At 41.4% G+C, this 144,179-nt stretch overlaps 5 protein-coding genes across 5 annotated transcripts in view; 2 read left to right on the forward strand and 3 right to left on the reverse strand.

Annotated features, from left to right (window-relative positions):
* The first annotated feature begins 33,989 nt into the window (after window positions 1–33,989).
* On the forward strand, window positions 33,990–64,955 carry LOC149280164 (homeobox protein aristaless-like 4). Its single transcript, XM_089500740.1, has 4 exons — window positions 33,990–34,311; window positions 54,917–55,206; window positions 60,269–60,397; window positions 64,632–64,955. The coding sequence occupies exons 1-4, from the start codon at window positions 33,990–33,992 to the stop codon at window positions 64,953–64,955; spliced, it is 1,065 nt and encodes a 354-aa protein (XP_089356866.1).
* A 7,065-nt stretch (window positions 64,956–72,020) lies between these two features.
* On the reverse strand, window positions 72,021–96,218 carry LOC149280165 (exostosin-2-like). The gene is made up of 13 exons (XM_089500723.1): window positions 95,683–96,218; window positions 95,056–95,145; window positions 94,140–94,256; window positions 93,745–93,940; window positions 93,222–93,361; window positions 92,881–92,974; window positions 87,647–87,778; window positions 82,545–82,734; window positions 80,985–81,151; window positions 77,980–78,123; window positions 77,309–77,437; window positions 75,647–75,729; window positions 72,021–72,159 (listed from the first exon to the last, which is right to left on the reverse strand). Exons 1-13 carry the CDS (start codon window positions 96,216–96,218, stop codon window positions 72,021–72,023), a joined length of 2,157 nt encoding a protein of 718 aa, XP_089356849.1.
* A 6,413-nt stretch (window positions 96,219–102,631) lies between these two features.
* LOC149280166 (1-aminocyclopropane-1-carboxylate synthase-like protein 1) lies at window positions 102,632–112,143 on the reverse strand. The gene is made up of 15 exons (XM_089500741.1): window positions 111,522–112,143; window positions 109,837–110,372; window positions 108,891–108,950; window positions 108,283–108,353; window positions 107,431–107,500; window positions 106,510–106,576; window positions 106,142–106,239; window positions 105,780–105,857; window positions 105,495–105,595; window positions 105,194–105,283; window positions 104,904–104,949; window positions 104,369–104,510; window positions 104,012–104,154; window positions 103,465–103,618; window positions 102,632–102,915 (listed from the first exon to the last, which is right to left on the reverse strand). The coding sequence occupies exons 1-15, from the start codon at window positions 112,141–112,143 to the stop codon at window positions 102,632–102,634; spliced, it is 2,562 nt and encodes an 853-aa protein (XP_089356867.1).
* Window positions 112,144–132,160: 20,017 nt separating this feature from the next.
* Window positions 132,161–132,526, forward strand: LOC149280167 (uncharacterized protein C11orf96-like). The gene has a single exon (XM_089500766.1). It carries the CDS (start codon window positions 132,161–132,163, stop codon window positions 132,524–132,526), a length of 366 nt encoding a protein of 121 aa, XP_089356892.1.
* An 11,159-nt stretch (window positions 132,527–143,685) lies between these two features.
* The window catches only part of LOC149280168 (alpha-ketoglutarate-dependent dioxygenase alkB homolog 3-like), a 7,233-nt gene continuing 6,739 nt past the window's right edge, over window positions 143,686–144,179 (reverse strand). The window contains exon 9 of the mRNA XM_089500743.1: window positions 143,686–143,775. Coding sequence (XP_089356869.1) covers window positions 143,686–143,775 — 90 coding nt within the window. The remainder of the gene's footprint in view (window positions 143,776–144,179) is intronic.

Consider the following 144,179-nt stretch of genomic DNA (forward strand, 5'->3'; position numbering starts at 1 on the left):
TATATAAAATCATTTTTAAAAAAAAATATTTTTTATTTGGGGGGGGAGTTAAGTGATAAACTGCTCTGGTCTTTAAGGGGTTAACCCCCCTGGATTTTTTTTGCCATGGTCCAAGTTGGTCAATGATTTGACATCTTTTGTGAGTCTTGCTGTGCCCATTTGGGGCATGAAGGGTTACAATGGAAGGGCAGAAATCCCCCCCCCCCAATTGGAGTGAGATCTTGGGGGGGCAGTAGGGAGGGATGGGGGCATCTGTGCTTGTTTAGCAGGGGGACATAGAGGCTGGTGTACCAATAACCTCCGTATCAATCAAACCCTCTAATCTCATTAGCTCAATGAGAGCCAGACTGATAAACAAGCACTTAGGAGAACATGACAGCCTGTCACTGATTATATCCAAATCTCTTCCGAGTCGGCGTGAGCGTGCGTGCGCGAGCGGTGCCTTTGTATTTGTTTAAAGAAAAGGAAGATATTTACCAATCAGGACGAAATCAAAGGAGGGCCATTAGAACGCTGCGCAGTCCAAATAACAAAACTTATCGGGAAAAGATCTCCTGACCTAAATTTGTACGACGTTAGAAGAGAGGAAGGAGATCTAACACGAACTTTTGGATAAATTAGGACGTTTACTGATGTTCTGGTGACATTACTTATTATTATTCCTAAAAAACTAGAAAAAAGAGGGACGGATGATTGAAAAAAAAAGGAGACGCTAACGTTCAGAATTCCAGTAATAGGTCCTCAATGTTATGTTAAATTCTATTACTGGATTTCGAAACATTCGAAAATAATAGAAAGTCGTCAGATTTTGGGTTTAAAAAGAGAGTTATTAGATCTGGCAGCCTAGTTTGTGTTTTATTGGGGGTTTTTTTTGCCCCTTTCTACCCCATCCACAGGATTTTCTGCCACCTTTTTGCCCCAGGAGGACGATTCTACAATCCTTTTCTACAATCATTTTTTTTCTCTTTTGATCAGAAGTTACTGAATGATTGAAACATTATTATGAAAAAAAAATCCTTACATTTAAGAAAAAATTTAAAAAAAGCATACGAGAACTACAAATTTTTTTGGTTAAAACCCAAACTTTTCGCCATCACATTCTATGAATTCTTTAACAATTTAAATACATTGTTACGTAAGGAAAAATCAGAATTCTCTTATGTGAGCACACCAATGGAATATTTCACTAAAATAAAAATAAAAAATAATAATCAGAAAAATGATGTTTTTTGGTAAAAAAAAATTAATTGTAAATGTAGCAAAAAAATATCTGATAATTCATAATCAGAAACTTTTTGAAAATATGACATACTTTTTAAATGTCATTAATTAAGCAGATTTTGAGGGGAATTTGGCTCCGGTGTGGGGCTCCGTTCCAGGGATGTTTAATAAGCATGCGGTCATTTGGTTTGCGTCAGTACTGACAATGACAAACTAGACAGAGCTACGTCCGCACGACAATCATCTTCTTCATTAAATTTTATTAAACAATAACAAGTTTCCACGGAATGTTTTTTGTTTTTTTCCGAAACTCATCAAATGCTTTGGAAAACACCAACTGCAAAAAGAAACAACCCTTGGTCTTTTCTAAAATGTCAGAATTGAACTTTTTTTTGTCGCATGTGTTGTGTTTTGTGTTTATGAATCCATTCGTTTATTTATTGAGACGTTTCTGGAACAGAACAGGAATCCCCCGGATCCTCTATTTTTGGATGTGGCTGGAATTGCTGAGGCATCGGTTCTCAGCTGTGCCTGTGTCCTTTTGTTCATTTCTCTCTTGGATTGGAGTTTGCGAAAACTGCTCCTTTTCATGTTATAAAAGCATGTCAGAAAACAAAATGATAAATTTGGTCTTCCCAGTACAGGGTGACACGGGGACATACGCAGATTAAAGCTGAGTTCCTTTAAATATTCCCCCCAACCCCTTCCATCTATACTGCTCACATTTATATCGTTAAAACAACTAATCTAGAAAACACATCCATTCTTATAAACAAGAACATTAGTGGTCCAATTCCCCCCACTTTTTCCTCTTTAACTATCCCATGCTTGGTTTGGAAAATATTGGGTGTTGTCTTGGAGGACAATTGATGTACTCTTTGATAGAAGGTGCTCGAAACCTGAGAATTAAGCTTTCATATATGAAATTCCCCCCTATTTGCCTCTTCTTCCCTAAAAATAACCTGTTTTGAAGATAGAAGGTGCTCCTATTGGGTTGAATCTGGTATTCACCATTGACAGAACTATTCTTTATTTGTCTTCTTCAATGTACGTTCGGAATGGCTGGAAAAGAGAAATGTAACACATTTAATGAAACATTTGGAGAGTGTGAATTACAAGAACACGGTGCTTGGGACCCATTGCTTTGAAGAGTTAACTTATTTGAGGAAAGCATCCGACTTGACACATTAAAGTCTGGTGGGACCTTTAGGTCCAACTGTAATGGAGAATTGTGACCTTAATAAATGAGAAACGATTGTAAACTATCAGAAATGTTTTATAAGATCAAAATAATAACTTGAACCATCTACATTGGCGATACATTGGATACAGCAGTATCACTATCATGGCGTCCAGAACCAGGCTTCGAATGGGTGGACCTTGTAGTCGGTGTTTGCAGAGGTCACCAATGAATGTCAAGAACTATTAAGAAATAGCTTTGAGAACCAATGAAAAAATAAACATAAGACCTCTCAACATCAACATTCTCAGTTGGCTGCCTCCCAATAGTTACGAGCGACCCGGTGTTATGTGTTTGTCAAGTACAGGCACAAGAGTATTCGAAAAGTTCTGGCTTAGCCCAAGCAGGATGATACCACCATGATGTATAATAGAATGCTATTGAAGACTAACGGTGCCCAACTTTAAGGCTCCTGTCACATTGAGCTCCCACAATGGTCAGGGTTTTTGGTGTCTAGTCAAGGGGACTGATTTTAGGAGAAGATCAGAGCTTCATAGAGAACAATCTGGTCGATTTGTGGTGGGTCTGGAACCTTCTGAGCTTTTGAGTTCTTAACACTCAATAGACTGGATCGTAATAATGATCGGCACTCAGGATGCCACTTAAAATGGATCCATTCTTGATCCAAAGTATTTTTAACCAGATCTGCATGCTTTCCAGTCTCTGGGTTCCTACGTTTCATGAATCTGCCTATATATATATACATATTACGTGGAGGTACATGCAACGGCATCATATACGTTAACGTTCATGACAAGCCCCAATTCCCTAAACTAACTCAATTAACTTCAATGGAACATTAACAGCTTGTAACTTTTCTCCACATAAAATCTAAATAGAAACAGCTTTGAACTAAACCTACCGCACGCTTTGATTCTGAGCCTGTGTATACTCATATTATACAGTGGGGTTAATTAAGTGTTTACAGGAGATTAGCTAATATAAATACGGGCCAGCTCTAACGGCCTCCGTGGGAGTCTGCCGTCGTCCTTTCCCGCGGTGTATGTGAAGGTAGTACAGTATGATATATATCTATCGCTAGGAGCTTTTCATTTCAGGCCTCTAATTAACGGATTTTCACGTTGACCCGGCACACACTTCATCCCACCGCAAGGAACCGTCCAATTAAGGGGGTCAAAGACTATCCTCAAGCAGGGTCCCTTCGGTATCCAGTTTTAAATGGCAGCTTTTGGCCATCCCAGCTACATGATTTCTATAATTTAGAGAATAAAGGTCCTGAGCGGCAGACCAGAAAAACCAAGCTATGTAGGTTTTTAGGAATGCCTTCTACGAAAACACAACAGAACCCCCAGATCTCTTCTGTTTCTTCCTATAGCTTAACTTTCTAAGCATAGGGTAACCAAATCATTGGATGAAAAATCAGACCGGGGAGATGGCAAAAACCTAAATTTGATGAATTATATTAAATTATAGCTCTTAAATTTTAAAGATATAAAAGAATAAATTATGCACACATTAGTGCAAACTATGAGCATCTCTTTGTCGACGTGACCAGGTGGAATGTTACGGACTCTGCGATGATCACATTGTCTCCTGCTAATGAGCTCCGAAAGCTTCCACTGTTTATCGATACTGTTTGTTTTTTGGGTTCCTCAGTTCCCATCTTCCTCATCATCCAACTCAAAGGAAGCCAAACCGTATCCTGATCAAGAACTATGAGGCTCGATGGATAGTAGTAGCTTTGGGAGGGAATATCGGATTTTAAAAGGTTTTCATGACATCTGTTATAGAAGTTTTTTTTTTTTGTTTCATGGAAACCTTCAGGCTCCTTGCTGTGAGGGTAACCGATATTTCATTCACAACCGTCCTCCTTGACCCCTGGGATCAGTGGAAGGTTTCAGTGTCACCTCTTTAATCTCTTAACGCTTTCCCATAATGCCCTGTTCTGGAAGGATTTTTGGAAGTTCTTCTAACAGACTCAGTGCAGGAATAAAAACCTTTTAAAATGACTAGGAATCTTGCGTTCTTAAGATTTAGAAGTAAAAAAATATATATTTCAACATCCTTAAAAGCAGGGGAACGCATTTGGGATATCTTCATGTGGTTTAGTTGCCAAAAATGTTTCACTGAACTGTATCCCTTCCGGCTAGTGGAAAGTTTTGGTGCACAATGTTGGAACGTGAGGGACTTCCAAAATGGGTAAAACCCACCAAATTGGGGATTGTTGGGAGCCATGTTCATAGCTCCAAAAACAGACATGGTTAATGTACTTAAAGTACTAGAATCCTCCCCAAGACAATCTCTGAGCCATATCCAAAAAGTTTTCACATTGCCAGAAATATTTATCAAGGGGATAAATAAAGATAAGAATTTTCTTCAAGGAACATAATTCATGACAACAAGAACTGTAAAGAAAGAAAAATGGTGGTTCATTTGTTAGATGAAAAATTGTTCTTCTTATAGCATCCCTTATTCGTTAATGAAGGGTTAACAAATGGTAAAATACCCCGAGGTTCTGCAAACATCATTCTTGGTAAAAGTAACAATGTTAAGGAGAACAGTCATCGTATCATATATCATATCAATGTTTAGTTAATCATGCCCTATATGTGTCGAAAATAAAAGAATCTGCCTTTCTAATGGAAAAAAATAATAATTTTAATGCATTCAGCGCAAGTTATGGCTGTTATGGGTTTTTTTGTTAGGTTTAAATAGATTAAAATGTTATTGAAGGCGTCCTAATAATAAAAAGAAAGAAAGATTAAGAATTCTAAATTTAAATTTAGAGATATTGTTTATAATTACACATTATGTGTGTTTCGACCCTGTATTTTTTTTTAAATATACATATATTTTTGTAAGAGGGGTTGTATCGGGCTAGAGGGTCACGGCTCACATAACTCGTACCAGGAAGTAAAAAGGCAGTTTTAAAAAAAAAAATAAAAAAAATGAGGATTCATTTGTGGCTCACGGATTCACCTTACCTTCAGGCGTAATGGAGGGCAGGGGAGAAGAAAAAAAAAAAGAAAAAAAAAACAGAAATAGGGACACAATTTGGAAACAAAAACATTGAGGGGGGTCAAAGTTCAAATGATGGTATCAGAAAGTCTTTTCATCCGTGGGTTCACGAAGAGGGGAGCTTTCTGTCTGCACTTTGGGGGAAACTTGACTTTATTTGCTCTTGGTGGATGTCTGTGACAGGTCCCGGACTTAAGGTGGTGTATATTAATAAAACGGTCTCTCCAAGACTAGATACATATGAAGTCAGTTAAAATGTTTCGTATAAACAAAGTGTCACCAGTCACGCAATGCACAGAGAGTTCTGATTGTCAGATAACCTTTTCTTCGGAGAGATCGTATGTAGCTCAGTCAATAACAGATGTGGGCCTGGAGCGCCATCGTCTTATACTGGCTCAGGCTTGGAGTTTTGCTCAGAAGACTTTTGCTGATTGTCTACAATCCAGTTAAATTGTCCTTAGGCTGGGGAGCAAAGATTAGAACTCAAAAAACACAAACCGCGGTTTTAGTAAAACTTTTAAGAGTAGACTAAATGTAGGGCCGCCCAAGATCAGGACTAGACTACCCATCTGGCACCTCGGGCTAATGGCTTGGTAAGGCCAAATACTTACCAATATGGCAGCTTCAGCATGAAATCGGCATACCTGTGAGCTTCTGGCTACGCGGTGCTCTCCCTCTTGGAGGGAACTGATGATGTTTGTGTGTTGGATTGGTGATGTTTGTGGGCGAGGATAGTCTCAAACCTTTTTGACTTTATATGGGCATGGGAGGGGAAATGGGTGTGGAGTGCCACGTGCCTACAAGCCACTCCCACAATTTGGAGATTTTGCGCCACAACCTGAAGAACCCGGGGAAGCGGCTATTCACCCAGAGTCTCCGGGCAAAACCCAGAAAGCAGTAGTGGAATGCTACATGGCCGCATATATCCAGACAGCAGCCACACAAATGTCATTCGGCCACCACTGGCCTTAAAGTATCAGGGGCTCTTACTTATCCCCAGTCCAGCCCAGACCTGGGTAAATTGGGGGAAGAATCTAGCTACTGATGTATGGTTATTAATAGAAAAAAGGTATGGGTATAATTTATTTTTTTAAATTTCTATAACATAAAATAAATAATAATAATAATAATAATAATAATAAAACAGAGGTTTGGTAGTTGCCCAAAGAAGACGTGTACCTCCCTGGCTATGTATAGGTTAAACTATTTTAGTCCAAATATAAAAGTACCCATTAACTCTCACTTTAGATCAGCTTTGATTTAAAATGTGGTTTGTATGATGAAAACAATTTCTATACTCTTTTTTTAGATAATTATTTGCATTCCAGCATCACTCCCACTAATCCAATCTTCTTTGAAGCCAACTTTCCCTTAATAAACTGTCGCATGGATCTCTCTTCTGGAAGACTTTTGTATTCATGCGAAGGCTGAATTCCTCAGCTGTAACGAGTCTGCCTTTCCAAATTAATTATGTTTTCCTCATTTTAATGCTTTTGCTCTGAATGTTTTCTATTACCGTCCTTTTTTTTTTTTTTCTAAATCATCCAATTTATTGGTGACCCTAATTATTAAACACAATGTGTTTGTATCACTTGCCACCCATGTAGAACTATTCTGTTGCTAGACTTCTGGGCTGCTACTTGGTCCAGTAATTCCCCCGCTCAACAAAAAAAAAAGGTCATTTCGAGAAGTAATAAAACTCGGCATGTAGAGTGTAACACTTCAACCCAAAAATAAGGCACGAGGAACAGAAGGAGGGGTGATAAGAACTCATTACTACTGCATAGGCATCCTAGAGGTGAGGTGGAAGGGTCATTGGCCACTTTTCCTATAAAGCAGGCTAGGTCTTTTCTATGGCCCATTCTTGGGGTCAACAGGTGTCAACGGAGGGCATTAAGCAGACAATATGACTCCACACTTTGCTGAGAATACCTTGTTGGCAACGAGGAGCTGGTTGGATCTCGGCATAAAAATCCACTCATATCCTAAAAATGCCAGAAAGTAGAATTTTTTTTACCCCATGGAAATATGATAGCAGTTATATGATGTTTTAGGTCATGTGACCACTCATGACATCACAACATGTCATGAGCGGTCATAAAGGCTATAAATGATGGAATAACCATAAATATTTTAGAGCTTCCTGATCCAAGGAGAAATCTGATCGCCCCATTGGAGTCAAGAAGGAATTTTCCCTCCTGAGTGACAACATTTGAAAAACAGCTTACTTATTATTATTTTTTTTTTTAAATTTGCCTTCTTCTGGATCAAAAGCAGGAAGGATAGGTAGAAGGGTTGAACTTGATGGACTTTTTCAATCTTAATTACTACGTTACTATGTAGCACTTGAGGCATTTCTTGGAAAACCCACAAGCGTCATTGGGATCTCCATGCGTTTTTGCCGCAAAATGAAGCCAAAACATAAGGGTTCTCTTACATTTTTAAAAATTTTATTCTAACTAGAAAAAAAACCTATGAAAAAGATAAAGATGAGTCAATTTTTATTTATATATACATATATATATATATATATATATATATTCTAGGATCTACAACAATAATAGGAAGCCCAAAGGTAACACAAAACAACAAGATGTTCTTCTGTGTTGACCCTTTTCCACATTTAAGAATGAGGTGACAGCCCCTGTAGGGCATTCCCACAGACAGGACCACTCAACAGCCCGAAACGGCAACGGGGCTCCGGCGGTGACCGAAACGAATCAGGAGCTGTGGGAAACCTCGACAGGTTTAACTGGTTAATTCATTTAAACATCTGGATTTGGTGCATTTAAAATTCAGAAGCTTGGGCAGATGCAAGCAGCACATCCCCTCGATTCATTCATTACCTTCCACCGAGCATCATTTACACCATGACATCTTGTAGCTCATTTTCCTTCGTTCTCATAAAATTTTCTTTGAATTGTGATCTATCTATCTCAAAAAAAAAAAAAGAATCTATTCTAAAAGTGGATCCTCTCTTTTTGTACAAAATGTTTGCCTGGTAAAGCTTTAGAACCCAGGAGGAACTTCTCCGACTAGGTCAAAGCGACACTCCAGCCATCGTAGGCTCTTTAACGTTCTCTTTTTATTTCCATGATGTTCCATAGAAAATGCATGGAAGGGGAAGATTCTCGGGGCTTCCTATCCTAAAAAATTTAATGGATTAGCTTTTATTTTTTATATTATTTACTCCTAGAAAAGAGTGTGGTGGAGTATCATTCCATTTAGCATCAAATGAACTTGGGTTTACACTTTTCGTGCTAATATTCTCCATAAGTTAATGAGACCACCCACAAGCAAAGCACAAACCTCATCGTTAAAAATTATTTTCCACGTTAACGTTTTTGGAGTCCATAGAGAAGAGCAGGAAATTGCTTGGGAAGTCATTAGGTGGAGCCGAAAACTCTGAGCAGCGTATCCTACAGCAATATCGGCTCCTTCTCCACTCACTGAGACTGGTTATTAGAAATAAGCTCCAACGCGGCTTTCCCCGTTGCAACCACAAAACCAATGTCTCGCTAATTTCCTATTCGATTCCTGTAGGATTAATGTGCCTCGTTGCCTCGTTCCTGCCTCTGTAGGCCGCCAGGGTCTCCGAGCCCTGAATGTAGGACCTTTATGTCGTCGTTCAATAATGGGACTACCAGCTTCGATTTTTTTTTTTTTTATAGGAATACTAACCGCGCGGCGTGACAATGCCGGGTTATAGGTTCACCTGTCCATAAAAGATGGAAAATGTATAGCCTAACCGGCCCGGTTAATGCGAAGTGTTGTGTTAAAAAAAAAAAAAAAAAAAAAAAAAAAAAAAAAAAAAAAAAAAAAAAGGAATAAAATTTGAAAAAAAACACAAAAGAAATGAAAAAAAAGGGGGGGGTTATTTTTAATGTCGCAGAATTTGAGAAAGAAATTAGGACAAAGGCCAGTGTATCGCCGCCTGCTCTTGTGTCCTTTTGCCGTCTGGTCTCAATCAAAGTCCAGGCCTCTATTTGTCCATTATTGACCTGGCCTCACTTCTGCATTTTTGATTGCAATAGGTGGGGGGGTAAAATGAACGTTTTTACCCTCAGGAAATGATCTGCTTTTGCAAGACAGGCACTCAGCCCATTACAGGCATGGATTTTAAGGCCTCTGCTTATTGAACACTCTTTACAAGGGTCTCGCAGTAATCCCTTTAAAATTGGGGTTTTGTTAAGGATTCATTATTAGGCCACATTGTTTGTTAAGTTGAACTCGGCGGGCCAAGCGAGCTGCCATGGAGGACCCCACAGGTAAACCCACCAGGACCTGGCTGCCTGAATTAACTCTCTGTACTTTATGTTACCGCCGGGGAAGGTCACATCCCGCCGTGTTCCATGAGAGCCGCTCGGGAGAAGACTCACCGCTTCCACGACATGGAAGAGCGAGCAAGGAATTTTTATTTCGCTCTTAAAGCTTAAGGAGGAAAGTATAACGGCTATTTAAATTAGGAAAGACGCATGGAACCTCAAAAAAGATCAGCGGTTTGGAAATAAAGTCGATCAGTTGAATTCTAGGCTTTGTTTCTGGGTCCTTTTTAAATGTTTCAATCAACAGAAGGGGAAATCAGATGCAAGACAATCAATAAAAAATAAAATAGCCTTTTTTTATCCATTGTGATGGTTCCCGTTCTTATATATACATACATATTGTCCCATGATTTCCCATATTCACGAAGGCTCACCCAGACCGTCTGCCTTACATCAACTAGAATTATGAGTTCTGTCACCAGATTATGAAAAGCCGACGTTATCTCGTTCTAGTATTAATGCTAGTGTCCCATATCAAAGAGGAATATTAGACATGACTACTTTAAGAATGAGGTAGAATCCCGAAGTCTCAGGGTCGACCTGGATGAGTTCCCAAGAAGGATCATGTAGCACTTACTAAGTAAATCAGCGATAAGATTACCGGGAGATTTTGGCTTTGCTTCTCAGAAGAACCTGAAACCTATTTTAACGTAGCTTTGCCTCATACGTTTCCAGGGCGGAAGCCTCGGCAAACCGTGACTCTTGGTCTTCAACGTCCAAAAGTTGGAATCCAACAGACGCCTCCATGACAGCTCTAATAGATCCCCCCCAAAAATCTGGAGATCCATGGGTTAGAGAAGAACCAAGGACTGGCAAATTAGATGAGCAGAAACATTTTGAAAATCACAATTTCATAACCTTACGTTCTGAAAGAGTAGAACTCATATTTGCATTTTTTTCAGACCCATTTTCCTGCTCTTTTTCCCAGAATAAATAACATAGTTCAGTGAATCAAAAAAACACCCTAACAAAAAACTCTCCGGGAAATGAAACCCCTTTTTTTTATTAAATACAATGTATCTGTTTTACACTTTGATCAAAAGATTCTGTCGAATATTAGACAGATAGGTTACAATTCACGTACAACTTTTGGGTATGACTTCAGGAAAAGAAAAGAAAAAAAAACCCCAATAAGAGTAAGCTAGTTTAAATTAAAAATTTAGTAGAGGAGGCTCTCATTTTTGTAGGAGGGAATTTTAGACCATCTTATAGAGATCTTATATTTTGCAATAATAAATGTGTTCTGTGTATAACAGCCATCGAGATGTTTAAGGCTATAGTTTGAAAATTTGATCCGTTGGAGGGGGGGGGGGGTGATTATTCATTTTAGAAACTATTATTCCAGATCCCAAATGTGATCTAGTGTTCATATTACAGAGCCTTAGTTGACGTTCTATAACCCTAAATTCTATCTAGAACATAATTATTATAAAGAAAGAGTTAATTTTGACTAAATTTGATAATATCCGAAGATAATATTTGTGGATTCTCTCCTGATTCTCAATGCCCCGAGGCCATCACTGTAAAGGAAGCATTGATTCCTATGACTGATCTTTCTTTAAAAAAAAAAGACATTTTCAGAATTGTTACATTTTCCTCAAAGGGATTCTTAATGTTATCTAATTCAACCCCAACCCTTCCCCACCCAACTCATCCAATGGCACTGATTTCCAAAGATAAACATAATCAGTAGCCTGTCGTCCTCCACAACAAGTTTCATATGAGCCCAATTTCTGGATCTGCCATTAAGGGACTCTCTGTTCCTTTTGTGTTTATTAAATTATATTTCTTTGAAATTCTTCTCAATTTATGTCCTGTGACGAAACAAGCATAGAAATGCCGGGGTGGATATCCATGCAGGAGGAAGGGGCGATCGTTGTCGCTTTAGGACATCAACAGAGACTTATTAAGGGTTGTCCAAATTAGGCTGATGTTTTTTATGTTCCGCCGCTCAAAGTCCTCTTATCCCGATGATAAGTTAATATTGCATGGACGTAATGCGTTGACTTCACAAAGAGCCGCTGGTCACAAGACCTGGTCTGGCGCATGGTGCAGAGTTTGTGACACAGATCCTTAAATATTCTGTTGCTATTCATGTTACTCTTTTGAGTTTATATAACGTAACAAGCATTATGACATAGGGTGGGTGATAGGGTTCACCTAAGGCTCTAGGTCTGGTGCCATAGAGATGGTTGTAATGGGATTTAGGATAAAGTTGGGCACCTAAAGTCCTTGTGTAGGGCGCTTGACTTGGCCCAATTAAGCATTGTAGGGCAATGAATATCTTTTATGGGTCCAAGGGAGTAACGACCAAACTCAACATTACAAAAACTTGGTGGAATCTTAATTCAACTTCAAAAGGGGTTGATATTTGCAGCAGGGAAGCTTTCAAGAAGGTTCACTCTACTTAAGAGGCCAACTGGCTTGACCTTGGGCAGTGCCACCAGCTGCCCCCTCCGCGATGCGGTCCGTAAGGATGCACGGTCTTGGCCAGAAGTGATCTATGGAGGCCGCGCCAATTCGATGATGTCAGTGGACATCGGACAGTGGAACGCTGGCGAACCAACGAGCCTGGTCGTCCGAGAGGGCAACTGGCTCGCTGTTTTGTTGAGTTGCTGCTACCCTGGACCTGCTGTCCTACGTAGACATTTAGAGGGGCAGCTATAAATTAACATTTTCTTAGTTCACACTTTTCAAGAAAAATATATAAATATATACATGACTGTGTGCGACATACAAACAATTGTATTTTAAAGAATTTTAGCGGAAAGTGGTTATTTTTGGTACAGTTGTTGGTTTTCTCTCTTGCGCATATTTGTAAATCACCAAAATGAGTAGTTTTAAGTTGTATTTACGTATTGTTTGTTGTCTTCATGGTCTATAAATAAACGCATTTTTTTTTTAAGTAAATAAAAAGACAGCTCGCTGCTTTGAAATACCTGGTGGGGTCCGAGGGTGAATACAAAGTTGGACAAAGATAATGAATGGGAGATACAATTACAAATAACAAGGGATTTGTGTGCAGATCCCAAACCACAGTCACCAGCTCATCCCAGTTGTGGTCTTGCCTTAATTCCAGTTTACAGGCGGGTAGCTACATTATAACAATACACATGGAACCAGTCAATTTTATACCTCAGAAGAACAGCAATCAGCAAATTGCATGGAATGTAGCTGTTGATTTTTGCCACAATTTCTTTTTTTTCCTCTGAAGTTCTGGTTGCTTGAGGACATATTGTTTTACTATGGATGGGAAACTTCTGGCTCTTTGGCTGCAGAAAACATTCATTCGCATCAGCCTGAGAATCCTGGGTATTTTAGTCTATAGTCATTTGAGCACCGGTGGGGGGGGGGGGGGGTTATCTTCTCCTGAAATTTGCAATGATTTTGTCCAACCCAAAATGGTAAATTCGTAAATTGCCACTTTTTCAACACCAAAATGCTTCTTGTTGAGGCTGGCTGAGCATGTTCGGAGTTATAGTCTACAGCAAATGCGGTGTAATTATCTATCATTGTGTCATTGAAGGACTCGCCATGGACATACCCCATACGGAGCATCAGCTTGGCTCCTTCCGCCTAATTCTTCCTCTCTTCCTAATATTTTTTTAAAATATTCAAATATAAAAATTTAAATTTCGCTGCTATTTTACAAAAATCACTGTAAGATTCCCTGTGAGGTTTTTTTTTCACCTCTTTTCTTCCATGAAATTTCCCTTCTCTATTCCTTCGATCCTCATTTTTTTTTTTTTCTCCTCTCCCAATTTCTCTCCCCATCTTTTTCCGCTTTACAAACCAAATGTTTTGTTGAAAGAGAAACAAATCATAAAAGCCGATTATCCTCCTCCTAAATGAAGGAATGGTGAAAAAAACAAGGAAGCATGGGGTTTTGGCCCGACATTTTACTTAGTAATTTAGAAGCTTCTTAAAGAGAAGCTCGGATACATTGTTTCAGCCAATTACCGTCCTTATTCGGAACAAAGCTCTTATTGTTTCCTTGAAATACAGAAAGGGTTTGCATGACAAGCCAATGTCAAGGCAAGACCATAACCAATGCTATTAACCTCTTCAATTCTGGAGAATGGTAGTCCAAAATGGGGGGGGGGGGGTCTAAATCTTGCCTCGATTTTATATTTTTATATTTATTGCATCATTTTGTTTATGACATGTTTGAATTTGTTATTTATTTTGAAATGGGAGATCTCTACATGTGGTAAATGGAAATAATGTTTTTTTTATATAATTGGAGGGAAAAAAAACAACATCTTACTATACGCATTCAATATTAATTCATTTTTGTTCGCTACTACCAAAATTGAGTGAATTTCCATCAGTTATTTATTTTTTTAATTAATTGAGACGTAGCTGGCCAGGGATTTTGCATATAAATGAATAAATCCACTCTACAGCTGTTTAATTCTGTATTTCATTGGACGTAACGCTGTTCCAAACTGTGACACTGTTTCTAGAACAGAGGCTTCCTCTTTAAATTGAAAATTGTACCCCTGTGGCACCCCCCCTTGGGGTACTCGTACAGATACTTCCCAGGTCTGTAGGCTGAGCAATGCGGACGTCCCGTACCCTTAATTAAATTATGGGCTACACTTTGATGGCACCAGAATGCATGTTCTTTCATCCACTCCAAGGGCACATCTTGCACACAATGACTGCCAGATATCTTGTAGCCCTTGTATGCACTCTAAAAGTCCCCAAAACCCTGCAAACTGGATGCCAGAGGGCATGGGAAAGCATTAGCCTACACCGCGTCGCCGGCTGACATGGACAGTCTGCTCCCCAGGGGCTGTGTGGCCTGAAGAACGCAACAGACAAGAAGAAGCCATCACATGAATGTGCATTTTCTCTTTCCCTGGGTCTGCTCCTTACATGAGGGAAGCATCTCAGTTTTATCTAATATTAAAGTGAGTTTTCATGCCGCATACTGTTACTGTTTGATAAGGTTCTAAGGATGATACAAGGAGCGTAGGTAGTTTAAATGTTTCCATTGAACAATTGTTACCTATCGTATTTCAATTGTGTCTGTCGTGATATAAACGGGTGGTTGTCCTTGAAATGTTTGATAAAAAGTTGGAAGAATTATTCTGAAGATCCACTGTAACGAACTCATCTTTCAACAACCTTTCATCGTGGAGTTACTGTACGTTGAGTTTACTCCCAGCAGTTGACCTAAATGACCACGATTAAGAGCGGAAAAAAATCTGGACTCATAACATCACGGAGGAAGGTCTATCAGCCGCTAGGTGGGAACGGTGAGATCCAGAATCAAGACAGGTTCTTGACTTTTGCCCAACCTAAGAGCTGTCTGTATTTGTGTGATTATTTTAGCCAATTGTATCTACTGATTTTATATTCAAATGTAATAATGAATAACTGATTTCATGAGACATTTAGAATGTTGGACGAAGTTTTCCAAACCATTGGATTTTATTCCATGTACCTCTGAAAGCTGCAATTACTCTATTAAATACCAAAATAAAAAATAATAACCTTTTCATTTTTTTACTTCTTTATAATTCTTTTTCTTCTCTTTTTTTACACTTTACTAGCGTTGAGAACTTCAGCCCCAGGTATGTCAGGATAGTAAATATTGTGCACGGAGATCCTGTTTCTATTATCTCATGATATGGGTCATTGAAGTCTGTTTGGAATTCGAGCGGACAAATATCCCACATTTTCCCCCTGAAGTCGTCACATGCCACCAATTAATAAAAACCATTAATTCGCCTCAGACGCTTTAGTGCCACTGGAGGAAGTAACAAGCCTTCATGGTTCAAATTATAAGAAGCTTCCCCTCCTATAATTGGGAATTACATGCCCTGGAATAAAAAGCCTTATTAACTACTAAAATAAGACTGCTCATCGATGGCCCGAGGACTTTTAGGCTCAAGACAAAAGAACGACTTTTAGAGAGTGGATGACCTTATGGACTTCGTCTACATTAGAAGTCTATCCAGTAGCGTTCTACCTGTCCAATCAATAGAGTTCTTCTTGAAGCTAAAAGACCTTCATTAATGAATCTCCTCCATCCTGATCAAGATCCAAAATAGAAAGACCTGATTTTATTTTCCTTACAGACCGTCTCTTTATTACTTTCAGGTTCAGCTCAGTGCCAGCAAGTCATAAACACTCTACCTTGGTTGATGTTGTGTCACCAGCGTTAGGACTTTTCCTTATTAAACATTTTTACCAAGAGTCCGCCGACCTCTTCAGCTTGAAGAAAAGCCCCCCGGAGACCCCTGATAGCATCTTCCTGTTTCCCAGGTTTTTTTTTTTATATACCAAGGTATACTAGCGGAGGAAATTAATTTGGCATGTGACATCATGTTTATACTTACAACAAATAATACATTTCCTGGCACTGACTTGGGTAACATTTTAACAAACATTCTACTGAGCTGTCAAAGGGGTTTCATATAATAACAAATCCGGTATAGCGAAAGCTTCCCAAATATACCTAGAATATCGTAACCTAGCTCATGATAATTATAATAATTTGGGGGAAAATGCACTTTTATTAATATTTATTTGAAATAGAAATTTTAAAAAAATGCAAAATCATTTATTATAAATATATTTACATAGGGGTCGCGTCTTCACCCATAGGACGAGATACTTTTGATCCCTTGAAGAACAAACCAGACTTATCATACATTCAATGTGCCGATAGCTGAGTCCAGTGCAGTATTTTTTAAAGGCTTATGCGCCATTACGTTGGGAGGAATTTTATCATTTTAATCATTTTAATCATTTTAATTCTCAGTTTATGTTTTAATTGAGAGTCTTGTGGTCTGAATATACCCTTGACTTAATTGCTGTTTGTTCATATACTGTATATCGTATGACATGAATGCACCGATATATTTGAAGCCTTCTTCTAAAAACGTATTCTTATTCTTAAGTTGACTCCAGAATTATTCTCTCGACCTCTAAAAAACCATACTTTAAAAAAACTAAAATAACTTTGACTAATGAGATAAGTTGGAGGATCATAATCTCAAATTTTTAAGATCTTTGTTCATCTGGCAATGCAATTTTCAGTTGGTTTATTTTATTTTTATCCCAACAGAATATTATTTATTATTATTTAAGATAATAATAATAATAATAATAATAATAATAAATATAATAATAATATAATATAATTATTATTATTATTATTATTTCCCTTAGAGTTGAATGGGTTTACTATTAATAACAAATGGGATAATGAAGAAAAATGTAGCATAATAAAATACAGGAACCTGGAGGCAGAATAGGTTTAAATATCCACATTTAGGAATGGTTAAATGTTTTATTTGTGTAATAGGCAAATGTTCATTTAACTGTTTGAGGTCTGAGAAGGAGGAATGATATATTGCATATTCTTTAGCCACTAAAAGGGTTAACGCAGTAGTGAGAAGGAATAATTGTGGCCGGTTTGGTTTCTTTTTCCTCTTTAAAACAATTTCTCTGGTGCACCACTTTAAAGCCAGCTCTGGGTAATTGCTTTCCTTGTTTAGTTTTCCATTAAGGCTGGAATACGAGGAAAGTTAGAGGTTTTGTTTCATTATTTTTTTTTTTTTTCATTGTCCTCTTAAATCTGCAGAATGCTGGGTGAGTCCGTAATGATCTTACACAGCAAGATGCCGACGGCAGTGATGAGAGGTCAGTGTTTATGGAAATCCAGGAGGGTTTTTTATTGCAGGCTGATTGTCTATAATTCAGATTTAGAAGCTGGATAGATGAAGTATCAATAACATGGATAACGGAGCCGAAACACGGAATCCTGGCACCCGCGGCTCATTTAGAGGTTTCGTTCCTTTCTGACATCACATGCGCTTCCAGAGGTTGGGGAAACATAAGGAGGCGCATTGCCGCCGGGCGACTCAAGCTTACTATACACCTTGTCTTGCATGGGGCAGCTGCCCTTCTTGCCCCGTGGAAACGATAGCCCTAATAGGCAATGCTGGTTTTATTATCAGGTCCAGCATGGGTTTCATCCATCATGTCTCTCCGGACCCCTCACGTTGTACTGTATATGAGCGCTCCTATAGCCCCTATAGCTCCTATTTACTGACATTCTTATCCAATCACCCACCTCCTGCTAGAAAGAAAGACACACGGCAACGAGCTGGAGGTGAAGCGGCCAAAGCTTTAATAAAACAAATCTCATCAGCAAAACATTACCCACGTAACACATTAACGACACGCCAGCCGACACGTAACATCCCCGATTTATACAGAGCCTCTGACGGCCCATTTGGGGCCACTATGGACCGGGCCAGCAGGCAAACAATACTGCTTCTGTGACAACACAGAGATAGAAAAAAACTCCAATAGAATGCTTAAAATTAAACAAATAACATCCACGGATGGTTGGGTGGGAGTCGAAGCTCCTCTCTCGCACGCTGGAAGAGGAAGTGCCCATCTCTGTCACCGGTATAAATACAAAGTCCAAAGGAAGTGGGGCACCAGAATAAAGGAAGTGGGGCAACAGAATAAAGGAAGTGGCCCAAGAGCAACAGAAGTCTCTGCCATATTGTTAACCGCCTCCATAATTGGGGCACGTTAGTCCGACTATACTGAGAGCTCTACAGACACCTTTTCTTCCATCATTGAACCTGTGTGCGGACAGCAAATTTGTACAATAACAAGGATTTCTTTTAATCCCATTTTGCCAATAATAAAAGATTTTTAATGCAACCATTCATCGCTCTTTGTCCATGAGCTTCTCTTGATTTCCCGGACCCACTAGAATCATATCTCCTCTCTCTGTATCTTATTTTCTCTCTCTCTCTCTCACTCTCTCTCTTTCTCTGCCTTCTTTCTTTCCAATTTACCTCTATGGCTCAAAAAAGGGGAAGGAGAGAAATATGTTGATACATTGGTGCTGAGAGATGTATGTTCAGAAGCTGCCAACTGCCCCTGTATTTGTAAAGCTCGGTCGGTCGGTGGGCTCGGCGGCGCTTTCTTTGGTGAAATATGACTGCCTAAAAGTCCTAACATGTTGTATTCGTTAAGATTCCCATTCAGCATATTTAAACCATGCCGTAAGCTCTTCTTATCCTCTGAGAGGGGAAAAAAAAGGTTGTTGAATCAAAACGAAGGAACTTGAAATGTTGGTAGAGACTTAGAATGCAACATGATGAAAAAAAAAATGTTTCAGAGAAAGTGGACACCGACTACAAAGTGTGTAAGGGAGAGGAAAAAAGCACAAACACGCGAAACAGATGCACTCAACAGTAAATAATAATAATTAATTATTGCATTCTAACCAATAAGATAAAATCTCATCTCGAAAAACTTTTAAACAATTTGCATTAAAAAAAGTAAAAAAAAAATTCTGAATTAAACACATAAGACAAATGTTAATGGCAAAACAGCAATACATTGTTTCTTGAGGAGCACTGATATTTTCACCCTCTTTTCTTATATTAGTTAGGAAGACTCACAAAAGTCGGACCCAAATTTATATTTTTTTAATGAAAACATCAAAAAGAAAAATTAAATAGATTTTTGGACACTAGCAACATAGTATAGGAAAAGGAAGGCTTAGTCTTGAGCTTTAGAACAAAAAAATGCTTTTTTGGAAGGACAGTTAACATAAAGAATCTACCCAACATTAATTTTTGTTTTTCTCAACAGCAAAAAAATGTTAAAACAATAAAATAAATGAAATTTAAGAGGCACACTATGTCAAGAGGACTTTTTTGGCCTCCTTGAAGTAATATGATGCAAGTGTTTTGTTATTTTTTTTTTTTTCTTCAAACTTTTGGATCAACAAAAACAAACAGGGATACTTGAAGACATTGAACTTAATGAACTTGAAGAATGCAAACATCCTTTCTTTTATAACGATGTAATTATAACTTTCGATTCTCCGGACTGGAACCGAAAACAGATTCGCGTTTCTCCAGGGAATATTTTGCAATCAATCTAGATTTTTCTGGATATAGTAATTTTTTTTTAAAGGGGGGGGGGGGATGGTTGAAAACAACTCTAGAATCCTAATTAATAACAGCCATGATTTGTGTGTTGGAAAAGAGCGTTAGCTGGAATTGGCTCAGTGAACAGAGAGAGAAAATCCAATAGTGAAAAATTGATAAGAATGGAGTAAAGTTCATAAAATAAAGAAAAAAATTAATATATTCAGTAAAGATATCCTATCGGAAGGTTCTTCAACTTCAGTGACACAATGGGAAGTGTTATTCTGTGGCATGCAGAGAGAAAGCTATGAAATTGAACCATAAAGAAGCAGTGTTTTCAAAACAAGAGTTTCTCCGCAAAGAATTGTGGTCATTCAAAGGCACTTAAGCCATTTTGTAAAAGGTTTTAAAAGGTCAACCGATAAAAGATTGCTCTAGATCGGTGGAAAGATGCGGTCCCTAAACCCATTGAAAACAATGCATTTTGAGCCCGTACATGTACGGGCTTTGTCATGAAGGGGTTAAAGATTTTTTCTTCCAAGTAAGACAGTTTTCTATAATGTGATGTCAAAATATATTACAATGTAACAAACGTCAATGTCATTTAAGATTGAGCTAAGGTATTAATGGCGGCCCAATGGCATCGCAAATCGTTTTCGCCATTATTGTGTACTTTAAGTTTAGCATTTTTTTTGAATTCTGCCCCAAATCATAGGGCAACTAAAAATGTACGTTTATAAGGGAATACATTGTAACATCACAGACCATAATCAACCTTCCAAGTCTGCTTTGTTTTGCGTCAATTAGGTGGTGGAAGTGAAAAGAAGAAGACCGTTGGACGTTGTGAAGGACACCTCTAAAATTCCAGCTTCAATGGACTGACATGACTATTGGGTTCGGAATTCAAAGAGAGAAGAATATACCATTGGGATTTATTTCCATGTTTATAAAATAATCTTTTTCAGTTCTCTTTTTTGGTTAAGAAGAATGTGAAGTTTTTTTCTCCACTCTGAATTAAATACTGTTGGTTTGTATCTATTTAATATCATTTTGATATGTAAGTAAATTTTAGTAAAAAAAAAACATCCAAAGCATTTCAAAACCAAAATCCTTGCCAGTAGGGTCTTGTCATCAAGGGTCTCAACCACAGATCGGCGATACAGACCAATTTCATGCAAAGCAGACGGTCAATTTCATGGAGGCTTAAGTTCATGATACAGGTCTCCATGGATTCTTTGGTGAAAAAGTGCATTTCACACTTGGAATTTCCGTTCCTGCATGGTTAATCCGGTCAAATAGGGAGATGATTAATGATCATCAAAGATATCTGTACGACCCAGACCACAAAAAAAGAAGAATCTAAAGGATTATTTCTGCGAAATTAGCTGTGGACCAAGGATTGGGAGTATTCTACATTATGGCTTCCTAAAAGACAACCAGGAGGCCCTCAATGAGCAGATAAACATGTACATAAACCTGTATGGCTTGGCATGTTAGTGACTGCTTCATCATTGCTGATGAATCAGATCTTCACCATTGAGTTGACAATACTGGTTGCAAATGGATGTGAATCCCACTGGCCCAAACCCCAAATGTGTCCATCCCCTCTGTCCTCTACAGCCCATTTGAATGGTGGTCTAGGAGATGGTAGGGTGATTCCTATCTTCCTTTTGTTCTTCTACTATTCTATTTACTCGTTGTTTTGGGCTCAGAGAACATCAGTTGGGGTTTTGTAATATGGTGTCTGGGTTATTGGCAACCAACAAACTGGGGAGGACAGGAGAAGAGATATATAGTTCAGCTCCTTAGTTGAGTTGAATCGTATAACATGTTGCAAGCTGTCACCAAGACTCTGGTTATCATCTGAGAATGATTGTCTTCCTTGGGTGTTGGTTGGGGTCATCCATAGGAGGGAGTAGCATTTCATTACATAAGAGTAAAGTGTCTTGGTCACTTTGGTGAATTTATTGGACAAAAAATATAAGCAAAAACAACAAGGGGCTTCAGAGATTTTTCCTCAAACCAGAAATAATGATACTTATTGGCAAATGGCATTATAATGGCAGAATAAAGAGATTAGCCTGAAACATGCCGTCAAGAATAATATATGTCTTTGGAAAAATAGGCTGAATATTTTAATGGCAGCAACCGACCCCCTAAAACCAGCAAGAAAAAAGCCTAACAATCTTTTTTTAATGTGGCAGGCAAAGAAAAACTAAATATACATATATAGCTATATATAGAAAAATGAAAACTATGCAAATCAAGTATAAATACAGTGTTTTTGTTAAATGTAAAAATACCCGAACAAAGTAATTTTTCTTCATTGACACATTGTATAAGGGCAATAATCACCCGGTTAGCAGGAGTTTCGGACTTCAACCATGTTTGATTAAACTCACCCTGATGAGTATTAAGGGTTAAAACAAGTACAAGAAATACACATTTTAGACAAAATATAAGAGGGTGTGGAGAGAGGTCCCCTTTTGCAGACACCCATCCTGTGGTCCCTTACCACGCCGTTCTCTAGCGCAGAAATCTGATATTCTGCATTTGGATCTGTTTTATGTGAATTGCTCCAAGCTGTTTTTGTTCAGAAATCTCCCAATTTAAGGTGAAGGCCCCCAGAAGGCAGCGTGGGTCAGAGCTGCGTGAGGAATGAACTTGGCCACTAGACCCATCTTTGGATAAGGTAGGGTGAATACTTTTTGGCTGGGGTATGGGGGGCATTTAAGCTTCAAGACAGGGTCTGGATAACCCCTCCAGAGAAATGAGTCTCCTTCTCTCTAATTCCTGGCTCTTATGAACATTTCAACGCTTTCACATCAACGGACAAGGGGGCTTGTGAGGTTTTCTTGTATATACACAGAAATTTCTTAAAATATACATTATTGTTTCGTTACAGATACGAATTTATTGTTTTAAGTCAAGCTATTTCAACAGTAAGAGATGACAGATCCATCGAGTCGCAGACGGAATAAATCCTCAATAGCAGAACCAACTTCTCGCTAACCGCCCTTTCTTGTTCCTTGGATTTTTATGTTCTTGACGCCCACATCAGATCCATCTGTAGAGAGACACCATGATTATTTTATGGCTGTAAGTGAGGTCAAAAGACTCCTCCTCGCCCGGTTATCAGAAGCGAGAAGCGAGGATCAGGTTATCGGGACACCAACAGGGACATTAATATGTAGCCCCCCCCCCCTTTGCAGCTATAACGGCTTCCACTCTACTGGGAAGACTTTCCACAAGATATTGGGGTGTTTTGTGGGAATTTTTGCCCATTCGTCCAGTAGAGCGTTTGTGAGGTCAGGCACTGATGTTGAGCGAGACGCCCGGCTCACAATCTCCGTTCCAGTTCATCCCAAAGGTGCTCGATGGGGTTGAGGTCAGGGCTCTGTGCGGCCGGTCAAGTTCTTCCACCCAAACTCATCCAACCGTGTCCAAGCTGGGGCCACAATGTTGGAAGCATAGAACTGTCCAACATATCTTGTATGTCCAACTACATATCAATGTCTATGTATTGAAAGTGAGGTGGTATTAAGCTTTGTCTTCAGAGCTGGATTTTCAAATTAACTTAAACTCTCACAGGCTATCCTATTTTCTAACACGACACTGGGATAATGCCTACATATCACCTTTAAGACTCAAACTGTTATAATGACATAGAGAGAATTAACCGAGGGAATTAACCGACTTTCCATAAAAAGACCCCACAAGCCAAGGCTGAAATCCCACTCCCCATTTTATGTTTGGGAAACCAGATACAGAATTTTATTATTATTTTTTTTTATTTTTGTTTTTTCAATTGCGTTTCTACAGAATATGCTTGACGATTACTGTTCCCAAAAATGATGTCCCAAGATGACCTGCTTCAGCGTCAGCCTTCAAGGGGGCTCCAAACTCTCTTCAAAGTTCAGTCATTAATATTTGCTCAAAGCTTAGTAGCAGAAATGAAAAACAAAAAAAAAATAAAAAAAATTTTTTAATTAAATTATGAAGTGCAAAGTCGTTCTGGCAGCACTTGAGGTCCCTCCATCGTGTAAACATTATGGGCGTGCCGGTAACAGGAGTTATTAGGAATGTGCTTGCGCAGATGTTGCATCAAGTTAACACCCTTTAAAAGCTGCAACGAAATCTTCATTTGGCCCTATGTGTTGTACATTAAGCCGGGTATCAAACCATACAATGTAAACAACAAACCACAGTATCATGTGTCGCCTGGAGTGGAGACAGAAGAAGGGATGGGACAGAAATAAAGAGCCAAGAGAGCGACACAATGTAGTTATGTTGGTTCTCAAACATCTTCAATTATTTTTGAGGGGTATCTAGGCTTCTTACAGGATTCATAGTCTTAAGAACCAAGTGTGAAGCTCAAGTTCATGCAGAGCTCTCCTCATCTTCCACTCCAACGTTCTACATCCTTCAGAGGTTGGTTACATTGTAACTTTCCTTCATGGTGGGGACAAAGGAAAGATCGAACGTTCCAGTTTGGAAATATGGCAAATTGGAACGTATGTCCGAGATGATGGATCTCTTACTGTAGGACAGGAACTCGTAGGAAGAAGGTGATAGCTCAGGACATGGTCAGTGGTGAATGTGAATATGGAGAATCTAGTAAAAGATGGAGATAAAGGTCAACCAGGGCAAGATGTATTTATCATACAGTAGGAGAAAAGCCAAAGGTCATGGAGCCGCAGGTCAGGGACCAAAAAAAAGAGGTAAGGAATCAAACAGGGGAAGAATGAGGCTAAGAATAACTTGAAGAACATTGATTTACCGATACTAGAGCACAGGAACGAGTAAGCACCATACGCTCCTCGACAATGTGCCACAGGTGGAAGCCTTTTAAAGCCACGTAATATGTTGTAGATTTCTAAATAAACAATAATTAAATTCTAAAACTAGTTTGGGGACTGTTTGCAGTAAGAGACCCTTTTGAGCCACAGCGCGCCTCTCAGCCGACTCCGGAAAGCTTGCTACATTTTTTTCCGAACCTCATAAATTCAGTGTATCCTAATCCATTGCAGCGTTATGTTGCGCCTTTCAGCCGTCAGAGGGAAAGGTTAATTAGGAAGGTTAAAGAAAGCCGGTGCCGCTGATTTATGGGCCGACTGGGGACACCCCCATGGTCACTGCAACTCAGCCGTGCCGAATTCCCTGATTTCTCGCTGAACAGTTGGGCCGAGCTGATGGATTATCTAAAGATGGAGCAGAGGAGACCATGACATCTGGGATAGAGCAGAAGAGGCCGGGGAACCTATGAGGTCTACCAAACATGTTGCAGAAACGATACTATGTTTCTTCATTTAAAAAGCCATTAGCATGTACAGTTATATAAGCCTTCAAGGCCTCTGAGGTTTCTTCTTTGGGTGAAAAGACGGGACCCCTATGTTCCTGGAAGCTTCCGTGACTTTATCTTGAACACCACCCTAACTACAAAGTATCACAAAGCTTTTTAAGACCAATATGGGAGCCGCCTTTACACGATACAGGACAAAACCCAAAGAATTATCTCTATAAATGCAGGAGAGTTGGTAGTTATTCTTGCTGAAAGGTTGGTGGTTTATAAAAGCCCCTATTTGGACATTTGCCATCGAAAATTTTACTAAAGCCGTGAAGATTGAAGTATGAGTTATTAGTCGTGAGATAAATTTATAGCAGAACCCGGCTCGAAATCTCTTAATGCAGCGAAGTGCGTGTTTTTTATTAAAATGCTGCACTCTATAAATCTGGGTTTTCTCCGGGACAGGTGGCCACTATCACCGGATGACAGAGCTGTCATTTTAAAGGACCTTCATAAGCTCGTCTGCAAGTCAATATTAAGGGTGGCCAAATTACTGTCGGCTCCCGCAATCAACACCTTCCTAAGTTAATCGTCGGCTCGCAGGCAAAAGGTGAGAGTTTTGTAACCACGAGGAACTGAGAAGTCAAAAAAGATCCCAGAAAAGAAAGTGACACATTTCTAAAGAGACCTTGAGACACTTTTCCTGATTTCAAGGTCGGCTTTTGCCGCTTAGAACTCAGAGGAAACCTTAAACCGCAGATGTTTGAGCCGAAAGTGTTAACTTCTTCCTTCCCCTTTAGGGTTTTTAACGTAATGGTTTTCAGAGTTTTATCACTTCGGGCCGTCGATGTCCTGCCGCGACCCGATACGAGATTCTGCCCAAGACGTGAATATTCCTGACTCATCTGCTAACTTAGGAGGTTCAAACACCGTTTTAGCACCAAAGCCATTAGCTGTTCTCGACACTTTGGTGCAAACACGTAAAAAAAAAGCTTTTTAAAGTCCATTAGTGGGACCCCTGCCTCGACTTGTTAATTTGCCTTGCATTTTATTATCAGTCCTTCTCTCTGGTTCATTGAGATGTATAAACAGGTAAAAACCAGCCCTCCGTCTCTGACCTGTCATCAAGACCATCAAGAGAATCTTCTGGCTGTAAAATGAAGTGCCCAACCTCTAACGGCTCCATACGGCTCCTACAATGTAGCCCTAAAGTAAATGGTTCTTGGAAGAATGTCCTCTACCTTTTTACTGATCCAAAAGAAAACAATGACTTCCTCCCAGGGCCGGCCGAAGACTTAACGCCGCCTGGGGCGAAGTTTAAAATGCCGCCCCCCGTCGGTACTTACCCTTAAACAGTCCTGCGGCGAGTCTCCCTGTGCTGCCACGGTGCCGGCTTGTAATGCTGAGCGCCGGAAATTCACGTCACTTCCGGCGCTCTGCATTACAAGCCGGCACAGAGACCGAACAGGGAAACTCGCCGCAGAGGAGAGAGAGAGGGGCGCCGAGCGGGTAAGCGAAAACCACTTGGTGCCCCTCTCTCTCTCCTCCGCTTCAAAAAAAAAACCGCTTGGGGCGGCAAAGTGCCGCCCCTTCTGAAGTGCCGCCTGGGGCAATTGCCCCAGTCGGCTCCATTGTAGGGCCGGCCCTGCTTCCTCCATTGACGATATCTTTGGAAACTTTAAAGAGACTTATCATTAAACGATCATTATTGTACCAGTAATGCAGCAAATGTATAAATCCTGAGAAATATTAGAACAAGAGGGCGTAACCTAAAACTAGGGAGTCAGAGGCTTTGATGTAATATATGCAAGTTTAACTTTACTGAGAGAGTGGGAGATAAATGGAACAGCCTCCCAGCGGAAGTGGTAGAGGCTAATACAGTGAAGGGATTGCCTGTGTAGCTGCTATTAGGTAGCAGAGCCACTAGCCCCCCTCCCTCTCCACTTCCCAAAATACCAGGACCTCCTTTCTTTCACCATAAGCACAATCCAGATTTCATTGAGGATTTTAGATATAAAACAGACCCCTGGATCTGAGGATACAAGTAAAATTGAGAAGGATAAATAAGTGTTGCTCTGGAAAAAGTAAAAATCTGTGACTTCGGCATCTAGCGTCTCACTTACACTTCTAAAGAATGGGGAGAATTATGTAGCAAAGTGTCAGGAGGAAGTGTTGAGACAATTAACCATTTCCACTCCGTACTGGGTCAAGGTCTGCGGTGGTAAATGAAAGCAGAACATGTTACAGCACCAGGGTTTGTAGAATTACTAGATTTTAGAAATAGTAAACCCGCCAAATTGTGAGATCATAAAATTTTTCAAACATACAAAAATAAAGTGATTCAATGCAAATTTGGTTTGCATTTCTAGCACTGACTCTTATTAAAATCTATTTTTTTTAAATGTGTTAATTTTTTAGAAGTCTGGTTTGGCTATGGCCCTCGCGGACTTGGAGGGCTGATTAATTAATGCTTCCATTCATTCAGGGCCAGCTTGATGCTGGTATAAACTAGCCATAGAAAGATCACACAAAGGATCCAGCTGGAAGACAAATGTTAAAGATCTGGCTGTATTTTATCTCTCAGATGCCCTCTTGTGGCAACGTTATGTATTGCAATTTCAGTAAACAATTATAAAAAATCTACATCTACCATACCCTAAATATACAAAATATGGATATAGGATTACAGCGCTAACAGGGCAAACAAAAGACTCAAAGGTTCACAAGGCCCTCTGTTTTAGAAAAGGGTTAACAGATTCCCAATAAAATGTTTTATTTTCTGGCAGGGCACCCATTGCAATCACAGTCCCTATATGGGCCAAAAAGGTCTTATCTGCTGGAAAATTCTATGTTTCTATGAAATTGAACATCAATAGCAAAGAAAGAAAAAAACTGTGATATGCTTTATCTCAGCTAATAATATAAGCTCCTATTTTCATTGCAGTCTATGGGAGGATCGCTATTCAATTAGTTGTAATAAATGTATCTCCAGCATTGAATCCAACACAAGGAATCCTGAGAACCATCACAGGCTCAGATCTCTCCGTTTTGTGTAATAATCTCACTTTACATGAATGACTGGTGGCATCATAATTATGCCAACATATTACAATCTTAAGCATTCCCAACAAAACTGTATGTAAAACACAACTGCTGTAAATATCAGATTTCGCACACATTGTAACATATTCCTTGGCACATATTTCAAAACATCTGAAAAGACTTTGCTGTGAGGTTTAATGTATCCATCTATCCATTCCTTTGCTGATACGTATATTATTATTATTATTATTATTATTATTATTATTATATTATTATTATTATCAAATACAATATCATTAAAACCTCAAATCAGACAAAGAACCTAAGACATTGCAATCAAATTATGTGTGTAGAATAAATTTCTGGGACTCTCTCATTATGAACTTTTATTTAGTGATGGTATATATGTATATAAGTTTAGTATAAGTTTCGTTTTCCCCAAGAGAGTAATTTATTATTATTAATATTATTATTTTATTATTATTATTTTTTATTAAATAAAATATTGATAATACTCTCAATCAGGAAGGTAACACATTGTACCTAAGATTTCACAATTAATATTAAAATTATTGGGTTCAGTTCAAGGTACTTTGACTCTCCCATTATTGAGTTTTATATAGTATAGTTTTAACAAGAAGCCTGATAGGAACATAAAATCTGCAGGCAGATTAGACCCATTGGCCCCATTTCTGCTGTAAAGACTCAATCCTTAATCAGTTGTTGGTCTCGTCTTAGATTCAGGAGCCATATGCCTGACCCATGAATGTTTAACTTCCCTCGCTGTATTAGCCTCTACCACTTCTGCTGATAGACTGCTCCACTTATCCATCACCCTCCCAGTAATGGTTTTAAATGTTGCAATATTAGACCTTGCTTTTTTGCGGTAAGTTAAATGCCTTTCTGGTCTGGGGGAAAATCATGTAAAATGACTGCTATAAAGTGCTGCATGAATTGGCAAAGGTTGAAACCAAATCAGTCTCAGTCAACCTTATAGGTAAACACAGGGCACTTAAAATGTGTTCTAAGTACCAGGTTCTATAAGCCTAGAACTCACTCCCAGTATGTAACTTCTTATGTGTAATTAAACATTGGTGGCTGGTGAAACCTATGATTTCAAGAAGGAATGGCTGTGATACTTGCCTGGGATCTGGATATTATTGAATGGGCAAATCAAATAAGATTTTACACTATGTCTAAAATTTAGAAGGAGTTTGTGGTAAGCTTTCAAAACCATTATTCCCCCCAAATAAAATAAATTAGTTGGTGTCACTACAAATATTCCCAGAAAGTCGTGAGTCCAAAACTCCCACCATGCGAATTCTACTAGTACCATAATACAAACCAGGAGTACAGAAAAAAGATTCTAGATAGTGATCTTTATTAGAAACTATAATACAACTCCAGCTGTGGTGATCCCCAACTCCCAACATGCTCAGTCATAGTAGATTATGTGCCAGAAATTGCCCTGGCATGAAATGGTCAAAGCCCAGAGCAGCTGAAACTTCAGGAGCAGCCCTGAGCCTAATGGGAGTTGCAATCCCGACAATTGGAAAAGAAGAATCTTTGGCTCTCATACCTGAATCCACAACAGCCAGCAGATGACATAATGAAATCCTTTCTAGAGATCAAATGATTTATAACTGAACATTATTTCAGGTTTTATTTCCACTAAGTACTTTTCAATAATTCTACAAAACCAGAAATGTTATATATTATTAGAAGGACAAATTAAATGGCTGTGCAGGAAAGTGTGATAGATAGATACATAGAGATAATGCAAAGATACATAATAGCTGGATGTATAGATAGACAGGCAGACAGATAGACAATCGATATACTAAATAGATAACATAAATACTAAATAGAGATAATAGATAGATAGATAGATAGATAGATAGATAGATAGATAGATAGATAGATAGATAGATAGATAGATGATAGATAGACACTAGACAGATAGAGATAATACATAGTTAAATAGGCAGAGATATACAAATAGAGATATAATACATAGATACATAATAGTTGGATGGATAGACAGGCAGGCAGACAGACAATCGATATACTAAAGAGAGAACATAAATACTAACTAAAGAAAATAGATAGATAGATAGATAGATAGATAGATAGATAGATAGATAGATAGATAGATAGATAGATAGATAATGGTTAGACAATGGATGTAAATAGATACAAATTTCTAGCAAAATAAAAAAAAAATGTAATTATTTTTATTACTACATAGCTCTTAATGTCTTGAATTATTTGACATTTAAGGACAATGCGGTCACACGGGACATCTTTGTAAATTATAATTTCTGCCCATTTTGTTTTTGATCCCACGTGTCTCACTTTGCGTCAGCTTATTAAATGTTAAATGTAATTAGTTGGGGCAGGAGACTGATCCCGAGTCTGTCTCCTCCGGGTCAAAACCATAACATAGTCAATATATCTTTAATAATTGTATTTTTGTATATTGTTGTATTATTTTTGTTATTATCGGTAGTATTATTCATGGTATTTCTACATCCTTTCAAAACTAGACAGATGGAGAATTATCATTTTACTTTCACACATTACGTTGTATTTTTACTGTGAAACAAAAGAAAACAATTTCTTTAAATAAAATAATAAAAATAGTCATTAGTCATTTTTTTCTCCCTCTCTTATAACAATTTCATTTTTTAAATAGATAAAATGGAATAAGTCGATATCATTATAAAACAAACGATTTACGATTTATTTATTCTTCATGGATGGAGAATGTAGACAATCCTTGAATTCGGGGTTTTGTAAAAATCTTAAAAGATGAGTTTGGGGTTTTTTTGCTTTTTTTTTCATTAATCATTTTATCAAACAAAAAATAATAAGAATAATAATGCTGTATTGATAATATGATTAAACAGGATACAGAAACAAAAATACTCGAATATACTGTTCTATAGAATTCAATTTAAACAAAGTTACCAATATTTATATTGTATAGTGATTTGCACTATATATATATATATATATATATATATATATATATATATATATATATAAAATTATATATATATATGTATATATATATACACACATTAGATAATATGTTATATATTTAGTGTGTATATATGAAGAAACAAAAAAGAAAGAAAAGAAAAGAAAGAAAAAGAAAGAAAGAAAGAAAGAAAGAAAGGAAAAGAAAGAAATAAATTTTTTTAGAAATATAATGATGCATCAAATTTACAAAAACACAAGAAATATATTTAAACTATGATTTAAATTCCCCTTGGGAGTGACTGTGATGGGCACATGAAATAGTCAGGGTCTGAAGCTGATAAATGTAATGAGGTCTAATAAATTCAGTCCCCCATTATCCTCACAGAGACCCCCTGCAGTCACATGTGACCCAAGCTTCAGGTACAAGGTAAGAGAAATATACTCACCCAGATCAGGAAAGGTGTGTGAGTCTTGGAAAGTTGTGGGACTCCCATTACAGGACTCCTGCTCAGACTGGGAGAGGAGGAAACCCCATCTGATTTGGTTTTTATTAAATCCTGAGAGGCAGAGGGAGAAAAATCAGGAAAGAATTAAGCAGGCAGTAAAAAGAATAAAAAGGAAAGTCTGCTGAAAGTGTTCAGGGGCTGGAGGGCACAAAGGCTAAAATCTGTCTCATCTCCCAACTGGGGCAGGCCTGGGACTATATACACACAACCTGGGACTATATATATATATATATATATATATATATATATATATATATATATATATATATATATATATATATGGCCTGGGTCTGTCCAAACGACATAGGATTATACACACACAACATGGACTCTACACAATACCTGGGATTGTACACAAACCGCCTGGGACTATATGACTTGGGTCTATACAAACAGCACAGGATTATAAACACACAACATTGGACTGTACACTGAGCCTGGGACTGTTGCTTGTGCTATAGGCAGAGATTGCTTTAGGAGATCATGGAATTGTCCTATTGGTAAACAAACGTTTAGTATTACAGGACATAACTCCCTTTTCTTTCAACATTTGCACCATTCTGTGCTATAAATCTGCCCCATTGTCTTTGATCTTGACCTGCTTTTATTGTAGGTCCAGCCTATGGCCAGTGATTTAACAGATATAATTTCTGCACCACAAGGAGGCAAATACAGGAAAAGCCTCATGTAGGCATTTGTGTTTCTTGAGCACTATTAGTTCCTGGTATGAAACTGGTCTATTCATTTATATGTTTGTATTTATATAGTTTTATTATTATTATTATTATTATTATTATTATTATTATTCCCTGGTCAGCCCCTTTTGTTTCTGGTCATGCTTCAAATCATGGTTATACAGAAAGCTCTATGGCGTAGATCCATCTTTTCTAATCTATTGATTTGGTTTTACTGTTTTATGGCTCCTTGTACTGTGATTTTTGTATTTTTTAATAAAACTATACTGTGCAGATGGTTTGATTTTCTCCAAAGACATCAGGGTTCCCCTTTTACTACAGAACAGCCCATTTATGTCCAGATATAAAAAGAGTGGATCAGTTTGTGATGATGGAATAATAACTGTTGGCCAAATCTCAATTCTGGACTTCCAGTGCATGATGGGGTGAGTATTATTTCCCCCCTCCCCATAGTGGTGGGTTAAGTATATGGTAGGAATTGGTGCCAGGGAAAAGGACCTGTGTTATCACCCGATATATTTGGCAGGGGTGTCTTATTATAAGCCTAAAGACATTAGTTTGGGGTAATGTGGATATGGGGTAGTGATGGGAGTACATTTCCAAAGACTAGGGGTCAAGGAGATCATCCATATTATTGCCCCATATGCTGATAGCTGGGGGTTACAAAATCCAGGTTAAACCCCACATAATGGCAGCTGCAGAAATAACCAATTTTACTGCCCCAAAGACTTGGGGCAGGGGGACATATTCATTTTACTGCCTCAGGAATGAGCTTTTGGGGCAATTAATTACCCATGATACTCCAGCAAATAGTGGAGAGTTCAAAGCTGCTAAGTGGTACAATGGTAGTTGGAGCACTAAGCAGCTATCCGGCAGAAGATCCATGCAGATACTTAGCCGTGCATAAAAGTACACAAAACAACTCTGGCTAGGAGTGGGTTAACAAAAAATGAATAATATATTATTGCTCAGAGAAAGACTATGGGTGGGATCATCACTCACTGGAGTTAATGTCCCCCACAAGCCCTTAAGGGGGGACCCCTTAGAATTATTCCAAATGATGGTGTTTTGTCAATTTATCCCCTTGTTTGTCCATCTTTGGATGGTCAGTTAGAGAAAATCAATGGCAAATTATGTGCTCCACTCAGGGCAGAGAACTGAGACCCTGTCTGTTCACACAGCCACACATTCAACTTGTAATTGCATTAATGTCATGTGTTTGTTTCCTACTTTCTATCTAAAGGGGTTTTTTATGGAGCAAGACTAATGTTCCATATACCCCCCCCCATCCCAAACTCCCACCCTGTGTCACCACCCTCTCATTAATGAGGGTAAGTAGGATTCTTGTATTGCTCTGGGAGACACAGAACACACAGTGAGACCCATCCTGTATCTGTCTTCAAAGGAAAGGTACTCAGCCCTGAAGAGTTACCAGCAAAGGGGGCTATCCAGACCTCTGATATAACATCTCTCCAGCTGTGCCTGGGAGTGTGTGTGAGGGAGAGAGGAGGGAGAGAGGGCAGAGAGAGAGAGAGAGAGGGGGAGAGAAAGTGTGAGTCTAGATTCAAGTTCTGCTTGAGCTTCTCTCTTCTGAGAGAGTAGGTTATAGGAAGAAGGGTAACCAAAAAATCAGAGGGAAGTGACAGAGGAGAGAGAGAGAGAGAGAGGTAAAGCAGAAGAGGGGGAGGGAACTAGAGAGCTGGTACCCCTCCAAAAATTGAGGACATTTGGGCCTTTTATTTTAGGAATGAATGCTGATCCCTGTGTGTCTTATTGTGAGCCTTCTACCATGGATTGCTACTACAGTCCTGCAGCTCAGGGCAGGGAGATGCAGACTTCTTCTCCTTTTAGGGCATTCCAGCCCAGTGATAAGTTTAGTCCTTCTTTCCTGGCCAGCAAAGGACAAGGATTTGGGGACAAGTCCAGAGGGTCTTACCAGCAGGAGTGTCAGCCCTTGGATGGTAATTCCCAAAGCGGTGGAGCAGAGCAGCAGGGCTCATTCACAAAGTACCAGCCTCACATCTACATGCAGAACAGTTCATGTAACAAGTCACCAGCAGACAGCTTGAAACTACAGGACAGCCCTGGAGACCCCCTCATCCCCTGCTACGGTAAGAAGGTCTTCTATATGCATGCTTATCCCAACATGCCCCCCCAACCTCATGTCTCTTTTCCAAGTCCTCTTGATCTGCTTTTCTGGACCCACACATTGAACCCAACCGTTTGTAAACAGCTTTTTGCAACAATGTTGCAAACAATAATCAAACTTTTAAATGTATCTATTTGTATCAAATGTACCAATTCCTGACATTTTAATTCACATCTCTACTTCGCCTTTACTGAAGGCAACCAAACCTGAATTGTAGAATTTGTACGGACACCTATGTAGTAATTGGAAATTTTATTTTTAAATCTATATGGTTACGGTTAGGTTTTTTAACTGTTTTAATAATAAATATTTTGAGCAATGGTTAAACTAAAAATATATATTTTTTAAATTTAAAAACCCTTCAGTGTTCTCTGTCCCAGACCTGCGAGGGTTAATTATAGTATTTTTTATGGCCAGTTTGGTGATATTTTTATTAGAAGAACCTGATATTTATTAGACAAGGAATTTTATGTTTCTAGAGAAAACTTCAAAAATCACTGGAAAATGCATCCCTTATATAGAAATCATCCTTCTTTCATGTGAAAGTATAAAGCGGTGTATGTAATCCAATTTAATGCTTTGTATCTTATTTCTTAAATCATTTTAATCTTGATTACATTAAAATAAGTGTAAAACTGCATTCGTTTATATTTTAATCCCTGTTCAGCTGCATCTTTATAAATTTCTCTGTATAAGTAAGAATCCGTATTATTAAAATTAATTATTTAATCAAAATAAGTTAAATTAATTATGATTTTATATATACAATGTTTATTTTTAATTTTTTTAAGAAATTGTCTATTATATATTAATCTATTTATATGTTGCTTTATTCTTAATTATGTTACATTTAAGCACATCTAAAACTAGAATAGACCAAATGACTCTGGATACTAATTTAGCTCTTGGTTTGGTTTTATTGCCTTTTATCCCAGATTAGTCACATTTACAGAAATGTTCACTCAGCCCTTAAAATTAATGGGGATTAAATGTAATTTAACTCATGCCTATGGGCTATTTCTGTAGAGGTAAAAGGGGTGGGTGACACTGGGACAATGGGGACATATCTTGCCTTCTCCAGCAACCAGAACTGGGACATAATTAAAGAGTTAACTACAGCAGTGGTTTTAGTAAAAATGCTCATTTTCAGATATTTATTGAGAAACAATGTTTCCCAGGTACTATAAATCGTGGGCTGGGGGTTCCTGGGGGTCCCATCATTAGGGTTTCCTATTTAATTAACATTGTGTACTAAATATACATGTATGTATTATAATAAATTCATCATTGTATATATATAATAATAATAATTCATGAAACATTGTGATGGGTGATAAATAAATATATATACATGTAGATATATATATATATATATATAGATATATGTTGACTAGATAGATAGATAGATAGATAGATAGATAGATAGATAGATAGATAGATAGATAGATAGATAGATAGATAATTAGATAGATAGATATAGATAGATAATTGATAGACAGATGATAGATTGATTGATAGAAAACATATTGATGGATATAGATAATTGATAAATAGATACATTGATATACAGAGAGTGGAATTGTATTTCAAATACAGATCATATTCTAAATTCACTCAGGACCATGAACCCATCAAGCCTGGGTATTTTATCACTGACAAACGATCGGGGGTGATTTATCAACCCCAAACATAAGCTACCCCACTGAATGGTATAGCAATCATTTTACAGCCCAATCAATATGTTCCTGTATACTTAAGGGTTAACATATTGATTTACTGCCCCTCGTATAGGGGGTACATTTTTATCCCCACCACCTCCAGTCAGGCATATTTGATTGATAGGTCTGTTAACCCATCGTGGTGAAAGCAGTCATGCTAACTCGCCTGTGTCTGATGAATGAACCACGTCTGTCGTCTGCTTTGCGCATAGGAGAATCCGGCATCGCCTGTATTAGTAAATACGGCAAAAAATAACGCACGGAGAGATCAGTCACTGCCAGGAAATCTAATCTGATCACATATAAATATATCATCCTTCTTTTATATATCAAACATGACATAATCATACTGTGTGTTTGGTTGTTTTTTTTTTAGGAAAATCTTCTAAATCTAAACATAAAAACATTATATGATATATCTTTATCTCTATATCTATCTATACATAGCGAGAGATGCAGAGATTATATATATATATATATATATATATATATATATATATATATATATATATATATATATATATATATAATCTTCTATCTGTCATTCAGTCTTTAAATCTGATATAATATTAACACCCGTTTATTCGATATTTTAATAAATACCACTTTAGTAACTAATGCATAATGAACCTTTTTAATTCATAATATATTAAGACAATTTCCCTGTTTCTTTGCCCCTAAAATGTTGCATTCTTACCGCAAAATGAGCGCAAGCCCGTCTAACAGCGCAATAAGATGCCTTAGTGAATAGGGGAGCTGCACAGACACCCTCTAAATACCCTTATTATCCCCATCCCCAGGAAGATAAACCCTGAGTTATCAGACACAGGCTAATAAAATGGTTTGAAGAGTGTTTTTCTAATGATTTGGGGTAAAACTATTTCTTATAAATAAACATAAAAAGGAGATGGAATTAGTTACAGGGTTCTTGGGAAAACAATTGCTGCCCCAATTCTTCCTATAGGTGCCAACTAAACCCCAGTGTCACTTTATTGGCACTGTGTCTAAAATAAACTGGTATCATCCAAATGAAATGAGGGAGTCTTGGCCTCCCTTTCATACTCCAAGGTTATTTATGGCTGTAAAAAAGGAAACAGCTTGTCATTGGAAGAAAAAATATGTCCCTCCAGAATAATATCTCAAAGAAATCTAAAAATGTCACACTTTTTCTGTCTAAAATTCTGTTTTGAAAAACACAAAGCAACAAAATATCAAAAAAACCTCTTCCTATTAAAATAATAATAACATTAAACTAAAAAACATTCTTTAAGTTGGGATTCAGAATAAGTGGTTTAACCATTTTATCTGCCCAAAGGATGTGCAAGGGAAGGGTTAAAAATGTATTTGTATAACAAATGGCTCAAGGGTCATCTTTTTATTAATACTCTACAATATTCTTATACCATTAATATTTTTTTAATTGCAGGGAGCTTTGAGAATTCTTGTATATTTAATAAACTTTCTGTGGGACATCTTCAAATGTATCAATTGAACTTCCCTAACTGCACAATGTAAGGGTGGTTTATTTTTCCTTCCAAATTAAGTCCTCTCTCCTCCTTCCTCTATTTTGTTTCAGTTTTACAGCAGGAAAATCTCTTTTTTTTTAATAAATAAATAAAAAAACAACAGATGAGCTCTACCCAGGTCTTGTGTATCATTCTTTCCAGAAATATCTAGAAATTATGTCATTGTTTTCCTCCGCTTGCAGATGCGCATGTATAGATATTGTTGATTAGGCCATTTTCTTTTTTTACATTACACAGGCCTCCTGGCTGGATAGTGTAGAAGACCCACTGGAATTAAATGTGATATGTGTGCAATAATTGTCTTCGAAATCAACATATTGTCATATGATATTATAGCCTAGTATAAGCTTAGTTCATGGGGTTGAAGACAAAAAAAGAAAAAAAATCTGAATAAAATGTAACTCTTTTCCCAGTTTTGGGTTCATCACCTATGATACCAAGTCCATTCCTTTCCAGGACTTATTACGCTCCATGTAGGTGCAATAAATCATAGTGATAAATGTTTCTCGGACTGCTACTACCAGTAGTCTCAGCCAGTTGAAAACGACATGTTGCCAGTACAACATGGAAATATATAATATGCATCAGTTTGACACTGAAAGGCTTAAGATGCTTTTATACGTAAGACAATATTGGGAAAATAAATAAAAACCAAAAAAAATTAGAAATTAAATGTTATCCTATGAACATTAAATATTGCGAAACACGTATACATTTTTATTGATTTTCAGTTACTGAAAAAACCTTAAAAAATAAAAATAGTCGTGTTTGTAACTCGTACACCTTGCTTAGAAACGTAGATTTAGTAAAACCGAGTAAATTATCCAACAAAGATTAAAATTTTATTTGTTTATGAATTTTTTTTTTGCTGCTGGACAATCAAATTGTTTTGTGTAATAGGCAAAGCTGTCGATGAAACTTTTCTTAGCCCGTTTATAAAATAAGGGTAATAGTTCTTTGTCCAGAGCCAAACAAAGCACAGTTAGAGTTTTTGTTGTTGTTTTTTTTTTTAAAGAATTTAGAATGTTTAGAACCCTCTAAAATATTCAAAAGTATAGCCGGATTTAAAAAAAAAAATTATTTTTATTTTTTGTGTGTCAAGTACCTTTATGGACCAAGCTAAAACAGAAATACATATTTTGTATGTAATGGAATGAATAAATCAAATGAAATATTTTTTTTCAAATTCTTTACATAACTTCCAAATTTTGAAGTTTTGATACTTTAACATAGCAATACGCAAACAGTAATAATAATAATAATAATAATGAAATATATAGATATATATTCTCCATACCAGTCATTATTTTTTAAATTTTTTAAAACCAGCATATATTTTTTTTTCATTTTCATGGTGTATGTCGGCAGTTATAAATCTATAAAATTAAGTTATTTGATCGTTCCACGTTTATGTAAAGCATAACTAGTTTTATTAAACTAATTATTCATGAACACATTTCGTCATTTCAGACATACGCTTAGGCTCAGAATCCCCTACCAAAAAAATGTAATTTACATTGATATAACATGTCATAATTTCATTGGTCAGATTGCTTCGTCGACTGTAAAAAAAAAAGGAGAAAAAAAGAAAAAAAAACATTGTAAAAGCGCTGTACGCAAAAGAAAAAAAATGTCCGTAAGACAATATATTCAGTTCTCTATCGTATTGTTACGTTTTACGTAATCTGTAATAATTTTCTATACAGCGGTTCAATTTCTTCCTCAAACTTACAAAATAAAAAAAACAAATAACTTTTTGAAAAAAGACAGCGATGCTGCGTATCAGTGTGTTCTAGTAAATTCTACCACTAATTTCTACGGGTTTCCAACAATTTATACAATGAATAGATATGTCATATAAAAAAAAATTAGAATTTTATTATTACCAAAATAAAAATGGTATTTCTGGTATTTATTTTGGCAATTTAAAAAATTAAACTCTTTTGGATTTATCATCTGTTCTAGAAAGTAGGTTTCAACTTTTTAAAATATTTCTATATTCATTTTAAAATTTCTACTTTAAAAATGTAAAAGTTAGGTTAAGTTATTACATCACAGGGCGTATAGTATCCATCATCTATTTATGCCCCTTCCCTGGATAGAAATAGAATAATTCTCAGAGAAAAATTCGGAATTAATTCCACAAAAGAAAAATTTGGAAAAAAAGTGGACAATGTTTCGGCTTGAGACCTTCATCTGAAAACCCGCGGTTCCTTTACATACTTCCCTTCTGATATCTATATATTTAACGTATATAATAAATCTTTTTTTTTTTTTTCTGATGAGCGTGCAAACATTTTAAACGCTAATTAATCAATGTTTTATGACGTACTTGTAAATTGAATTAGTTAAATTCAATTTACATACATCCCTATCGATTGACATAGATTTAACCTGCTGATATCTATACATTTAACGTATATAATAAATCATTATTTTTTTTTCTTATGAGCGCGCATACATTTTAAACGCTAATTCATCAATGCTTTATTACAGACTTGTAAATTTAATTGTTCGCATCAAACAGAAGGATTTGAAGATCATAAAGTTTAATCTCTGGATGTTTAGCTTTAGAAGCCACCTGCGTCAGTAAAGTATCTATACATTTGTGTACTACCGCTGGGAGATATATATTCCATATGGGCACACACAAGGTATAAATAAATGTTACATTAGGAATGTGTTCCGCATGCCCATTTCATCTAGATCATTTGCGAGGAATAATATAAAAATACCCCGGTGTATGACCCCACTCCTGCCCCCGGGGCCCTGGAACAGATTGGAAAAGCACAGCAGGGTATAGGTTTCAAATCACATAAAGAAAAGGGCCATAGAAGAGCCTCTGTTGCGCAGGCACGTCAGAGTTTGATTCTCCAGAGCTGTTTACAATACTCGGAAAACATTAGTTTTACTTCAAGGAATGAAAAAAGCTGGTGGTGTCTGGACCTCTGGAGTCCGAGAATCCATTCGAAGAAGAAGGGTGGATGCCAGAGATGCGGGGAGTCACGATTTGAGAAACGAATTCAAGCAGAAAAAGGGGCATTAAAATAAAAAAAATATATATATAAAAAATTATTTATAGAAACATAGAATTTGAGATCAAACTGGCCCCACTCGGCCCACGTTGAGTCTACCTGTTTCTCCTGCTGTAAAGACTCAAACCTTAATCAGTCGTTGATCTCGTCTTATGCCTATCCCATGCGTGTTTTCATTCCTTCACTTTAGCTATTTATGTAAATAAATATTAAATGTATTATAGATATATTTGTGTACAAGAGACCCGTCAGCACACTCTTCATGGGCAAGAAGAAAAGTCATCCTCTCGCAAAAAATACATAGACATATGTATAAACAGATTGCCAGAAACTATACAAATGTATACAAGGGTGGTAGATAAGTGGAACAGCTTCCCTGCATAAGTGGTAGAGGGTAATACAGTGAGGGGATTAAACATGCATGGGATAGACATACGGCTCCTGAATCTAAGACGAGACCAACGACTGATTAAGGTTTGAGTCTTTACAGCAGGAGAAACGGGCAGACTAGCCGGGGGCCGAATGGGGCCGATCTGCCGGGTTCTATGTTTCTATGTGTTATGGGAACGTGGAGTTGATACATTTCTGCATTGAGATGTCCGGCTGTTGAGAAGCTCGTTGTCTCGTTACATGAAGTGCGGAGCTGAGACCTTCTCTCGTTGTTAATCTGTCCGCCTGTAATGCGTTTCCAGCCCAAAAGGAAGTTTTTGAGGCTCAAAGATCCCTCAAGAGTATCCGAGTTTAGAGAAAGGTGTCGCAGACAAGTAAGGAAAGTATATACATCCCGTTAACACGGCTGCCCCTTCTGGTTTGGCCGGGGGCCCGATGAAATTTCGGTTACCCGCAACGTGTTTTTATTAGGAGGTGATCTGGTGGAGATACGGAGGTTCTGCGAAAGTCAATACCATATATTGAGCCCCCCCCCAGCCTCCGAGCCGGAGATACGGGGGGGACGGGACTGGCAGACCTACAGACCCCGCGGCTTCCATGAGACTACAATCCTCATCAACCTTTGGCGAAAGAGACCGCCAACCATCTTTGGACTACAGTGTCTAGGAAGGACGGCTTGGACCTCTTATAACCACAGATCCTTCCAGGGTTACGGAGTCACGGAAAAATATAAATTATTAGACTTTTATCATTAAATAAAGTGGAGTTTTTTTTAACCGTAATTCTTTAAAAAGTGGGTTCTTTTTCATATTCTTCCGAAAAAATGTAGTTTACCTGTGGACCTGGCCGTTGTAGGCCATTGGTAGCCATTGCCAAGTGACGTTTAGGTCAAACAACGCTGAACTAATTGTTTATGGCAGAGCTAATGTGCTGGTTCTGCTCCTTAGGACTCTTTCACCATAGATTTCCATTAGTCAGAACATCCCTTATGGGTAATTAAGACAATGGCATTCTATTTTTTTACCACAAGGCAAAGACTTTTGCCTGGAAGATTTGGCTACCGTAAAATAGCTAAAACAGATATTTTATACAATTACACAGCTGTCAAAAACATTGCATTATGTGAAAACTATAATTGTATTAAAACAGAAAAAAAAAACTATATTTTTTTTAATAAAAACAGCTCTGGTGGGAGATCTCCTTTGGAGAGGATCTGTCATCTACGAGGACTTTCATTACTCATCAAAGCATATAAAACATTCTATACGTTGTGTTAGGACAAAAGTAACCCTTTCCTCTCTCCCTTCTTCCCAAATATAGAATAAGTTGGAAATATTTGAAACAATTCAAAATAAATAGGATGCGCAACAACAAAAGTTAAAAATAGATCTAAAATCTTAACATTTAGCACACAATATCGACAATGCTTTATTAAAATTAAAAAATAAAATAAAAATGAATAACAAAATGAGTGGTTGGCAAATTTGCCCATAAAAAATAAGCATTTTGTGAGTATTTTGTGGTATTATCTATCAGATGGCATAATTTTCATATGGTCAAAAAGTATCGCTTTTCACAAAACATTCATAAAAAATATTTATTGTACACACACATTAAAAAAAAAACCACAACATTCGCACAACCGGGTAAACGTGTTTTATATAAAAAGAAAGGTATGAAAATATTTTAAGAATCCTAAAATGACTTAATATATTATTATTTTTTCTTGCTAATTTTTAAATAATAATTTGCTTTCTGTTCTTTTTTTTTTTTTAAACTTTTTTCATCTGTGGATGATGAAAACAGAAAATAATAATAATAATAATAATAATACAATTTTAAATATAACTACTGGGGAATGTTGGGACTGTAAAATTGTACATTCCAAATATTTTTCTTTTCAGTGTAACTAATAACATATTTTTAATCAAAAACAACATCTGTGTATAATAGACAAAATTGCTCTATACTATTAAATTGGGAATGTAATAAATAAGTTTCAATGAATTTAAAACTTGTATTAAATATATATTTCGGACCATATAAAGTGAATATCCAATCAAGAGGAGAGGGGGGTGCATGCTAATAGAGACAGAAAATATTTTAAAATCAGCTAAATTTAATTTAAAAAAATCATTGTTTTTAATAATACAGTCATGTCATTTGTGTAACTGTGAAAACATGGGGGGTAATACACACCAGACAAAATAAATAGATTTCTGTTAAAAAGGAAATTAAACAATTGGGTGTATAAAATGTATTTGAAATCCTAATAATAAGTGTGTAAATAAACATAGGATTTGGGAACATTTCTACAAGCCTTGTAAAATATTTAAAAGTAAAAAAAATACAGTCCTACTATATAACTGGATTAAAGACGGGGGGGGGTATTGTTAAATGTTTTTCAGAGATAACATTTCAAATAATATTTAGACTGTATGTTTTAAAGGGGAGCTGTCGCATTCCAGATGGTCCCCAAAAACTCAATTCTTATGCCAATATAGGACATGCCAATCAAGTTTGAGTTTAAGTTTTCATGTCGAAAATTCCTCTTTTATTCCCAGAAGTGCCGTACACCATCTTTCTTCTCCATTTAGCGTTCATAGTCCCTTTGTATATTTTATTGGACAATAATTGCATGATTTGGTTATTTCAAAGGGATAATAATGCTTCATACAAAGTGCTTGAACATGGAGCCTAACATGAATACAGCCTTGAGCTGTACAGTTGGACGACCAAGCTACATCGCTGCATTTCAGGGTACCTGCGAGGTCCAAACTTCCGTTCAGTATTTCAATCTGCGTTTCTTAAACATCAAAGTAACTAAATATTTCTATTTCACATTTCAAAAAACATTACTATCCCTTTAAGAGCCGTTGGCAAATCTGGACACCCCATTAGAAGTATAAGGGAAGAGGCACCAGATCAGAGGCAGTCCAAATAAATACACTAATAATAATAATAATACACAAAATGATACACTTTGCACAAGTTATCCCAGCAAAATACTGTGGCTAATCATATCCAGCTATCTACTACTACATTAATCTGTTTTTGTTAAACCTGAAATTCCTCTTATGGCCACTAGGGGCATCTAGAAAAAGAAGTAGGTTTTTATTAGCTATTTCACCCACTATTGGCTTCAGATTGACATTAATATTCTACCGTGTAATTACTACATTAAAAAACAATAGAAATAATCACTAAATGACCCAGCTGTGGCGTAAATGTTAAGTCAAATCCTGTACAGATCTTTTTTTCAGATGTGATGCCCCTTGTGGCTGTTATAAGTATTTCAGGTAAAAAAAAAAATGCATTCTCCAAATCTGAGCAACCCCTAAAAAGAAAAAAAATCAATTCCTGTCAACAATATTATATCTGAGGATTAACGAGCTATAAATCAACCCCTGTTACACTCAGCTTTAGGCAAAGTGAAATAAAAGACGTGTTTTAGGATATATAACAAAGCCTAGTTGTCCCCGAAACTGAATAAAGGACAACAAGTTGCCATAACGTAATTATATTTTACTCAGCAGAGGGAATGAAAAATATGGTTCTTGTGGCTGAAACATTCACACACAATTGCGTGAGTTTTGTTATAGTTTCATTGTTGTTTGGGTGACGTTTCTCCTCTATTGTGTAGAAATATGTTCCCATGAATGAAAATACCATATAATGAACACCAAGTTCTTAACGTTGTCTACAGACGGGTTGCAAGTATCTTCATAGCTCACTCGAGCCATACATGCACGTTGGAGCAAATTCAAGAAGAAGTTTAGTTTGAGACTCACGTGCACCTTAGAATAATGTATTTTATTTACACCGTTTAATTCGTTTAGTTTATAAAGCCGTTTCCTGCTGTTTCTATACACATTATGGGGGCTTTTAGGGCTGTAGAACCCTGCGATACCCTCATACCCAGCACACATTCTAATTTGGGCTCTCAAAAAGGAGCTAACACTCATGAACTGGGACAGAGCTAACAATTTCAATTAGATATTCAATAAAATATTTCTTTTTTAAAATAGAAGCATTTAGTGGTTTTGATTTTTTTCTGCTGCAAATAAAAGTAAGTTCCATGAAAGCCATTAAATGTAACTCTATGGATGTGACACATGGTGACTCGGGAAGATCAAAGACGAGAGGGATGAAGGTGATATTTTGATTAACTCAAAAACACTGCGAGTTTACTTGACCTTTAAGGTTAGCGCCCTCAAGAAAGGACTCAAGTGTCTCGTAGAAAGGGCTCTGTCTGCGTCCAAACATTAATTACCTGGTTGTTATTGCAACCTTTTCACTTTCTAAGTTCTCTTCTGATTCCTAAATTGTAATGGGCAGAGAGGGACTGTACCGCACAAGTCTTAGTTTCCAATATCATTTATAGCTGGTTCCTGTTTTGTAACACAATCACGGATAAAATATTAACGCTTTGCCACAAGCTCACAATGTCATTTTATTTCTTGATTTGTTATCAGAATTGTTAGAATTTAGTGGTTTCGGTATTGAGAAGTCTCTGTAGAGTGCTTTGGTTCAATTGTTTTGGGTGCAATCCCCCATATAGCCACTAGGCTGCGCAGGAATGATTTTCGGCAGCATTTCCACCTGACTAGGTCCTTTCTATGCTCCTTCTTTTGTTGTTTCTTGATGCCTCCTGTTGAACAGAACATGACTGTTCTTATTGTGTGCACCGTCTGCCAACTGGGTTTAGGGTTACAGCGTTACATATGCTTTCGACCAGGGTTGGCCCCCGGGCTATGAAATGTAAGTCTGCCTCTGGTACTGGTTACAGATTATAATGATTCCCAAAACTGTGTCAACAAAACATGAGTTATTCCGACAAGCGTTGGTGTGTAACCGTGTATCGATAATAAATGTAGGGATTGCCCCGCCATCAATCAGTTCTGTGATTACGTCCGAACTCTCCAGGAATTTTATGGACCTAAAATGAAACAAATGGTTTAGTTACAATAAAATTATCAACTATGCCCTGTATAAAAGAATTATCCCTGGAAAAAAAACATTACCTAAGGTCGTTTAAGAATTTGGCCACATTTTCTGCCGGGGGGGGGGGGGGAGCCTTAGTTGGATGACTTTATTTAGTTGGAATTTTTATGAAATTTGACCTATAGTTTGTTACAGTTTAAAAAGTCCAAATGTCAGATTATATTTTTAGTGTTTTTGAGTATTTGAATTTTCTTTTGAATATTTAATAGCCCCAGTTGGTAATGTACCCCTACTCTTCGAAACCCCAGAAGCTACCATTGTCTGGATAAGGGTAAAATAAGTCATAGGCCAACAAGACACAAAGGGTTAAAGTTTTTTTTTCTTTGTCCTGCTACATGGCAACGATACTTTGTATATCTGCATTGTGAGTTAACCTGTGTTGTGCCAGACTCTTGTAACATACTTCTAAGTAAGTAGAATAAACGTATTTTTAGGAATAAAAAGGGGTTAATATTTCAGTTCTGCAGACAAAATATAAGTTACATCAGCAAATTTATATAAAGTATAAACACAAATACTAAACAAATCAATACTAATTTGATCTACAGGAAATTAATATTCTAAAACAATGCTCTAAAAAAATGTGTCTGGTTAAAAAATGGTCCCAAATGGTCACCTAAACCCAAATCGTATTAACACTTTCATTACCAAGCAGATACTGATGGGAAACAAGTCTAAATCTTCCTTGAACAGTGTCATAATCTTTAAGAAATATGACATAAGTGGACATTTCTAGGAGGAAATGGTCCTTTTGGATGAGGTCATCATCCCATTTTGTTTATACTTTACAGCGTTGGGTCTTGTTCGTTTTTTTAGATCATCACGGTTTGAAAGGTCGATACCTTTTGTTTCAGTGACGCTGGTCAGCATCATAAAAGTCTCTTCTAAGATAGATCTAAGGTCCGCAAATCTTTGGAGAAACCCAGTTATCACAATTCTTTTTTTCTTAAATTATTTTTCTTGAAAAAAAATCCCACTTATTTAAACTTGACGTGTCATTCATGCACGCCCCAGGGGCCCTTTTGGACACTAGAGCAGCCAAGCTCGTAAGCAGACGTCGTAGGGACTGTCTCATCGTCGTAAGGGACTGTCCAGATCGAGTCGGGGCTGTTGGCAACGAAGAGGTCATTGGCCAGAAAACAAAAAAACAACTAGATTCCACAGATCATTAGAAATGATTGGCAAACACGTCTCGGTGGGGTGGGATTCTATCGAAAATATCGCTGCTTGGAAATTCTAAGCACTTGGAATTTATGGAAACATTTATGGAAACCTTACGAGAAGCCGCGTAGGTGTTGGGGGGGGGGTTCTTCAATAAACGGTTGCCGGTTTTATGCCGGTGGTTACCCCATGTCCTCCTCCGGCTGTTAAAACCTTTTAATGCCAACCCTGGGACAATCTCTTGGAATTTTAACCTCACCTGAGGCCCTTTGATGAATAACGCTCGGCCCACTAAGCGCAGAGAGCCACGTGCGGCGCATTGTGTTACCGGCCCCTGGCAAGAGAGGGAATGATATCACCGACTCAAGAAGGTCGAATGAAATCAGCGTTTCTTTTCATACGGTCAGAGATGTCGGCCTTCGCGTCCTCGGTTATTGAATATCCGAAAGTTCAGCTCCGGAGCCAAGGACTCTTAATTTCCCCCCCATTTGCTTCCCATGTGTGATTGACTTTAAAGGGGAAAAAAAAAACCTCTTCTACGCCACATCTGGCTCCCTAAAGGAACGAAGGAGGGGAGGGGGGGGTTAAAAAATAAGGAGGAAGAAATCGGAACCTTTTAACATGTGGTTTCCAGCCCTCGGTATCTGTCAGTCTTAACTCTCTCCAAAACTTCAAAACCAGGAGATATATATAAAGCAGCCCTGGCTGGATAGAGAGAGAGGGAGAGAAAGGGAGAGAGAGGGAGAGAGAGGGAGCTCCGGGGTGAAGCAGGAAGGGGGTATTAAACACAAGCCAAAATCCATTCGTGTGGCTCACATATTTTGTCAATAAGGAAATCCAGAGAAGCCGATGGCGAGGTGGTGATTGCAGTAAAAAAAAAAAATAACGGTACAAGGGGATGGATCTCCTGAACATATTTCTTATAGCGAGCGCACATCAGCAGCGTCGGCGGAGATTAGAATTTCTCCTTCTGATCTCCGATGGATCAGGTCAATGGCCAAAACCACAGAGTTTTGGAAAAACCCTGTAAAAAAATTTTTTGATGTTGCGCATTTTTCACAGTTTCTGTTTGGACTCCAGACGTGCACGTTGGGTCGAGTATCGCGAGTAATGTCTGTAAGGAGTTTAGTCCGTTAGAAATCCCAAAAACATTTAGAGTATCGTCTTCTTGCACCACAACTTTTCTCGTTTTCCCTTATTGGCTGATTTTTGGAATTTTTGGAATTCAAAAAGTGAGAACCCAACACGCCTGTGGCACATAAGCAGGCAGAACATACATGGGTGGCTATGTCAAAAAAAGGAGGTACATAATGAAAATCTTCATGAGAATTTTTTTTTCCCAATAGGAATGGATTTGTGGTTTGCTTTTATTTATTTTTTCATCTGTTCTAATACTAAATTTGGTAAAATTTTTAAAAAAAATTCTTCATCTCAAGCCTTTAATTCTTACACTACATACATTCTAAAAATATAGTTGGTGGAAACCTTCAGCTTTGGGTTTTAAATCGATGAGAGGGCAACAATATGACCTCTGCTGCCTTAATACAGATACATCTTTTCATTTTTATTTCTTGTAGTTCCAGATCTGGCCACAGAGGGCGCATGTGTTAAGAGACAGAAGTGTTTGTTGGATTCTAGGTCTAGCTTTCCACTGTAGATTCACTCTATGGTGCTGCATTAAGTTTATGGAGTTTACAGTCATATGAAGCTATTTTGGACTGGTGAGACTAACCCATGGTGGTCACTGGTCAGAACTACTGTTTTATTCTGGTATATTTGAAATAGGTTTTCATTGATGGTCTTCCAGGGTATCTGCGAAGCCCCCGAGGTAATGGACACCTCTGCTCTTGGAACCCCTTACTTAACCGGAACCAATTTGTCTCAACTTGCCACAACTCAACAGCCCAACTGCCCATCATATGGGCCAACATCTGAAAGCTGTTCTAAGTAGACTAGTCCATAGCAAACAAAAACGATTATGAACAATTTTTGGGGGTTCATTTTGGCTCCTTGTCAGACAATGAATATCGTTTTCTGGCTATTCGGTTTGGATGAAAATTTGGATTTTTCAGAGGGTTCTCATTGGTTTCCATTTGTTTTGTTTAGTGGTCTGTCCTTGTTTACATGGATTTGTACGAACTTGTAGATTGTAAGCTCCTTTGCGCAAGGCCCTCCTTACCCTTTGTTTCTCTAAGTCGAATTGTTACGTCATATACTGCTGTTTACCCATTGCACAGCGCTGCGGAATATGATGGCGCTACAAAAAACAATTCATAATAATAATAAAAAAAAAAAATAATAATAATAATAATAATAAAAATAATAATAATAATTATTATTATTATTATTTGACAAAATTAGTTAGAAATTAGGTTTTCACGAATCGGAATGCACAAGTTTGGTTGTAAGGCAGCTTGATGCTTGTAATATGTTCATACAGTAGAGCCTTGGTATTAAATCATGTCCGCCCGCAGTATAAGGTCACGATAGATTTCTTACCCGGTATTAGAAGAACCGATCCCATTAGCGTTACACACACATTAAAGAGCTTATTCGCTAAAGTTTTGATTTATATTCTCAGGATCTGACCCCGGGGGTTTTTATGCTTCGTAGTACAATAAAATATTACCATAATCAATAGCAGATCGACAGTCTGGGACTAATATCTTCTCATGTGATAGAGTGAAAGCCCTGCTTGAAAATGGGTGGTATATAAAAAAAAAGTCTTTAAATGTAGCGATAATATTCTAAGATATTGCCATTAATACCTTTAATTCTAATTCTTTTTGTGAAAATATAGAATGTAATATTTCCAGAATACACAAGACGTCGGGCCTCTGATTGGCTGTTGTTTTTACATAACAGGTGCAGGACTCAGGGGAGGGAAACGTTATAATATCCATAACTGCTTGGAATTTATTAATGGAATCGACTCTAAAACTGATTTCTTTAACCTTAGAAACATTGGCTCTGCCGGCAGATCGGCCCCCATTCGGCCCCCATCTAGTCGCCCGTTTCCCCTGCTGTAAAGACTCAAACCTTAATCAGTCGTTGGTCTCGCCTTAGATTCCGGAGCCGTATGCCTATCCCATGAATGTTTCAATACCCTCGCTGTATTACCCTCTACCACTTCCACTGGGAGGCTGTTCCACTTATCCACCACGCTCTCAGTAAAGTAAAACGACCTTACATTACATCTCGATTAGAAAGCCCATGCTCTATTGATTAATTAATTTAAGGCTTAATTGACGAGAGATGATGCATGCAGGAATCGTAGGTCGTTTCCAAGTCTCAAGGTCTGGAGTAACAGTCGGCAAGCTCGTTTTTGGCAGTCGTTTGGTACAGATCCACGCTCAGCCGGTACGCAGCTGCTGCGGTGCCCATAATAGTAGCTACTACGCTCCCCACGTGTCTGGGGTGGTAACCGCCTTAATAAAGCGCAGGAAGCCATGTGGCTCACTACTTAAATAACAACCCCTATACCAGAGCGAGGTTAACGCGTGATATTCACTAACATTTCAAACATAGAATCTTTCATAGAGGAACCCGATTCTCGACGAAATAAACGCGAACGCCGCTCGGAGACTCAATGATTTTATCCCAAACTGCTCAGCGATGCCAAAGAAAATATGGGGAATTTTATATTTTTCTGGAGATAAAAGGGATTTTCCTGTCACTTTCAATCCGCGGCGGAGCGGCCCCTGGGCCGAGAACACAAAATACACACAGAAGCCACATCATCACCTCCTCGCGGCACAACATATCCCCCGCAATAAACCCGACTTAACTCCATCACTGCCAGCGCTGTCACGGAGCTCGCGGATATACAATATTCTACCCCCAGCGCTGTATACAGTAATATAACCCCAGCGCTGTATACAGTAATATAACCCCCAGTGCTGTATACAGTAATATAACCCCTAGCGCTGTATACAGTAATATAACCCCCAGCACTGTATACAGTAATATAACCCCCAGCGCTGTATACAGTAATATAACCCCCAGCGCTGTATACAATAATATAACCCCCAGCGCTGTATACAGTAATAACCCCCAGCACTGTATACAGTAATATAACCCCCCAGCGCTGTATACAGTAATATAACCCCCAGTGCTGTATACAGTAATATAACCCCCAGCGCTGTATACAGTAATATAACCCCCCAGCGTTGTATACAGTAATATAACCCCCAGCGCTGTATACAGTAATATAACCCCCAGCACTGTATACAGTAATATAACCCCCAGCGCTGTATACAGTAATAACCCCATAGAGCTGTATACAGTAATATAACCCCCCGCGCTGTATACAGTAATAACCCCATGGAGCTGTATACAGTCGTTGACAAAAACCTGGTTTTATCTAATTATTGCTCCAATAAACTCCCTTTATCTGCAGACACGGAGGCCGCCATTGCTGTCAGTCATGTGATATTTTGAGTGGCTTACCTGCTCAAACTCCACACAAGGGGTGAGCCAAGGGTTATTAGAGTGTGGGTTCAGTATTTCTTCGCCCCCCTCCTCCCCAAAACTAGAACTCATGCACATACTAACATGCAAACTCGCTCTAACACTCACACTAACACCATACATACACATTTACAGACCACCTTCCTACTCCCCCTCACACCCCTAACCCTAGACTCACACCTGACACCATACTCTGACACATACACTCAGACTAACACCATACACTAACACTCACACACACACGTTGACACAAATAATAACTAACACACACACTGATGCTAACACTATACATCGACATGCACTCACACTCATGATAGCATCATACACTAACAAGCACACAAACATACTAACTACATACACTCACACACACACATACTAACACTATATATATATATATATATATATATATATATATATATACACACATGCTAACACCATACATGTACTCATGCACACGCTAACAATAGAAGTCTGTTTATCAGTCACATTGTCCAGCTGGGTGATTAAGACTGAGCAATTCTATTGTTCCCACAGGCAGTATGATAAGGAGTCGGGGGGTTTAGTAGATCGGGGATCAGATAACAGAGCGAGAACAAACGGCTGATATGCAGCTGCCTGAAAATATTATATAATGGGGCAAAAACTACAACTGGCTTTAAAAAAAACAATACTTTTGAATCTGATATCAATCAAATAAAATACGTGCTCTACTGATGAACCCAATTCTTTCAGATATTTAAGACCCCGATTCACGTTTGTTTTTTGGGTCTTCCCTTTAAGTTTCTATTGAACTAAGTGCTGGCTTTAAAACACATTGCGTTTTTTGGTAGATAAAGTTAATTTTAATAAATTCACTGTGTATTGACCCGTCCGGCGCTAATGCCAAGATCAACATATACAACTTAATAGGAACATTCCGCTTTCAGATGACGGGGCCAATAGAAACATAATATTATCAATGAACTCAGCAGGGTCCGGGGAACCAACGCATGAGTCCGGCTTTCACTTTATTATTATTATTATTATTATTATTATTATTATTATTATTATTATCTTTAATTATATTATTATTATTATTATTATTATATTTTATTATTATTATTATTATATTATTATTATCTATTATTATTATTATTATTATATTTTATTATATTATTTTATTATTACTATATTTTATTATTATTATTATTATTATATTTTATTATTATTATTATTATATTTTATTATTATCTATTATTATTATTATTATATTTTATTATATTATTTGAGTATTACTATCTTTTATTATTATTATTATTATTATTATTATTATATTTTATTATTATTATTATTATATTTTATTATTATCTATTATTATTATTATATTTTATTATATTATTTGAGTATTACTATCTTTTATTATTATTATTATTATATTTTATTATGATTATTATTATCTTTTATTTATAAAGCGCCAACAATTTACGCAGCGCTTCACTTTGAGAATTATGGCCCAAAAACCAGGACTTTGTCCTCTAGTATATATGACTGTTGGTTGCCACAGGAGCTTACAATCTGTAATGGCAACACATAGCCAGAGTTTGCCTTTTATGAGAGGCCCGGCTCGGTGGGGATCTGTCACCACGTCCTCCTTATCTGAGTGAGTTTTTCTGTTCTTTGGGACTTTTTATTGCCTCTGAGTCCTGTAAGAGGAGCCAGTTGGTGAAGTTCTATCCAAGCCGCCTGTCTGTCTCGCAGTAAAATTCAAAAGTCCTGCTATCTGCCGTCAGGGAGTCAAAGGTCAGAGTCATAGCCCGGGTTTACGGGTTATCATGGAGAATTTACTCCTGTTTCTTCTTCTTTCTGTCACTTTAAACCAAAAGTCTTTGAGTTTTTGCCTGAAAAAAATGCAAGATACGGCAATATTTTTTTTTATTTTTATACACGTATTTGATCATTTTAGAAAAAAAAAAACTATCAATATATTTTTAACGCGGGTTTTATAAACAACAGAATCATGCATTGTGAATGATAAGAAAAATAGCTGAGCGGGGGCCCCAGAAGCACTGGGGAGGATTAAATAAATCCTCTTCAGCTTTGTAGAAGCATGCATTTTACTTTTCTGTGCCCTTGTTGTAGCTGCAATGAATCAACGGCACCAAAGGAGCTGACAATCTAATGTGACGCTGCAGGCACAGGAGGATAAAATTGTTTTTTTTTTTGTTTTTTTTGAGGTCACCCAAAGTTGAGTTTTGAAGTCTTGGTTCTAAATCCTTAAGCCCTGGGATCATTTGATTTCATTGAACTCTGGCCTATAAGCATCAAGCATTGTGGGATAGTCCTAAAGGATTTGTATTTGACAGGACTGGACGTAGAACGGTTGTCCTATCCGTGCTGGAAATTTGGAAGTCAGATTCAGAAACATATAAGGTGGCCTTAGATAAATATTTCACTTCCTCCCAAAAACAAAAGTAAAAACGATGACAAATGTTGACCTTAATACCAGGTGAAATTTATTTATCAGGAATTTTACATAATATATTTTTCTAATTTGGTCTCATTTTTCATTCTTCCATTTTTCATTGGGTTTTATTTTAGAAAACAAATGTAGGAATATAAGGAAAGTACAGAGAATATCCACATGATAGCCCAAGCCCATCTCTATTCATTCCATGACCGGGTTCCATCAAAGCCTTCAGCCATTCTAGCCATGCCCGGCCAACAATGTGGCTGTTAAGGTCAATGTCAACCTCAACATTGGCTCACAATGTCAACGTCAAGGTTGGCTCACAATGTCAACGTAAAGGTTGGCTCACAATGTCAACGTCAAGGTTGGCTCACAATGTCAACGTAAAGGTTGGCTCACAATGTCAACGTCAAGGTTGGCTCACAATGTCAACGTAAAGGTTGGCTCACAATGTCAACGTCAAGGTTGGCTCACAATGTCAACGTCAAGGTTGGCTCACAATGTCAACGTCAAGGTTGGCTCACAATGTCAACGTCAAGGTTGACTCATTACACATGAGTACATTTGGAGGAACCACAAGAGACAAATGGACACAAAGTAACATAATTTGTGAGGTTGGAGACGAAAACTCAAAATGTTACAGGTTGTTTATATTTGAAGGTCTCCCGGTAGAACCTTTTGTGGTCAATTGAACAAGAGCATTCAATCAGGGGTGGGCCCCATGTAGACCTCCTCGGAGGATATTGAAACCTTATAATATTGGAATGGATAATCTGTTGCCCTCATTTGATTTAATCCGATGATTCTATTTTTGCAGCCAAAGAGAGCTCCCTGACTCCAAACAGCGATCCACCAGGAATGGAGAGCGGGTACATGACAAGCAAAGATGCCCCTAGCAAGGGATCCCAAGAGAGACCGGGCAGCGACCTGCCCATGGACAAGTCCGAGTCGGAGAGCAACAAAGGAAAGAAGAGAAGGAACCGGACAACTTTTACCAGTTACCAACTGGAAGAATTGGAGAAGGTCTTCCAAAAGACGCACTACCCCGACGTTTACGCCCGGGAACAGCTGGCCATGAGGACTGACCTAACAGAGGCAAGAGTGCAGGTAACTAAGAGGGGCAAGAAAGATACAAATTACCAAAACGTGTGTAAGGCTTGCTACGTTTCCAACTAAATGTATGAGCCACATTTTATTTCCGCCTCTGATGCAACTAACTTACAAACTCACAGCTTAGTGAATAAGCCCAATTTAATGAAGGCATCATTACTGTCTGGCTCATCCTAAAGTCACCTTACATGATGAAAACAGCTCACGGAGCGACTTATTAATATTAATTCTTTTTTATTTTTTTTTATTAATTTTAATTCAATTTTAATTATATAATTGTGGGGGTTTTTTTGTAAATAATATTTTTTTTTAGTTTTTTAATTATTGCTATCATGGTGTAATGAAGCTTTAGTTTTTGACATTAATGAACATTTTGGCACAAAGACAGGAATTCAGTTCCCAGATGGTAAGACTTTATTACAAGCGTCCCCCGGGTCTGATGTGTGAATTATACCCCACGCTATTAACACGGCGGCGTCTCTGAAGTATATTTTATACGCACTAAACCAGCATCCCCGTCCTTTATGGGGGGCCGCAGAGAATATACTCTACTCCAGGCTTAAATCTTTAGGATATATTGGTCTGGGGCGGGGTTAAGAAAGCAGCTAGCTTGTACAGCGCTGCGGAATATGATGGCGCTATATAGTAAAAATGAGAATATGAGGACATAGATGGTTCCACCAAGTACGCCGGGGCCGCTGGATATTATGTATCCAAGTATATCATTAGAACTTGGATAATGGTGGAGAGAATGATAGGTCTACCTGTCCCTCCGGTTCTCCTTATGGCCGGCAGAGAGGACCATCATGGCCTGTCGGTTTGGGGATATGGTGCGAAACTAGAGTGACCACATCGGCCATTTTTTCCCAGGACACATATAAATCACAAGTTGCTCACCATCACACGTAAACTGCAGCCCTGAAGCAGGTTTACCAAGGGGGTGGTAGATTTATGGAACAGGCTCCCAGCAGAAGTGGTAGAGGGTAATACAGTAAGGGAATTAAACATGCATGGGATAGACATACGGCTCCTGAATCTAAGACGAGACCAACGACTGATTAAGGTTTGAGTCTTTACAGCAGGAGAAACGGGCGGACTAAATGGGGCCGGATGGGGCCGATCTGCCGCCAGGTTCTATGTTTCCTAAAAGCAGAAAAAGATAGAGACTTGTGTGACGTTAGACCAAGCTCTGTCTGGAGGGTCTGTAGAATAACTGGCCCCTTGGCCAGTGACACCCCATGGCCAGAATATTTTAAAAGGTCTTTTCTGCGCCGGGGGGTCTCGCCGCTTCATTCATTGGGGAACAATCCTGAAAATATATATTTTTCTTCCATGATTGCCGATTCCTCCCCTCTCGCCCACACTTTTATTTCTGAGAGTTCTGGGCTGATCTCCCTCATCTGCGGATTGACCTCTGCCCCCCGCGTGGCTATTTATAACCGTTTTCTGTACAGATCCAGGCTTTTTAATTCAGAAAAAACCCAGAGCATTAATAACAGCGAAGACAGTCCGCTATAGCCGCGTCTCTCGCTAGAAATCCGTCTCCGCCTGTCTCCTGCGAGATCCGACAACCTTTCGCTCTTCTACCATTTGTACCTCATTGCTGTTTCCCGGGGACCCCGTCTCATCCGTCTTTATTCAGCCTCCGCTGCATAGAAACTTTTATACAATTTTTGTGTAAATCTCTGGTTATTGCGGAAAAAAAGGGTTGTGGAGACATGGAACAGCCTTCTGGGTATTGGTGGTTGGGGCAAATACAGAAGACAACACATGAGACTGGCAGCCGTGCATAGAAATCGTATCTTAAGCCCCTAAACTGGCACTTAAATGGTTAAAGATTAAAGGGACTATGAATAGAGAACAAGAAGCATCTGTAAATTGTGATGATTTAAAAGCGAATGTATAGATCAAGGAAAAGCGCTTCACACCCTATAAATCATCACCTAGCTCCACATGCAGATTAGTTAGTCCCGCATATAGCGGTAATTTGCATATGGGGCTGGGTAGATTTTTCTATTGCTATCGGAATTTTTATTTTTATTTTATTTTATAAAACGTTGAAAGGCTTTAAAACAAATGCATAGATCAAAAACTCCACACCCTTCACCATAAAACAAATCACCATCTAGCTCCATATGCAGATTAATTAGTCTGATTGATAGGATTAATTTGCATATAGGGCTGCAGAGGGAAGTCACAAAGGGATAGGTATTCCAATAGCCCCCATAAATTAGGTTAGTCCCTTTAAGTGCTTCCTGGGTATCCCATGCTCAATTGAGCTTAGCGTACTTGTAGATCAAAAGAAATAGACATCTATCAGGAGAGATAAGATTTGTAAACATAGCTACAAAAAAAGAACGTTATTTACAAAAAAAAAAAATCTAAAAAAATAAATAATTGTAAAAATTGATTCAATAAAAAAATGCTAATAATAAAATAATTATATATATATATATATATATATATATATCCAAATACTATAAAATACCCGAATATCTAAAAATAAACGTTTCCCCCAGTTTGGGTAATAGTTGTCCCTTTAAATATGTTTTCCATATGAGAAAAATCAACTTCTCTAAAATCTTTGTTTTTGTTTGGTTAACCTTCTGTCGTTCTGTTAAATCACGCTAATCAATACCATTCCTCGGGAGTTTCGGTATCCACAGGTTCTCTGCCTTTCAATATGTCGGGTTTAAAGGCTTTAATCATGGCAGAGAGAAGCTAAATTATGTTATTAAACTTAAAATTACTATTTTTAACTTGATTTTTATGGGTTTTTTTTAATCTCAATCAGCGTGCATGTTTTTGATTCACAAAAAAGATTTTTTGATAGATTTTCTATCCTTCCATGAATGTATTCTAAAAAAAAAACCCCTTTATCCTGATGTTATTTGCTCGTTTTCTCTCCATGCTTACAAAGGCTGCCTGAACCAATCAGCAACAATCAGCAACATTAACAATAGAGATAACTTAATGGGGAGGAATAATCGGGCAAAGTTAAATAGAAAATTATGGGGAGGGGGGGGTTAGTCTGTAAGTAATTATTTTATAGCTTTAATTAACATACCGAAAAACATTTGATAGACCCAAAATTGGGAGGAGAAGCTTGCTGTGATTGGCCCTACCAGACGTATAGTTTCTCACCTACGATTCCCCGTTTAGTGAATAAATCCCTATGTTTTAACCCTTTCTTCTTTTAACAATCCTAAGGAACTTTCACAGGCTGCTCGACGAGCTTCTCGGGCCCCTCTTGGGGGTCGGTGGTCCTCTTAGTGTCCCCTGTCCCCCCCCGCCCGAAGCAATAGGGGGTAGGTGTGAGGGAGAAAGTCAGAACAGAGGAGGCAGGAAATTAAAGATATAAATGAAAACAACCCTGGACTCGTTGACCCTCTCATCCCCGCGTTCCCAGGACAGGATGCCGGCTATGTCTTCTCAAGTTTCCACTGGCCCCCCTAGAATACGAGTATGGAGGGGGGGGAGCGCCGGCATTTCCACACGATAAACATCTCAGATCTTCCCCTAATCTCCGCGTCTTGTCATTCACCCCGTGACATCATAATGCATTTATCCATATTTTTCCTTTTTTTCCCTTAAACCGGCCACGTATTTTCCCTTAAACACAATTTGTATTTTTTGACTATCCTTTTTGGCCAAAAGGCTGACTCAGCGTTTACATTCACATCTATCACCTGAGAAATAAGAGGGTACAACTGGTGCAGGACTCAGATGAGGGAGGAAAGGATAGGATGAGTTTATTAGCACCATTAAGGGAATAAATCTGAGAAGGTGGTAGATAAGTGGAACAGTCTCCCAGCAGAAGTGGTAGAGGCTTATACAGTGAGGGTATTAAACTTGCATGGGATAGACATACGGCTCCTGAATCTAAGACGAGACCAACGACTGATTAAGGTTTGAGTCTTTAAAGCAGGAGAAATGGGTGACTACACAGGGGCCGAATGGGGCCGACCTGCCGGCGGGTTCTGTGTTTCTAGGGGTACAGTGATGCGCTCCGGAATGTGTTGGATGCTCTGATGCTGAATGCTGTAGATGATAGATTCCCTTACGTGGTTTCATCAGTGGGGGGTCTGGGGGGGGTAGTTCAGAATTATTCTTCTAATAATGGAGATTTAGACTTTCGCTAAAACCCACAAAGTATCGGCCGGTGATTGAAGATCCTGACCACTCGCTGACACCGCCGGCCTCCGCTAATCGCAGCCGATCCGCCGCACTAACGTTCTATCCCGTGCCCAGGGGACGGCCGTCAGTGCAGCCCCGACAGAATCACCTCTCCCATCTTTCTAACGTGTGATTGATGAGCTCGCCAGAGATGGGCTTTAAAGGGCCGATCATCTCCGGCGTTTCAGCGCCGTCTGTAAGAACGTGCTTCTGTGCCGAAACCTCGGAATAAGTGCTAAGTGATTAATGAGGGGGCTAATACCCAGAGGGAGATCCGTCCAGCCTCCGACCCCCAACCAAAAATCACCATCAAAGCCTTCGACCAGATCAAACACACTCGCTAAAGCGGGTACGCAGCAGAAGTGGTAGAGGGTAATACAGTGAGGGGATTTAAACATGCATGGGATAGACATCCGGCTCCTGAATCTAAGACGAGACCAACGACTGTACAACGCAACATTTGAAAAGTGGTCTTATCACCATGACAACCAATGGAATCTTAATGCTGATTGGACCGTTCCATCGGCTGTTATTGCAATAAGACCGCATTAATCCCTGTTTTATCTCGTACGTTAAATCAAATAGCAGGAACACTGAGGTTGCGTACAAGAAAATAGTTTGAGAAGTAACAAACGGTGCCATGTTCCTTCTAATCGGGCTCTTTTTTCAATTGTTGCCATGGTGATAAAACCACTTTTCAGAGTTCTTTGTTTTGACACCAAGCCACATTCTATTTTGTTCTTGTTTGACTGCAACATTGTATCCTGCATGGTGCGTTATACGTCGGGGGTAGCGCCTCATCATTAAAATGTTTGAATGTTTATAAAGAGTAAATCGATCGAATCCAAAGCCCGTCTGACCTCAGCCTCTCTGTTCCCCAAAGGTGTGGTTCCAGAACCGAAGGGCCAAGTGGAGAAAAAGGGAGCGGTTTGGGCAAATGCAGCAAGTCCGTACCCACTTCTCCTCCGCTTACGAACTGCCGCTCTTAACCCGAGCAGAAAACTACGCCCAGGTGAGTCCTAACGTCTGAATACAGACACACGTCCGTTAAACGGGGTCCGGGAGATCTATACGTTACCCAACAGAGCGTAAAGCAGACTCTATAGGTGGTCCTGTAATGGATCAGCGATGTTTTGCACTCCTGTTGTCCATCTCACATGCCCACCTCACTCGCCTTCACGTTGCTTATCTTTGTATCGGTCCACTATAGAAATACACCAAGGTTTGATCCATTGTGTGAACCATCAGTTGGAATTTCACCTGTTTTATCTGAAATCGGCAGGAATGGTTTATTGCTGATATTCTTTTAACCAAAATAGAAGCAAATAGTCATGTTTGCCCATCCTCGGCACTTAAAGCCCCTTCCAAAGTAGTAGGGGAACTACCGACGGGCGATGGAAGGTTCGGAGAGAGAGTAGGGTGAGTAAGAAAGAGGATGACGGGAACCTGACACGTTTGGCTTCCTGGTCATTTTACATTTCATCACTAGACATAAAAAAAAGAGCCAACATGAAGAGGAATGAGCTGGAGAAGGGAAAAGGTCAAACGTTTGACGAGCAGGAGGACGGCAGGGAGACTTCAGGAATGCGAAGCTCCACGGTCTGCTCCACACTCCACATCTGGAGCTTTTTTTTCTGATACATTCTTTCATTTTATACTCTGCCCCCACCGTCTTCATTTATCCCTAAAGGGATCTCTCTCTCTGAAATATGAACCGCGTTCAAGCCGGATAATAGGAGGAAGGCATCAACGAAAGCAAATCGGGTCATCGCCAATTGGAACAACTAGTGGCCCAAAGACAACCCGTAACCTGACATGTGCCCCCCCCCCCGATCGTCTTTGTCTCGATTTTCCGGCATCGGTTCTGGGTTTATAAACCACATCCGAGGTCAGGTTAGGACAACCTGCTGCCCAATAGTTGTTGAATTACCAATCCCATCAACCGAACAACAGATGGCAAATGTCCACGATCAACGCACCGTGTGGATGTTTTTAAAGGGTTAAGAATCTGACTATAATGTGTTAAAAAAGATAAGTCAAGCAAAGATATGAAGCCATTCTAGAATTTTTGGTATCTAGATTATATATATTTCCCGCAAATTATAAAGGTCATTTAGTGGCTCCGCACCATCGAATCGTTTGGAATCCTGTGTCCACATCCAATATAACGATATAAGTCGCTACAATGTAGAAATACAATATATTAGATCGGAAACACTTATATTACATCATATTACATTAAAATTACAGGTGGACGGAATAATGCAGAGGAAAGCATTAAAATCGCATTTAATTCATTAAATTAAACCATTTCTCCAACATCTGGGCAGCCAGAATTTCAGAAGATGAATTTTTTCGGACTTTCCATTAAATGAGAGAGCGGCCTTCACAACCACGAGAAGCTTTCAGATCGCTAGTAGAAGAAGGAGCGCCAGGAGCTGCCTTCCTCCTAAACGTCGCTTCCTAGCAGAGATAACTTTGTTTCCTTTCCGATCCCCAGAATTCCATTAGGAATGGTAACCTAATCACTAAGGAGCCCGCGTGATATAAAGTATAAGCCCGAGGTTTATGTTCTCAGGACTGTCCGGCCGAGATATCGCGATCACAGAACTGAAGGGTTCTAGGATGGAAGATCTTTTCGCCGCGAGGGGTTAAAACCCCTGGATTCGTGCCTTTACGGACCCTGATCCGCGAAGGGTTAAGGGTTTGTTTAATTTACTGGCTTTGAAGCTTCTCGGCTCCAGATCTTCACCCAGATGTGGAGACACGTGGTGTGAGTGTTTGGAGGACACTGAGTATCACTCGTGGCTGCCGAGCGAAGCTAGAACTAAGTACGTCCCGAAAGGTGGATGAGTGTAAAACACGTTGTTTTTTACGCGGCCCAATTTTAAGAATTTTCCCCATAATAATGAAATCCCAGCCAGGCCAGGAATCCGGTTTGGTTATTCACCTGCCTGCTGCCTCTTAACATCAGAGGTTCGGTGTCTCCAAAGCATTTACGCCTTGCCGATGGGCTCGCGATGGAGCCCTGTAGAACCTGCGCGGCCAAGAGAGGCCATAATGTAAAATGAGAGTGTATAGAGGTATAGATGGAAAAGAAGGAAGTTCTACTTTACTGAGAGGGTGGTAGATAAGTGGAAGAGCCTCCCAGCAGAAGTGGTAGAGGGTAATACAGGGAGGGAATTTAAACATGCATTGGATAGGCGAATAGCTCCTGACCGATTTGGCAAAATACAATTATTGAAAACTTCTTCCATGGGGGGGAATTACTCTCTAATGAGGCTTTAATGGAGGGGAAACTATGTGTATAATTTTTCCACTTTTTAGTTCATATTGAACATTTTCAGTAAAAAATTAATGACATCAAAATAACTTTTGGGAAACCTTTATTCTGAGGTCAAACAGGGACGCTCTACGTAAAATTAGGTGACATTAGGAAATCACGTTCAGGGGTCCCGCCAGGCCAACAACCTGGTTCCTCTCGACAGAACCTGGCAAGGGTTGCAGTTGAAAGACATCAACGTCTTTTTCCTTATAATCAAGACAGAGAATCGCTGAATCAGGCCTTACTGCGCGCCATCAGCCAATGAGGGGAGAACCTACGTCTGCGTAATGGCTCAAAACTAAGAGAAATGGTCCATTTTTTCACCGTACGCCTTCAAAATCCATCCTCAATGTCAAACATAACTCAAAAGCCACGCTGATGGCGGGTACAAAATTATAGAAAAATCCAGAAAACACGGAAATGACTTTCCCATGAAATATCGAGAAACAAACCGAATTATTTTGCCCAAAACTTGCATTCTATATACAAATATCCCCTCCTCGCTGTATTCCAATTTCCCCCCATTGAGCGCAGGTGGATCAAACAGTCTAAGAGACCTGCACTAATTCAGCTGTCACCTGCGCTCACGGGACGGAAAACAGATGGGTTTTAGGGTTTGAAGAGCGGAGTTGAGAGATTCTGGTTTTCTGGATGAAAGTGAACAGAACAGACGACATGGCAGCTCAACCTTTTCAGCCCATATGGACTCGGCTTTCAAGTCCGTTGGCGCTAAGCGGATACCAAAACCGGAAGATTTACTGCGATCACTTCTGAGACCGTTCAGTCCACCTCGGATCAACCTCGTTTTCCAAGAAGTGGAAAAGCTTCTCGTAGATAAGATAACCGCTCAGGCATCTCAACGTGGACCTTAAACACAGACCTCATTAATCCTCAGGCCGTTACAATTCCGCTCTGGGTGTATTTATTTAAAATACTGAATTTTCTAACCGACGGGCTTTAAGATCTCGTTATTTGTGTGGCATAAATAAGACTAATCTATCCCATCTAAGAAGAGCCTCTCCTTTCTGGAGTCTTGCACCAGTTTACGAATACGTTAGAACCCTTTGAAGCTGTAAGAAAAACAACCAATCAGAGAGTTCTAAGGCAAAAATAAGAAATATAATACTAAACAGAGTTGGGTTTTCACATAATAATAATAATAATAATAATAATAATTATAAAAAGTAGTAATAATAATATTAATAATAATAATAATAAAAGGTAGTAGTGATAATAATATTAATGTAGGTAATTAGGTTTATCTAATTTTTGTATCTAAAGGGGTAGGTATGAAAATCGAACAGCGTAACAAAGAGTTAATAGTTTATGTTAGAATAGCTGCCAAATTAGTTAGCTTGATTTGCATATGAGGCCGCTAAGGTATGGCCGCAAAGTGGGTGTAGTAATCCTGTGTTATTACTGTCAGATAAGGAGTGATCGATAAAGGTTATCAGTGCATAAAAAAACAGTTAATCTTATTAAATATCAAGAAATGATCAATTCAATGCTTTATATCATAGAAATCTCTTTATACTGACTCCATAAAACCCACTGCTTACCTGGGAATGCACTTGTGTTGTCCCTCAGGGGCAGGGTTTAGGCTACAGGCAGGGGAGGGGTGTATAGCTCCTCCCACTCTCTGTTCCTTTATGTTTACTAAGTAATTATCAAATGTGTAGTCATGTAGTCATGTGAGCACTGATCCAACTTAATATAATGGTGACATTGCTTGTGCTGACTCCTGAGCGTGCCATTAAAATAATAATAAAAAAAAAAAAAACATTTTCTATGTAAAACTCCATACATTGAGTGTGAGGTGATAGCTCTGTCCTTCCAGCACATAAAGCAGGATGTCTAGAATAGTTTTTGGAATGTTTTGATCCGGTTGAATCTCATTCCCTTTTTCCTTTCTTGATTGCAGATCCAGAACCCTTCTTGGATTGGAGGTAACGGTGGAGGTTCCCCGGTTCCCGCTTGCGTGGTACCATGTGACACCGTGTCATCTTGTATGTCCCCGCACACTCATCCGCACTCCGCCGGGGCCGTCTCTGAGTTCCTCAGTGTTCCAGGTGCTGGCGCTCACGTTGGCCAGTCACACATGGGGGGGCTTTTCAGCAGCGGCCCTATGGGCCCCGGCATTAATGGATACGACTTGAACACCGAGCCTGACCGCAAGAGCTCGAGCATCGCTGCACTCAGGATGAAAGCCAAGGAACACAGCGCGGCTATGTCCTGGGCCACATGACAGAGCTTAGCGGCGACAGCAAATCACAGACGTTGAAAGAAACCTCATGGACCCGCAATGCATCATGGGGATGCCCGCTACGTAGTTGCCCAAGGACTAGATGCCAATCTTGCCAATGATCAAAATGCCCATTTTTGAAGTGTTTGAAAGCGCTGCACGTTGGGTTTGCAGAGAGCTGATGGGTTCATGGACAATCCAAATATTGATTATGGTTACTAATCAGGGATATTTCACCCCAAAAACCAATGGGGGCATCAACATATTAAAGAGCTAGGTGCCAAAGCCTATCTTTATCCTTTTTTCATTCGTTCTTACCTTCTCCCGGCAGCGCCACCCCAGCAGTGTATTATAGTCCCCTCCGAATAACGGACCGTTCTCTAAATTCTAGGAATCTCTTAGAATCCATGGGTTGGATCCAAAGGGGCCCAAAGTTTCAAGACCCGTGTAGATCAAGGATCATCAGCAAAGAGGCACAAAAGCAGACAATAATTGTTTTTTTTTCTGTTTATGTTGGAAATAGGATTGCTTTGTGGTTTTTTTTAATTATTTTGTGGGGGTTTTTGTGTTAAATTTACTTTTTTTCCCCCGCTTTTCTCTAATGGGTTCATAGGAGAAGATGAGTTTTAGGAAGCCATGATGTGCTCTTCTGCAGATGTACAAGAAGCACACCCCCTCTCTCAGCAAACAAAAACTAAAACATTTAAAAAAGGAGAATTTCACCCAAAACACCGGGACACCGTGTATCCAACACAAGGGGTATGTTTTTAAAAAAAAAACAAAAAACGTAGCCTCCTTCACCTCACCACCGAAATGGAAGTTCAGAGGATCTGACAGACCCATCTACGGCATCAACGTGTCACTTCCCAGACGACTGGGTAGGCTTAGCAATCCGTAACTCGAAAGTTACCCCATTTTCACTGGATTAAGTGTTCTCATCGGTTCCCGCATTAAAGGTTCTCTTGTTTTTTAAAGCCTTGGAATATCTCCAAAGAAACCATTTCTGGTCTCGACGTTTCAGTGCAAAAGACAGAACTCAGCTTGTAAATTTCTCCTCGGTGCGGTGGAGCGACACTGCCCCGTCTCCTGGGTCAGTTGAGGTTTTTCTGGAAATTAATATTTACGCTTAGAAAACAGGGCAGAAATAGATGCTAACACAAGATCTGGGACTTAGGGATGTGGCGTCTACGTAGAAAGCTTTTAGTTCTTCCAGCCAAGAATGGAATTAGAAATTTTTTTATTTTTTTTTAATTGTGAAAAGAATGAAATATTTATAGCATTAACAGAGGATATTTAAGTAGCATTTCATAAACGATCCAAAAACAACAACAAAATTGAACAAAAAAATATATGGCAAGACAATTAGCCGAAAACACAGATTTTTTAAAAATATTAGAATTTACAGCATTAAGCCTTAAAATATAGTGCCCGTATTTATGAAAATTAGTCAAGTGATCTGCAGCCAGGAGGTTGGGTCTACATCAGACTTAGAACTCACATTTGGTATAACAGGAAGTAGCGTTGGGTCATGAAGCAACTTCCTGTAGGCGGAATGTAAGAGGAGAAATGAATTATGATGTCACTTCTGGTTCGGAAGTACAATTTGTATCTCGATTCACAGGGAGGATCCATATCCATGGCCAAAAATCCCAACACCGAAACTATATTAGTTAAAGCTGGAACTCGACAATGGTCTCAAAAAGTTGTTTTTGGTTTTTTTTTTCAAGGTTTAGTTGTTAAAAATGAAAGCTTTCGCTACCCACAAGAAAAAATGCCTTTCAGCTAAGTGTAAATCACAAGTAAAGATGTTCGTGACTGAAAGCATTCTATTAAAACAGAAGATATATGTGACCTTTGGCCCAAGTGAACATGCGTGAAATCCCACTCGCAGATGGTTGTAGGGGGTGGTGGTTGGGATCGTAGGTTTTCAACGACTATGATCGTTATTGCATTCATCTCAAAATGTTTGATGAATTTGTTGAACATATATATATATATATATATATATATTTATTCTCATTCCAGAAGGTATCTGTCAGCCAACATTAACTCTGAAGGGCCAAATAGCTTAGTTTGTGAAAGTAGAAGAACCAGGTCTTAATAATCGGTGGATGTAGGAGTTGGCCTTCAGCTTCTGACCCTCATGAGGTCACAGTCAATGACCTTAAGTTACGGAGATATTTACTTGGTCTTGATGAAGACCTACAGAGGTGCAAACGTCTTTATAGGTGGAAAGCTTTGCACAAGTCCATGGAGAACGCAACCACAACCAGCTGACAACCGGTTCCCCCCAAACCACAACTTGAAGAACAAAATTTAGAAGTAGCACTTATCGTTCCGGCAAGGGACACCCTCATATAAAACAATTTAAGATTTTTTATATAAAAAAAACTACAACTTTTTAAATCTGTTGAAGGATCACAAAGCTAAGAATTACCATCACCTCCATGTTGGATTTCCAGAGTGGCTTGAAGGGGAGGGGGGTAAACATTTCCGAACTTGCCCCACCACAAAGCCGCAGAGGCTGCAGAGAGGGGTCCTACTTAATACTACTGATAAAAAAGGAGCATTTCTTCATGGCAAATGACACAGGGAGCGAGAGAGAGGACAAAACCTCAGCGGAATCCGGCTCCTCGCCATCAAACAGAACACGTTTGGCTTATGTGATTGTATTTGCTTTTTTTTGCTTAACAAGAATGGGTTGGAAACATTTTAATACTAAAATATTAATTAAAAAAAAATAAGTTGTTTATAGGCTTTGTTGCCTCTATATTGTATCACACCATTATTGCTATGACTTATTAAATGGTGGTTCTTGTAATGCAGTCTGATTTTTTTTTAACAAATTAAAAAATATACAAAAAAAAAATAAAAAAAAATAAAAAAATATACCGTATATATATAAAAAAAATAAATATATATATATATCACATAAAGACAAAATGTATTTCTTTTACATAAATTTAAAATAATGGGACAAACATATCTCTCTCTTACTTGGTAACATTAAACTTTTAAAACAAACTTCCTTTGAACAACGCGGAATTTGGGGAAACTTTAAAAAGTTTAAAAAGTTACCTTTCTCTGGGTCACGACTTTATTCTGGATTTTAAGAGCGGATTCCCTTTATCGATTTCATTTGAAATTCACTCCATTAGTTCCCTATTTGTTAGGCTGGAGCGTGAGTGATCCCCATTAACCTGTGTGTATAGCTAATGGAATGCGGTATATTTCAGCGAATACCAATATTAATTAGAAATAACATTGATTTCCTTTAAAAAAGTTAGTTATTTATAAAAAAATTCATGGCGCTTGTCCCGCAAGCCTCTGTATCTGCATCTACGATTTGCTACCGTGAAGACTAAACATATAATATATAAGATATATACGCTAGACCACATATTATATACGGTACGGCATCAGAAAAGAATATACAGCAAAATACAGGAAAAAATAGAGCTTTGGTGATTTTATTTTTAAGACCTTGATACAATTTAAAAGGGAAAATACAAGCAAATGCAGGACACAAAAAAAATCATGGAAAATGTTAAATCTTACAACGGTGCGATCTGTAACATTATAAACAATTAAATAATCGTTAGATTTCCCCAAATATGTAGTAACCAGCTATATAGTAAATAAGCAAAAAAGGTAACAGTTACAAATATTTATTTAAGAATAAAATAACGACATTAGCCGGTCGTTATTCAGAATTGTAAATTTGTCCTTGAATTTGCTGCTTAAGACCCCTTAATGCTTTAAGTGTATTAGAGCCGTCTCCGGAAAAGCCTCATGAACCTGGAATGACATGGTGGGTTTTATTTATGACATGAGCTGGAAGCTGTGGCTCCTGGTGTGTAACCAGCTGAGGTTTGGGGGTCTTTGATGATCACCAACTCGTTCCGACATCCCCCCCACGCCAGACTCAGGGAATATATGATTCAAAAGGTTATGAGAGGGGGTTTCAATCTTCTTGCCAAAGCTTCTGAAAATGCCCCTCTGTGTCACGGACTACACACAGAATGAATTGCCAATGTTCTAGATCAAGAACAGGATGCAGTGCGCTAAGAATAGGGGGCATCGGGTGTTTAAAACACGCAGGGAAAGAAGGAAACCCTACGCAGGACATGTCCTTATCCGCTGAGTGAAAACAGACTCTGAGAATCAGAGATATGTTAAAAAAAAAAAAAAAACGTAAATAAGATTTCAACCCCGTCAGTACTAAAGAGCGTTGCTGATCAGGTTTTGCACAACCTCGCCAAAAGCTGCAAAAATATGTAATATGGAGTAACCAGTCCCTGTAAGCACAAAAAAAGTTTTTTCTATTTTTTTTTAATTAGTATTAAAAACAAACACACACGGGTGTTGCATAAAATTCTCTGAATTTAGTTGCCATAGAGGGCCCATTTTGCCCCCCCCCACTCCAAAAGCAACTTGGTTTCCCTTCATTGCAAACAGGGGAGGTGTTATTATCTATACACAAGGACTTGTGTGAAACCGGAACGCGTACGCGTGTGTGTGTGTGCGTGTGTACAGTAAGTGCGAATGTACAGACAACTGTCAAACTATACAGTACGATCTCCCATGCGCCGACACCCCTGTAATACAACAGAAGAGACTAATGCGCCAAGGAGATGTTAGATATTAACACATTTTCAGAAGTTTTAAACACAAATATAGGAAATACATACAATTAACAAAATGATAAAAGTATCCTTATTGCTTAAAAATGCACCTTCCAGGTTCTTATGTGTTTAATATGACTTTAACTCTTTATTATAGTCGCTTTTAAGTAGATTTAGTTATAAAAAATATTTTTCTTAGATGTAGAGCGATTCTTCTCCAGATTCCTGATAACTTATAAATTACATAAAAAAAAATAAAAAAAAAATAATAATAATAATCTTGCATCACTCTGAGCTCAAAATGTAAAGAGTGGGAAACCGTGGACCGGACCCGAGAACCCCCGCTCCAAGTATTAAACATATTCAGGTAAGAGCGGATCGCCGTGAGTGCAAACCGAGTGTAATCCCAACACATCTGTTTCTATGACGACTGCTCCACATTGAGAACTGGCTTGAATATGGAACATAAAGCACAATTTTTACTCCAGCCAACAAGATCAACCAACTAGTTACAAAATAAAATGAACCAAACATCGACATTTAATTAAACACCTTATGAATAATCAAAATCGACCAATCAAAAAGCTTTATGATGAGGTTTGGGCGATCTGTTGGCAGCGGCCAAGCGAAGGGTGGTTTGTAGACCACCAGTGCCTTGTATGGAGGGAAGAATTCTTTTTTCGCACGGGTAAACCAAAGAATTCTAAAAGGTTTGGTTATCGGTGACAAGAACATCCCGGAAATACAAACCCGACTCCAAAAATCGCGTGGCTCGCCTACCAGAGAAGTTGACTTTTGGAGAGCTTTCAGTTGGGAAGCGGAGCAGCTTGTTTCACGAGGTCAAAGACATAAAAGGGGAACCTTTCTTTGAACATCGAAGAACGTCGTTCTTTAAACCCCAGGCCAATTAAACACAGTATAGGATGTATAGGTTTTTTTTTTTTTAAACCTAAGTATTTATAAGGCAGTTAAAAGGAGCAGTAAATACGTTGGACAATTAGATTCCTATAAAAACATAAAACGAAGAAGTAACGGGTATTTTCCCCGCATTTGTTTTTATGTCTACAGGATTTTTCACACCCAATAAACGACTCTGGATATTCTTGATGCTCTACTTTAGCAGCTATATACTCTTGTGAGCTTCTAGGTCCGGTATGAAGATCCGGGTCTCGTTTTCTCCAGCATGATGGAAAACACCAAAGCGAAATCAAAGACGACCAGCGAGTCTAAACGATGAACGTATGAAGTTTTTTTATCTTTTTGGGACCATTATGGAGAAACAGACCTCCATCTCGGGAAGTAGAAGCAGCAGAGAATGTATAGCAGCTACTAAATAAAACTATCAGAAATGGTAATTACACCCAAAATAACGGTCCATTTATTTAAATAATTTTTTTATTTTTTTTTTAAAAAAAGGCTAAAATCTAGTGCTGCTTTTTAAACACTGGATTGGGAACGGCAGCTCAGGAGCGGCATGAAGGGTTTCGTAGTTAAAGGTTCAATTGGTCTACCTGAAATAGCAGCAAACATTGCAATTTATAGTCTTACTAAGTAAATCGTCAGAATTATCCTTCCTTTTTCAGCCTACTGTTAGTTTGACATTTTTTTTGAGTAAAAAACAAAACCAAAATTTGACAAAAATACAATTAAAAAATTGGATTACATTAAAATAAAAGGAAAGATTGTTCACGTTAAGTCATTGTACAGGAAAATAACAATTTATAAATACTTTTGGGAAGCCAAAAATAACAGGTCAGTCAATAAAGTGAAATAAAAAAACCTGAAATAATAATATTAATAAAAAAAAAGTAATATGTAACCGAAAAAAGATTTCAATTAGAAAACATACAAAAAAACAAAACGAAATGCACAAATTATGGAAGCAGGGAACGAGACGCACTAGTTAGAAGCAACCATTGAAATTTGCGGACTACAGCATGTAAAGATCCCAAGAGGATTGTGGGAGTTGTAGTTCGGCGCTGGAAATTTTTCCATGCTGAGCCTGGACTAGACGGTCGGCTCTAAACCTTTTGTGTTGCCGCAGACTATTGGGTACGCAGGCTGCCATTTGTAATTGGCCCAGCGTCAACCATTCCGCCAAATAAACATATCCTAGTATAAACATAGCCTAGATGTGGTGGTCTAGAGGCACGAACAGCCAGTTTAGGATGTGCTGTACTGTATGACGTTTGATCAGAAGACCGGTGAGGGAAACATACATGACACACGTGTAGGTTGTCGGCCATGCTGTGCCCAACACAGGGACGCCGGTAAAAAAATAGGCAATGAAAATATGAATGTGGTCTTTTTAACATCTATAAAGTCTACAGGCTGCGGCAGGGCCTTCGGAGACCGCGTATAAACAGGAGTTCACCGCTGGCGACGGAGGCGGACGCGCTCTGATGATGTCAGGCTTCGTGGCTGGAGATAAAGCGTGATGTCATCACAGGCTGCCGATGTTTGGGAAGCTCTTTAGCTTTTCCGGAAAGTCGTCCTTGTAAAGCACGGGATCCGCTCGATGTTCCACCACCTTCAGAGGCATCGTGCCGAAAACCGAGGCAAATTTGTTGATGCATTCAGACCTGGGCAGGGGTGAGAAGATGGAGGAAGATTGTCAGCTGATGGCATAAGGAGAAAACAAGTAAAGCATGGAAGGGAGAGAACATCTCTCTTCATATGTGACATCTCCAGCCCACGTGGAGCACTCAAGGACCCATCTCTCACTACTCGCACCTGATCCTCTGGCTGGGGTATAGTGCCCCCTGCCTTTAGGACTAACCCCATCTGGGGGTAATAAGTTAACAGCACCCAAAACCTACATACAGTGAATGCTCGATGTGCCCCAACGTGGATACCTCGGGGTTAATGAAGAGCTCTGCAGCTCTGCTTCCATACCATCATCATAAACTGGGCACCGTGCCTGCACCGCCTTTATTATTATTATTATGTATTGTTTTATATAGTGCCATCAAATTCCATAGCGCTGTACAATGGGTAGACAAGACACAAGTAGTATGTAACATAACAATATGACCTGAGAAAAAGAGTTTTGCACCTGCGGCTCCAAAATAGAAAAACGATAGAATTTTAACCCCTTCATTCCCCTATAGACGTACCGGGACGTCCAAAAAACGCCCACTAAGAAACCCCTATGGACGTCCCGGTACGTCCAGCCCTTCGTGCAGCGTCAGGGACACATGCCTGCCGCTGCACGGGAGACCAGGCATCGCCGGCTTTCTGCTGCCCGATCTCCTGTAACAGCTTCCGGCACAAAAGCCGGTAAGCTGTTACACTGTAAGCTGCCCGATCACATGATCGCGCAGTTGCAAACGCGTGATCGGGCATTCCCTTCCGGGTTGCGTCACTGCTGACGTAACCCAGAAGGTCATCGGAGAATGAGGCACAGAGACGCTGCGATCTCATAGAGATCACAGTGTGATCGGTGCAGGGGGATCGCCGGGAGAGGAGTGAGAAACCATCTCTCTCACTCCCCCTCCCGTCCTGAAAGAGAAAAGCAGAAAAAAAAAAACGTTAGTCCATTTAAAAAATAATATTAAAAAAATCATTAAAATAATAATAATAATACTAAAAAAAATTACAATGTGAGCTGTGATGTCATTGTGACATCACTGGCATGTTCAGGAGGTCCCTAGGAGGACCGCTAACCATTACTGTGTAAAAAAAAGTATATAAAAAATACAAAAAAATTAAAAAAAAAATATAAAAAAATAAAGTAAAAAAAATTCTTAAAAAAACCTTACTTCCCCCATTGCCCTAGCATAACATCTAGCCAGTATAACCCTCCTGCCCCCGTTCACAACCCCCAAACCCGTTAAGCCATAGGCATAAAAATTATACAAAATTGTACACCTTATAGTATGCTCCCTGGTGCTGGGAAAGTCTGGAAAATCTATATAAATTAGGTATTTCTGAAATCAGGACACCTGAATTGATAAACTTGGAGGGGATTTTCCATCACTTTACCTAATTTTGTGAGGATTCAGAGGGAAAATGTAAAAAAAAAATAGTTTATTTTTCTAATCTTCGCTAGTTTTTACTAAATTTCTCATTCTAAATTTTCAGCTAATCATCCAACTATGGTATCAAACGAAAGCTCTATCTCTCCTTGAAAAAACAATATATAGTTTATATGGGTACACTATTCACAGGAACAGAGAATAATCGCTGAACCGACATACCGCAAAAACGGCAAAATTGCTCTGGGCTTTGAGGTACAAAAACCCCTGGGATTGAAGGGGTTAAAGAATTAAAGTGACTACAAAAAAAAAAAAAAAAAAAGTTGTACTATATAGGGGCTAAAAATAGAATCAGGGCTCTATTTTTTATTTTATATATATATACCCCCCTATTATGTTGTTTCCTTTTCTGATATAGGAGTAAAAATGTTTGCATTTCTAGTTTAAAGCTGCGGGTCGCGTGGCTGGAGAAAGAGTTAAATCCCGTGGAAGTCTCAGACCCGAGCAGGAGGAAAAGGGGGCTCTCTCCCACCCGGCTCTTTTAGTTCCTCCTCTGGAAATTCTTGCCATTCCTGGAGCTGCATGACGGGGAATCAGGGAGTTAATCGACGCTCATCCCCCCTACCTGGAGATAAGCCTGACATGCCGGAAACAGACGGAGGAGACCGGGAGACCTCCGTAACTTGCGCGCCCCCTTTAAACGAGGCAGATTTCAGCCTCAGTACGCATACGAGCGTCCGTATCGCTGTAACGCTGTCCTGCTAACTACGCCACATCTCACAGAGAAGCGTTCAAGAGACATAAACTGGCATTTATTTTTTTTGATTGCCCCATTATTTCCTTGTAAATAAGGACTAGGGGCCGCAAGTCAATTAACACGGGCAAATAAAATGATTAAGCCCGGTATAAAATTATATTTAATATTTAAACACATGAACCATATGACACGGTGCGTGACACCGTGTCTTCTGGACACTGCAACATTCATGTGTTAAGTAAAACGGCGTGGTAAGTTACATTACAGTACGGTATGGTAGGGTAAGGTACAGCACGGTATGGTGGGGTAAGGTACGGCAGGGTATGGTAGGGTAAGGTACGGCAGGGTATGGTAGGGTAAGGTACGGCAGGGTATGGTAGGGTAAGGTACGGCAGGGTATGGTAGGGTAAGGTACGGCAGGGTAGGGTAAGGTACGGCACGGTAAGGTACGGCAGGGTAGGGTAAGGTACGGTAGGGTCAGGTACGGCAGGGTAGGGTAAGGTACGGCACGGTAAGGTACGGCAGGGTAGGGTAAGGTACGGTAGGGTAAGGTACGGCAGGGTATGGTAGGGTAAGGTACGGCAGGGTAGGGTAAGGTACGGCAGGGTAGGGTAAGGTACGGGAGGGTAGGGTAAGGTACGGCAGGGTAGGGTAAGGTACGGCAGGGTAGGGTAAGGTACGGCAGGGTATGGTAGGGTAAGGTACGGCAGGGTATGGTAGGATAAGGTACGGCAGGGTATGGTAGGATAAGGTACGGCAGGGTATGGTAGGATAAGGTACGGCAGGGTATGGTAGGATAAGGTACGGCAGGGTAGGGTAAGGTACGGTAAGGTACGGCAGGGTATGGTAGGGTAAGGTACGGCAGGGTAGGGTAAGGTACGGCACGGTAAGGTACGGCAGGGTAGGGTAAGGTACGGTAGGGTAAGGTACGGTAGGGTAAGGTACGGTAGGGTAAGGTACGGCAGGGTAGGGTAAGGTACGGTAGGGTAAGGTACGGCACGGTAAGGTACGGCACGGTAGGGTAAGGTACGGTAGGGTAAGGTACGGCAGGGTATGGTAGGGTAAAGTACGGCAGGGTAGGGTAAGGTACGGTAAGGTACAGTACCGTACATTATACTCCTTGCCCACATAAGAGAGGAACGTGTAGGTTAAAGTCTGATGTCGTATAGGGTGAGATGGTGGTGTCTTATCTCCCTCACCTTCAGCTGATAAGCAACGATCGCTCATTTTGATCAATGGCTTAGATATGGGGTTCCAAGATTCCAAGGTCACAATACCCTCTCGCCTCACACCTACCCCAAAACAAATACGACGTATAGAAATAGACGCACTTACCGCTCCACCATGTGCGTCTGATCCAACGAGAGGCCGTCGATGGCCGTGCACTCCGGGCATTTAAATTTCTTTCGTGGCGTCACCTGCAGAAGCGATGGATAATGTCAGCCACCAATTACAATGTTTTTATTATTCTTATTATATATAAACACACCAGGTTTTTGTTTTTTTCATTTTTCTTTAGGTTGCCAACGGCCGCTCCAGTTGGTAAGTCGAATTTTAGTCTGCAGAGACCCAATAAAAACAGTTCTAGGGATCTATATCTATCATCACCCCCCACGCTCCTCTATCACCTACCCCTCCTGCGCTGGACAGAAGCCCCCGTAATTCCCTTTTAATGACTTTTCACGCCGCCAAGGTCCCTGTGTAAACATAGTTTGTTGTTGCAGCGTTTCCCAGCTTAGCCGCCGCCACCCCCCCCCCCCCGTAACCTTCACGCACCAAAACAAACACGCCGAGCTTCCCGCGTGCCAGCGGCCCCACGAGATAATCCGGGGGGGGACATACCGACCAGAGCTTGGGACCCAACGCCGGTCTGACCAGCGGCTCTCACGGGCTCGGAGCGGACCCCCGGCTGCGGGATTCCACCCCGGCACCTGATCGCGGCTGCTCATGACCACACGGGAAATGAATGCGTGAATATCTGCGGATCAAAAGAGCGGCCGCTGCGGCCGATACGCCCCGGTAATACGGGGGGATTGTAGAAGATGATTGCTGGATCACTTTTAAATTAACATTCCCCAGGAGTGAAATTTGTCATTAAAATTCCTCGGGGGTCAGCTGTTCCCGGACCGGACAGATGGCTTTCTATATAGAGCTGTCCAGGGATTCCGCTCCCGGGGCCGGTCTGACAATGGCTTGGCTATTCCTGCAACATCTTCGGTGTATACAGGAACCGGGACTTGCTTCGGGATGTCAACCAAAGAGCTTATTTAGCTGACAAGACCCCAAGCGAGAATCACCCTCAAACTAAATAAAATTATAATAAAAAATAATTAAAAAAACAATTAGGCTCTGTGTTGCAAAAAAAAAAAAAAGTTTAAATACAGAGAAAAAGACATTTCTGTTGCTACGCAACAGGACACACCCCGTAGTTTTTACTAATTTTGTTTCCTGCCCTTTCGCTGCTTTTTTCCCCTCTTTTCGGAAACAAAATTTTTTGCTTTTACTCATTCTTTACTTTCCTTCCGTGACATCCGATTCCATGTCTCAGCTTCTCCTCATCATCATCATCATCATCATCATCTGCTTCTTGGCTACGCGCTTCTCTCCTTTTCATCCCACGTTCGCAGCAGGTCGGAGCCTCCATGCGCACCACTTAGACAACGTCTCCCTCCGTTCCTCCAATCGGGGAGGCGGTCGTTCCCACGGCGTGCGCAGAGGAGGCTCCAGACGTGTTGCGGAAGCACTTTGAAGAGGAGAGAAAAATGCAGGCGGAGAAACGAAAAACGGAGGAGTGGAGAAAAAGAGACGCAAAACAGAAATGGAGAAGCGGAGATGGGGAAAAGGGATGTCCGAGGTCAAACAACACCTTGGGGGTCCCTCCTTGTTTCCGGGCATTTGTACAAATTAATGAATTTAACAGAATTTGTTACAATACATATGATCCGAATGCACAAGTCTACCCCAAGTGTGTAAAACACGGTGGGGGGCAAAACTCACCTTTATAGGGGCTTTTCCTGTCACGTTGGCTACTAAGAAGTTCATAGCGATATCTTCGCAGTTCATGTGAGCGTCCACCCAGTTCTTGATGTCTCCGGGCATCTTGTACGTGTAAAGGTAATTGAAATACTGGAAGACAGAAGGTGTGCGGAGAAGGGTTTTTTTGCCATTAGCCATATTCTGTTTAAGCCAAATTCGTATTATTCTCTAACACCAAGACAGGCGGCGTTCAGGAGACGCATTTCTCTCTTCTCAGGATTCTTTAATCCCTTTATCCTGTCTATGTCCCACTGATTGGATGAAACCCAAAACGAGGCGGCAGCAGGGGCAGAATTAGCTTTGGCTTCTAAACATGGAACCCAGCAGAGTCACGTGAATTTACGTCACGTCACATGACTCTGCTCCGTTCCTGCTTCCCCTGGGCGGCACAAGAGAAGAGACGCTGTGTGCGAGCAACGTGAAAGTAGCCTTGCGGGGGGTGCGCGGGTAAGTTCAAGCAAGGGGGTGGGGAGTTTGTATGAACGAGTATGCGTTGAGTATAAGGGAATGAATGAGTATCTGTGAATGAGGGAATGAATGATTAGTATATGTGAATGAGGGAATTAAATTCTTCACTCTCTCTCTAACACAAGACGTTTATTTGACTGCAGTCAACGAGGAGGTCCGGTTACCTTGTGATAGAAAGCTGCCCCTGTCAGTACCATGGACACCTCGTTGGTCCATTCGGATTCATACTTCCACTTGTTCATTTCGTGGTCCCACAGATGTAAGCGGCCCGGATACCCCACCAGCCGGTCCGGGAACTCTCGCCACACCTGCAACAGAAATAGGAGCCGGTGAGACACGGCAGACAGAAACGGAGAAATCACAGAAAAACTGAATTCTTCAAAAGAAATCTCTCCCTGACGATGCATTAAGTGTACTGGAGAGCTCCGGGCAGCTGCGAAAACTACTACAACATTCAAGACATCTCCTTTTATTATTACAGATCATGTATTTTACCCCTCTTACTTCACAAGGATTAAAAATGAAACATAACTACATCTATATTCCTTACAAAACTACAAAATTAGATGACCTTATATACGCAGCCATTCAAAAGTTTGGGGTCACTTAGAACCTTCCTGGTTTTTGAAAGGAAAGCACATTTTGTTCATTAAAATAACATGAAATGGATCAGAAAAGAAATTCAGCACAGACGGGGTTAATGTTGTAAATGACTATTGTAGCTGGAAATGGCCGATTTTTAACGGAATCTCTTCATGGGCGTACAGAGGCCCTTTATCACTCCCATCACTCCTGTGCTCCAGTGGCCCTTTATCACTCCCATCACTCCTGTGCTCCAGTGGCCCTTTATCACTCCCATCACTCCTGTGCTCCAGTGGCCCTTTATCACTCCCATCACTCCTGTGTTCCAATGGCCCTTTATCACTCCCATCACTCCTGTGTTCCAATGGCACGTTGTGTTCGCTGATCCAAGTTTAAAAGGCTAATTGATGGTTATAAAACCCTTTTGCAATTATGTTACAGCCAGAAATCTCCTTGTTTTCCATGAAAACAGCTAGTGGGGGAAAAAAGCATCTTTAAAGACCCAAACTATTGCTTAGGAAACAATACTTTTGCCTTAAAATAGGTAGAACATTACATCATATGCAAAGCTGTACAGCAAGCATTGGAGGTTTTTCTCCCATGTAACCGCCTTTCATATGTAATCCTAACAGCATGTGTCCCGACTTCACACGGACAGAAAGCGTGTTATTCTCCTTACACCCCCAATATTATCTCGGCCCACGAGGATTGCGGTGAGAAACACGCTTGGTTAGCGGGACTATCTTCGGCCACGTCACACGGACCCAACCACTTCGACACCGCGTGAAAAACGAGGGAAAGGAGGAAAGGGAACGTCCCCCCCCCCCCTGGGTTAGACAAGGCGAGACAGACAAGAGCCAACGGCGAGGGCCACGGGAGACGGAGGGGGAGACGTGACTGATTGGTACTGATTTCGCCCCTCGCTACGTGGCTGGCAGCTGGATGCAATCAAAGCCCCCGTCCCTGCCACGCCATTCATAACCGCGCCGCTGACAACAGGATCAAGCCTACAGGTAAACGAGAACAGGCTGGATGATCATTAGCAGCGCCCCGAAATGTTCAAACATGCTACTGGCCGCATTAAACGGCTGTGATTTACGGGCGACGGACTGGAAAGGGGGGTTTACTCCAGACAATGCCTTCAGACGAAGAATGATGACCCCACGTTTCCCCACCCCCGAAGCCGGGGAGAGCGCGGAGATCGGGCGCTGCGTCTGGAGAATTGATATTAAACCCACGGCGGCTGGAGCAACCTGCCACTTGTTTTTAAATCCCCTCGCTGTATTACCCTCTACCACTCCTTCTGGGAGGCTGTTGCACTTATCTACCTCCCTTTCAGTAAACTACATGACATCTAAGTCTCGGACCCTCTAGATTTAGATTAAAGCCTCTCGTCCCCCTCCATTGTACAGTCGCTGTAGGCAGCATCTCCTAAACTCCCCAAGCATTGGGGTAACTTTACTCTTGCTTGAAATAAAATACAGGCGTCGGATCGCGGGGGAAGATAGTTGTTGTTGCACCTGATACTTCCGGTTATAGAAGTGTCCCGCCTATTAAGTAATCCCCTGGGACAATCACAAATACCTTTGGACCCTCCGATACAGAGAAGATGTGATGGAATTTGATACATTGTAGCTATAAAAAAAAATAGGATATCAAATACACAGAAAATCACGAATATGGGCATTTTGGCGACGGTTCTCCGATAGCCCCGTGCAACTTATTTCTCCCCCTTGCTTTTTCTCATATGATGTAACTGCTGCGAACTAATAAAACGTTACATCTCCCCGAAGCAAAGCAGAAAACAGCATGGGGCCGCGTAACGATCACATTTCCCACAGACGGGCAGCTGGCACGAAACCCCCGGCCGGCCGCATCTCCGGAGACCGCTTACCCCCTATGAGAACAGAACTCCCGGGGTATACTATAGATATCCGAACCCTAGGCGTGGAATATATATACGGACGTGCAATAAATCCAGCGCACGCGACCTGTACGAAAGGCTCATGAGCCGCGGAAAGTCACATTTCAAATGTTGGCTTCGGACCACGAGACAGAAAACAGACGTTCTGTTTTTTGTGTTTTTTCCCTTTTCCAGTAAATCTATGTTTATTTTTATGCATCGCCCTATTTACAGAATTACTCAAATGCCCCTAGATGACTATGTAATGGATGCTCGACCCCCCCCCCATTTTATGAAGATTATTGGGACTGCTATTTTAGACTTGCAGGGGTTAAATCGTAATATTTTGCACATTAACCATTTTGATGTGTATTAAAAATACAGTCCGTGTTCCTCCAATCCCTTCCCCCTCACATGTTGTGTATCTGCCATGTTGAATGTGTGTTGCGACGGGTCTGGTGCCATTGTGTTGTGTGTAAATGATGTTAACCCTTTCCTGTTTCCGTGTCGACCAAAGGGTGGGAAACACTAGCCCCCCCCCACCGAGGAGCTACTTTACTTCGAGCACCGGAGTGGTTGCCCGTCTTGTAGCCGACTTTCGCGGCCAGGCAGAGGACCCGCTAGACCCCCCGGTTCCCGTTGACGGCCAGTCCAGCACTGTTACGGGGAATAGCGACCACGTACCTCGTAACCAAATTGTAACTCGTCTGATGTCAGCATAATGATGTCATCGTCGATGGCCAGCACAGCCTCGGTTTCAATCTCATCGTACGGGAAGAACCGGTTGCTTAGTTTGTTCTCAGCTGTCCTCACCACTTTGAGCGGTACTCGGATCTTGGGCCACAGAGATGCTGCACGGAAACAAGCAAGAAGTTAAACAAAAAAATCCAAAACAAAGAATGCTCTTAATTAAAGTTGCCTATTTTAGTGCAAGGTGGCATGGAACAGCCTCCCAGCAGAAGTGGTAGAGGGTAATACAGTGAGGGGATTAAACATGCATGGGATAGACATACGGCTCCTGAATCTAAGACGAGACCAACGACTGATTAAGGTTCGAGTCTTTACAGCAGGAGAAACGGGCGACTAAATGGGGGCCGGATGGGGCCGATCTGCCAGCGGATACTATAAAAAAAAAAAATAACCACGTTGTCGGCAACAAGATAATAAAATATTTTAAGAAAAACGTATATTTGTAGAACTGCCAACGTTTTTTTACGTTCCCTGTTAACGCCGTTTAGACGACGGATTTCGTGAAGCCGACGCGAGAGATTCGCTGCGGATTAACGCCATAAAACATACACAAGACGAATGTGCGACAGAAGGAACATGAAAAGAACCAAAATTTAGATAAATACACTTAAAACACGATTCCCCTTTTTTCTGGGTATGTATTCCCCGTAGCCTTCGAACGCCGACCGCACTATTTATTTAAATAAAATTAAAGTTAGCGGCAGCCAAAGAAACGCCGCTCCCCCCCCCCCCATCTCTCTGTCGACATTTCAAAGCCACAGCCCGATGCCGGAGTCCTAATTATCGCTCTTGTCGGCTACCGTAAGAAGTCGGGGAGTCTCGCGGCGCTCTCGTAAGGGACCGTGCTCCGGTGTTTCTCTTCCCGCCTGCCGCGGGCTGCATTTTATTAGAGAGGATTAAAGCGGCTCCGTAGAGCAACTCTGACGCTAATATTACGAACGCAAATAGATGCGTAACATTTTATCCATAAAGAGAAAAAAAGTAAGCAAAATTATTATTAATTGATTGATTCGCACATGGAGGATTGCGGTGATGTCATTAATAAGGGACGGTGCAAAATCCACACGTTTTCCTTTAATTACTTAATGGTTAACATAGTAATGGGGATTAAACACGCATGGGATCGGCGTACAGCTCCTGAATCTAAGATGAGACCAACGATTACGGCAGGAGAAACGGGCGACTAGACGGGGGCCGAATGGGGCCGATCTGTGTTTCCATGTTACCAGTTGGGCGACCAAGGAGATAAACTGGTACCTAAGCCCAGAGGTACAGAGGATTAAAGTCATTAGGACAGCGGACTTGTCCATTTTTACAGACCCTCGGCTGCTCCTAAACCGATCTCTTGGGACCTTAATCTTCGAGGGCCGCTCATTCTTTACTCTTTCCTCATTCTTTACTCTTTCCTCATTCTGCGCCTCTGCTGTCTCACATCACTATCCATCAGAAGAGTTACCTGCGTGCGCGTTCTTCTCCGACTCCTTCGAACCTTACCTTCGGGAGGACTTTTATTTTGGTTATTCCAGACCACCAGCAGTTTGGACAACGACGGGACTTTGGACACCTCTGTGATGACTCTGAAGAGGCTCTCGACGCGGTCAAACGTCAGGACCACGGCCGTGAAGCCCTGAGACTGCGGCGGGATCAGCGGCAGGAACAGAGGGTTGCTGACGCTGCTCCATTTCTACAGAAAAGGAAGACACGGGAGAGTTTATTGAGGGGGGGTCTCCGCGGGGGCAGGCGCGTGGTTCTACACATTTAATTATAGGCTTGTATTGACAGATTAAAAAATGTTCCCCTTTAATATGATAAACCTTAAAAAGAGCAAGTAAAAAAATATATATATTTACCGTGAACCACGAAACGTAAAATTTTAAAGGGTTAAAAACTAGAAATTTCCCAAAACCTGCCTAATTTAGACAAAAAAAAAAAATACTCATAGGGTCAAACAAAAATAAAAATGAATTATCAGAGATAGAATTGAATCCAAGAACGGCCCGCAGTTTGGTTTCCAGTCCTAGCCTGGCCACGACTGGAAATCCAAATTTTTCTTTTTTTTTTTTTTTTTTCCTCCCCATGTGAAAGGAAATGGAACGCAATATAGCAGAGACGTAACTCTGACACAAAGTGGGCACGTAAAGCAAAAAGGTAAATAAAAAAGCCGCACTACAGGCAGATTAAATAACAACCTAAACAAAACTCGGGTTGTTCTTTTGCGAGGAAGAAATGTCCAAAGAGTCCATTAAAGTTTAAGGTGGGGGGGGAATAACAAGAGTGTGTTTGGAAGACTGATTTTACGGGGTTGCGAGAGCTGAATTTTAATTAGGGCGAACCTGTCGAGAACTTAAATCCGCTCCTCGCGCGTCCCTGCCAAGGAGCGGGAACCCAGAGGGGTTGGCAAGCTGGACGGCACATATTCTGTTCCTAATGGGGAGCGCCAAGCGGCGGCGGCGGCGCAGACGGAGGAGGGGTGAGACGACGCAGGGTATTGGGCACGGCTGGACGGAAATCAATAAACACATAGGTCTGTTGACTTTTTCAGACAGCGGTTTCTAGCAAATAAATGAATAAATTGACAATGATCTACAAAAAAAAAAAAAAAATGTGGGGGGGGGGGGGCTTGCATAACCGTGGCCTGGGGCTGGGATAATCTGCATTTGATACAAATTCTTTTTGGCAACATTAAAATGCTCCATTGTTCCGCGTTCAATATGGTTTTCTACAGGGACTGTCCCACTTAGCAGGTCAGCTTAGTTTTTCTCTTAAAGTACCTTGTTGGTTTAAAAAAATAAAAAAAAAATAAAAAAAAAATAAAAAAAAAAAAGGAAAAAAAAAATAATTAAAAAAAAATCACAAATTGAAAATAGTAATTTATTCGACTTGTTGAAGTGGATGAACTTGAGTTCAGTTCTCCCGATTTACCCAGATCTACTCACTCTGGGGTTTATTCACTAAAGGGAGAGTAGTCCGGAGCGTTATGGTTTCAACCCGGCTCCTTCACTATTATGAAGGGCCATCACTAGCAAGTTTGTCCATCACGAGGGGCCGAGTCGGACCTTCCTTATGTCTAATTCAACATGTAAGGAGGCTTTCAAGAACCTTTACCGATCTGACCATACATTATACAGGGCCAGCTAATCTCTGCTACAGCAGAAGCTCATTGGGATTGGACTTTCACAACGTATAGCGAAGTGAAGGAGCCACAACTACAAATCTCCTGCAAACTCTCGCTTTAATGAATGAAACCCCATCAGAACATAAAAACCGCCTTTGTCATAGCCTCATAAGATCGTTACGGTCTTTCATTAGTAACATATCCTTACAGACACCTTTTTCTGCTTTTAAGGCACATTTAGCTGCCTGATGTAAGATTCGGTTGGGTTAGAAAATATTACCTCTGCTTCTATCTGGTCTATGAGGGTTAGGGGCCTTTATTTTAAGTTTCTCTCTAAAAATCTCTAATTTTCGATGTAAATGATGGGCCGAATGATTCTTCTCCGCCGGAAAATTCTGTGTTTGTTAAGGAGATAATGAAAGTGACTTGTACGGGCCGTTAAAGCGGCTGCTAAGAGGTACTGAAGACGGAGCTTGGGAGGTAGCGCGTCACCCAACCCGCCTGTCCTCCCGTACATGCGCACAACTCAGAATGCATTCTAGAAATTAAATTGGGACTGTGGTCCCGAATCCTGCTGCCCCACCGAGCTCTACCTCTGTCCATGCCGGCGCTTGGCCCCAAACAGGTCCCGTTCAAAACCCTGGATGTTAAGCCATATGAATTAACATAACACGGCTCGCTGGATGTTCCAGCAAACCCCATGGGAGTTAAACGCTGAAGACGGTTTTGCCGCCATATTGGATACAAACTGTCGCAATTTCATTTGTCGTTCCACCCTAAATACTCAACAACATTGTACAACCTCTGGAGGGTCGTTACGGTTTGTTCTGCACGCAGAAGGCAAAGCCCATAACATGAATGGATTAATACTGATGTAGGAATCGCCAACCAATGCACCCAGCCCATGCCAGCCTCCGAATGATGCTTGGAACCCAAAGACCAGCTGAAGACCTGCGCTGAGAGCACAGACGCCATGCCGCAAAATCATTAACACTCTGACAGCCGGGGCAGGTCAGACATTAAATGCTTCCAGTTAACAAGTGGCCCGTAAGGAAAACACTTTCAAATGGGCCTTTTAAGGCTTATTCTCAAGTGCTATGGAGAGCCGACCCCCTGCCTGCGCGTCTGCTGTCTGAGACCTCCTGACCTCTCTGCCTTCAAAAGGAGAAATCATTCTGAGTGAGAGCCAATAACTCAATGCGGCTGGTGGAAGGGGGTCTACCGACTCCCGCCTGACAGCAGGGCTAACGGCCCGTAGCATTAGGGGCTGCTTTAAGCCCCATTAGAGGCGCAGGCAGTGAACCGACGTGTGAAATTTACCAGCTTTGACTTCACTACCCTTAATTGACTCATAGGAAGAGCGCTTTGTGGCTGGATCTCGGTGGGTACGGGGCAGGGCGTATGAGCCACATATGCCCGGAAACTGCCAGGGCAACGTAAGTGCCCCTGATTCGTGTCACCGGGCTCCGGGGGGCTCCAATAATCCAAGCATGGATGCGACAAGCATCCTCATTCATACGCAAATCTAACAAAAACAGCTAGAAAACAGGCGTGTCTGAGCCTCTCACCCAACAACTCTCATCACTGGGAAAGTTCCTTAACGATTCCATCGGATTAAACACAAAGCACGGCTGACACTCACGCCATTCCTTCCGCGCCTGCTCCGTGGCATCACGACCACCAGCAGGCTGAGGGTTCTGAGAGCCGTGAGGACGTAGGAAGAAGGCGCAGCAAGATCCATGAGTAACGCGCATGAATGAAAGGATATTACTTATTAAGCTCCAATATGTTCAGTAGCGCTGTACAACAGCCCATCATTATCAACAGGTCCGGGGTCACATTTACTTCCATTTATAGACTCATAGGGAACTTGCTGTAAAAAAATGGCAACCAAGTGGCACTCCACAGCGCAGCAGAAGCTCACTTAAGGCTATAAAGAGAACGTTTTAGAGCTTTTTGATTCAAAGGAGAAATCCGATTGCCTTTTGGACTCAAGAAGGAATTTTTCCCCCCTGATGGCAGGATTCGAAGTAGCCGAATTAGGGTTTTTTGCTTTCTTTTGGAACAAGAATAGGAAGGTTAGGTACAATGGTTGAACTTGATGGACTTAGGTCTTTTTCAACCTTATGTAGCTGGCCGCACGACCCCAAAACCCAGAGATCCTACGTAGCTATACACTTGTATAATGTATAGGTAAAACGTCACTTATCCCAGGGTTCAATGAAGTTATTTTCCGGCACTTAGCAAAGAACTCGCTCTCTCGCTGCCTAAAAAAGCGGGCAGGACTGTCATGGCGCTGGAACAAGCAGCGGCTTTTTTTTGCCTTTTCCCAGTTATTTTTGTGTTTCTATGGTTTTTTTTTTCTTCTTCTTCTCAAACAAATACCAACCTCGGCTAGAAGTATGGTTTCAATTATGAATTACCAGACCTTACAAAAAGGAAAAGTCTTGATTTATTCTGTGTTTTGCTCCAATTATGCACAATGTATTTCCACGGAATACTCTGAGAAAGAATTCCGGCGCGATTCTCATCCTGGAGCGGTTAAAGGGCGCCAGCGAAACAACTTTAACTCTTTTCTCTCCGGCCATAAACTGGTCACGGCCACGAGTGAGTGGATTCGAATTTGCGCAATGTATTAACCCCCCTCCCAAAAAATAAAAGTGTATTAACGCGCTTTACGAGTCCCATTTAAACCTGTTCCGCTCTACGCAAAAAGAAAGTTTTACATTACAGAGAGGGTGGTGGATAAGTGGAGCAGCCTCCCAGCAGAACGGGTAGAGGCTAATTCAGTGAGGGGATTTAAACACGCATGGGATGGACATATGACTCTTGAACTGTGGAAAAGGAGTCAGGGACACGGCAGCGGATATAGAAAGAAGTGTGAGAATGAACAATAGTGAGAGTGAGTGAATGAGAGCGTGAGATAATGTGCATGAAAGCATGAGTAAATGTGAGTGACAACAAATTTTGTGTCTGCATGGACAATACCCTCTGAATTCTGTCCAAACTAAAAGGGCAGGAAACGAAATTCATTGTCTGATAACAAATGGACCAAAATTTGAGAAAAAAAATTAAATCTTTTTTGGCCCATTTGCACAAGTTTACTGTAGATATTATTTGTTAGTTTCAAGCATGGAGGTCTGGGCAGTAAGAACAAGATGGAAGCTACAAGGATTCTGTTCTTTAAACCTATCTTTAAAGGGACACTGCCATGCTTTAAGTCTGCGGGGTTATTGTTAAACAACCTTTTGATCACTCGCTCATTCCTTGAATGTTTTTCATTCTCAAACAGGCCAGAATTGCTAAACCACAACGAGCTGAAGTCGTACGCTGCGGAAACATCTACGTTATTCTGCCGAGCTGAGCACGGAGCCAGCGTGTGTGTATGATCTGTCATGTACAGGATATTAGTCAATAATCTATACCAATATTTTGTCCAGAGTAGGACAGTTGGCAGGTATGATTCAGGGCATTAACTTACCACTGACTGAGGGTCATTCCACTCTTCGTAGGACCTTGCAGCATATGGATAGATCCTGTCGTTGATGATTTGGAGGGTCGCTAACGCGATGTCCTTCATTGACTTGAAATAACCCTCCCAAAACCAGCGAGCCTAGAACAGCAAGGCAGTAATGAGTAATGAAAACAAATAAGCATTTTTTTTTTTATTGATAAACAAATAAAACTACCCAGATTTGATGGATTAAATATTAACACTTAACGTTAGACATTTATATTTATTAACAACCAAAGGGTAGTAGAGGCTAATGTTATAAAAACGATTCAGCAAGCTTTGAGGCTAAAAACATAAAAATCAATAAAAACGGGGCAATTGCTCATTGTTATGATGCAAGAGTATAAAATCCGAATAGAACGTGAATACAAGAATGTTCAGCAACAAGTCAAACCATGATTATTGGGTATAGATTTGGCTGCCATCTTTATTTCTCATTGAAAATAATTACGCTACAGTTCACAAGTTGGTAAAGTTTTAGAAAGGTTCTTGTTTTTGAAAGAAAAGCAGATTCTGTCCATTAAAACAACATGAAACGGATCAGAAATCCAGTGCAGACGGGGTTAACGTTGGAAATGACTATTGAAGCCGATTTTTAACGTAATTTCTTCATAGGAGTAGAAAGGCCCTATATCACTCCTGTGTTCCAATGGCCCTTTATCACTCCCATCACTCCTGTGTTCCAATGGCCCTTTATCACTCCCATCACTCCTGTGTTCCAATGGCCCTTTATCACTCCCATCACTCCTTTGTTCCAATGGCCCTTTATCACTCCCATCACTCCTGTGTTCCAATGGCCCTTTATCACTCCCATCACTCCTGTGTTCCAATGGCACGTTGTGTTCGCTGATCCAAGTTTAAAGGGCTGATTGATGGTTAGAAACTATTTTGTAATTACGTTACAGCCAGAAATTTCCTCATTTTCCATGAAAACAGCTCAGTGACCCCAAACAGTAGTGTCGTTTTAGTCATTTTAGTGATTTATAGAGAAAAGTGATAATGATTATTGATGAGATTCACCTGAACTTATATATAAACAACGTTATCAGAAGCGCAAGGGAAGGGATAGAAAGAGATTCTTTACCATCAGCGGCTCTGAAAGTCACACGGTAACCGGAGTTCTAAAATCTCACCACGGTGACTGCAATCCATTTTGCCAAACCTTATCCCTTCAGGGACGCCGGCCTCACGCTGCAAACCTCGAGTTACAAAGTTTCAAGGAAAGGGGGGCCTCTAACAGGCGGACTATCAAATAAAGTGGTTTTCATTTACAGCCTTGGGGGGGTCACCAACGGCCCCGCGGAGATTGCATGTTAAAGAGAGAGAGAGACGGCTGGAGGAGGCAGAGAGTATCCGCAGTGCGCTTGCACGAATCGGGGGGGGGGGCTAAGAGCGTCCTTTGGCGTGATACACAAAACACGGACATAACCCACAAAGATCATGTTAATGGACTGCTGTATAATTTCACAAACATAAAATATATATTATATGTCCAAGGAAAAAACAATCGGAAAGGTTCCACGATTGGGTGAGTAGGTTAGGAAATTTGTAAGCACAATTTTGCCTAAAAGATATATAAAAAAAAAAATAAAAAATAATAATAATAATAAAAAAATCTGTTCTGTGGCTCTCAATGTTAGTGTCCAGAACTCAATGGGTAAAAGTCAGCCTTTCTGAAATTGTATGGGATTATAGGGGTGGACACATTATATCTGTTACAAATCTGATCGATAATTAACGAAGAGGGGTTTGGATTCCGTCCGTTGACGAAGGACGAGGCCAGTTTTAAAAGCAGAAGTCTGGGAGGAACTGGAAAAAATGGTAAAGGTGTAAAATAACCGTATTTCGGTAAGAAACAAGAAACAGAAAAGAGGTCTCAAGAAAATCAGGAGATCTAGGGAGGAATTAGATCCCCGGCAAGCATCGCAGATCATCGAGCTGGACGGTATTCTCTTAGATAGGAGAGGGTTACTCCACGAGACGTACGTAAATCCAGCGAACGTTCAGCGGACGTTACAAAGCGTCGATGTAAGCAAGGCTTGTACTCGCCGTTCCTGCAGAAATAAACCCCTTTTCCAAACTACATAGCCCTTTAAACGGGCTGCGGTTTGGCACGGAGCCACCAGTCATCCATCACTCCCAAACCTGCCTCGTTAAGCAGCTCCTTAATTTGGCTCGGGCCAGTCCCAGGGTCGCAAGACGTGGATTTTAAATTAAGGGCTGCGTGCTTTAAATATTCGGTGGCAAATCACATCTGACGTTTTACATACGGCCGATCCATAAGTCAGAAGGGTTATTTATTACCCCCTTCTCTCGCGGCTGCCGTGATGAACTCCTTCCGCGCAACTCTTGGGACCATGCAGCCCCCCGGGGCTCTTTTTTTTCCCTCCTTTCTGTTACATAAGCCCCCCGTTTTCCTTCTTAATTCTTTTTGTGGCGCTGCGCAGCCATCACTCAACCCCCCCCCCCCTTCCACTTTAGCTCAAAAAAAAAGGGGAGCGAGGGTCACGGTGTTGCGCAGGCAAATAATAAATATCGAGAAAGATCTAAAGGATTTTAGTCGTTTCTTTCCTACTTATTAAACCCAATCCCCTGGTGAAAGTATCGCTAACAACTGAAGGGACTCTTGCGGTAATCAGCGGCGAGTTCTTTCTTCCAACGCTGCTACTTAAAAAAAAAAAAAAAAAAGAGAAAGAATCTCGCAATTTATGACATTTTCTTGGGCTCGGAATTCTCCGCCTGCTTCTTGCAACGTTCCGCACGTGGGAGATAGAAGAGGAGATCGTGTTCTCTGGAGATAGCGGTCATTCGCAGCTGTTATAAACCTGACTCCAAATACACGCTCACTTGTGTCAAGTTTAGTAGATCTGTGCCAGATTGTAAACGGTCGCTTTAAATCGGAATTGCACACGTATCCGTGCGTCGGACAGCTAGAAGGCGATTGCTCACTTACGGCTCTCAAGTAGACGAAGAACTCACAATCTACTTAAAGGCAATCCATTGTAATGAACAAAAGTACATTTAACCCCTTAAGGACTATGGGTTGTCCTTGCAAACAATGCATTGTGAGCCCGTACATGTACGGGCCTTGTCACGAAGGGGTTAAACGTCCAAGACAAGGGTTCGCAACATTGGCCAAAAAAAAAATAAAAAATAAAAGAGATATGTGCAAAGAATTCTGGGTATAAAATCTGGTTTGTCGCATTCACTCTTAATACTCACAGCTTTGATTCTTTTTTTTGTTGGGGGGTGGGGGTGAAAGGCCAAGCATAGAAGAAACAACAAAAAAAAATAAAAAAAAACAAATAAAAAAGCGCCATCTCCTTTCCATGCGGAGAAGGAAGAATGAGATTCTCCTTTTGATGACACCCCGCTGTGCGCAGAGGTTCTCCCCAAAAACATAAGGGGGGTCGAGATGGGAGAGTTGAAAGGAGAGCTGGAGTGTTCAGAGCCTTCCGGGGTCAGAGGTTAGTAAAGCAAAAGCCACCGGCCAAATAAAAGCTTGTTTGCAGAAGCCACATCGGAGATAAATCACGGATCTGTTTACACCTCTCCAGGACTTCTGACCCTCACATGCTGCTCCGTCCCTCACTGCTCCACGGATTGAATTTCAGGGTCCGGGAGCCCTGGTCGTGTATTTCAGGAGTCGGGAGCCCGGGCCGTACCTGAATCAGAGCCGGAGATGTACCGGCAACGGGCTTTGTGTCGGCAGCACGGACAACTGTTTTAATGCGAGCACAATAGGCGGCGGTGTAAAAGTAACCGGCTATTCAGAAATATCGTTATTACGGCAATGAGAATTAATCAAAACACACACACAAAAAAAAAAAAAGAGAAAAAGTAGCACTTCTTAGGAAAAAAAAAGACGACACAAAAACAGCAACGTGAAAAAAACAACTTGTAGATCTCAACGATAAAAGAAATGTTGAAGAAAAAAAAAATTACAAATTTAATTGTCTAGAGGACCTGGCAAGTTCCTAAATAGTTACCTTACTGGAGAAATGTATATTGACCTAATTTGCATAATAATTACTCCCTGCTAATGGATTTCCAGATGAAGCGGACGCCGGTACGTCCCGCCAAACTCAGGAGGTGAGCTCGGGACGGGTGGCGGGTGAATAATTATGACGGCTCCGCAAGTATTATCCGCAAAATAGTCAGAGAGCGACATCAAATAAGTTAAAGCAGCCGCTACGTACAAGAGAAAGCACATCTCTTGGATTAGCATGCTGGGAGTTGTGGTGCAGATAGAGACAGGGGTTACCCGACACACAGTATTGCATAAAACGGCAGGATTTCTCATATCTTCCGCTCGCTATCAAAGAACAAGACTTGCAGGAATTTGCCAAAACAAAAAAAGCAGGGGGGGGGGGGCAGTGTTAACGTGCATTTTTTTTTCCAGAAATACTTTCATTACGTTTTTGGAACTTAGTGTATTTTTTTTCCCGTTCAGGAAAGTTAAACAAAGTGAGGCAAAGTTAGACACGTAGGGGGCGGCCACTGGCGGAAAAATGGGCAAAGACAAATAGACAGTGGAAGACGGCCGACAAATTGTTTTAGTTTTCTGTAAAAAGATGTAAAAACGCATAACCCCCCCCCACACACACTGAAGGCTGGCAACAGTAATGAGACTGTAAAACATACAAGCTATATAACCCGTGACAAACACGGACATTGCCTGAATAATAGTTTAATTAGCTCATTGCGGATATGACAGATCGGCTGAAAACTCTCCGGCGGGGGCTGCTGTTCCTTTAACAGTCTTCAGAGGTTTGTGCAAAAGGTCATTACCCATTTGAATTTACCGCTACATAATGCATACAATACGAAGAGAGATTATTAAGAGATTTCATTAGGATTGTAAAACAGTAATCATCGCCTTGCTGGAGAAAACTCAAGCAGGGAGTCAAAGTCTCCTAAAAAGTAGGATTTCTATTTTTTTTTTTATTTTAGGTGGCCAGGAGCACGGGTCGGGGCTGAGAATGCTTCAATGTGTCTGTGTACAGTGACAAAAGAAAGACCCCAATGCACAAGTCTCTATGGAAAGTCCAACAGTAAAAAAGAAATCGGGAGGACGATGGTAATCGATAGAAAGTCTACTCGAGGAATGGTGTCAGAGAGACCCCTACCGGCAACCAAGTAGACTGCAGGTCGAATAATCTCACCGGCAGCTCCTGACATTTTACCCGGGATTTCCTCACCTGTCTCTGCATCTCCTGGACCTGTCTCTGGGGGATGTCCTGCAGAATGCTGTATAACTCCAGGATCTTCTCCTCTGGTATCACCACAGATGCTCTGGATAAAGAAATAATAATTAAAAATAATCTGTGCCTATGCAGCAGCCACAAATCTCAAAATAAAGCAATTATTAGGCAATCAATTGAGCATCACCACATTGGGTAAAAAAAAAAAAATAATCCCCTCCCCCCTTGGGTGAACAGCATTGAAAAATGTCTCAGATTGTATTTTTCCTCCGCATTTAATGGCTTTTCCCACATCTGATGGGGTCACCCAAAGTCCCACTCACACTCATCCCCATTACCTCTTCCAGTCCAAGACTTCAGAGAAAGGCAGCACATAGGAGTCGGCGATGATGACCGGGACACAGCCAGCTTGCAAGACATCGCTGAGAGCCGCCTGTCCCAACCGAGCTCCACGGAACACAAGGCAGAACGTGGCGTCCTGTAACAGCGAGACAGACATCTTTTATCCACATCTGGATGGCAACAAAAGATCAGATCCTAGCCTCTTTACAGCACCGGATCGGGAGCTGATGGATGAGACAATAAAGTACGGCCGCCCCTAATGGCAGCCCAAGAAAACTATGCTCAACTTTTTTACAGCAATGAAGCAAAATAAGTTTGTTCACACGAATACAGAGTAGAGTGATGGCTAATTAAAAAATAAAGCTACATAATACCCGGCAGAATGCACTTAGCGTTTTATCATGAGTCCGGCTACATTTGTCTGATTTAGGACTTTTTCTGGCATCTGTAACCGAAATGGCGTTTCTCTCTTTTCAATGGATAAGCCGGGGCAGCCTCTGCGATGCCCGGGGGTATTACCTGAAGCACCTGCGGATAGTCATATGCCGCGTTCTTGCCACAGCGCTTGCGATGGGGCGCGGACCCATCGGAAAGGTTACTGCATTTGTCTAAAACCAGCACCGATTCTCCGTTCTCTGCCCGGATGGTTTCCAGATCTGTGCGGAACTCGGGATGCAGCGCGGTCTGGGAGGAGAGGATGAAATGTTTTCTAGGTCTGAAGGAAAGAAAAAGAGTGGGTCAATTCCTAAAGGATTATTCGCTTTAAAGATGACATCTTATTTTATTTTGGGACCAAACCCTGCAAAACAACATCTAGAGGGTAAGGAGATCCAAGTTATTCCTAATCAAGCAGACGCAGTAGCAAAGTTTTCGGGGGGCACAAAGAATTTTGGGCTCGACAACAAGGTACTTACCCTGGCGCCCTCTCTGGAACATTGACCTCAGCAGACAGAGGACTGTAAACAGGAATACTGACGTCGTATCCTTGGCGATAAGTCCAGGTCGAGAATCCGCCGCCTGCCAGAACGGCTCTAGCGGAAGAGGCAGAAAGGAATCTAATTAATGAGAGTTTGACCAAATCCTGCAAAATTCAAAAGACAGACCTGTAGCCCGGGGAGGCGCTCGAGAACCCGTTTGTCCCAAGCAGAACCTAGCGATGAACCTCTAACTTTCAAATTAAACACAACCAAGGTGTCTTCTCTCACATGCTGTAATCACACAAACAGCAGCAGAATGCAGGCTCCTTCTAAAGAACATTCATCGCCAATATAGTTACCGTCACATTATCTATAACTGTCGTAACTAGAGGATGAAAGAAACCAGGAGGCAAAAATGGATCAAACCTCGTGTATTCCACCTTAAGCAGAAGCGACGTTCAGGAACTAGAATATGGAGCTGATATGCACAATATGAACACCCATGTATCTAGGATAACAAACTTAACCTTTCACAGATCAGGTTCTAATAAATGAATAATAATACAGAGGGTACAGGTCATGGCAAGGAGAAGACGGCATCTGACAGCACTCCTTCTTCATGCATAAATCACTGTGATATATGGTGCATGGCTGCCCCCTTGTGGATAACTAATATATTGCAATACATTTGCCCTTGTAGTCACAAACCTGCCTGTGAAGTCACCAATATTGGACAATATAAACTTTTTTGAGTTCCCCCTTCTCTCGATTCTCTGTGACTTATAGTATGGTGGCAGACAGGGACCACAGGTCGGGGCAATAACAAGGCCTTTTAAATTTGGATATATAGCACTCTTTCAGAAGATTTCCGTTTTTAGAATAAAGAATATCTGAAATAGTCGGAGGTTCTCACCTATCTCTGGGAACATCCAAAGCTGTGTTATAATCTGGGGGTCCACCGGGAAGCATGTTAAACAATAGATGATTTGTACCTCTGTCCCACCTATAAAAAGGATTTTAAAAAAACATTTGATTATGTAGGTGTTCAGAACGACGACAATTATAAAAGACATTTTTGGCAAAGTTTGTTTAAAAAAAAAACAGAAGCATGCATGTTTCCAGATCAACAAAAAGCAGAGAGAGAGGCAATTTATTTGTGCAATAACAGTCCAGGGTTTCTATGACAACGTGTCAACACTGGACTTTTTTTAAGAGAAATAAAATAAGCCATTTACAGTTATGTACCCAGGAAGTCCGATCTAATCGTAGCCCGAAAATTCCTTAACCCCTTCAGGATCAATGCTATTTCACACCATAAGTCAAGAATAATTTTGACATTTTTATATCTTTCAAGGACGGCAATAATGCTTTTTCTTATTCAGTATAAACACAGATTTTTTATACTATTATATATATATATATTATATATATGCAGGGGAAAATATAAAAGGTGGAAATAAAACATTTTCACCATGGAAACCAAAGGAATTATCCTACTCACTACTCTTTATGAATAGGCATGTCTATTGTTATCAATTACCTTGGAAGTTGGGCTAAAGCCTGCGCGGTCTCCTTAATACGTAAATTGTTCTGATTCAGGACATCAATGGAGGGCAGGAACAGACACGCTCGGTTGACATCTTCAGTATAAAAATCACTCTGAGAAATCGCAGTGAGCAACTCATTATATTCGCGGGATATCGTGCTGCCCACCGAGCCGCCGTACTCATCGGTATATTTCTTCAGGGGGTAGATATACACCTTGACTTTGTTCTTGGGGTTGAAACCACAGCGGTACACATCGAAGCACGTGTGCATTCTGCAGCTCAGGTCGCCCCTCTCCGGCAGAGGACTGTTTTCAGGGAGTTTCACGGCTGGTACGTCATGGACGCTCCTTTTTTCCGGAGTCCAGTCGCTGGATGGCTCGATGGTGTGCGGCCAAAACTGGAACATCCCCGTGGCAATAAGGCCAAGCAAGACCACGGAGAACAGAGCTATGTAATAAACCCGGTGCTTAGACTTCATCCTGGGGATGAGGACAGGACCCCTTGTGTTGTACTTGACTGACGCACACATAATGGACCCTTCCTCCCAGATACTGCGCTGCTTGCGAGAGGAAATAAAATGTTATCAGCTGATAAAAAAGCCACAGTCGATAAACAGCATACACACACATATATATATATATATCATAACAATCAGACAGTTAATAAAGATTACAGCAACAGACTTCACATATCTGTCATCTCAACAAAGTTAACTATTTCAAACTGTCTCCGCTGTCTTATAATAAAGTTTTATTAAATTTGAATAGGCAATGTTGGTCCAGGGTGAGTCCGACTGCCTTGGAGTCAAGTCGTTTTGACTCCAAAGCAGTCGGACCATCTCTGTCTTCTTCTGGACCAACTGATCTGGGTTTGTGGAACGGTTGAACCTGATGGGCTATCTGTCTTTTTTTTCAACCTTATTAACTCCGTAACAAAATAACACTGTCAATTTACAACGTCTTACTCCTCTGAACACAATCGGCTTTAAACTCTATCTCCGTATCTTACTGTTACAAATTATTACACGTTTATTATCTCTAGATATGGATACAGTCAATGGGAATATATTCCACTGTAACGCATCTTTACATCAGCCATGGAACAAATAGTTAATAGATGATAGATAATGGAAATATATATATATATACACACACATAGATAATAGGAAGGCATTTAATATATATATATATATATACATACATACATACATACACACATATATAGATAACATATAGGTTCCTCTGTCTGTATAGATAGCCCATAATATGAATGATCTGCCCCATGTTAATGGGTTAGAATACAGAATTTGTGCCACCCTATGGTACGTTGTCACCCACCCCCCGCGCACTGTATACGTTTCCCTGTTGTAAGTATATAGGGGTAAATTTCTGCCCCCTCGCCCTCACCTCGACCCCCAGCGGCAGCAGCTCCCGGCCCAGGGCCGCCCCCTCCCGGTTCACAACCGCAGTCCCAGCCCCATCTCTGCCCAGTCCTCTGGCACTCGCACTGAGCGGAAGTGACGTCAGCGACAAGCGAACGCTGGCTAGGGCGACCTAGGACACCATAGAGAGCGAAGGCTAGGCCGCTCCTGCATTCTCTGAGTTCGACTTCCTGCCGGCTACTTCTCGTCAGGGCTCCTCATTATCATACCTGAGGAATGTGGGACAGGAAATACTTTCGCGGTTTCCATGGTTAAGCCTTGAATGGACTTCTAGACCCCACTTTGTTACCTCAACAGCTAATTAAAGGGGGGGTGCGAATAATAATAATAATACATTTAGTTTAATATTAATTTTATAATTACAACCGCTTCCTCTGCCGCCTGTATGCCAGGGACCCCAATGCCTTAAAGGAACAGACATGACAAACTTAATCATTTTGCATTGCCGTGCCTTCCTGTGTGGCCTTTCCGTGACCTGACAAGTGGAGCGCTACGGCCTTTTGCCTAGCTGTTTCCTGGGCACATGTTGGCGGGTTACGCCCGGGGGTATGACTGGGGCGCGGCCAGAGGGCATAATTTGACCTGCAACAGCTAAAATTTAAGAGAAAGTAAAAAAGGGACATGAAGGAAAGGAGATGAGAGACAAGCGAGAAAGGCGAATAAGGAGGAGAACGAGGAAAGAAAGAGGGGAGAAAGGAGAAGATTGAAAAGAGGAGTTAGAAATTAGAGATATGAAGGAAAAGAGGATGGGAGAAAAGGCAAGAGAGAGAGGGTGAAAAAGAAGATACGATAGAAAAGTAAAGATAGGAAAGTTTGGAGAAAAAGGAAAGGAGAGAATGCAGAGAAGAGGAGATAGCGATGAGAGCAAGAGACAAATAAAAGAACAAAGGTAGAGATTAAAGAATATATGGAAAAGCGAAAGGACGGAACAAGAGAAAGAACAAAGAGCTCTTTAACTGACTGAGGGTGATGACATTTGGACCCCTTGAAGACAGAAAAACTTTTTTCCTGGGACATAAAGAGCTAAATCCAGAAGCTTGACTTACCACTTTATTCCTGGACACAAATTCATATAAAGGGTCTTAGTAAACTTAGTATTTTGGGTGACTTTCCCGGCTCAAACACCACACTGAGCTTATGCTTTATGGCAATGCAAATTAAGTCTGCTCCTCCATATTCTATTATCTCCCACAGGCAGTATGATAAGAAGTCGGGGTGTTTGTCTAGTAGATCGGGGCTCAGATAACAGAGTGTGAACTCATATAAACCGCTAATATACAGCTGCCTAAAACATATTATGGGGCAAAAGCTACAAATTGTTATTAAAAAAAAAAAGGCTTTTTTGAATCTGATTTTTTTAAAATAAAAATAATAGTGGGAGGTCCCTTTAAGATATCCGCATCACAAGGTAATTGCATGAGTTTCTACGTAACAAAACTAATTTCCAGTGCATTACCGGTAACTACTAGAGCTCTGGACATGTTTCAGGATTAATCTGGCACCAGCTTCTCATTAACAACAACAGACGTCAAATTGTCCAGCGGTCGAGCATCTGCTGTGCGTCCCGTCTGTCTCTCACACGTGAACACGATAGGAAATAACCTGAAATGATACGCGTTTCCTGCCCTGACTGCACTCCTGCCTGCTTCTGTGCAACAAACACCAAAAAAGGAGATTTTATGCTTATTTTTTTTCTTTTTTTAGGGGAAGGGAATGCGTTCGGCTGCCGGAACCCGATGCGAGAGAAGAGCTGGAAAACACAACAGATGGAGGGTTTTTGCTTCGCCAAATACTTGTGTTTTGTATCAAATAGTCTGAAATAATACAGAGAAACAAACCCGAAACAGCTAGAGTTCTTCTGAGAAGGATCTGTTTGCTGCTTTCACTTTCAGCCGGTGGATTTCCCCGCAGCAGAAGGGACTTTTTCATCGTTTGGTTTGCTTACAGGACACCCAAACTCATTTTGTTTTTGATCCTTCATCTTTGTTTTTCCTTCTCTTGGTTTAAATGTTTCTACAATAATGTGAGATCTACGAGAGCCTCGAAATTTTGGGACTTGATCGTCTCCAAACCCTAAAACACGGGAGAGTTTCCTACCGAGGCTAAAGGGTGGTCATCATGTCAGCGAGCTGCATGAAACTGTCCGGGGCACAGATTCTGGAGGGCTTAGTCGGCTTTATGGGCACCTTATCTCTGATGGCTTCAGTTCTCACCCCTCATTGGTACGACGGAAGGGGGCTATGGGAGAGCGACCTCTTCTCTAATGGGACCAGAGCCGCCAACCAGACCCCAACTGTGCCTACCAGCCGAGGTAAGTAGGGCAAGGGCTACAAGCATACATGATTTGGCTCGGAGATATGTTAGAGAAACAAGACATATGATAACTTGGAATGTAACATTAATAATAATACACAAGATTCCCCCGTTAAAAGAACGTTAAAAGAACTTTATATAAAAGCACCGTGCCTTCAAATGACTTAAATGTACAATAATAAATTATTGTGATTATAACAGTTAATGATTATTTTTTATTTATATAGATGTCAATTGTGATGTGTTTAGGTTTATCCTTTTTTTGCCACTCATCCAGATCCTATATAACTACATTTCTGTAAATAATACAAACTCTGGGTACACAGGTCACCTTTTAGACTATTCGACATCTGTGTTAAAGCTCGGCGGAAGCAACGCCAAGTAACCAGTACATTCTCTGTGTCATTCTTCACAGTGCGGAAGGCTCAACTGTTCTTTACAGGACTTTCCTTTATCATGGCCGTTGCCAGTTTCTGCCTCTGTACTATTTTTTTATTCTGCTGGAGACCCCCGCGTCATACGCAGGATAACGGGCAGCCCCCGAGGCCTGGCAGCTTCTTGTTGGTCATCCTCCTCCCCACAGGTGAGGCCAAAATACAATGTTTGGGACGTTATTGTGAATTTAGCATGGATGATAATGTCATGTTTTGTGGGTTTTGTATACATTAAAAGGCATAAAGTATATTTATTACACTTAATTTTTAGTTGCAAGTCTCCAAAACCATTTTATGCCCCTTATAGCCAATAAAAATGACATTTCAGAAAATGTTACTGGTTTTTGATCTTTTTTTCCCAGGTGTGTTCTTCTTGCTTGGTTGGTCCATCTTCACGTGGCAGCATTGGCATAACATACGGAGCTACAAGACGTCCTTGGGCTACTCGTACTGGCTGGGGACGGCCGCCTGGAGTATGCTACTCGTCTTCCTCCCGGCAACCTACTTAGTAGATGAATGCCTATCCAAGACGGACAAGAAACCACCTCCTTGCGTTTAATCGGTATCAGATATTTATTTTAAGTAATAACTATCCTAGCCCTGGTTTAAACACGTAATAGCCAGGGAGGCTTTAAACACGGCAAAGAGAGATGACTCCGCTTATCGAATCGGGATGTGGACCTTGACATAACTTAGATTTTTTCTGTCTGCTGACGGAGTTCTTTTGGGGCAAACTGTTTTCTGTCGCAGTATTAAAGAGACAAAACAGAATTCTTAACAGACTTTGTTCTGGAGGTTTAATCACATAAAAAAAAAAAAAAATAAATTAAGAAGATTTATCGGTTTCCATGGCAACAACCTATCCGTGCCTCCTTTTATGTCACGTGACAAGTATTTCCGGGGGGGGGGGTGGAGGGCAAATTTGAGAGGTTTGGGCACATTTTTATAATAAAAATTCCGAATGCAATATAAAACAATGAAACACAAGTAAATGAAGAGGAAAAAAAATTTTTATTTTGTACTGGAATTAGAGCTGGTGCAGTGAGATTATTTAGATATACAAGCAAAAGCGGAAATTCTCCGACACACGAAGCACTACAGATTATGCCTGCTGTAGTCTACAGCAGCTGGACAGGTACAACCATCCATACGTCCCCTTTATTACATCACATAGCTTATATTAAATCATGCACTGATGCCCTTATTGAGTTAGAATACCTGCAACATTTTGCACTTTAATTAATAAAACTATTAAACATAAATAAAAAAAATGTCAAGTGCCGCGTCATGTCGATGTTCGCTCAAGGGGCATTTAAATATTTTCGTGGGGTCGGGGGTGTAAGGTTTCCCTTTTACTACATCGCTGTTTGTATCGTTATATATACTTTTTCCCCCAGCGATCAGTGAAGCGTAGTGGGGGTTAATGCGGGGCTCCGAGAGGCCCGGAGAATTTACTATTTAACGAAAATAACATTACTGTTCTTTTAAGTGCTACTGAAGCGAAACGCTAAAAATGAGCCTTAGCGCTCTGCTGCCACTCAAAGGGTCAAAGTCTAGGCTGGGACCATAATGGAATTCCACTGTGGTTAATACAAATATATTTGAAGGATTCGAGCCAGTAAGGGCCACATTTGATACCCACTGGAATACTTAATTCTGTTATATATTTTGCAAAAAAAAAGCTACGGTCCGAAAAAAAAAAAAAGAAATTAAAGAAGACAAGCTCGAGAAATAACTTTTACCTAAATGACTTTGATTTAACAATATATTAAACCGAACTCCTTCTAAATTTTTAGGTTCAACACAAACCCTCCCGGCAACTGTAGGTTTATGTACAAAAATAGGGATACTTATATCAACGAGAGACAACTGGAACCAGTAACCGGTGAGATCTTTAAATCGCTGTAAGAAAGGAATGTATCTTTAGGATTGCGTCAAGCAATTTATAACAGCTTGTCTTACAACCTACCCCTCGGTGGCCACCCTACATAACACAATGAAACACGGAAGAGATGTTGTCTGCGATTATACCCCACAATGCACTGGGGCAATTCCCATTCTATATATATGTGCTTGGTGACATTTGATGGGACGGAAATGACCCCTCATTTAATCCGCCGCTTACAATTGTTGTCTCGGTCCTCAGAAGTAATTAATAAGTCAGCACCAATGTTCCATCTAATTTTTCTTAGTTGGCGTGCGCAGAAAATTTCTGTTGTGCAAAAAGTTTCAAAGAGCAAAAATTTTGTGCGCACAATATCCGCGCCGCATAAAGTTTCAAAAATTTTTTTTTTCTTTTTTTGGGAAAAACTGTTGTGCGCACAATTTTTGGACATGTGCTCTCTCTAAAAAAGCTATGTGCGCGCGCACAAGCGCACAGCTTAGAGGGAACACTGGTCAGCACCTTATCACCGTTTCGTATCATCGCACGGCGATCTGGACCGTACAACCTGTAAAACATTGACCTTTTTAATTGTGATGCTGAGATGCAGTCGCAAAACCGGAAGGAGTTCCTCTTCTTGGAGGGACGACCTTCGCGATCTTTAAAACGCAGATGCCGCAGATCTCGTTCGCAGTGAGCCGATATCCACCAAGACAACTAGAAGGTACCTGGGTGGGCTGAGAAGGTTGCAGGCTTTAAGTTTGCGTTGTATGTAAGTTGGAGACGGATCCCGTGGATATAATAGCAGCCCCCCCAGTTTATTGTTAATGTGATCCTGGTCTTGGTTCTAGGAGTGCTTTTGAGCTCCTAATTTAGGGTTTCCCCGTTAATTTGCTGAACACTTGGTAAACCTCTGGGTTTTGCAGGGCGAAGGTTTCCGCCGTGTTCCTTTGCAGCCAGTCCGAGGAGCGCATCTGGTTCTGTAACTGGACAATCAGATCCCCGAGGTTGGAGTTGGAAGGCTCTTGATGGCTGGACACATAGATGACTTCGTCGGTGCTGTCCGCTCTTCCCTCTCCATCCGTGTGGCTGCGCTGTTCCTCCACCTGCATCTCCCTCTCCCTCGCCTCCAGCACTTTACGGATGCGCTGCATTCCTAAGGACAAGAAACGAGGGTTATAACTAGCAGGGGGTTAATTGTCGTGGATATTAAGGCAAACTAAAGTGTCCTAATAAATGTATCAAATCTAGCAATTGAAACTGTATTTTGTGGACAAATATTAATATATTGAATATATATATATATATATATATATATATATACATACCGTACTGTGCAAAGGTTTTAGGCAGGTGTGAAAAAGATAAACATGTTAATAGTTTACTGTTATTATTTAACAAAATACAGAAGAAAATTCTAAATTGACCGCCCTTTGTCTTCTAAACAGCATCAGTTCTTCTAGCTACTCTTGCACGCGGTATTTAAAGGGACTGGGCAGGTAGGTTGTCCGAAACATCTCGGATATACATCTTGGTCATTTTATATAATGACCTGATCTTCCTCCAACGTTAAACTTTTAAGATTTGAAAAAAAAAACAACAAGTCTCCACCGGCTCATCAACGATCCATTTTTATGATCCTTTTTGATCATCTGCCCGATGAAGATCTCTCGGCCATGTGTAGCTCCCACCTATAAGTCCTTACCGAGCTGAAGGCGGTGGGTCTTGTCAGAGAAGATGACCCTGAACCAACCAGGTTCGCTGCATTCAAAGGCTTTTCCACAGGACAGAAGCACCTTGTTGTCCAAGAAATGCCTCCAGAGTATCACTTCTTCCTCAAAGGTGGGAGCGTGCAGGTACTGAAAGAGAAGCCGGTACACAGACAGTAATCATTTCAATCAATACATCTCCTTAAAACATGATGTCATTCAATTTTTTTCCCCCCTATTTTTGTTTTTCGTCCCATTCTTATATTAATTTACTAGATGTGTATATATAAAATATCAAATAACAGATGAAATAAGTATCTTGTGATAATACCTTTTTAATATATATATATATATATGTAATAAACTTTAATTTAGTTCTATGGTATCGCCAGAGCGTCCAGTAGATGAGGAACATCTACAATTCTTCTTGGAAGGCTGACCAAGACTGACGAGAGCTGCAGCTCCACAAAGACTGGAGGGGTAATTGTCTACCCCTGAGGACTGGGCAGGAACTTCTACCCTCGGCTCCGTTGAGCCTCTTACCTTACGGAAGTCGATCCAAATGAAGAACCCTGCGCTGCGGTTGAGAAAGGGAACCCCCAACGCCCGGAGTTCCTCTGCTACATAAGCCTGAGCGGCCTTTAGGCGTGCGTGATTTACCCGCAGGTAGACCTGGTTTATCCAATCTGCAGCGGAAAAAAAAGGGGGCATTGACAATAGCCCCAGATTTGGGTTAAATTATGATGTTATAAGAGCAGTTATTCCATTTCCTTGGAAAGACATCAGTGGCGATAGGGTTGATTCGGGGGAACTAGACCCAGGAGCATCAAGTTGGAAAAAATGGAATTCGTTTTTTCCAGTGTTTTGGGGAAACTAACGTTAATGTAAGATTATGCTCACCTCGGTCGCGCAGCAGCTGGGCCATTTTATACTGGATGGGTCCACAGACACCATGGAAGTAAGAGAGGGAACCCACCCCATTGCACACATCCTGATTCTGCGTGTAAAGTGTCCCAAAACGAAGTCCGGAGGCAGCAAAGTCCTGATTTAAAAAAAAAAAGGGAACTTATTCCATCACAAACCTAAATCATGGTTTCTACAACAAAAACCTCGTATGGAACGGGTTCCAGCGCCTCCCTCCCATCAAGCAATGGCCAGAAACCAACAGTGGGGACTGCTGCTTTTAAGCTAAACCCGGTGAATAAACCTGTGTTTTGACTCTTGAGTCTCCACCTAACCATCTCAATGCTTCCACTCCCCACATATATACATCGCAGGAAAGATCTGAGCTGCCCGTGGGGTTCTAGGCTCGTCCATCGCCCCCAAGTTCTAGATAAACGAGGGAATTCCCAACGGTCAGCTCTTGGGACAGAACTCAGCTCAGAGCAGTTCTTTAAAGACGAGACCCCCAACGATGCTAACCAAGCTCACTCACCTTGCCTATCCCCCACATAACATGAGTCCTCTGAGGATCCGGGAGCCTGGTCGTATAAAAAAAAATGGATCGGTATTAAGAAGCACATCAGAGAAAAGACAGTGTGAAATATACTCTGTGCTGTACGACGGCAGATCTGCAGAGATGGAGGGGAACAATGTCAAGGACCACGGAAGCAAAGGTTTAAAGGACAGGCAGCTGTAGGAAAGACTGACATAACGATGATATCTGCGCTGTGGGGTGACAGATATCAGAATCTGCCTCCTGGTTACAGTCACTCGTTATCTCACTTTTCGAAGCTCAGAACGCTGTGGAACGTAGAAGGCTCTTCGAAAACCGACAGCATGTAAACTTCATCCACGATGGCGTGCAGAGTGTGCCTGAAAGAGTCCGAAACGGGCTCATGAATTCCAAAAAAAGGTCAAAAGAATGTTATCCTATCACCTTTATCTACACAGCTGCTGTTCTACGAGCGAGGAACCCGGCGTCCATAACAGAGGCGGATTACCAAAGGGGAAATGTCCCAGGGACCCTGGTTTCAAGGAGCTTCTCGCAGCTTGTTGGGTTCTTATGGTGGAGAACGGTGCTCACCTTTTGGCAAATTCCAGGAATTCCATCATTTCCGAAGGGGAATAAACGTCTCCCAAAGGATTTTGTGGGTTGATAAGGATGAGAGCTTTGACGTTGCTTCCCTGGAAGGGAAAAATAATGTTTGGAAAATATGTAGATAGCAAGATGAGGAACGGTCGACAGACGCACACACACACACACACACACATACTTTCCCTGACCAAAAACACATAAAGGGACCTATGTATTGCAAATTAATAATACAAAACAGACATCATTATTCCACCCGTTAGAACCCGTCTTCACCTCCTCTCTCGCAGCTTGGAGCGTTGCTTCCAGTTTCTGAACCGTAAGCTGGAAAGGACGGCTTCCCGGAGCGGAAACCTGTAAGAAAAGCGGCAAATGTTTATTTCTTCCGTCCTACAGAACACATTTTTGGGAAGGAACCTCACAAGAGAGCATTGATGGGGGCTGCACTGAGCATTTACTGTTCTTCGGAAAAACTACGGGCCATGTTTTTATTAAATCCGTCTTCTATTTACCTGCTTCAGAGCGGAATCTTCCACCCCGGCGCTGGCACTGAATAGGACGCAGTTGTCGCAGTAAACACATTACTGCAGAGGAATTTATCACGTCAACGGAGCGCCGTGCACAAAGCAGCTCCTTACCTTGCTTTCGAGGTGAACGTAGACCAGCTTAATGCTGCTGTAAAGGAATATGCTCTGCGTAATCCCTCCGTAAAATGGAGTGGCGATCAAAATGGAGTCTGAAAAACAAGACAAGGTGAGGGTCTACTAACCTTCCGCACGCGAAGTGAGATATCGGTGGAGGGAACTCATAAGCTGGACTTTTACTTGTGGCAGCAACAATGTTTCGAGTAAATCTATCACGTGGCAAAGTATGTTTCAAACTCACAGCGTTAAGTATAATATGGGGCTTCCATTTATATCAATACAATATCACCGCTTTCCGCATCAGGAAACATTTAATACAGACGAAGAGCTAAAAGTCCACGCGGTGAAAGATCTGGACTTACCTCCCGGATCACAGAGAACCGCCGCTAGCGAGGAGAAGAGTGACCCGCAACCATTTATCACAACCACCTGAAACACACAGAGTCATGTCAAGCCTGGAGCGTCAAACTTAAGTCCTCAACATCCGCAGACTTACTATACTTTCAGGATAACACTATCACAATATACACAACCGTGCACAAGGTTTGGGGGTCACTTAAAAAAACAAGGACATTTCTAACAAACACCACATTTTGTGCATTAAAATAAAATGGATCAGGAATCCAGCACAGACGGGGTTAATGCTGTAAATGACTTTTGTTGCTGGAAACGGCAGATTTTTAAGAGACTCTATTCATAGGCGTACAGAGGCCCTTTATCACTCCCATCACTCCTGTGTCCCAATGGCCCTTTATCACTCCCATCACTCCTGTGTTCCGATGGCCCTTTATCGCTCCCATCACTCCTGTGTCCCAATGGCGCTTTATCACTCCCATCACTCCTGTGTTCCAATGGCTGAGTGACCCCAAACTTTTGAGTTTACGTAGTGTGTAATAATAAATACTATGTTAGGGTATCTCTAGAAATGGCGGTAGGAGGGAGCTCCATATGGGAAATATCTCTGGCTCCACTTACAGAGATTTGGGTCATTTGTCAAGGTTCGCTGACCTTGTAAGAGTGTACGTGGACAATGTTGGTGTTCTATTTATCTGGTTGGAAGTTGGACAGGACATTTGTTGGGGTAAGCGGGTCTTTTCCTTATATTACCCCCCCCCCCAAACTGACCAAAGGGTCCAGGATGCACAGCCATCATTCCGAGTTTAAAAAGCAGAAGACACGTATGTTTATAAGAAGGTCCCGAGCATCCCGCTCAGGCATGATGTCCATTCACTCACACCAATAAAAAATAGACCCTTTTAAATACCAAAACCAAAGTTACTCACATTTTCGGAACTCAGAGGAGCCGGTGCCTTACAGTAATATGTCAAGAAACGGGCGACTTCCTCCCTTAAACTAAGAAACAAGGAGACAGAGAGAAGGAGAAAAAGAAGCGTTAGGATGTGATCGAAAGTAGGGAAAACTGAGACAAGAAATTTGGGAAGGAACAGGGAATGATCCACATGGGGTGATTGAGGGAGAAGGGATCCCCCTGGAGAGCAGCTCCACTGAAAAGAACCCCATCACTCCCAACACTACTTTGTAGAAGGACAGCAGAACTTGGAATAATTGTCTAATATTAACACAGAACGTTAAACTCTCTAGAGCAGGGGTAGTATTTAGGCTCTTGGCTGCTGACGGGTTGAAATAATTCGTTATAGGTCCCGTCATCATGGGCTGAAGGTCTTGTGAGATACAGATCACTATGACAGCAGTCTTTATTTAAATTGGGACCCTGGGCTGTCCTAGTGGGTATCCCAGCCCTTCCACAGCAGTCCACCGTGGCCCTCCATGCAGCCTGCCAACGTCACGCATGCACAATAACGGGGCCTCAAGGGACAGCTCTTGTGGGGCTTTAGTTATGCCTGGATCCAGAGCAGCTGCCCCTGTTGCCCCATGTTAAAGACAGCCCTGAACATGGTAAGTGAAGCATCCATGAGATGCGGGTCCAATGAGGTCCCCAGATGTGAGGGGTCTCTGAGCTCTCGCTTGGTGAGCTGACATTGGGACGAGGGAGTTGTAGGTCACCAATAGCTGGGACACGCTTGCTGCATGCTCGTCATCTAGCAGAATAAACCAAAGTAGGGAACAGATATAGTAACGACGGAGTGGCTGTTCTTATCCTACGCGTCACTCACAAGCTGTGTCCTTTCCAGTCTGGATATTGCAGGAGCGGAGGCTCTATGACGTTCATATCGGTCTGTGTCAGCTGCAGGAACAGAACGGCGGGGAATTATATGAGAACAAGACAAACCAATCCCACCAATAAACACAAGATCCCACCAAATTAACACAAGATGACTACACCAATATTAACCCTCCGTTCACATCACAGCCATTCACCAATATTAACCCTGAGCTCATAAATATGGTTATGGTGTTAGAAGAAAAAAACACATATAGTATAAATGTGTATTATATATCTAAGAGGCCATGTTTAAAAAACGTCCTTATATATAATATGTAAAACTGGATCCTGGGTTAATCAGAAGACGGGGAAGAATTTTTCATTTGCACTCGGCACTTCCTGCTCAGCCTTCACCTTAAAAAGAGCACAGGAAGTGAGGCGTGCAAGGAAGATATCTTCCCCCATCTTGAGTCTGACCATTATATTGCAAATGTAAATATCCTCAAATCATTGAAAAAATGACATTTTTTAGTTATTGTTTTTTTACAAAAAAAAAAAAAAAAGTAATTTGCTCATTAGGAAGGGTCAAGCACAAACCCCCAATTCAATCCCACTTACCCGCTTAGACATCAGGTCAAAACACAGTTTATTTTCACTGGTGCCAAAGTTGATGATACCCTGAGAGAGAAAAAGAAGAGATACTTTTAGTCCCCCCCTCCGCATTATAATGGACGAAATATAAGTTAATATTACAGTAATAATGATGAAAAACCTTGAAAAAAAAAAAAGACAAATATTTTAATAATCCAAAGAACACAACAAACTGTATGTAGAATTATTAAAACAGATTCCCAGAGAAGAAGTGTTTCTGCACCTCTCTTTCTCCATGAATCTCTCTGCATTATTCTGGCCTCTTGGAAGTAATTGTGCAAAAGGGCGGAGCCACAGGGACACCCTCTCCCCCGTTCCTCCAATCAGGGGGATGTCCGGAGGCACCATGCCTTTTAAGCCTGGTTAACGAATCGGATAGCAGGGAGAAGTGGCCGAAGACAGAAAAACAAGTGAAGAAGCGAGGATGACATGAAGGAGACAAGGAAAGAGAGCGCTAATGAAAGTGTGAGGGAATGAGCGTGAATAAGAATGAAAAAACAATGAAATGAAAACAAAAATTTGGCAGTGTCTGCTTCGTTCTCATTTGTTTCACTGGGGTCTCTCCTCGTTTTTGGACATTCGTACGAATTAACAAAATTGGCTAATTTAGTTAAAATAAAAATGTGTACAAATCCGAATGCACAAGCCTTATATATACATATATGTACGTACACACAAACTGCTGAACAAGCAGACTGGCTAAGCTGGTTAGAGATTTACCAGCTGAGTTGCACTTTTAGCTCTATCGTTGGTTTCATAGCTGCTACTGAACTCTAACCTTCTAACTTTTTAACTAAATGCCGGCTCAGCAACATCGGAGTGCTAGTTTAACAAAAGCTAGGAATAGCCCTCTTGCGAAGACCCATCCTAAGCCTTTGGCCAGGTTTCTGTAATGGTGACATTATAAACTCACATTGGGGTTCTTGTCCTCATCGTACTTGTCGTTGTGATAAGCTCGGTACCCCTCCTCCGCAGAGCCACGAAATCCACACAAGATGTTCCCGCGCGTGGAGAGATACGGGCTGCAGAACGGAGTAGAGTTGTACGGATCATCCACATTTGTCTCCTGGACCTCACTAGGTCCTCCTGCTCCTCCAAGAGTTTCTGCTTCTTGAGGGAAACTAGTTGGCATGCAGGGTTGGGGTACAGGGTCGCCTCCACCTGGGCGCAACACGCCTAACATCTGGGCAAAAACGCTGAACATGCGCAGTTCATGCTGGCGGTCTAGCTGTAGCCTCCTTTCCTCCAGGCGCATCCTGCGCTCTTCCGCCTCCTGCTCCTGTTCCATCCTGCGCTCCTCCATCTGCAGGAAGCGTTCCTCTGACGCCCGCTGGGCGCCCAACATCTGGGTGATTAGTTCGTCCAACGACTCGCGTTTTTTCCTCTTCCTCCAAAACTTCGGTCGTCCTCTGGCCCCCGAGGAGCCGGGCATGTTAGATTCACTGAAACCTGAAAACCACAGTTAAAAAGAAAAGTGAGAAACGTTGCAAAAAAATAGAACATTGCCATTGTGGTGTCTGGTGATGTCACCTATTGTCCAGTCCCTTTCAGTCGACGTCTATTGTAGGCATTCCATAGAATGTAGAAGACGATTACTTTACTTACAACATTCTTTTTTTCTGCGGTTTTCATACAGATTATCGCGATATATGAGGTCATCACCACCGCTGACCACCGTTACCTCTTAAGCTGCAGTTGCTACTGAGACAGGAATAGGTAGACAAAACCCCTAAAAATTAAGGAGGCTTTCCCCGTATCCATAACCCCCCGATAACAATATAACCAATGATTACATTCATTCTAAATTGTTTTGGAGGCATCACATGTTATTGATAGAGCGCCCGCTGATTCCGTAGCGCTGAGTATTCTAAGGTGGTCTTGAAGGTTCCACCACGTTAATCTGCAAACATAAATATATATACAAATATCTGTACAGAAACACTTATTCCTACCAATTCCCTTAAACTTCTCCTTACTTACCGAGCGCAGCTGCTTGCTGACCCCTCGCTTGTTACTAGAAGAGTCTCGGTCTTTAATGTCGACGTTTCCACCTCTTAAGGCGGCGACTCCTGAATTTTTTGGAACCTTGGCTTTCATAAATGGACCTCACTGTGGACACCAGAGTCCCACGCGAGGCCCGGCGTCGCACGCTTACCCTATATTCCCAAGGAAAATTCTGTCTCTTAAACTGACCGAGCATTCACGCTCTACAGGTCCTACATAACTGTGTGCATTCACTCCGGTTTAATGTATATCTCGTGAAAACACACGTAATGCTGCCCTGGACTTCATCCAAATTCTGTGGGTTGTTTTTTTTTCCAGTAAACATCTAATTTTAACAGTTTAGTGCCAGGGTTGCCATTGGTCCTCTGACACTATATGGAAAAATTATTGCGTTCTACATAAAGATGCCGTCCCATCTCCTAGACTAATAAAAATAAGAAACTTTATTCCATTCCCATGAATTCTTTAATCCCGTACAATTCTGCCCGATTAGTAATGTGTGACAGGGAACACTTAATTGTCATGTGACGCAAAGGCAGTCCCTGATAGGGTTTCACCTACAAAGCAGTTGGAAGATATGCGGATGGGCCATACCTGAGGGCGATACGCTGACTTCGCCTTGTATCTCAACCCTTGATATAGGAGAGTCTCCCGCTCCCATTGCATGACCCTCATCCTCGGGCTCTCCCCCAGAATCCTGTATGTAGGTCATCGACGGGGGCGGCTCGGGGGACAGACACTGTTCGTCCGACTGCACCTCTTCGCACTTGATCTCCATTAGCTCTGGGTGCTGAGTATGGCCATACTGGGAGAAGTGGGCATGGAAGCCATCGGAGAGCGGCCCATGCAGCAGGGGCTGGGGTAAGAGCCCTCCGGGACCTAGAGACCCATATGAAAGGGTTGGCCGATGGGTTAGGACCCTGTCCATCACTTCGTAAAACTTCCAGGCTCTTCCGCTCCGTAGGGTCTTGCTGTTGTCCTTCAACCTGCGGTACTCCAGCTTCATCTTCTTGATCTTCTCCCGGCACTGGTCACCGGTGCGGTGGATCCCCTTCTCCCTGAGGACATCAGCGATTCGGTTGAAGACGTGCTGGTTCCTCAAGCAGCTCTCCAGCTCCATCTGCACCGACTCGTTCCCCCACAGTTGAAGAAGTTCCACCACCTCCGGGTCTGACCAGTTGCTCCCGCGTTCATATTTCTTCCCTCGGAAATCCATCTCCAAAAAAAAAAAAAAATACAGAGGGACGAGAGGACGGGCGGAACCCCAAATTCCGAAAGAACCCCAGAAAAAAACAACCACTAAACAGCAACAAGATTTAATTCTGGACCACAAAACCAAGACGGGGCGTTGCGGAACCGGAGTCCATTCATCTGGAACCTCTTATTCCGTCCCTGACTTTGCTCAAGTAAATAATATTTTCTCCCAAATCCATGTATGTAGAAAATGTTGTTTTTTTTATATAAAAAAATTATTTAATCCTAATTTATTTAGGACAATATAGGTGTCAGTTCTGGGACCCCCCCCCCCCCCCAATAATTCCAAAGCAGGGCAGTCTGGAATATGTCCCAGTCTAGAACGCCATTTTTAAAGGGTCTCTTCTGGATGATTGACAGCCGGACCAAATGTCTGCCTCTGGTGCTATTATGGATGCCTTAAAGAGTTAATTCGTTAAAGAAACCGTTTGGGGACCAGGGTTTTGTTTTTATCCCGGGTCAGGTGCGGGTTAATGTGTAGTCTTTTAACCCGGAACGCCCGCTTTTCTCCCGGGACACACGTGTCCAGATGCTGCCTGGTCCCGGTTCTGGCCCGTTTGCGCCTGGCACGGCCCGGTACTGCACGGCTCGGCTCTGCTGGCCCCGGTTCGGCTGCAGGGAGGGCCGCTCCGAGATGAGCCTTTCACATCCGGGTCCGTGCACATGCGTGCTGTCCTTATTCCGGGATAACTTTGGTCCGAGTCAGACATTGTGCGGCCGGGCTGAGACAACCCCTCTCCTCCCGGGGGTGTGCCGGCGGCACCTAGTGGCCGCAGAGGGCACTGCAGGGAGACGCAGCAGCGCTACTGCAAGAGGAGGGGCAGGGGAGGAGGTGTGGGGGAAAGGGTTAAACATTCTAGGGTAAAGAAATGGAGGGCTGGGGCAGATTTAGGGGACTGTGTGTGAATAGGAAGAAGCTGAGTGCAGGAGTCCAGCTTTTTACTGCAAAGAAAGGACTAAAATGTCCAGCGGGGAGAGATCCTTGTACAGAAAATCCTTTTTCCACTTTAGGGATTTGGAACCTTTGGACTGGGTCACAACCCCCATTATGCTAAGTCAGCCATATTTGTTTTACTTTTGTATTAAATGTTCATTTAGAACCTGTAAGGGTGATCAGGCTGAACAGGGCCGAGCCTAGGGTCACTGAAGCCTGGGTACAATTTTTTGGGGGGCGTCCCCAGGTTAGTGCGGTTATGTTATGTTTCTATAGCAACAACGCCTACTCTTTGGGCTCTCTGACTTCACCAAGCAACATGTCACCTACTTTCCACAGTCCAGGACTATAGCTTTCCAGAGCCCCCAAATAGCTTGTCAGTGCCATATCTGTTTCCCAAACAACTTACCTGCGCTATTTGAGATCTATATGGCATTTCATCCATTTTAATTGGATTCAATGTATCAGATAACAAAAATATTGATTGTTAACTGCTCAAACATTCATAATGCTTAGCATGCGTATAGCATGTTCTGTGCCCTAGCCACTAAATATTGAATAAAATCAAGGGGAAAGTTCTAACTGACACAGCAGAAGCTCATTACAGCCAATGTGGTACAGTCAGTGCTTTTAGGTTTGCTGACATTTCTTTTAACACCGGTTTACCCTGCATTAAAGGGATATTTGTTCTGCTTTAATGTGCATTTGATGACATTAAAGGGGTTAATTTGTCACTGGTATACTTTTTGTGTGTCTGCGCATGTGCCGGTGTTTATTCCGTCTTTCCACGGTGCATTAAATTTCATACCGGGGGTCCTCGGCCGAGCTCAGAACTTCTTGATGAACCGATATGAAGTGTAATGGGACCCCACGCAACCTGGGAGTTCACAGTGCAAACTGGAGGATATCCAACTGTAGTTCACTCTTTCCATTCCATTTATTACTAGTTCCCCGATCTCCCAGGAGGGGGCAGTAGAGTAGCTTCAATTCTAATGAGCCAGACCCATGGGCCCCTTGGCCCTGTACAGAGCATTCATTATGTCATTACATTGCATGACCGAGAGCTCCATCCACGCAGACCTGAAGTTCACGGCTTTTCCGTGTCGCCGTATTACTTTAGATTCATGGATAGAGCCCGCAGCGGTATTACGAGAGGCACGCTGAGAATTAACGATAACATTTACACTTCGACAACACGTTTACAGCACGTGAAGCCAAACCGGTACAGAAGGACCTGCTCCTGGGAGCTTACAATTAGAGAGCTCCCAGAAGCTTACATCTTTTTCTATGATGGCCAGTGGGGTATCTTTCTTCGGAGCTGCCCTAGACGTAAGCCCCTCTCCACGCTGGCGTCTTTACTAATGAGCAGCAGCATATGATGTCATAACCCAGCACTCCGACCTTTAAAGGACCCCCAGTGCCGGGCAGACGAGTGGAGGCTGTACCCACTCGGCACTCAATCTTCCATGGTGTTATTGGGCCAGTTGGGGAGATCAATGATCTCCCGGCCGGCTGAGCGGTGGTGCTACACGGAGCCCGATCGCCTAAGCGGGGGACTGGCTCCCTAATTTGGCCGCAGAGGAGCTGCTGACCCCCCCCCCCGGGTCCTGAGGCCCAAGCATGGAGTACTGGCCCAATAAAAAGTATCTTTTTATACAACTCACCGAGACTCAACAAAAGACCCCTCTTTTTGGAGTCTCCGTCCCTTTAATTGATAGAAAACAGACAAGTAAAAAGACGAGGAAAGCGAGGTATTTGTAAACAACCTGTAAACATTTACAGGTCGCGAGGCGAGGAGGCGCCGCAAACGAGGGCGTCTGTGTATCGTCTGAGAGCGGCTGTTTGTTTTTCATTACGAGTTCCAAGGAGAAATGAAGTTTTTATTTAACAAACAGACAACGTTACTAAGAGGGATGATGTCACTTAATATACAGAGTAAGCTGATCCTGCGCGTAAAGGATCCGGTCCGGTGCACAACCACAGACCCCAAAAAATAAATGCAGGGATTTTTTATTTTTTTCCAGGCTTGACGAGCATTTGATTAAATCAGAGAGTAGTTGATGGAGACCAAACATCGATTACTTGGAAGACGGAACATTTTTAAGATGGCGCCGCGTGTACCGTATTTTTTACTCTATTATAGGATGACCCCCTAAACATTGGACCTTAATGAAAAAAAAAGAAAAAGCCTGAATATAAGACGACCCTTTGGGGGCAAAACCACTGCTGTTGTTACTCTCACTCCACAACACTCTCCCATACGTTTACTCTCATTCACTCTCACTCATGGTGTCTGTCAATGTCTCCCTACCCTCTCTGTGTCCCCATCACCTTTTCCGCAGCTCCACGTCTTCTCTTGTCTCTTCTTCTTTCCTCTGTCTTCTTTCTTCATTGGCTTCTCCCCCCGGCATCAGCTCAGTTCTCCGGGTACTTACGCAAAAGGGTGGAGCCTCTGCGCTCACGTCTCCCCCGATTGGAGGAACGTGGCAGAGGCTGTCCCCGTTGTGCGTGCCGTGGCTCCGCCCTCTTGCGGAAGTGCTCCAAGAGGCCAAAATATTGCAGACGGATTTTCGGAGAAAGGGAGCTGCAGAAACGCTTGTCTTGGTTTGACCCGGAGATTGCCAGGTGAAGCACCTATTCTCCAGTTCTCCTGGTCAAGTCCTGAATCCTCCGGGTTTTGACACGCCCCGCTCCCCACCCATGTTCCCTTTAAATGGGGGTGTTTCCCGCTGCCGTCAGTGGACAGTCATGGCCGCGCGCCGCAAGGGAAGGCTTCGGGAAGCCGGACCCCAGAAGTTTGCATACGGCTCCTGAATCTAATACGAGACCAACGACTGATTAAGGTTTGAGTCTTTACAGCAAGAGAAACGGGCGACTAGACGGGGGCCGAATGGGGGCCGATCTGCAAGCAGAGTCTATGTTTCTGTTATGGAAATTCTGCTCCTTAATGTAATAACCCAGACAGAAGATGGGAAGGTTATTTATAACACGTGTTGGAGGGTAAGTGCGGCCGACAGCAGGACATACCAAGTGCTTTTATGCCGCTGCAGCGTGAAGCATTTCCAGCCACAGGCTGCAGGCTGCAGCACGTGATCCGCCGCTGGAGGATGGTAATTTGTATGGATTTGGTATTTGCAGAGAACGTAAGATGGATTTGTGCGAACGTCTGAAGCAGCGTCAGGCAGCCAACTAAAACCAAGCCATGGCGCTGCCAAGAACATGTTTACACATCCCCACAAGCACTCCGTGTGCCTCATGTCCCAGCCGCTCGACTTAACCCTTAAATCAACATTAGAAACATAAAACAGAACCTGCTGGCCGATCGGCCCCCATTCGGCCCCCGTCTAGTTGCCCGTTTCTCCTGCTGTAAAGACTCAAACCTTAATCAGTCGTTGGCCTCGTCTTAGATTCGGGAGCCGTATGTCTGTCCCATGCATGTTTAATCGGCAGTTCTGAAACCCTTCTCAGAAATAATAATTTAATCACGTAAGCTTTTTCCAGGGAACACTTAATTGTCATGTGATACAAAAGAACCAATAGACTGTTACCATAGAGACTGGAAAAAAAATCTTCAAAGTTCCTTTGTTGTTTTTATATGATTAAACCTCCAGAGGAAAGAATAAAATGGCAGATCGACTAAAGTTAATGTGTTTAGCACTCTACGGAGCGCAATTAATTAAAAACACTGACTATATCAATCCTTATAAATAAAAAAAATTTCCACGGGTGCGCAAAGGAGTTGAATGACATAACATTGAAGTATGATGTCATTCTAAACGTGGTGGGATTACTTTGGATATCAATTACGGGAAACACATTTCAACACCAGACAAAATTTTTGTGAATAAAACCGTCGGCCCCCTAAAACACAATCATCGAAGGTCCTTCAGTTCCTCCAAACGACGCTTTCCGAATCGCCCGAGCAAAACGAGCAAAACAGAACATTCTAAATATTGTTTGTTCCCACGAACAAACAGATGAATAAACTCTGCGACAGCCGTCGAGAACCGTTAAAAGAAAGAGCGTGACCTACGAACGCACTCATCAAATAAAACAGATTGTCGAACGATGTCATCACGGATCACTTGATCCACTTACATGATGTATTAAGGTGGTAGAGTCTCACACATTGAAGGCGATCCAAGAAAGGATTCAGCAGACGAAGAAAGAACATTTAGAGGTGGCATCAAGATTACTTCTGTGGCCACCACAATGGGTGGCTTTCTTGTACTCCTGCTGGTGAAGATAGGTTGGTCCTGGGACAGCACCGGTGGATGAACCCACAATGCAGAGACGGCAGCGGACTCTCAAGGTAGCAGGAGCAGGTAGAGCGATCCGAAGCAAACAAGCAGTTCAGGGACAGAGTCAAAGTCAAGACAACCCAAGGTCAGGGCAGGTAGAACAGGTGCAAGGTCGATAAACAAAGCCAAGGTACGGTACACGATAGTCAAGCGAACTGGAAACAAGCGACAACAAGAAAACACAGAGCAAATCACTAAGTGACTCTTTGAACGGGCATGGAAAAACTGAGAGAGAGGTTTAAATAGGGCTGGTGGCGGGAAAATAGGGGTAGATGATGACGTCGGAGACACCTCGGTTAATACATGGACAGGTAGAGCCAAAGCTTCTCGTTGTTCTGTTTAGACTTTTTTTTTTTTTTTTACCCCATTCCAAATATTTTCTTCCACTGTATTTCAATCCACAGACCAGTCAAAGGAACAAAATTTTTTACCGCTATTTAATAGGCAGGAATTAATTGTAGGACCATATCCACAATATTAATATAAAGAGAGACCCTATATTTTAATCCCTGATCCTAAATCCTTTCAGATCGCGCCAAAAATTATAATTCAAAATGAGATATTTTACCATCACGACAGTTACTCAAAGTATTATTTATTGTAAAAACACAATCTAAAAAAATCTCTATATTACCCGTGCGCTGCAGAAGATAAAACATTTCAGCTTGATCAAAAAATTACACTTTATATAAATGGTATTTGTTAACATCAAACTAATTCATTTCCAATCCACTCAGCAACCAAAAATAATAATAATCAGGGCGATAACAAAAAGACCGCTATCTCTCTGTATTAGTCTTACTGATACGACAATTAAAAATAATGTAATAATGTCTAAAGGAGTATTAGTGAAATGTATAATAGGGGCAAATAATGTCAAACTTCAGTTACAAGTAAAAATACCTTTTTCCATCATTGTCATTATGACGGGTTATAAGCTGCAGTCGCACAAGCCGTCACATACAATAATGTGATATACAATAACGTCATATACAATAATATCATATACAATAACCTCATATACAATAATATCATATACAATAACGTCATATATAATAATATCATATACAATAACGTCATATACAATAATATCATATACAATAACATCATATACAATAATATCATATACAATAACCTCATATACAATAATATCATATACAATAATGTCATATATAATAATGTCATATATAATAATATCATATACAATAACCTCATATACTATTTCCCCAAAGAAGGGAATACATTCTTCTATATGGAAGCAGACAAAATGTATCTGTATTCAGGTAAATAAAACCATTATATTTACCACCACTTGTTGCTTTGGTCCAGCCGGTCCTTGTAGATATCACTCAAGGTTCAGTGGAAAAATGAAGTTGAAAGAAAAATTACTTTCTTAAAGTTATATAAAAGCTATAAAGTTGCAATTTGCTAGAAATTATGAGAGTGAAGTATGGTGCCAAGATCTTGTGATGTTCAAAATTCCAATTGCCCTGGGTTCAAATTGTCTGGGGTCCCAAATTGGTTGAAACATTCACTTTTAAAGGGCTTTTTACCATATTCTCCACCTATTGAGTGAAATTCTCCAATCATAATTGTGGGTTTTCCCCATTATAATTAGGACTTCTTAGCATATTTGCACCGTTGTATTTCCATCATTTACCTCTAAGAGACGCTCGGGTCTAAGAAATAACTTTAAGACAATTATGTCTACACCTGGACTTTGTCCTTGATCACCCATATCTCTAGAGGTTACCTCCTAGGTAGTAAATCAGTTTCAGGGGTCTTACAATGTATCCCCCCATTCCAATTTACATTCCTAGAGATAAGCAGCTTCTACTCCTTACATTTTCCCATAGAAGATAATTAGGTGATATTTGCTGAAGCAGCTATATTCATAAAAGCTTCTTTGGTCTCAATATAGAGAGAATGACAGGAAAAAAAAATCATTATATGATTAAGGAAAACGGTTCTGACTCCATTTTGTGTTCATGGAATTTACACAAATATAAAATACTTGTTTTCCAGCCGAAAATATCTGATAATAATGACACATAGAGTACAATGTCAGATGGTTTGGGTTTCCTCACTAGAACAGGAGTTGACTTCAGTATGAAGGGCCAACCCCAGAGAGCTTCTCCTGCAAGGACGGCTGAATTGGCACGCCACAAACGAAACATCTGAAGGAATCTCATTGATTCAACAATCCGTTCCTTGCTGCAGAAGAAACCCATCTTGTCTCTATGTGAATGGTCAAGCTGAAGTGGTCCACCTGGTCTGTAAGTGGCCTACAACGTGATCGATCCTTCTTTAAAAAAAAACATGTATTGAGGAGCCCCTAGCAAGCCAAAGGCAAGAAAAATCCTAAACTAGTCACCTTTGTTGTTGAAGTCCATGGTTAGCAAACAGAACCAATGAATGAAGTCATTGATGGGGAATTGATGTATTCCAGGAGGTTTATCCTAGATCATTAAAACCTGGTTTGAATAATAATCTGACCGATTAGTCTACTCAACTAAAATCCGGCCACGTTCCCTTAATTTGTGCTGGAAATCCTAAAATTTTGGATGGAGCTTTGGAAATTAAAACACAAACGCTTATCATCACTCAACATTCCATCTCTATTTGCTGCCGTGGTGTCACATGATCATGTGTCCTCTGACCTTTTGTTTGTATTGTCAAATGTGTTCTCCCCGTGTGTCGTAATGTTGTCAATGTTCTGGGCTCGTGTCCAAGCCTCCTGATGGCCTCCAGGCAGATGCCTACTGCCCCCCCAGGTGAAATAACATCCCCTTTACTCTTAATAACTGCTTCTGGGAACATGTACAAAGTCCCAAATGTCTTTCATCCTCGCAAAGAATGGGATGAAAAATAAACCCCACCAAGGCTTTCAAACCTTAAATATCTAACCTCTTATGGAATTTTCAACTTCTTTATTATATTAATGTTATAGCTGAAGAAATTTTAGAACACAATTCTATTTGGAATGTGGTTAGTCGCTGACCAACTCAAAAAAAAAGAATGATGAAGTAAATAATGTAAAAGGAGCATGAAAAATAAGTTTTAGCTGCAGGGATAGGAGGTCTCACCAAATATATATATTTTTTCATATATATTTTTACTACAAATTTAAATTTTGTCCTCAAGAAATTCAATTGTCCGGTTGTTCTCAAGCAGAACGCCGTACTAAGCAATACATTTTGAAACGTGTGTTACTTTGTTTCAAGAACAGAATTAATTTTGTCCAACAAAATTGATACTTTTGAACGTGTCTCCTAAAAATATGCATTGTGGGAAGGGTACACAGAATAAGTGGATAATGATGAAATTTAGCAATGGGCAGTATTGTGGGTCTGGGTCCGTCTTTACAAGACTTGTGCGGCTTTGTGGTAGTCGGTAGCAAACTGTTCCCAGGCTCCTCAAGCATCCAGCGTCGGTTAAACTCAAGTATCTGAGCTTCAAGCCAAGAAAATTTCAGAGAATTCAACCCAAAAACAAGCAAAAACAAAACAAAAATCTCTAGATTTCCATGGCAACGTTCGGAGCTCAGCAGGCACAAGAAAATCTTTTTTTAGGAAAACTTTCCAGCCCGGCTGCCATGAGCATCAACAGAGATCAATGGCATAAAAAGGATTATGGAGGCCTTCACATGAAGGGTGCGGAGCGTTGGTTTATTGCCAATAACAGTCACTGTTTACAATAATAACATACAAATAATAAACTGTATCATTTGGCATACAGAGAAGATATTTAACCCAGAGTCTTGTGACACCCGGAACACGAGATCAATTAAACAAATATAACAAATAGTGCAGGGGAAGAATCCTGATGGACGCATTCAGGGTCGAACTAGGGGTGGCTAAGTGGCACTGACACTTTAAAAAAAGATCTATTGTAGCATCTCGCTAATGGGGTAACCAAGAAGTTCGAATTAAGGTCCCTATGAGGTCAAATATATTTTGATTGTAGTCACCTGTGTTCAAGCAGGGCTTCCACCTTTGATATAGCAATAGGGAAAGCACCAATCAAGATGCTCAGATATTAAATATTAAGTCAGCTCCCAAATAATCTGTCAATTCACCCCCGAGACCCTGATAATGGGGTAAAACCCTGAGAATGTGCCCATTCACTCTGAGACAGGGGTAAAAAGCCCAAGAATCTGCCCATGCAATCCAAGACCCTGATAATGGGGTAAAAACCCTGAGAATCTGCTCATCCACCCAGAGATCCTCAAATTTAGATAAAAACACTAATAATCTGCTCATTCACCGGGAAAACCCTGAGATTGGATTTAAAGCCCCTGAGACAGATGGGCAGATCCTGACTATTCCTAGTTACGCGCATGCATAAGAAGGGGCATTTTTTCATACCTATTTTGTAGCGACAACCAGAAAGTTGAGTCAAGAAGATGACTTTGCTATTACTAGGCAACTTCTTCTGTTCCAAGCTCTATTAAAATGGGCAGAATGAAAGCAGCTGTTTATCATGTTTCAACACAAAAATGTAACAAATTAAAATAACAGGACGACCTATTTCTCAATATTTTCTGCCATAAGGTCAGCTGCAATCAGTACTGCCCGCTGTGCCGTGCCAGGAAAGAGCTGCTTCCCAGATCTCAGCAGGAAGCAATCGTTGTGCTGAAATCAGTGATTGAGGAACCTGTTCATTTAAAGGGAAACCACATCTGGCCACGTTACTTACATAATATAGAAATTTCAATTTCATTTTTTTTTATTTTGGCCAAACTGGGTGATTATATCATGGTCACTGTCATTACTTTTTTTTCTTGCAATACCACAAGCGGCCACACGAGGCACATAAAGTTTTACATGGCCAGTGCTTCCGCCATGACATTTTTGCATTTAATTTCTAGGCTTTCTATGCAGTTCCTTCTGCTGGGTACCGAAGTCTGCTGTCCACTATCAGTCCATATTTAATTTATAGCAAATACATGGCTCTTAGGTTGATGGGTGCTGTAATATTTACACCCTCTGATTTCCTTACAGCTACACCCATGGGCATCCAGGTACACTTGTCTGCTGGAAGTTGGGATCAATGAGCTTCTATGTCAAATTAATGACATGAGAAAGCAACAGGGGGCCTCAACGAGAAGGGAATTGTAAGAAATGTAGTCTTCTGTAATGAAAGGAGAGGAGAACAAGGCTTAGATTATATTCGGGAAAGAAGTGGTTAAAATAAAAAGAGGGGCAACGGAAGAACATCGATGGACTACCATAGATACCCCTATAGAGAGTTCCTTTAGTAACATAATCTTAGAGTCCTCAGACCTTGGAGCGACCTTGATGTATCTCCACATTCTATTCATATCTTTCATACAGCCATAAATTCATATTCAGCCAATCTTTTATTGTCAAAATTTGTTTGTTGAGCTCAGTAGGGTTTTGAAGACCCAGAAGAAAGGATGAATAATCCATGGTGGATCTTTGCTTCAAACAGTAATGGCGAACACCGATTCCGTATGCATTCAAGTAACCTCCTTGGGCTTGTTTTTTTTTATTTGGTAAATAGCCTAGCAGAAGAATTTTCCTCCCATCGACTTTATTGACCACAATCTATGGAGGCCTGGAAAGGCATCCTGTGGGAAAGTCAAATAAATAATCTGAGATAAACATCTGCGTGTTCTCAGTGCCAACCGGGCACCCTATCTAAACATACGGGGCGGTGTTTTGCTTGGGACCCGAGGGGTTAAAGATTACTTGCATGATGTGGAATGTTTATCTCGCTCAGATCTAAATACGGCTAAAAATAGCCCCTCAATTTTTAGCAACTTGTTTGCAGTAAATGGAATCTCCGTCCAGGACAGCGGACCCCGATGGTGAACTATTTAATAGACATTGGTGGGATTTAAATTAAAGCAAGAGTACAAGAAATCTGTGATGCAGTAGGAGTGTTGTTTTTTTTTTTTACTTTAATTGCAATTTTTTAACAAAGTTTTATAAATAGAATTACGCAGAAGATCGAAACATAGAATTTGCCCCATCCATTTGGCCCGTTTCTCCTGCTGTAAAGACTCAGACCTTCAAAATTAAGACATTTTGAAGGCCACAAATGCGTAACATTACATTTTATTTGAAGCCGTTAGAAAGTATTGTGTTATTTAGGTGGGTTTTGAAGAGGAATTCCCACCAATCTGCCCAACATTGTTTCAATAAAGCATTAAATGTGTAAGTAATACAAAAACGTAGTGATTTATCCTAAACCCCCACAGAATTTATATTTTAAAGCCTTATGGAGCTCGGAATACGGCAGCGATTACTTTGTAACGCACCAAGCTCGTAGTCATGTAATGATGTAATGACATCCAACGTCCCATGCCGAAGCTGAGTGCGTGGGGCATCTGATGTCATCAGATGATGTCACTAAAGACTAATTTACAGGAGGAGAAACAGGCCGAATGGGGCCGATCTGCGGACAGGTTCCTATGTTTCTACGGATGGCTGGCCTTATTAGGAACTAAGAAGCAGAGTTTAGCGTTAACGCTCAGTGATATAAATATATCCGGAGGGTCCTTGGATTTGAAGTTATCTCCGTCTGTTGTCGTTCTCTGGTTAGACGAATCCTGCATATACAAAGGACCCAGTGTGTAAGCAGCAGATTTAACCATGGAGACCGATGCCCGAGAAACCTCTTTATACATAAACAGCATCCGCTTTTTGTATCCAGATGGTGTCAGGCGAAGTCAGGATTACAGAAGGCTCCTTCATTTCAACGCGTTCCCTGCGGGTCTGACCTCACTGTTTACACGGCAGGGCTCGGCGTATACAACACACCGCACTGCACCCCGGAATATGTAATACAGCGTGCGCTGGACGCATGGAAGGAACTCTGCGGTCAGCGAAGGACCCATAGGCCCTGCGCTACATCGGAAATACATTGTCACGTCTTCATAGGGGGCTTCTGCAGAACCTCCCATATACATTTACCTCTTTCCCCAACCCCCCAGCTGCCTTCCATGCAGGAGACACGTATGACCGAACACATCTCTTGACACATGATATGCTTTCCAGCAGTCAGCTCTAACGCCGGCTCGTAGGGTCTAATGAGAGCGTTGTGTGTGCATGCAATCATTAAACAACGGAGGAGATGGGGAACTGCAGCTTTGCCCTAATATTCCAGCGATGGAACGTTGGTTCGGAGGCTCTAGCTCTAGGTTCTAGACTATAAGTTTGCAAGCATCTTCTGGATGTTGATACTGAATTTATATTACCCTTCGATTGTCGTATCGAAGTTGCGCAAACGTTTGGCTCTTTATAAAAGTCATCGAATAAACCGATCTCCTCCTAACGCAGCCCTCGCTGTCCTTATCACAAGAAGTCAGCGGCTGGATCTCGGTGACATCAATCCCTATCTGGTGCTTGTCAAACAAAACAGAAAACAGACTCCCAGCCTTGTTGAAAAAGACATAATGTGGCAGTTTTGGGTCCAAAAAGTATCTGTGTATATTCCCCAAATAGGAGAAATCTCTGGAAAATAAAAGTCCTTCTGGATTACATAGAAAAGCCATAAATCAAACAACTGCGACGACAGAAGCCAAGGGAAGGGAGAAGAAGCCCAGGGCTGTTTAACCTGTTTTTACTCGACTCTGGAAACATTGTTTCTGAAGTTCGGGATTCTTCATGGAGTCTTAGCGTGTGTCTGCTTCGGACACACACGGCTGTAATTGTTTGCGTGGTTGACCCCCCCCCCCTGTATAGTAGGACACTTTAAATACCCCTCCGATTTACATGAAACAACTGCTGGTCATCTGCCAGCTGAAAGACCCAAGATGGAACCAGTTGGTGGAGGTCACAGTCTATGAGGATCTTCTCCAGAGAAATAACAGGTGCAGTTAGACCACTTACCCCAGCTGTCTCGATACTTGTTACTCTAACACCCTTGTCAATATGACATTTAACCCTATCCGTATCAGAGGAGCGAGCAATGCTTTGCAATGACTGCTTTCCAAAGAGGGTCAAGAACCAGGGACGGTTATGTATCAGCGGAACCTGGGACACTTATGCTTTGGGGCTGCGTTGAAACATTTTGGGCCCTGCATGATGCATATTGCATAGCGGGGGGGGGATCTTAATACACCAAGCTACCACCCTCACAGTATCCGGCAGGTCTTTCGACCCCACTGTCAGGATCATGACATTTTAGAGTTGACCACCTTCGTAATCTGAGCTGATTGGATGAGATTCGAACATTCTTGGCACCTTTGCTACTTGTGTATCACGATTGAAATCCCTGCTTGAATACAGGTGACTCACATTTTTTTGTGAACCGGTATGAAACATGTTTTGTTTTTCTATTGTCCAAATAGTTACTCAATATTAGAGGACATGATAGCTCGGACTGGCCATCTGACACACCAGGCAAATGCCTGTAGGCCGCTGGCCGCCATTGCTACTTACTCACCTTATCTGCCGCTCATCAGCCCTGTATGGCGTTGATTATATTTTGAGGAGGTAGCGGAGGTGCTACTATCCACTCACCATGACTTGTGTCTCTGGGAAGCCCCACATGATAACCTGAGACATTAATCTAAATTTATCAGATGGTTTCTGAATGGCGGACAGTAGCAGAAGGAATGGGTGATGTAGGCATTAGATCACTGCCCTCTGTTTATAACCAGAATAGTCTCGATAGCCCACCACGTGCCGGCGTTCAGGTGTTTCCCAATGACTTCTAATTTCCCACTCTGGTAGAGTAGCTCCTGCTTCTTTATTTTTGGGGATTTTTGAAAAAGGTATTGTTTGTAAATATTAATGGTATGACCCAGAAGGACTCCTCTTATTTGAAAAAAGAGTGAGTCGTCTTCCAATAAGAGTCCTTCTGGGTCATACCATGAATTTTTACAAATAATACAATATAAAAAAATATATATCAAGGGCTTGACCCAGAATCCTCAAGTATAATTTATACTTGGAAAAAAATATCTTTAGTGAATGAGACCAGGTGTTTTTTTTCTCTTGTTAATAGGTTTTGTTAATTTCCTTTTTTTTCATTCTTTAATAAATTTTGCTCTTTGTTTAGAATATCTAATAAATTATCATTCCTGGTGTATCATTACTGTTCTCAAGGACCCAAAATGCGTCCGTCTCAGTTTATTTTAATAGGAATTAGTGAACGTTATTTAAAATCTCAGACACCTGACGACGTGAATGAATGAAAGCATTCATACTGGGGACGTACGATGTTAAGGACAAGGATGTCATACATTTAATTAAAACTACAAAAGGGAGAATGAAAAAAAAGAGAATTATTTGAGCTGCTCAAATCCGTCCAAGTTATCTGTTGACATTTAACAAGATGGCTTCCCTTTTTCTTGGCTCCTTGTCAAGCAAAATGGCTGCCAATGGCCTAAGGCGATGCTTTATTAAGCGTGTGTCTGTTTGGGGTTGATGGGTTTAATCATGCAAGCACTGGGTTCCGAGGCTGCTTACGTGACCTGGTAACACTCCTACCTCTGTCAGCATGAAGATGACAATAGATGTGTTGTGTCACCAAGTTCTAGAAGCAACTTACCGTTCTTACATCTAGAAATTTTCTTCTTACCCCTCTATAATACTGACATATAGTGATACAAAATATCCTTGCATTACACATTTACATAAAGTTAATATTGTATCCTCTGAAAATAAGCTGAAGTTGTTCATTTAAGAGTTTTGTGCCGTGCAGTTCCGAGCTGTGACAAGAACCCAAGTCCCAATGGGCACTGAAGCTCGGTCTTCACGATGCGTGAGAAGTGAGAACGTTCCTGGTTGTCTACTGAGGAACCAGCAGATCTGCGCCTCTCTTGGAATCATTTTCTTTCTCTCCTATAGAGAAGGCTACGAAAAGAGATCTATCCAACGAAAGACCTCCGGGTTCTCTACAACAGGAGAGCTTAGTCATGGAGGACTGGTTTCAAAAATGGTGGTCGTAGATGCCAAGGCTGGTTTAATATTGGTTTTAAGGGCCTGGAAGTGTTACTTAGTGTAAAGTCTCCAGTACTGGAACCATTGACTGCTTAGCAAGGTTGCATAGTGTCTAGGATAATGTTCTATTAGATTGGTTGTGTTCTACAAACTCATTCAATAACACGGTTCCTCTCATCGTTCTTGATGATTATTGAAGGTTCTACAGAGCGTCCACATTCCGATTGGCTTTGTGGTGTTTGTAACCAATTAGAACACTCCATCTACTCAAAATATTTGTTGTTCTGTAATAACTTTGGCTAGAACACGATGGGTAATGTAGTCCCCAGCAGCTGGAGACACCACTGAACGTCCTTTTCTTTTGGTACTTATAAGGGTCTCTGATTCCTTTCTTATTTTATGGGGTCATTCCAGCAACACCCCGGAATCTGTATTCATATGCTCGTCAGGAGTGTCTTCCCATTTTGTATTTGTTTGTACAGATTGCGGCAGGTGCCTGTTCACGACGGACCTTTTGCCCGCGTGTCTGAACAGCTGAACGCAGGATATCATCGGGGCCAACGCCAAATTAGGATGGCACGGGGGTCACATTAATTATCGGACCCATCAGACATGCTCCTGCGCTGAGTCACTGTCCGTATTCTGCGGCACGATGGAGGCGTCAGCATAGAAGGGGAGTTAAATCATACAGTATGGAGGGCGGCCGGTGACTGCTCACCGCTATTCCTACACGCATCCCACACGCAGCTGGGTAACCGGATGGCAATGCGATTCAGCGACTCACCACGTGCCACCTCCATACCCAGGTCAGCCAACGCACGCTTCTCCAACGCACTCTTCTCCAACGCACGCTTCTCCAACGCACTCTTCTCCAACGCACGCTTCTCCAACGAACGCTTCTCCAACGAACGCTTCTCCAACGCACTCTTCTCCAACGCACTCTTCTCCAACGCACGCTTCTCCAACGCACTCTTCTCCAACGCACGCTTCTCCAACGCACGCTTCTCCAACGCACTCTTCTCCAACGCACGCTTCTCCAACGCACTCTTCTCCAACGCACGCTTCTCCAACGAACGCTTCTCCAACGAACGCTTCTCCAACGAACGCTTCTCCAACGCACTCTTCTCCAACGCACTCTTCTCCAACGCACTCTTCTCCAACGCACGCTTCTCCAACGCACTCTTCTCCAACGCACGCTTCTCCAACGCACGCTTCTCCAACGCACGCTTCTCCAACGCACTCTTCTCCAACGCACGCTTCTCCAACGCACTCTTCTCCAACGCACGCTTCTCCAACGCACTCTTCTCCAACGCACGCTTCTCCAACGCACGCTTCTCCAACGCACTCTTCTCCAACGCACTCTTCTCCAACGCACGCTTCTCCAACGCACTCTTCTCCAACGCACGCTTCTCCAACGCACGCTTCTCCAACGCACGCTTCTCCAACGCACTCTTCTCCAACGCACGCTTCTCCAACGCACGCTTCTCTGGTATCCTAACCCAGAGGTGACTGGAACCCCGGGAGAAAAGAAACGAGGATCTCCTGACAGCTGATCCTCGTAACGTTGTGATGACCAGACTGCCCTTTTCAACATGTGGAAGAAATAACAAACATGGTGTCTGCCATTAGGAATACGCTTCTGGTTTATTGGGTAGAGTAGAGCAGAGAGGACTAACCAGAAGACGCGTCTGACGGCCAAAATGATGGCTTAGACGTAAAGGTTTTACTCTACGGAGAGGGTGGTAGATGAGTGGAACAGCCTCCCAGCAGAAGTGGTAGAGGGTAATACAGTGAGGGTATTAAACATGCATGGGGTAGGTGTATAGCTCGTGAAGACGAGATCATTTGTGTATAGATTGCAGGCCCACACGTTCTGCTCTGGCACACCGAGGGTTAATCCGATACAAATCCAAGCTGGAACGCGATACATTAGAACAAAAGGTTCCCTCTCTATAACGCACACGCTCTCAGCCAGGGTTTTAATTGCTCTCCTTTATAAGTACGTATTGTGTTGTCTCGGTGAGAGTCCGTCTTACGTCAGAGACGGCGCGCACTCCACCAAGCCATGAGAGAGAGGGCGCCTGTTTAACCCTTTGAGTGGCGAGGGTGAACCGCTGCAAGCAGCTGTCTGCTCTGCGCTCAGATCTTTAAGGGGTTCAGTTATTGTCCTCTTACTGGAATACTCATTTTTTTTTGTCCAGGAAGTTTTCGATGGTCTGAGATTCTGATTTATTCCTCTGTTCTTTATCCTCCGGCTCAAACTTCCCTGTTCCTCCAAGAAGAATAATATGCAATGGAGCGTTAGAAGCTGCCAAAGACGTCACGACCTGACGCTGTAGGAACGTAAGCCAAGAGACTCGCATCACAGCGCTGTATACAGTAATATAGCCCCCCGCGCTGTATACAGTAATATAACCCCCCGCGCTGTATACAGTAATATAACCCCCAGCGCTGTATACAGTAATATAACCCCCAGTGCTGTATACAGTAATATAACCCCCAGCGCTGTATACAGTAATATAACCCCCAGTGCTGTATACAGTAATATAACCCCCAGCGCTGTATACAGTAATATAACCCCCAGCGCTGTATACAGTAATATAACCCCCAGCGCTGTATACAGTAATATAACCCCCCAGCGCTGTATACAGTAATACCCCCAGCACTGTATACAGTAATATAACCCCCAGCGCTGTATACAGTAATATAACCCCCCAGCGCTGTATACAGTAATATAACCCCCAGCGCTGTATACAGTAATAAAACCCCCCAGCGCTGTATACAGTAATATACCCCCCAGCGCTGTATACAGTAATATAACCCCCAGCGCTGTATACAGTAATATAACCCCCCAGCGCTGTATACAGTAATATAACCCCCAGCGCTGTATACAGTAATATAACCCCCAGTGCTGTATACAGTAATATAACCCCCCCCAGGCAACATCACAGGTTGGCAAAAGTGTGAGATCACAGCTCAGTTCTCAATTATGTTATGATGATTTATTGGTTTTTATAGCGCCATCATACTCTGCAGCGCAGTACAACGGGATTTTACAGGCTGGCTTTTCGTGCATCTCTGAGGCTTGCTCCGAATGGCAAAATTTGTTTTATTTTTTATTTTTTTGCATTTAATAAACATTTCACATTTGCCCGAATGATTTTACCATCTCAGTCGCTGCCCGGAGCAGTTCGTTTAACAGCGAGGCGCAAATAACCGCCTTTACCGAAAAGAATTCGAATCCCCCAAATAAGCCGATTCCCGGGTAGAAGATCCATTTCTTTATTTAGTCCATCAGATAAGGATCGTGCGATCGCTCCGGCTCTTGGCCGAGCCGCGTGGCAGACGTTGGATCTTTCTTGTTGAGAATTTTTTTCCTGGCAAGGGAGCGTCTCGACTTTAACCCCTCGATTCCAACCTGTCTTCAATTAGACGTAATGGTTACTGGTTTGTAGGGATTTCGAGTCGCTGACTTGATAGGGGTCTATTTACTAAAGGGAGCGTTGCTAGGAGAGCTGTGTTTTAGTTCCTATACATCATGAAGGCCCATACTTAATGAGCTTCTGCTGTAGCGAGAGGTTGGTTAGCCCCTCCCATTAAATCATGCATTATGCAGGGCCAGCTTACCCATTCTTGCCGGAGAAACCAGTAATGCTGTTGGCCCTTCATAATGCATAGTGAAGTGAGAGCGTTAAACCGCAACTTTCCTGACGACTCTCCCTTTAATGAACAGACCTCATTAGCATACCCGGGAACTCTCAGGGTTTGCCCCCCCCCCCCCGAGTCTCAGGGTTTTTGCCCCATTCTCGTGTTAAAGGGTCACACAGTCTGACTCCTTCCTATTCTCTCCCCGCTGGGATCAGATATAAGGCTCCGAACCCCATCGCATGGCGCCTGAACACACATCCAAGTCTCAAATTAGACAGTTACCCCTCTCCGGGGTTATATTGGGCTATAAACATTTTTATAAATGTGACCCCCCCCGGCTCTCTCTCGCTGACCTGGGAGTTTTTATCATCAGCGTCACAAGCTAAGACCTGCTTCCCGGTGGGAATTATCCGAACGCTCCGAGAGAGGAACTCCTCCATGAACCGAGGTGCTTCCCAAGAGATCCCTGCACTGATTATTTCATTAACCCCCTTCCCTTTTAGCAACAAATGACACCCCTTTAGAGGGTATCGCAGGCCAAAGCTCACCTTTAGAGAAAGGTTTGGGGCAAAGCACACCCTCCTGGGTGCGTTCAATCTTTCACCGGTAAAAGGACAGAGAGAGAGACCACAACACAGACTGCTTGCGCTCAGGTGAGCGTGGGGGGGGGCAGGCAGTGCTTGATGGAGACATTGCAATATAATCCCTGGCAAGCAACAGGTTGATCTCCAGCTCACCGGCTGGAGGAGGGCCAGAAAATCACCGTGATTTCTACCGGCACTGAAAGAGTTAAAAGCTGGGGTTTTTTCCGCTCTATGGAGGCTGCGAAGCCCCGGCCTCTGCATGGAGGTTGTTGTCATCGGAGCAGCTGGGTGTTTGTGTGGGAGGGAGCTCGGATATAAGGCAGGGGCCGGGGCAGACACGAGTCAGGAGGAGGCAGCACCAGCCCGAGTCAGCAGAAGCAGCAGCGAGAGGCGAGCAACCTCTGGAGCGCTGAGGTCTGCGGGGCATCGGGGCGTTTGGGCTCAGAGGGGCAACTCTATAACACCCTCTGTCCCAGAGAGACACAATATCTACTGAAAGAACCCAACCCTCCTCCAAGACCTGAAGGTAGGAGAGGTTCTGAACACACCGGTGATTACAGAAGTCTCATCTGGGAGGCCGGTACCTGCAATGACTATGTCAGCCAAACAGGCGGAATCCCTGGGCATCTGCTCCAGTTACCAGGCAGTCATGCCGCACTTCAGCGGCGCCACCGAGGAGTTCCCTCAGCCCATCCAAGCCCGGCCGCTGAAGGGCAAAGGAAAGCTGAGGAGACCGAGACAGAGCAGGTTCAAGACCCAACCTGTCACCTTCGATGAGATTCAGGAGGTGGAGGAGGAAGGAGCGTCTCCCAGCGAGGAGGAGAAAGCCAGGAAATCTTTCTTGCAGTCTCTGGAGTCCCTGAGGAGAAGCTCGCACACCACGAGCTTCCAGAAGGACAAACTCAACAGCTGCAAGTTAAGACACAGCTTGGACTCCAGCGACTCGGACTCGGCATTATGACTGGCCGAGGACCGTCCCTCTGACCCCTGAGACGTCCAAAGGGTTAATGGCCTCTCTCCTGCTGATGGCAACCCCTGACCTGTGGTGGGACCGGTGCTGGGTTCAGAAGACCTCTTGAGGCAACATTGGGTTAACGAGCGATTGATAAACTGTTTGACAGGAAGGGACATCATAACCCAACGAGGGTCACCGTTGGCAGAAGAGCTTGCAACTTTGTGCACCACGCAGAAAGGGTTTAACCTGCCAGCTTCTCAAAGTCTGAGACCTAAAGAGGTGACCAGATGAACTTCAAAGGGTTAAAAGCAAGTTCGTGGACCGCCATAACCTCAGGCCTCCGCATCCGGATTTTGGGCAAAGGACCGGACTCGCAGAATATTTCATTTTCTGTTCTCTTTTATTTTTTTTTATTTTTTGCTTAGTAGGAAAAAAAAAAAACTATGGCAGATTAATCCAGCAAGGGAAGGGTTAAATTTATTAAGCAGGAAATCAACGTACGATGAAACAGAGATATATTTATTTTTGCACTTTTCACCATTATCTGCATTTTTCTCTCGAATGCACATTTGTATAAAGATTTTTTTTTTCATTTCAAACATTTTAAATAAAACACATTTTCAAAGCTTTCTGTGACGGCAAATGGTGGTTTTTTTATGTCTGCGAGAACTAAGGGGGAGAAATGTTAGAACGAGAGAGGCCGTGATCTAAAACTAGAGGGTCGGAGGCTTGGATGTGTTCTGAAGAAGTTTTACTTTACTCATAGGGTAGTACATAAGTGGAACAGCCTCCCAGCAGAAGTGGTAGAGGGTAATACAGTGAGGGTATTAAACACGCATGGGATAGACATACGGCTCCTGAATCTAAGACGAGACCAACGACTGATTAAGGTGTGAGTCGTTACAGCAGGAGAAACGGGCGACCAGCCGTGTTCTTTGAGTATCAAAAGATTTGTTATTTTAAGATTAAAAATTAGGAGTCGTTTTAAGGCATAAAATCCAATTTTATACAGTAACGGCACAAACGCGTTTTACCCGTAAACCACCGCTGTCCACCTTTGGGGTGACTTTGTAGACTTCAGGGCTCTTCTCCAGAGGGATCAGGAAGGGGCATCCTCCGGGTGCTCCATCCCCGTCTACACTACCACCACCACCTCCGGTCCTGAGCGCCCTCAACCACTGCTTTCTCCTGCTGTAAAGACTGAAACCTTAATCAGTCGTTGGTCTCGTCTTAGATTCAGGAGCCGTATGTCTATCCCATGCATGTTTAATCCCCTCACTGTATTACCCTCTACCACTTCTGCTGGGAGGCTGTTCCACTTATCTACTACCATCACAGTAAAATAAAAAAAAATCCTTACATTGCGTCTTACCATGACTTAAAACGGATTAGAATAACAATATATTTCATTTCATTTGGAACATTTATGGTTAGGATTAGGTGTAACAACTCAAAATGTTACCGGGGCAATTAATGGACCAGCAGGAAGAATGTTTCAGAATTATTACAGGAATGAGGTCATCATTATGACCTAAAGCCACTGGATACGATGTTCCTGAATGCATTCCGCCCCGGACTGTATTCTCAAACTAACGCATTTTACTGGTTTGGTGTAAAAACAGGTCACATGATTATCCGACGGCTCCAGACGGTCCGGGATTAGTCTAATTACCCCGGGGTCAGACGCTCGTTATCAGCGGGGGGACCCAAGGAGAACATCCCGTGCCCATTAGCTGTGCTGTTCTCCTCGTGGACCTGGGGAGGGGGGCTACGTTCGGTACATAAGCCCTTTCGTGACCCCCTGAGCTCTCCGGAGATGATGCCTGCGTTATAGGTGGATATTATTACATCTTAAATTAAAATTAACTCTTTCCTTAGGCTCGGGGCAACATTCTGCAAGGCAGGGGACGCCACCAACCTTGGCACAGAGACTTTATCTACCCCTGCAGCAAGGGCAAGTTAGAGGAGGGGCAATTCTATATACAATATACACGATGTAGAGGATCCGTAATAAGGTATACCGAATATACGCTACTATATTACATTTTATTTATAGAGCTCCATACAAGGAGAAGAGGGCCCTGATCCTGTGAGCTTACAATCTACTACTGTATTTCCCAATACTGGAATGTTTTTTTACCCCCCCCCCCCTGTAGAATACCTGTCTCTGGTCTATTTACTATTCTGTATTAAACATGTCTGAGGCTCCTTAGTTGCCCCATGACCGGTAGAGAAAATATTTACGTCTCCGACTAATCACAAGACGAAGTATAAACTCCGCTTCTTGGCACAGAAACCGAGCGGCATCTGAGAGGTGGACCCCTGAGTCCTGTCTTCAGTACGCTACTAGGTAAGAGGCATCTGAGAGGTGGACCTCAGAGTCCTGTCTTCAATACTTCACTAGGTACTGGAACATCTTAAGGTGATGCGTTCTGACCACCTGCTTGGCCTCCAGTCAAAAGTCAACTTTCCAAGTTCATCTAGAATCCCAATGGCACCTGAACCCCTCACTCCCCAAAGCTTCAGGGGACAGATCTCAAGATCCCCCCATTGAATTATTGAACACAGAGGTGTTGAGATCCCTAGATCAACTGTCCCAGGGGCCACATGCCAAAAAAACGACCTTCACCCGGGATGTGCATCACTTAAAGCACCCCTGCTACAACTACAACTCCCATGAGTCCTTCCCTGATTAATCTTTTACCCCACAACACCTGTTACCCCCTATATTTATCCCACAAACTTTATGGTCTTTAAATTAAAAAAACCCAGTTTTATTTCTACATGTAAATTATCATTATTATTTTATTATTATTATTGTATTATTATTATTATCATTTATTATTATTATTTTAGAGGGTGAATATGTTTGGTGTTCTTTGGACAAATTATTATCCGATTAGTAAAATCCACATGAGAAGCAAATCCCATGGACGAGGCTCCCTCTGCAGGCTTTAAGCCCCACATTCCCAAAGAAACGTCAGTTTTCCTTCCAGATTTATCCACAAAAACCCCAAAACACAACAGAAAATGAATAACATAGTGTCTGTCCACATGAGTCGCGTTAGATACTCCAAATAATACATAATGATTCCCCGCCATGTCCTGGTCATCCTTATGTAACAAGATGAGGACCAGATACCAGACCGAGATGAAAAACATAGTACCTGCCGGCAGGTCGGCCCCATTCGGCCCTCGTCTATTCGCCCGTTTCTCCTGCTGTAAAGACTTAAACCTTAATCAGTCGTTAGTCTCGTCTTAGAATCAGGAGCCGTATGCCTATCCCATGCATGTTTAATACCCTCGCTGTATTACCCTCTACCACATCTGCTGGGAGGCTGTTCCATTTATCTACCTCTCTACCAGTAAAGTAAAAATTCCTTCCATTCCATCTCAGTCTCCGACCCTCTGGTGTTAGATTCCGGGCTCTCGTTGTAACTTTTCTCCTCCTTTGAAATAAACTCCCCTCCTGTTCTTTGTCAAATCTCTTTGTGTATTTAAATGTCTCCCATCCCTTCTCTCTCTTCTCTCCCCCAAGCTGGATATATTGAGATCTCTCAGTCTTTCCTGGTATTTTTTATGCTTTTTATGGAGTGAATTCGAACTTTCTAGAAGGAGAAGAGGGTTATCAGGGTCACAGGTTCTATGACTACTCTAGAACCTCTTATTAATCTCAATCAAAGGGCAGAACTCTAAATACTGTCCTGAAAAGCAAAAGAGAAGCTCACCTGAGCCTTATTTTGATAACTTTTCAAAGATGTATCAAAATAATTAAGTTATTTTAAGAATATATATTATATTTTATACGGGTTACTTGGTTGGCTGAGGGTCATGGGAGTTCTGCAATGCATGCTTCCTGGTTCTGTTCACATCTAGAGTTAGTGAGGAAGCAGAGGGCTGAGTGGTTTGGGTATCTAGAAGAGACAGATGGGCATCCTGAGGCTGCCTACTCCTGATTGAGGGGGGTGATAATCACCCCAATAATAAAATCTCCTTATGTGTTTGGCAGGATGCCCCTACCCCCACCTCCTGTGTGTCACAGCACAACGTCACCGGATGGCTGCCTTTACAAGGAGCTGAGAGTCATCACAGCTGCTGGTGGGGGGGGGGGGGGGACATGAAGATATAAAGCTGAGAGCAGGAGTAGCTTCAGACCTGACAGCACCTGACTCCAGGAGAAGCTGGTTCTGGACTTCAAGGGAGAGAAAATAAACTCTGAGCATCAGAGAGCAGAATTATCTCCAGCTTCCTCCAGTACCTCCAAAGACTTCAACATAAAGGGATCCAGCCTCCAAAGACTTCAACATAAAGGGATCCAGCCTCCAAACACTGCAATATAAAGGGATCCAGCCTCCAAACACTGCAATATAAAGGGATCCAGCCTCCAAAGACTTCAACATAAAGGGATCCAGCCTCCAAAGACTTCAACATAAAGGGATCCAGCCTCCAAAGACTTCAACATAAAGGGATCCAGCCTCCAAATACTTCAATATAAAGGGATCCAGGCTTCAAAGTCTGCACTAAAAAACTACAGAGCCTCCAAAGCCTGCAATATAAAGGGATCCAGTCTCCAAATACTGATCTCTAAAGGGACTCTGTTTTATCCATTTTATCCAGACTCCAAAGCCTGCACTTACCTTTACCTTCCACCACCATCCTGCCCCTAGTATTAGTCTCATCTTCTCCAGCCAGCACAGCATCTTCTTCATTAACTCTTTGCTATGTCAGGAAACCAGGGTGAGGACCATCTGTGCAGCTATGAGGAAGCCATGAGCCAGGGAGCCTTCTTCTATGAAGGAATGTCTCAACCCTCTGTTGCCAGTGGACCCCACAAGAGGACCAGGCTGAACAGACTCAGGATCCAGCCCCTCTCCTTTGGGGAGATCCGAGAGGTGGAGGAGGAAGGGGTTTCTCCCAGTGAAGAAGAGAAGGCAAGAAAAAACTATCTCAGGTCTCTGGAGTCACTCAGGAGAGGGTCCCACCATCTCCACAGCCGTAGGGCCAGACTGAACAGCTACAGACTCAGCCTGGACTCCAGTGACTCAGATACATCCCTGTGAGGTCTTGGAAACATCAACTTACTGTATATTGTGAGGTCTTGGAAGCATGTAAGTTTTTGAGAGCTGGAGAAACAGTGCTGAACACCTATAATAAAGACTGTAATATTGTTTCAATACTTTTTCCTGTATTCTTCTGGATAATCTGGGTTAGGAACATGTCCACAGATGACACATTGACCTGTCTCAGTATAGGACAGGAGTGTTTAAGTATCATCATAATTGTTCTCCAAGATTCCCAAGAAATATCTTCATGAATCAGATGGCCCCATAGATCAAATCCACATAGAAACTGCAGATCCCTTTAAATGGTTATTTTTTTTTTCAATGCCTATTGTCTAATTTTTGGTTCTTTTTTTAGATTTTGTATCTTTCTATGATCTGTGATTGTATAAATTTTAGATATCTCGCTATTTTTACACGAAGTCCTTTTTATATCATTTGTAACAAGATTATTGTTTATAAGACATGAATGTGTCCAAATAAATCTATTTCTAGAGCTTACTTGAGTGTTCTAGTCTTCCTTGAAGGTCCCTTAACAAAAGGGTGCATCTAGAATAGTGAACATATAGAAGAAACTGCCTACGTCCTATACATATCTAGGAATAGCCCTGTAGGAAAGGAGATCCGCATCATACATGGTCTTTAAGCACCAAAGTAAAGTGTATCAAGGGAGACCCTATAAACATGTAGTTTTCTACAAATCCTGAAGACAATGAAAGCTGAATTTATAGAAGCCTCGGAATATATATTTAAGTAAATAAATATGAAAATCAAACACTAAAAAAGCATTCTAGAAGTTCCTCAAAACCTGGAACCGTACCCTGTGGTGTCCTTTCAAAACATGAGCATCTATAGCTACACTAAACACAACCAAATGTATGAAAGAAAGATTTTTTTTTCCAAGTTTCAAACTTTCAGGTTTTTGGGGGGAAAAGTGAGCTTTATCAGATGGGTCTGGTCTTATTTTTAGTGGATACCACAAGTTGAAACCCGTATTTGTCCCAATACCGCCTTTTACATTTAAGGTTTTTAAGCCTTTTGAAAGAGAGTGGCTGAAAAATTAAAATATAAATCAAAAGTGTGTAAACCAACCCAAAACAAGCCCTTGATTGCCTATAGACCTGTATTTTGTTTTTTGTATACATTGTACAGCCAACACACTGTATTTGCAGCGGCTCACACTGTTTGGTAGGCCTCATATTATACATTTGTATTATTTGAGCCTGTGACTAGCTTAGCGCACCGACATTTTTTCTTTTCCCTGTTTGCACATATTTGAGGTTGTTGGCTCCTCATCAGTCTGGTTGCAGCTTGCTGTCCAGGGGTTAAATGGGAGGAGGTTTAATTGCACCTCCCCCAACACATTAATAAGGTTTTGGTAGCAGTATACACTGCTTTGTGTGCCCACTATGTAGGAGGTGAGAGTAGGTTCTCACCCTATTGAGAGTGTGCCTTGACGTGGCGGGTGAGCTTAATTATGCTTTGGCCAATTCATATAACCAAAACCTCTCATTTATATTATGTTTATATATTTGTTGCCAACTTTATTAGGGTGAGAAGCGCAGACAGTATTTTGTTTTTTGTATACATTGTACAGCCAACACACTGTATTTGCAGCATGCTCACACTGTTTGGTAGGCCTCATATTATACATTTGTATTATTTGAGCCTGAGACTAGCTTAGCGCACCGACATTTTTTCTTTTCCCTGTTTGCCTATAGACCTGGCCTTCTTGGATTAAACAATCATATTAAGTGTATAGACTGTTCGGGCTGTATCTTAGTCACCAACTAATTGGATTTCAGACTTATGGGGCTTTGTTATAAACCTGATCCCACCGTCTACACTCCCACAGCTCGGAATTTGCCCTTTTCCAGAATTACCAGATCTGCCATCTAAGAACTCTTGTTTTTATAGGTGATAGAATGACGCAGAATGGCTGAAAAAATTCTAAGATCAACTCAACAACCTGATCCGCATGATTTACTGACTGGTAATATAATTACATATAGGTATTCTATTTGCTAAAATACCCACAAGAGTGGACTATAGTGCCCATCATGCCCAACAGGCCACGGGTTTAGCATCTAGATATTGTTAATGCTGGACATCTGATGATCCAATCAGTTGATCTTGGAACACTCAGCAATATTGTAAGCTTTTTAGGATCTCCTCAAGTGATCATAGGATCTGTTGCAAGAATGGAGACCCCCATGGATCTGTATTCATATGATGAGACCATTAGGGTTTATGGCAGATATTAAGCTATGCAGAGAATTAAGGATGTACCCCTTTAATCAGATGATAAAGGCTAATTGAGCTCTCCATGGTGCTGAACTATACCATGTGCAGTATATGTATCAGCATCAAGAACCAATGCATAATGTCTTAGAATCAGTGGAGGTCTATAACACACAAACTTTTATTTATAAAACAAATAATAATAATTAACAATAATAATAACAATAATAATAATAATATATGTGTGATGAATGTGGTCCAGCTCTTGTAGAAAGAACTGATGGAATTATACACAAAGCCTTTGATAACAATCAAGTTCTTTTAAATTGCCTTCCCAGCATCATTGGGGGAGATTAAGAGAATATTATTAAAAATATAAAAATATTATTAAAAATAAATATTTTTTATTATTAAAAAAAATGATTGATAATAACTGTAAACATGTGTATTGCTGGCCCAAAATCTCTTTTTGTTAGGAGGCTAGTTTTTGTCTGTTTTCAGCAAGTTGGAGACAAGAGAGGCTGAATGATGTTTTAAGAATATTTTTACCCCCCACCGGTAGGTAATAGTCACAGTCTGGCCAGGAAGCAGGGGTAACAAGACTCAGTGTTATGATAATTGCCCTAATACATAGTCTGCCTTTTTTAAATCCTAATCCCACTATGATGCTATTAAGAATGCTTGCTGACAAGGCTTAAACCAGTGATCTGATGGCTCAGAGTCTAATGCAGCTTCCAACTGGCATGTTATGCAACTCAAATTATGAAAAACTTACTTTCAATCCATGTCAACCACACAGAAAATACCATTTTAAGGAGGAAACAGACACATGGGGTGTTATTTAATCAGATAGTTTTATTATAAAAACAAAAGTACATTGTATATAGCTTGTAATCTGCACAATATCATTCTTAAAATATATTCATTAATATGGCTTTCATCACATCAACAAAATAAAACACTAGCACTGCAAGTTAAGTACCTGGTTCACCCCAGAATATGCAAAAATATAATATTTTGTTTCTAGAAAATGCATTTTTTGCTGTAAACATTCCACCTTGTAAGTTGGATCCAGACTGATCCCAGAGTTGAATAAATCCACACACCGTTCTTCAGAGCCAACGTCCTCTACTGGAGGTGCTTGCAGGTGTTGGGTGTTCAAGTAGTACCCATCACTAGATCCTTTAGTTCTTTCAGGGTATGAATGTGGTGACCACAGCTGACCCCAGGCCACCTCAGGTGGTGTTACAATGATGTATCTGAGTCACTGGAGTCCAGGCTGAGTCTGCTGTAGCTGTTCAGTCTGTCCCTACGGCTGTGGAGATGGTGGGACCCTCTCCTGAGTGACTCCAGAGACTGGAGATAGGTTTTCCTTGCCTTCTCTTCTTCACTGGGAGAAACCCCTTCCTCTTCCACCTCTCTGATCTCCTCAAAGGAGAGGGGCTGGATCCTGAGTCTGTTCAGCCTGGTCCTCTTTTGGGGTCCACTGGTAGCAGAGGGTTGAGACATTCCTTCATAGAAGAAGGCTCCCTGGCTCATGGCTTCCTCATAGCTGCACAGATGGTCCTCACCCTGGTTTCCTGACATAATGAGAGCAAAAATGATGCTTTCCAAAGAAAAGAAAATGAAGATAATTTCGGGTGGGGGACAGAAGATTGCTTTCTGATCCAGACACTGGAGAGTGGGGTATCTGTTCTCTTCTTCTGCCTCTCTGAAGCTGGCAATGCCTGTGTCTACCTCTGCTTTATAGCAATTCCTCCTCCCACACTCCAGCAGCTCTGATGACACTCAGCTCCTTGTAAAGACTGCCATCCGGTGACGTCGTGCTGTGACACATATCTGGAGGTGGCTGGGAATGGGGGGGAACCCTGCAGAGGGGTTTGGGGGCTTCCTGGACTGAGATGCATGGGGTCCTGATCCAGAACTAAGAGCTAATCCAGTAAAGGTGTTCATGAAAATTCTAAAATAAGATACTATTAACCTGATTGATGGATCTCACTGTAAAGATCCAATGTTTCCAATCCTGACAGGCGCTGATGTCTCTCCAATGGCTTTACTGACAGATAAGGTTTATTATTCAGGAGATACATTAACAATGACACAACCAGAGTATGGATACAATTAGTTCTTTGTAACTCCTCTTGAGGATCAACTGTAAGAGGGACATGTAAAATTGTATCAAAATTGTGCTTTTTATTATTATTATTATGTCTAGGTTTAACAAATTCATGTTTATTGTATGCTCACTATTTTAGAAGGACAATAGTGGAGAAACTCCATTGGTTTGATTTAAAGTTGCATATTTGTCCTTAATGTACTAATCATGGAACTAAATGGGCTGTGTAAAAGCGGAACTTCACAAACCCCAGATACATCATTGGAATATTAATATTTAACCAAAATTACTAGGTTCAAATCCCTTTTCAGTACAGCCAGTCGCTGCAGCTCTCCACGCACTTTAATGTGAACACAATAAGGTTGGGGGTACCAAGGAATTCTACCAAATTCACATTTGCCAATACTGGGACTGATAACACTGGGGTCATAGACTGATATATACAAAACGGGGGCTTAATGGATAGATTCACACAGACTGCTGATCATAGACTAGGTCTTAGTTCCATTGCCACCATCCACTGGGACATCAACCAGTCAAGGCACCTGGAGAGATCACAGAATGTTGCAACCGGAGTCACGAGGCTTGCGCTTTATCCCGGCTCCTTGCGCCCACCTTGCCCGGGAGGTGCAAGCCTTTATTCACACCGGGTAACACAGCGTGCCCCGAACACATGACGAGCTCTTCAGCTAATCAAATTCTTGTCCCACTTGCTCACATTTGCCCCCGAAGGAAAGCGAGAATGAATGGTCCCTGCTGGGGGCGACTCCTGTTCTTCTTTACACCTATGCAGGGCAGCTGCCTTGTAAACACCGGCCGCAGACCGAAGCCCTAACTGATCGCTTGTTATTTTAAGATACGGTATTAGTTTTCACAACACACAGTATCTGCAGAGCAGTGCCAGGAAGCCACCCCCAATATATACAATATAATATATATATATCTCTTTACTAAGAGTAGCCTTTCTCGGTACAGAAGTCTTCCCTTTGGTTATTAAGGAGTAAAAACATGCGTAACATGTTGCTTTTCAACGTGTTATAAAAACTAGGACGAGTTCCATCGGATTTAAGCCGCTGCGGTCTATTCCTGTAATAAGCAGGGTGTTAGCGGTGACGGTAAAAGGATTTTTCGAGACACCCTGTAATCTGCCTCTATATACAGAGCGGTCTTCCAGGCAGGTTGCTATGGAGAGCCACGGACCATCTCTGGCAGCCCACACACACGCACGGTTACATAAGAATGAAAAAAAATAAACCTCATTTATCGGTAGAACAGCAGGTGCGAAGAACCGGAAGGGAAAAAAAATCCTATTTTAGGTCTGCGGTCTTATCAGTAAGTACGAGCTTCGAACGAGTGGCTTTTTTTTTTTTATTTGATCATTTATCCTCTTATTCAGAAGAACATAAACATAAATAATAGTCACTAATAATTAATTTGACTTTAACAAGTAACTTTACAAACTTTTTACACATTTTTTTAATCAGAATTTTTCTTTTTAAACAAAGGTTGTTTTTATAATTTAGCAAAATAAAATATTAACTGAAAACGTACATAAAGGGTTTTAGAGTAACGGTTTCCAGTCTCGCGATCGGTAATCTTCCGGCGACGACTTATTTCCAAACAGGTGTAGACATAAATTAAGTAGCGGCCCCCTTCTGCCGTAACAAGACCACTAGATGTAAGTGGGACTCTATCCAGCCGAGGGTCACAACGGTCTCCGAGAAGTCCCTCCAGCTCCCCTCAGCCTGTTAGTTCTGGACGGACGTTTCGGGACGCATAGTGCGAAAGGTGAGGTTTATCCGAGGTTGGCGGTCGTGATACTCCTTCGGCACGCGATGCTGTGGAGAAGCAGAAGAAGCTTAATTAGTCGCTCTCGGGACACAAGGATGGTTGACTGTTGAGAAAGAACTAGGGCTGCAACAACGAATCGATAAAATCGATAATAATCGATTATGAAAATCGTTGTCAACGATTTTCATAATCGATTAGTTGAATCGATTTTTATCGATTTATAAAATTATGTTTTTCAGAGCAAACGCTCTGAAAAACTCCCGTCCTTCTATAATCCGATCTCAAATAGAGATCGGATTATAACTGTAGAATCCAGACCCCCCGCAAAGCTGCAGGAGACCTGGATCCTCTCTGCCACCCGGTGAGGGTCTGTGCAAAACGCGCAGACATCCTCCGCTTCTCCCCTTCCGCTTCTCCCCTCCACTTCTGCCGGGGCTTCTATTACTGAACC

This window comes from Sceloporus occidentalis, unplaced genomic scaffold (genome assembly GCF_023333645.1).
Source record: "Sceloporus occidentalis isolate IW3139 unplaced genomic scaffold, rSceOcc1.0.p SCAF_158, whole genome shotgun sequence".
Taxonomy (NCBI): Eukaryota; Metazoa; Chordata; class Lepidosauria; order Squamata; family Phrynosomatidae; genus Sceloporus; species Sceloporus occidentalis.

What these genes read in the sequence shown, in the direction of transcription:
- LOC149280164 (XM_089500740.1), top strand. Translation starts at nt 33,990, where the DNA reads ATGGATTGCTACTACAGTCCTGCAGCTCAGGGCAGGGAGATGCAGACT. An exon ending in CCCCCTCATCCCCTGCTACG is followed by an intron (nt 34,312 to 54,916) that starts GTAAGAAGGTCT and finishes CTATTTTTGCAG; the next exon opens with CCAAAGAGAGCTCCCTGACT. An exon ending in TAACAGAGGCAAGAGTGCAG is followed by an intron (nt 55,207 to 60,268) that starts GTAACTAAGAGG and finishes TGTTCCCCAAAG; the next exon opens with GTGTGGTTCCAGAACCGAAG.
- LOC149280165 (XM_089500723.1), bottom strand. Translation starts at nt 96,218, where the DNA reads ATGTGTGCGTCAGTCAAGTACAACACAAGGGGTCCTGTCCTCATCCCC. An exon ending in GGGCAGCTTTCTATCACAAG is followed by an intron (nt 77,438 to 77,979) that starts GTAACCGGACCT and finishes TCTGTCTTCCAG; the next exon opens with TATTTCAATTACCTTTACAC. An exon ending in CAGACGCACATGGTGGAGCG is followed by an intron (nt 72,160 to 75,646) that starts GTAAGTGCGTCT and finishes ACCCCTGCCCAG; the next exon opens with GTCTGAATGCATCAACAAAT.
- LOC149280167 (XM_089500766.1), top strand. Translation starts at nt 132,161, where the DNA reads ATGTCAGCCAAACAGGCGGAATCCCTGGGCATCTGCTCCAGTTACCAG.
- LOC149280166 (XM_089500741.1), bottom strand. Translation starts at nt 112,143, where the DNA reads ATGGATTTCCGAGGGAAGAAATATGAACGCGGGAGCAACTGGTCAGAC. An exon ending in GACTGGAAAGGACACAGCTT is followed by an intron (nt 107,501 to 108,282) that starts GTGAGTGACGCG and finishes CTTGTTTCTTAG; the next exon opens with TTTAAGGGAGGAAGTCGCCC. An exon ending in TTTGGATCGACTTCCGTAAG is followed by an intron (nt 103,619 to 104,011) that starts GTAAGAGGCTCA and finishes CTTCTCTTTCAG; the next exon opens with TACCTGCACGCTCCCACCTT.